Raw genomic sequence first — 140,800 nt, 5'->3', positions numbered from 1 at the left:
GCGGTGGAAAGCGCAACCTGTGCGGTCTGCGTTATTGTTTTTGTGGAGTCGGGTTTGTTGACGAGTGAGCCTGTGGTGCTGGTAACATTACCGGCTGCTGATGAGACAATTGTGGATGAGCTGCATCCGCTTTGTGGGGCGTTAATGGGAGTTTGCATAGGCGGCCTCACAAGCGTCACTGTGGGTACACTTTTCACAGAGGGCTGGGAGGAAATCACAGGCGAAGTCACGGTGTTTTGCGCACTTGACGCAGAAGTTTGAATAACAGTACTTGCGCTGGATGGTGCAGACGAAACTGCTGCGCTTCCTTTGCTCGCAGAAACAGGTCCGTTGTTGACAGGCGTGACGGCGGGTTGCGAGCTGTTGCCGCCGCTGTCAGCAGATGCTCCTCCGGAAACGTGACAGTTTATCACCACGGAACTTCCATTCAAAGTCTGAACAGCAGTCGTCCCAGGTTTCCCAACGCCAGATGTTGCATCTGACATTACCGTAACGTCTCCCGTAGCTGCCCCCGGATTGGACTCACTCTGAGCGATAGTCATGCTCGGTCCCGCCGCCGATGTGGTCCCGGCTGCTCCGTCCATGCTCGAACCCTGGGACCCAGTGCTGCCGATGACACCTCCCTGCACTCCTGTCCCTGCGGCAGCGGAAACACACGAAAAACCAAAGCTGTGTCGGTGAACTCTCCGATTCTCATTAGTTTGGCGAAACACACAAGTGAAGCCAAGTTGGCCACCATGAGCCGAAATTAACTAACGTTAGCTAAGCGGAGTGGGCAGCTGTCTTACCTGCTTTAGCGAGCTCTTGTTGTGAAAGTCCCATTTTGCCACCCTGAACACTGGAATTACTGCATACTACTGAGCTGCCGACGTGATTTGCTGCAGACTGGTTCCCGCTCGTTGTGTTGACGTGACCTGTCCCTGTTAACTCAGACTCCAGAGATCCGACCAGAGCACTAACTACTTTTTCGTCTACCTCTGTGTTGAAGAAAACATCATCCAGCAAATCGGAGCCCGCCGCCATCTTTGCCCAGCTACGCTCTCTCGTGAGACGCATGCGCCGATTGGATGCACCCTCCGTGACGCGGCCTCACCGAGCTCCGTGATTGGCTGCAGGAGGAAAATAAAGCTTGGAACAAATGGTTCCGAGCCACAGTGTGGAGTGCCAAGGCTGTGTGACAACTCCGCGGCCGACAACACTACCGCTCACAGAGCTGAGACTTTGGCTCGTGGACGCTTTTCTAGGGCGTGCAGCGTGTTTTCGCAGTTGTATGCGCAGTACCGAAGCATTTTGTGTCCGCTCGATTTTACCTTAGACAGCTCAAAATGGCTGCGTTGTTGCTATTTTCCCACAGCAGCTGCCCCGGCGCTCGCAGCCAGCCAGCTGTGATGCTTGTCAGGCTGGGTGTCAAACTCTCCAGAGCGCAGATCAACTATCGCCACTTTATATAGAAGTTATGCAGCATCAAGTTCAGGTTTCTTGACGCTGCGGATGCAGATTCATAGTCACTTCTCACATTTTTCAGAGAAAGATGATCAAAATAATTATATATTTCAGAATAAAATATAATACGTGTATATTATGCTCGGTACCAGGCGTTAGGAGTTAATGAAGTTTGAAGTTGAGCAGTTCCAGGAACAGACAGTGAATTTGTCGGTGTCTTATTCGCAGGTGCGTTTAAGGCAATCAGTGGGCGTGATTTCGAGTCACCTGTGGACGCCTATAAATTGTTTCAGGTCGCAGAATGGCGTCAATTCCAGCTGGCATACCGTGTTAGTTCTTGTAGACATTTATATGCAACTGGTCTGTAGAGTCTCCCGCCATGAGTTCTGCAAAGCCATACATCGGCTGCAAAATAGGATTACTTTCAAAAGCCCAAAATCGTTATGAGGGGATTTTGTATACAATTGATAAAGTGAACTCCACAGTAGTACTAGCAAAAGGTGAGTAGTGCAGGTCTATGCTTTATAGTCTGTCAGCTTGTTAAGATGCCTTTAGGTGTGTTCTTGCATATTTCTATAAATAGAGCTATTGAAACATGTCATGTTGATATTTAAAACAACTTTACTAAACTTTCTTTTTCTACCAGTCAAGTGTTTAGGGACAGAGGGACGACCCACAGACAGACCAACACCACCCAAAGATGACATCTATGAATACATCACTTTCCGGGGCAGTGATATAAAAGACATCACACTGTGTGAACCACCAAGATCTCACTATGGTCTACCCCCGGATCCTGCAATAATACAGGTATACAGTAAGTGCGTGATTCACAGCCCACAGTTACAGAATCTATTTCTTCAAGATTCAAAGCATTTGTCATATGTGCACTAAGGAAAGCATGTTTCCCTGTACATGCCAAGTAAAAGTACAAGGTATAAACTAGATAAATACTAAGTATTCAAGTACATGAAGACCTAAATAATGTGAGTCTTAACATTCTTTATTCAGTCCTCCAGTTTGGGCTCTTCAGGCATCTACCCAGGTCTTGGGCCAATGAGCCCCATAAGGATGCCTGCCTACAACCAGCTTGCTGCCAGCTCTCTGCTTAATCAACAGTATGCTTCAGCTCTTAGTCTTGGTGAGTCACTGCATTTATTTCTAGTAAACTAACAAACCAACAACCTTAGTCTAGATCTGGGGTCTCCAACTCCAGTCCTTGAGGTCCACGGGCCTGCTTCTTTTTCAGCTATCCCCCAACAGTTTCTGACTGACTGAACACATCTGATCCAGGTAATCAGCAGTGGGTCGGGCAGGGATAATTGGAAAACAAGCAGGACCTCGAGGACTGGAGTTGGAGACCCCTGATCTAAATAATTACTCTCAAGTATATTGTTCACATGTTTAGTTGTGTTCTTTATACAGGGCCTGTTTTTTCAAGCTTACCTGTTAGAATTCCAATGGTGGAAAAGGCTGTTCAGACCCTGCAGGTGGAAAGTTCTAGGCAGAGCAGGGGTTTGACTGCATCCCAGGACCAAGACCAACAATGGGAGAGAAGGAGACAGAGGACCAGAGGAGAGAGTTCCCAGACTAGAATGGGCATCACAACCAGCAGTAAGCATGGAGAATTTTTGTGATGACAGGCTAAATAAATACAATTTATTTTAAATGATATGTCCATTGATTGATCTAAAAATCAAAATGCTTGGATTGTTTAATAATCTGCAATCATTTTATAACTATGTGGAAGTTTTACATGTCTTATCTGTACAATTGCAAGAAGTGTACTCTTTTGACTGTAAAAGTTCTTGAATTATAGTGACGTCAGGCCCAGATGTGCCCAATGCTCGGCAGGAGAATGAAGATAACAAGCCACTACCCAGAAGAAAACAAGGTAATTAAGTTACATGTTTGTAAAAGATATTCTGAGCACAAATAACAGAATAGACCTCTAGTTACATTTAACTTTCATTACATTCCTCCTCAGGACCTCAAAGGCGTAGGAACCGTAGTAGAGGCCAGTTGATGGCAGCCAGTGCTCCTTCTGCCACCCTTAAGTTTGACACAGACTTTGATTTTGATTCTGCAAATGCACAGTTTAAGGATGAACTGGAGAGGGAAGGGCAGGACAGGATGACAATGAAAGGTAGGTTCCATTAATTTATTTATTAGTTCAAAAATCTTGAAGGAGCAATGATTTATGATTAGCATGTGTTCCCATTTCAGCACATTTGAATTTGTTTCCATTTTGTAACCTAAAAATAAACCAACTTGAATGTTGCTATTGTTCAGTACTGTATGTGCTGCTTCATGTAGGTTTTTGGTTTTGGGATGATGAATAGATAACATGTTAAATTAAAGAATCACAATAAGACACATTTACCTTGCCTGGTCTTGGCATATTATGTCAGGCTACTTAAAAAAAAAAAAAAAAAGTCTCTTCTTCTTCAGCTGGCAATCATAAGGACAAAGAGAAATTAAAACAGGACTCGGACTCAACTACAGAGGATCATTTTGGACCAAAATTCTACTATGACAAGGCAAAGTCTTTCTTCGACAATATTTCGTCTGACAATAAGTTAAGGTAATCTATTCACCATGTCCTCAATATTTCAACACTAGTTTGTCCGGTATGTAGAGCTTTGTGCTTATGCCTCTTTATCTGTTGACCATTGGTATCAGACTAACATGGTCAGATGAGCGGAAGCGCAATCTGGAGACTTTTGGGGTCCCTGGACGGTTTCTGAGAGCCCAGGGCTTCAGGGGTGGGAATGCTGGACAAAGAGGACGGGGTGCTGCTCAGACTGCACCTTCTTACAGGCCCAGCCGTGGACAGCTGTAAAGGTCAGAGTCACTACTGCTAAAGGCAATTCCACCCTTCATTGGTTATTTCCCATTATGTATAACGAATTAACGAATGGGGATGCACTACCCATTTAACTTATTGCTGGTGTCTTTTGTCATGAATCAGTAAAGGCACCTCTGACAGTGTATGAAAAAGGATCTGTTTTTTTTATTTATTTTTTCCCCAAATCATGAGGCTGTTGTCCTGCACCCATGCTGCCAGTATTTTGTTTTTGGTTTTTTTTTTTTTTGGTCCAAAAATAAATATTGAAGCATTTTGCACTAAATGATCTCCTGTATGTGACAATAGTGTGTTTTTCGCTTTTATCTTCAGGATATTTGCCTGAAGAATTTTCCTTTACTATTAAATTTGAAATGAATATTTAAGTTGTTTGTTTTTTTTTTTCTACTTGAAGAAATTATTCTTAAATGTATTGGTTTCATATTTAGAAAATTGTCTTTTGCAAGTACTCATTCGTTATTTTTGTAAACTTATGAAAAGATATGAGCGCCACTTAACTGCTAAATCTTGTGTATTGCTTTAATCTGTCGGAAGCAACAAATGAGAATGTAAATAAACTGGAAATTGCTGATGCATGACGATGGTCTCATACTTTGAGGCCACATCACATATTGTATTAATCTGCCGGTAAACTGAATAGATAATGGCACAGCAGCCCTGCCTAAATAGCGAACTTGTGTTTTGCAAGGGCCAGTTTTTGTTCCTACTACAGGCAAACAATGTCGAATTCTGGTAAAGATTCTCATATAAAAATGTCCATTCACAGTAACCAGCAATTGTCAGCTAGTAGCATTAGATGTTAGATGTCTAACAATACTACTGTGGTGTCATGTGTATTTTTTGTTTTTTCCTGAAGCTGTTTTAAAAAAAAAAAAAAAAAAAAGCAACTTTACAGCAACTCTTTACAATCGCTCCTTGGAGCGTTAGCGCACTGAGCAGTGTGTACAATGTGGACTGATTGGCTTTCATGAATCAAAGGATACCCCGTCTACAGCCAGTGTGAAGTGGTAGGCTACTCACTGTCCGGGCTATACCAACAACTGAGGGAGAGGGATTTTCCCCTATCGTCTAACAGTTTATCTTCTGTGTCATTATTGGCTTGGAGACTATAAATAACACACGCAGACAAAGCCAATATTTAATTATGTTAAGAAAAAGCCAGTGTTTTCTCTTGTGCTTTTATTGACGACAGAGGGCTGGCATTGTCAGTACCCCCGTTTCCTGGCAATGGAGAAACTATGTAACCAAATAGAGGGCAGCGCTCAAGATAATAAATATTAGAATAAAAGAAGCGCTTTTATTTCCCATATGACAAAATGTCGGTGGCATTTTCATCGGCGCGCCCCAGGAGTAAAGGGGAGGTGACACAGCAAACGATTCAAAAGGTAAAAATATTTGGTGCGTTGCTGCGTTTGTGATGAAATATTCTAGTCTGGATGGGAGTGTGCGGGTCCGCCGCTAGTGCAGAGAAAGTATAGCCTGTGGTGAATATAAGATAAATGGCAACTGGTATTGTAGCGTTACAAGCAGCTGGAGGTGCGAACCAAACAAAGCGGTGATGTAGGCGACCGCTTTTTAGGCTCCACAGCAGCTGGGTCCGTGTTTCCGTGTTGGGAAGTGTTCTCTGATTTTTGTTTTTTCCCCCAAACGAGTGATGAATTATTTTTGTATGTGAATCAGAACAGCTTTGGCTTTTGCGACTACTTCTTCTTTTAGGTGACACCATATTTGTCGGATTTTATTACTTAATACATGCAAGCTTCAGCTTACAGCGGCCATTATATTATATGTCTTCTATTTGTTGTGACACATATATATATATATGAAGGCGGGGTAATACATGGAAGGATAGTGAGCAACACAGGACTATGCTGGGCTCTTTTCTCAGATCGTTTTATCTATCACTGAACCTTTTATATGGATAGTTTCTGCTGAGATATATGACTTTCAAACAATGCCCTGAATAAAAGGCTCTAAGAAGCTGCTGCTTCATTTGGCTCTATTTCGGGAAAAAAAAGACAAAGTGACCCAGAAAAATGTTCCAGGCTGGTTTAAGTTCCAAGAATCCAGGACATCATTGTAAAGTCTTAACATACGTTTGTGCGTGATTTAGTATGCACTGTGACTTGAGATGCTCTGAATTGAATTTGTTTTGTTGCCTCCCTAAGATGTTGGATGAAAATCATCATTTAATACAGTGTATAATGGATTACCAAAGCAAAGGCAAGGCAGCAGAATGCACACAGTAAGTGTTCTCTTGTTTTCCTTCCTGACCATTGACTTGTAAATATTATATTAAAGCGAGCATAACTAAGTAAAGCTGTTTAATTTTCCCTTTTGTGACAGGTATCAGCAGATACTGCACAGAAATCTTGTTTACTTGGCTACAATAGCAGATTCAAATCAGAATATGCAGTCACTACTACCTGCGGTGAGTCCTTCATGAGGTTTTAGGAAAATATAACATAATAGATTTTCAATCATGCTGTTCCTGCCACACAACCCATCACCATCTCCTATTTTTTTAGTAAAGCCTTAACTTAAATTTAGTAGGTAAATTATGTGGTAATTGAACTGAGTGAACTGAGAATGAGTCAATATTTGGTACAGGGATGAGTACAGAAAGAAAAATGAGCAACATCAACATCAAAAATTGTGAAAGAATCTTAATGACCAACTGCCATCAGAGTGTGTTGATATTTGTCCTAACTTTTAGCCTCCCGCTACCAATATGTCAATGGGTCCTGGAGGGATGGGTCAGAGTGGGGGTCCAAGCAACCTCAATGATAACATGGCACCAGGATTGCCCCCCACATCAATGATGCAGAGCCAAATGAGCAATGGTGAGAGTTCATCTCAAATGTGCATTTAGCAGATAAAGTCGGGTCCATGTGAACATTACTTTGCCCACAAACCCACACTTTCTGTGCACACATATACAGTAGCTCCATCTTGTCTGTTCTCTGTCTTGAGTGCTTGCTTGGTTATGAGTTTGCTGCCTGTCTGCAGATACAATACCATGTTTTGTCAGTCACAGTGGCTCTCCTATATACTTTTTGCTTGCAAGTATCTTTGGTCTTGCATCCAGCTAGTACTCTGATATTCAGATTTTTTTTTTCTGTTTCTAATCCATTTTTACACTGTTACTCTCTTCTGCAACCACGCAAGTTTCCTGTAAAGATGAACTGAATGTGTTTTCATGATTTACATGACCTGGTTCCACATATGATTGTGTACTAGCTGCCTCTGACTGTGCGTGTGTGTCGTCAGGCCCCAGCCATGCCCCCATGCAGCAGCAGTCTGGTCAGTTGCAGTCGGCTATTTCCTCCACATCGCTCAGCCTGCCTGCCAGCAGCTACGGTAGCTCGGCCTCAGCGTCCAGCTACAGCCATGCTGCACCTTCCTCCCAGGGCGGTATGATCCAGGGCCCTGGGCCTGGCTATGGCTCTTCCTCTTCTTCTTCTTCCACATCCTCATCCTCCTCTTCCTCCTCCTCCCGCAGCAACCTCAACTTACAGTCCAACCAAGGTGAGCCAGGCAGAGGAGCCCAGTAATCCAAAAACAATTTTTGTGGAAAGAAATAATTCCAAGCTTAAGAAATGAACCCTCCAGAACATTTAATTTCTAGAAACGTACACTCTTAAAATGCAAGATGCCTAATTTCTTATTTGTTTTGTTTTGTGGGTCAAATGCAAGATTTTCAAATGTTCAGGGTAAGGTGAAAACAGTTTCAGATATCTGAAATATGAATGTGTTCATGCCAACACCCCTGTGATCATCTAAAACATTTGCTTATATGCATATCTGCACTCATCAATCTGTAAATTTCCTCCTAGTCAAGTGTAATCATCAAAATAACCAAACACATTCAGTTCATCAGTGAGGTGTCCCAACTTCTCCCCTCTTCTGCTTTAGGCTTTACATCTCCTAATCTCTGATCCCTGACCCTGAGATGCAGCCCTCCTCTCCCTGGATGTCCATGTGTATTTATTGTACCTCTGTTGATGCACTGACTTCACTTCCTTTTTTTTTGCATTTATACTTCAGAGCAGCATCTTGAAAGCATCACTCCAAAGAGAATTTTCTTTAAGAGACCTATGACTGCTATGGACCTCTTTTGGCTTTCCCTTGTGCCCTGGTTGCTATGGACCTCCTCCTGCATTTGTTTATTTGTCAGTTTAATTATGCACATTTCTGCCAATCTCAGTTCTGACAATGCTGTGTATGCAGTTGAATGTTAATCATGTTGACACTGATATGTTCATAGAGTGTGTCTGTGCATATTAATGTATGAGATCTCCCCTCCATAATCCCACCTCCTTCCCAGTCTCCATGATGCACCAACAATCTGCCACACCACACTACTCCCCAGCCCAGGCTGGGGGCCCACACTATCAGGGACAGCAGTCCATGGGGATGATGGGTCAGGGCAGTCAAGGAAATAGTATGATGTCACAGAGGCCCATGGGATCCTACCGCTCTTCACAGCAAGGTAAGTGGTAATACTTCGTCATGTTACTTTGGGTTGGAAATGGGCTCAGTGAGTCTGTTTGCGATGTCAGCGTAGACGGATGTGTGTGGCTATGGAGCTGTTTGGATTCACATGGTTAACAGGTTTATTAGCTTTCCAAATGTGGCTCTGCATGCCAGTTTCCAGATTATTAAAAATGTTATGCTTTTTTTGGAAGTGCCTGATACGTATTATGATGGCCTCATGCATAATCAAAGATCAGAAAATGAGAATAAGTTTGAGAGTAATATGAGAGTATCCCAGTTACCTTCCTGCAACCTTAAGAAACAGACTGGAGATGTATCACAAGGGTCACATTAAGTTCCAGTGGCTGTAAATCACTGATGCTGTGTCAGTATGTGCCTAATAATAGCTTCATCCTGTCCTGTTACATCTTTTGAAGGGTGTAAAAAAGACACTCAGTAACTAAGGTATACAAAAAGATGAGATACAGTTTCTGGGGCAGCAGTCAAGGCACTCAGCCTGGGACACTTATCCTTATTGACCTTGCATGACTGGCTGAAGTATTTTCAGATATGACTGTGTTTTGAAATTGTGTCCATAGTTAAGTTGGGTGACTTGCTAACCACCTATTCCCGTATTGGTTGCATGGTTGTTGCTAGGACTCCTCTCTCCACTGTTGGTCACATTGGTCATATTGGGAAGATATGTTGCCAGAAGCTTGTTTCACTAAGGTTGTTGAAGTTAAAATAAATATGTTTCTAATGCCACAGCTCATTTCTGCATTTGGAAACCTTTGGGTCCATTTAGGTTTGAAAAGCAGGTTAGATTGTGCATGGCTCTTTCGTGCATCTTCCAGTCAGTTTTTGTTCTGTTGGTTGTCTGAGTTTATTAAATAAAATTGAAAGGAAAAGGGAATGCGTGGAATCTGGAGTTTCTGCACACCACTACAAAGCAGAGAACTGATTTTTATCTGATAACTGGCTTTATAATTCTCATTTTCTCCTCAAAATGACATCTTACATGATTTTTGAGGGAATTATATAGTGCAAAACTCAACTTCAATTAGTGTTTCTAAAATGCAGGTTGGTCTGAAATAGTTTTATTTTATTTCACCGTTTTTAAAATCATCACCAGTGAAATTCTACATTATTCAAATACACGTTATAAACATATTAATTAACTCTATGAAATTATGACTTTCAAGAAACATTTTCAGTTATAATCTTTTTTTTTTCTTTCATTATTCCTAATACGCACATATACATGTTCAGACTGCAAAATTGGCACAGCCCATTTAGTCGCTAAGTCAGCGGCCAATTGGTCCAACCAACTGTTTAACCAATCGTGATGTCACCTGTCTTGCAGGATCTGCACAGCAGTACATGGGACAAGACGAGTTCTACGGAGAGCAGTATGGACACACTCAGAGCTCCAGCGAGCCCATAAACCAGCAGTATTACCCTGATGGTAATCATGCACATCCATAAACGTTATACACACAGCTCTCAAACACACAAGTCCCCATTACAGGTCATGCCATTTTCCTTTTAGAGCTATCCCACAAGATTCAGCATTTCCTCCCAGTCATTGTCTTTTTTCCTTAATATGGGAGATGAAAAGCATAGAAAAAAATTGCAAGACTGACAATGGTCTCAGTTCTGTTTCCTCTCAGTGTGTCTGTGTCCATACTGTCCCCTTTGGTGTGCCGAAATTTCAGATTTCAGAGAGTTCTGTGGCAGTATGTTGAGGAGAGAGTATAAATTTCCTCCAGGGTATTTCTTTGCGCTTTGTGCACAATGTTGAAGCCTTAAAAAAATGTTGTTTGTAATTTTCTTCTTGTATGTCAGTTATAAATGTTTCAGATTCAAACTGTAAAAGTTTGTCTTCTTTATCTAAGTGGGTTTTGCCTTTGCAGAGGTGCTTTTGCATGTGCTTGAATCGTGTTCTCTACAGGTCACGGGGAGTATTCATATCAACAATCTTCATATAATGATCAAGGCTATGAGAGGTCTTTTGATGAATCTTCACAGCATTACTATGAAGGAGGTAACAGTTATTCATTTTTTAAAGTAAAATCTTGTTTGTTTTTTTTTTTCTTTACAAATTCAGACCTTGGGTTGTCCAAATCCATCTAGCAAAACTATATTAAAGTACTAACTCACGGGCTTAATAGCTGACATATGTACCTGTGGTTATCTACATCCAGGTAACTCTCAGTACAGTCAGCAGCAGGCCCAGTATCAGCCAGGTTCTGGCCAGCAGCAGCCATTCAGTCAGCAACAGTACCCCTCTCAACAAGGCTACAGCGGCCAGCCACAGGGATACGGTTAGAACAATCCACGACCTACATTCACACAAACATAAACACCCACAAAGCAAACAAACATACTGACAACATCATCTCCACCACAGGACCTGGCCAGGGTGGATCCTCCCAGTATTCTCAGTATCAGCAGGGTCAAAGTCAACAATATGCCTCCTACCGGTCCTCCCAAGGAGGCCCTGGGGCACAGACACAGAGGCCCTATGCCTATGAACAGGTACATGACTAATACATATAACACTGTAAAACTATATGTATATTATTCATGTAACATGTCTTGTTTTAAATAGAAAACAATTTTAAATTCCAACAGAAAACAGTGTGAAATAATGGCATTTATCATCTACTTGCTGCAACAGGTGCTTAACACCATAATCTGATTTTCCAAGTTATCAAAAATATCATTTCCTTTTTCCATATACTTTTTAGCGTAAATATGAGGAAAGCTGATGAATGTAGGAATAATGGAATCACTTTAATTTTGGACTGTGCATCTGTCTTAGTGGCAACAGAAAAGAAAAAGTGAAAAACACAATATATAAAAATATAATCCAACCTCTGTGTAAATATTTTCACATTGCAGGGTCAGTATGGAAATTATCAGCAATAAGGTACAACAGTGTTTTTCTGGAATGGATCAGCGGTGATTTGCTGGGTTCAGCTGTGGATTAGAAGATTTGGCTGCATCAGATTGTTACCCTCTCATTAATTATTTTAGCTAAGACAAAAAAACTCATATATGATGTTTTCCCCATCTGTTTTACTTGCTGCAGACCTGTAGCTGGTAAATTAAGGCGTGACATACTCCTAGTCACCCCACAGAAGGTCAGGTGGTTGTAGAAGACAGTTAATGTGGAACTTTTATATGAATCAAATATAGTACTGAAAGGGAGTAGTGAAGTATGCAGATAAGCTCCAGCAATCTTCCAATACCAATTTCTGCCTTTTCTTTGCCTTTCACTTGTCATTATCCTACCCCTTGCTTTATTTTGCAAGCCTCTTACTATTCTTTTTTGGTACACAGAGCAGATCATTGGTTTATGAGACTGTGGCTATAAAAAGCAAATTGGGCTTGAAGGGAATGTTCCTTGATATTTATCTAATAGACTAGGTCAAGATCTTCCTTAAATTCTGAGTAAAGACACTGTTACATCTCACAATGAGGGAAATTAATTTTATGAAGGGGAAAATATTGGTTCTCCCTGACTTGATCAGGGAGGTTCATCTGTGTTAGTCAAACTGTGATGTGTTGCTGTGTGGTCTAACATTATGTGTTTTCACTCTCTACATATGTCTTGCTGAGGTGATAGACAATAGATATCTGACGATCAAGATTTAAAAATATGTGTCATTGTCCCTGATAATCATACATCGTGGTAGTATTTTTGACACTTAATTTTCGATGGCATTGTTATGCACGAGCATACAGTATAGTTATTGTGCTGTGCTGAGAGAAGCTACACTCCTCGGATGCCATTCATTAATGGTTTTACATAAAAACATATCGCCACTTTGTCTGCACTTTATTTTGCAGTGACAGTGTATGTATTGTCTAATATTTTGTATTGTAGTGCAATTCAGGCTGTTTTTAACAAATTATCCTCAAAAAGCCAAAGTGACACAGGAACAGAGCAGTAATGTGTCCTGCACCTTTAGTTCAACAAGTGCAATATGCTCAGTCAGTCATGTTGAGATTGGTTATTATGGTGAATTGACACATCATATAATTTTTTGTTGTTTTGTGACATACAGTGACATACAATGGCAAAGACTAGGGCTGGCTTGTCTTATGCTATTAATGTTATGTTGTGGGTTTCAACTGACATGTCATGTTTAAAAAATAATTTTCAGTATTTATGTCACTTATGAACTTATTATGTGATATCTTTCATCACCAACATGAATTACTTTTTTTCAGTAAAAACGTTATCACAAAGGAAATAATTTAGAAGATTAAGAACTTTTAGAAGGTTCATTGTCACCTAGTATACAAGTACATTTGTGTCATTTAACATATTTATGTTATTTCATATCTATCTATCTATCTATCTATCTATCTATCTATCTATCTATCTATCTATCTATCTATCTATCTATCTATCTATCTATCTATCTATCTATCTATCTATCACAAAATGGGCATATATGTATTTATTTATTTATTCAAAAGCAACACATCTGGTCATTTTGCTTATAGCAGTTTCTTTGATCAATAATAAGGATTATTAGTATGGCTGTAAGGGTGTAGCTTTGCAGTGTATCATGTAGTACTCAGCTTACCTCAGAAGGGTAAAAAACTCAATAATTGCAGTAATTTTGCAGGGTTAATCCAGAATGGGAGCTACCTGGCTGTCAAACAGCTCAATTACTATGTACCACTCAACAGTGACAATCACAGGCTTCTCTATACTACAATGAATCTGTGTTGATGTTTCATTTTAATGTGAATTGAACATTTATGGCAAGTCTTTTCCAGTTCTTTGTAGTGTGTCATCACTGATATGGGTGGTATGCCTTGTGTGTGTGTGTGTGCGTGTGTGTGTGTGTGTGTGTGTGTGTGTGTGTGTGTGTGTGAGAGAGAGAGAGAGAGAGAGAGAGAGAGAGAGAGGGAGAGAGCAAGCGAGAGAGGAAGTCAAGTTTGCTGTGCATAATCCAAATATGAATGTTATCTACTTATCTATTGTAAGACTGCATTGCCTGATCTTTTCTGCTGTGTTTTGTTACTGTTTGTTATATAAAATAAATGGACATTCACATTTTGTGCATCTGTATTTATTAAGTAAAGATCAGAAGTGTCGCATCATGTAGGCTACAGTGCTGTGATGGTTGTATCATCGTCTGTTTTCAGGTCGTTTTCAGGTCATTTTCAGGTCACCACATACTCCGGCACAGTAGGTGGCAGTAATGAATCAAAATGTAACAGCGGAACAGCTAACGCGGAATTAGCAACCGCGTTTACAAACTGTCCTTTCACGGATTCCGTAGTTGTCATGTCTGCTGTGTGTAAGCATGGACCTGTACGTTTTTACATGACGTGCGTATCCATCCTGAATTTACGAAACACATATCTTCTGAGGCGAATTATATTTTCTTCTCTGCTAGTGACGTAGTAACGTTACTGCCAATTGTCATAATGTTGGCGTCATTCTCGAGGGTGAAACCCTGTCGGTGGCTTCTTCCAGACATATTTATAGGGAGCATATTAGGACCAGATGTAAGCAGAAAAGACTTGACTTTGTTCAGTCATGAAGTCACCGGGGGAGTCCGACATGTCAGCAGCTCCTGTTCGCTGTGCGCCAAGGCCCGAGGAAAGAAAGAGATGTCCGAGAAAAAACTGGTATGTTTTTGTGCTTTGTCCACTTTTTGAGTCTCTTATCAGTAGTTTCCGTATCTTATGCAGGATAGAGTGCTAACAACAATATTAAAAGAAACAGCTGTCATACGGTTTTCATGTTTTTATACGCGCACCATTTCCTTAATTTGCATAATTTGTCGTATAATGAAAATATATGACATTTTTTTCTCCTTCATGTTTGCTTAAAAAACAAAAATTGTGAATGAAAGAATATATTAACTGATAGTATATTGAAGAATATTCAGTATCCAGTCTAAATTACTAGTACACATTGTTTACTACATTCCTGGTGTAAAATCATACTAGTACAATACTGGAATAAACTTCTGGTCCTACCGAGATAGACACAGCATGAAAACATACAAGCCTTTATTTGTGCTGTGATGCATTAAAAAATCTGAAAATGTCAAAGCAGGCAATGGTCAGGATAATGTATAGCTGATCCACCAGTTGGGTTTTTGTAATTCTGGCATCACTTTGTCAAGCTGCATGTTCTGTTCCTTGATGTGGCCCATAGACCCGTCACTTTGTAGACCATCGCCGTGTCAAGCTGGTTGCTGGGTCAGGTGGAAAAGGGGCCTGCAGCTTTCACAGTGAGCCCCGAAAAGAGTGGGGCGGACCAGATGGAGGGAATGGTGGCGATGGAGGAAGCATCATCATCAAAGGTAAGTTGTGTGCTTGTCTGGTTCAAGGAATGTGTACTATTACTAGACTCTTGTCATGTATGTTCTATAATTTCCCCAATATTCCTTTAGACACTTTAAGAAGTTACCATACTGGCACAGTCATCCATTCTGCATCATACCAAAACATGCTCCCATCTTACTTATTTGCATCCTTTCAGCTGACCAGTTTGTTAAATCGTTGGCTCAGATAGATCCAGGTTACAAGGGAGAAGATGGACAATCAGGAGGCAGCAAGAACTGCTATGGCCGGAATGGTAGCCCAATTTATATTCATGTGAGTCCTGCATTTGATCATCTTATTAAAAATGAAAGATAATCTATGAGTATGTTGGTGACATTGCTAACATAAACCTAATGCAATGTTTTTGCATTTGTAAAGGTACCATTAGGAACCATTGTAAAGGAAGAAGGAAGAATTATAGTGGACCTTGCTAAACATGGCCAGGAGTATCTGGCTGTATTTGGAGGGGTTGGAGGTAAAGGTAATCGATTCTTTCTGTCCAATGAGAACCGTGCCCCAGTGACAGCGACTCCAGGAATGATGGGCCAGGAGAGGGTGCTTCAGCTAGAGCTACGCACCATGGCGCATGCTGGCCTGGTGAGAAAAAGCTGCCAATGCTATGAAAATGTCAACACCACAAATGTATTGAAGTAATCTTTTAAATTTTTATTCCATCAGGTAGGGTTTCCTAATGCTGGGAAATCATCATTGTTGAGAGCCATATCAAATGCCAGGCCTGCAGTGGCTGCATATCCATTTACAACACTTAACCCACATGTAGGAATTGTCAAGTACAGGGATCACGAGCAAATTGCAGGTAGTTAATTTTAAACGAACCATCAATGCATTATGTGATTATTATTTGTTACTCCCCAACAGTAAAATAAATCTGCAATAGGATTTTGCTTTGAATAATTTAGAGTTTTCAGAATGTACAGCGTAACATATTTGCTCTGCTTTAACTCTTGCCCTGGATAGTTGCGGACATCCCAGGCATCATTCAAGGAGCTCATCTGAATCGAGGGCTGGGCATCTCCTTTTTGCGTCACATAGAGCGCTGTCGTTTCCTCCTATTTGTTCTGGACCTGTCAATACCTGAGCCCTGGACTCAACTCCAGCACTTGCATTATGAACTGGACCAGTATGAGCCTGGGCTCTCACAGCGGCCTCGGGCCATCGTAGCCAACAAAATTGACCTACCTGAGGCCCGAGAAAAGCTCGCAACTCTAAGAAGCCATGTCAGAGAGCGAGTCATCCCTGTGTCGGCTGTCACAGGACAGAACACAGAGGAGCTCATCCTCCACCTCAGAGAGCTATATGATGGCTACCTTCACGGTGAAGGCAGTGGGGAACGCAAACCCCTTAGGTGGTAGTAAAAGCAATCTCCTCTTTTTCTTGATATTTCTATAATGTATATTACTACTGCAGGAGGTCTCAATAAATATATATACAACAAAATTGCCTGTTGGTGTTTCATGAATGACTTGCAGCATATCGCTCCATACACTGAAACATTGTGTTTGTCAAGGGGAGCCTGTTGAAACAAACAAACCACAAAGCCTCAGTCTATAGAAGGATGTATGAGTGCATAAAGATATGAAGGATGATACTGAGAAAACTGCAGATTGGCACAACAGTCATGTTTCCAATTCCTAAAGAAACCAGCAGAGGGCATGTTTCACCTAAAGGTTTATTGTACATGTGTAATATTTTCAGTTGAGTTTTTTGTGGTAATTAAGTAAATTAGGCTTTATAGAGGCTAAATGATAGATAAACAAAGTAAAATTGTGCTTGTGTATTGTTTGTCCCAGTGGCCTCAGGCCATCAGAGAGGATGGTATATTTTGTTTTGTCTGGAAAAACATGAGTGAAGTGATGCACAGCTGCTCTCTGACCCCATGTTTCTGTATTGGTCTGCAGCAGATTTTGAATATGTACTAATATGCACAGTTGCTGACCTTAAGTTGATATAACACTACACAAACACAGTGACTCCAATATGAATTTATTGGTTGATTTGCCAGCAACCCTAAATTGATGTGTGTTTAGTGGTGAAAATTCTACTTAATTAAGAATTAAAGTTCTGCTTAAGTATTTATGTTGTTGTTTTAAAAAGGCCAACTAAGGCAAAGATACTTTTGACTCATTTTTTATGATAAATGTATTAACCATTTCAGTTATCAACAGAACACTATGACAAAAACACAACAGTTAAGTGTAATCCCAGCAAACACAGAGCCTTCCAGGAACCTTTCTTGATGGTTCTCATTTGCTTTTATTTTATGTCCACAAACACATAGTGTAAGTGCTGTAAATGAATGTTTTGTAATATAGTCACAATGGGGTGAACCAGTGTTACCAAAGCTTATGCTGATTTTTGTGTAGACACACATGACAATTGGGTGAAACAAAATGCATCACTCAGCTTTATTTCATATCTCTGTACCTCAGATAGATAGATAGATAGATAGATAGATAGATAGATAGATAGATAAACTTCATTGGTCCACAAGGGAAATTCCTTGGTCACAGTAGCATAGTTACATACAGACACTGAAAAAAAAAAAAACAAAAGGAAAAAAAATTAAAATAGAGTAGAAAAATACAAGCAAAAAATACAATATTTGAATAAGTACAATATACACACAGATAGAAGTAAATATACACTATATACAAACATAGTCAACACCACAGAAGAGACTGTGGTGGAGGATAGTGGAGCCATCTGCTGCAAAGGAGGGTGTTATTAAACAGAAGGATGGAGAATGGTATGAATGAAGTCTTTGAAGTCTACTGTTCACTGTGACAGCAGAGCTGGATGAGATGGATGGAGAGCAGTTTGTCCAGTGTTCTCCTGTCCCTCACTGTCTCGAAAGTCTCCATGTCCCTGCCATGTCCCTACTGACTTCACTTGCATTCATTTTTCTTTTCTTTTCTAATAAATAGGGCCAGCATTTTACACTAAAATGGGCAGTTTGGTTTTGCAAGTTATAAATGCTTGTCTACTGATATGTGCAGGTAACTGTGGAGCCCCTGGCTAATCAGCAGGAAATAATTTGTGAGTAAATGAATGTACTTGCCACTTTAACTCTAACTCTCTGACATCAAGCCACAGGTTATGTTGTTCAAGGTCTGTCTAAGTCCAAAAGAAGTTTGACAACAAGGTCCTATGATGTGTGCTAACTGTAATGTTCTAAATACTTTTATTTCTTATCAATGAAATACAGTAATAGTGTAATCTCCAACATCAAGATTTCCCTTAGTGTAAGGCTGTTGTATACAATTGGGACATACAGTGGGTACGGAAAGTATTCAGACCCCTTTAAATTTTTCACTCTTTGTGTCATTGCAGCCATTTGCCAAAATCAAAAAAGTTCATTTTATTTCTCATTAATGTACACTCAGCACCCCATCTTGACAGAAAAAACCAGAAATGTAGAAATTTTTGCAAATTTATTAAAAAAGAAAAACTGAAATATCACATGGTCATAAGTATTCAGACCCTTTGCAGTGACACTCACATTTAACTCACATGCTGTCCATTTCTTCTGATCCTCCTTGAGATGGTTCTGCTCCTTCATTGGAGTCCAGCTGTGTTTAATTAAACTGATTGGACTTGATTAGGAAAGGCACACACCTGTCTATATAAGACCTTACAGCTCACAGTGCATGTCAGAGCAAATGAGAATCATGAGGTCGAAGGAACTGCCCAAGGAGCTCAGAGACAGAATTGTGGCAAGGCACAGATCTGGCCAAGGTTACAAAAGAATTTCTGCAGCACTCAAGGTTCCTAAGAGCACAGTGGCCTCCATAATCCTCAAATGGAAAAAGTTTGGGACGACCAGAACTCTTCCTAGACCTGGCCGTCCAGCCAAACTGAGCAATCGAGGGAGAAGAGCCTTGGTGAGAGAGGTAAAGAAGAACCCAAAGATCACTGTGGCTGAGCTCCAGAGATGCAGTAGGGAGATGGGAGAAAGTTCCACAAAGTCAACTATAACTGCAGCCCTCCACCAGTCGGGGCTTTATGGCAGAGGGGCCCGATGGAAGCCTCTCCTCAGTGCAAGACACATGAAAGCCTGCATAGAGTTTGCCAAAAAACACATGAAGGACTCCCAGACTATGAGAAATAAGATTCTCTGGTCTGATGAGACCAAGATTGAACTTTTTGGCGTTAATTCTAAGCGGTATGTGTGGAGAAAACCAGGCACTGCTCATCACCTGCCCAATACAATCCCTACAGTGAAACATGGTGGTGGGAGCATCATGTTGTGGGGGTGTTTTTCAGCTGCAGGGACAGGACGACTGGTTGCAATTGAAGGAAAGATGAATGCGGCCAAGTACAGAGATATCCTGGAAGAAAACGTCTTCCAGAGTGCTCAGGACCTCAGACTGGGCCGAAGGTTCACCTTTCAACAGGACAATGATCCTAAGCACACAGCTAAAATAACAAAGGAGTGGCTTCGGAACAACTCTGTGACCGTTCTTGACTGGCCCAGCCAGAGCCCTGACCTAAACCCAATTGAGCATCTCTGGAGAGACCTGAAAATGGCTGTCCACCAACGTTCACCATCCAACCTGACAGAACTGGAGAGGATCTGCAAGGAAGAATGGCAGAGGATCCCCAAATCCAGGTGTGAAAAACTTGTTGCATCATTCCCAAGAAGACTCATGGCTGTACTAGCTCAAAAGGGTGCTTCTACTCAATACTGAGCACAGGGTCTGAATACTTATGACCATGTGATATTTCAGTTTTTCTTTTTTAATAAATTTGCAAAAATTTCTACATTTCTGTTTTTTTCTGTCAAGATGGGGTGCTGAGTGTACATTAATGAGAAATAAAATGAACTTTTTTGATTATGGCAAATGGCTGCAATGACACAAAGAGTGAAAAATTTAAAGGGGTCTGAATACTTTCCGTACCCACTGTACTTTCACAGACAATATCATGCAGAAGGTATATATTCTGTAGCTTTGGCAGGGGACCAGACTAGTAACAGAATAGTTTTGGAATAAACAATGACATTGACACTTGATTTGTTTGTGCTGAGCAACTAGCTTATTTCTTCCATATCTTTTTAATGATAACAATTTGAAAATTGTTTGCTCAGGTTTTATACATGTATAGCAGCAGAATTTAATTTTGGCCAGAAGGTTACACAGAGTGTCTCTGTGTCTTTGTGTTGTAACTGCACCATAGTAGTGCACCATAGGCATGTTTGAGCTTTTTTGGTGAAAACAACTGCTGTGGAACAATTTGTTTCTCATAAAAATAAATCTAAAAACAATGACGTATAGCTTGCTTAATTATTTGAATGAATGTTTAGGTTTTCATTCATCTGTATTCAATACCCTCCTTATATAATTGCAACTATTCAAATTGAGATAACCTATTTGTTGTTGGCATTAGCATGCTATGTATTATCAAATAAATGATAATTGGCCTGGGATAATCATGGCCAGCAGGTTGTGGAGAGGTCAGCTACTCTCTTGTTAAATAGGTGGGCTACTGGTGTTCTCCATCAGGAACCTGAGCAAATTCAACAGGAAAAGGAATAGAAACAATACAGATTGGAAACATTAACAATAAAACTTACTGAGAAGCATGTTATCATGATTAAATGAATTTCTCAAGTTGAATAAAGAGTTGAGCATATCATTCCTAGAACAGAGACATCTGTTGTTTTATGATATACACATATGCATCTATGTTCTCTTTTTTTATATCACTGATTAGCAGTACATGTTTCACACAGATGGACTAGACAACAGCCCAGTGTTTCTCTGGATGTGTGTTTACAGATGTGTGGTGGAACAGCTTGTTGGAGACTCTGGAAACTGTAGAGAATACATGCCTTTTCCACAGCGCATGAGAGGAACAGTATAGGTTGGGGTTCCCCAGCTATGTTTGTACATTACAGATGTACCATGTTTCAGATCAAAAGAAACAACAGGAAATGACCACCTGGTAAATACTTTACTTCTTTCCTTCTTGCAGTGATTGTCTGGTGGAGCTTCAACAGTAGATAACTTCTCAGCTGTATCTGTTCAGTTAACATTTGTTGTTTCTGTTATCTTCACCACAGCCTCCTAGATGATCCTGGTGAAGTAACCATCATGGATGATCCGTAGCCTGACCAGGTGGAGCTCACACATGTTATTCTGACCCATTTAGACATCACCCCTTGTTGGCACAATGTCAATAAAATGCATGGTACTATCACTATTAACTTCTATGTACAATTTCATGTATGTATTCTTATTTTGTTTTTTTTAATGCTCAGACATGAGGGAGCTGATTCAGTGCTATTATCGCAAAGGCTTCCAAGTGGAACTACAGCTCCCATCCACTGTCCTGTCTGCATTCCATTGGTTTCTAAAGCACCAGGTAAACAAAACACACCCTTTTTACTGGCATAGGAGGTGCAGTTATATATGAGATTAGTGTTTCTGTATTTTCTCCAGAGACTCCAGGCATTTTGTTTTTCTTTCCAAACTGCTGCTTGTGTAATGTGAATGCAAATTGGCAAATCGTTTTAAATTGTGACTGATATGTTGTTCATTCAGTTGCGCATTATATTTATTTCATATTGACGCCCACACAGTGAGAGAAACACTCGCACCTCTTCGTTATTACAGACACATACTGCCACGGGACAGACGGCTCTTTCCCAGAATAAATTTAGCTTTTATTCTAGCTGTGTGTCAGAATGTAACCTATATGTGTATGTGTGTGTGTGTGTATGTGTGTGTATTTGTTTTTACCACATTCAAACTTTTAAAGACAATAAATTATATGTTAAACAGCATTACGGCCCTGCAATGGACTGGGTATCTGGCCAGGGTGTAGCCCTGCCTTTCGGCTGAAGAGAGTTAGGATAGATTCCAGTAGATCCCCGTGACCTAAATAGGATTAAGTGGGTATTATTGATAGATCGATGGATGGCTGGATTAAAAAGCGTTATATAAAGTCTTGATGTATAGTACAATTGTCTTGCACATAAGTAGGGTAATTTTTTATATAACCACAAGGAGTCAGTGTTATGTAGGAAATAGATTGATAAATGTGATAATTAATTAGGCCTTATGTGTGGGTGTGTGTAAATATCTTAATGTGTATACTGCATATGGTTGTGTATGTGGAATTTTGGTTAATGTTTAAAATAATACTTTGTGAAGTTGACCTCAATGTTTTATATGTCATCCAGAAATTTGATGGTTAACAACACCCACTACAGAATATATTGCATTATTCCACATGTTTTTATTTTGTTTTTACCCACATGCTGACTGATGCATGCATACACAGATACAAACACGCAGGTGTGCCCACAATGTGAAAATACTTACTTAATACCGGTCTAAACTACAAACACAACTAGTTGGACAAGTTGTTCATGGTTGACTGGGATTGCTTTATGGTCATCAACTGCAATAAACATCACTCTTCTTTGGAAGTGCTTTATTTACACAATGACACAAATGCAGGTAGAACAAAGGTGTCACTCTTTCCTCCTTAGAATTTGTGAAAATTTTGAAAAGACCTATGGACTAAAAGTGAGTACATGAAAAACGTGTAAATTATACAGCCATAACAAACACTTAACCTAAAATTATCTTAGAATAACACCCATCGAAATTAAAACCAAAAACACAGTAGGCATACATCTTCAAGATAAGTGAGCTACCTTTGAATGACGTCTACTTCCATAAATGGATTTGTCAAAGAGTCAGGTTTAATGGTAGGAATGCATCACATAAAGCTTGAGTCAAACTAAGACCGGTTCTGCTGGAGTTTTTTTTCTTTCGTAACAGGGAGTTTTTCCTCTCCACTGTCGCCAAGTGCTTGCTCATAAAGGATTTGTTAGGTTTTTTGTTTTTTGTAAAGTGCCTACAGATAATTGTATTGTGATTTGGCGCTATACAAATAAAATTGAATTGAATAGAAGTTGCAAGATGTGTTTTCTTACCTTTCTAATTGTTATTTTTTACAGATAAACTTTGTGCATTTTTGATCAGTATTTATATTTCCTGTGAACTTTCTTAACTCTCTGTGAGGTCCAGACAGTACAGTACCTGACAAAGTCATCCTTAATCTCAGGTTTGTGTGTTGGCTTATGAATGCTACGGATATGCCTGGTATTCATTTTTACAGTATTTTTTCAGACACAGTTACTGATTTTTTTTTTTCCTATCATCATTGAAACATTCAGAATCTAGATGAAGATAAATGAATCCTTCAGGTGTAGTTAGTGTTAGCATAGCTTGCCATCACCAGGATCATTATTCTAAAAATAGAATCCATCTTATACTATATACAGGTAAGATTCAGAACTTATGAATGAAAACCTGATTAGTTAACCTGTAATTTACAAATGTAGTGGAATTTTATGGCCTTCCACTTTGGACGATTTTTCCATGGAACTGGAACTTTTTGTACTGTAGGCCATACTTTCACTAGGCAGGCAGATTGAAGCCAGAGTACTGAACTTGAAATGCACGTTCGAGTTCATCTTTGCATCAAAGGAAATGTCGGGGATGGAGATGGCATCGAGCTCTAAGTAACTTTTGCTGTCTCCCTCCTCGTCATACACACGTGGCGCATAATCACACAGCTCCTCTCCTGGTGCCTGGAGTTTGTACAGCATCTACAGTATGCAGAGATAATAGGAAAAGGAGAAAACACTTTTCAAAAGAAACAGAATTACCCGACATGTAGGATTTTTAAAAACTGTTATTACCTTATTTAGTACTTCAAGCAGCATTGTATGTTGGATTACAGTAGTCCCTTGGTCTATGTATTTACTGTGTCCTGCCCAACTCTGGGAAATAAGAGGCAGAGTTGTTTGTATTCAGTTGTTTTGTATAACATAAAAGTCAAGCATTAAGATTTAATAGTTAAAAAATATTATGTGGGAAATTTCACTGGGAGAAAGGATCATAGTGTAGATTACAGTACCCTGCGCCTCGAGCTTCTGTGCTCTTGTCTCATCCTTGAGGTTGATGGTGCACCCATGGACTGCAAAATCAAGCATTTCAGTGGTTAATACCAGCATTTTGGCAACTCTTGAAATATGCTGGAATTAAATTAACAGCAAAATATCAGTAAAAAAATTGACATCATAATACATTATTTCAGTACCCAACGTGTAGAGTTCCCGCGTGAAAACCTTTCTTCCATTAAGCTGGTTCTTTGGAACTGGAAATCTTCAGCTTTTGCTTGTGATGTTACATTTACTGAGTCAGTTATCAACTAAGGAATAAAATGAAAAATTATTTTAATTAGTGTCCATGTGTCATTATATGGATAACATGAGAGAAGTGTTAAAAGAACAAGAGTGTGCAAGAAAAATAAGTAAAAAATAATTAGTTGTTTTATAGCAAATTAAGACAGACATTGCCTGATAGGCTTATTAGGTTAATCAATTTTTTTACACCACTTACTGGTTTTGTTGCTTTAGATATTGTTGCAATGTGTTTCCTGGAGTCCAAAGACACCTGTTGAAAATTTTAATACAATTTTAAGCTTTTAGTGTAAGAAGTCACAATTCTACTTCAGTTATTTTAGTTTCTACAGAAGTTCTGCTAACAAAATAAAGACATACAAAAGTAACATGACTTTTTAGCAGTTTGTAATTTTATAGGTGTTACCACATTTGTGTTTAGAAAATACAGAAATGGAAAAACTGTGTGCTTGTTTTGTATTAGCTGAACAGTAATGACTTGGATGTCTCCATAAGATCTCACAGGATCAGTATTACAGCCTAATTGGTATCAGCTTTACTATCCCATCAGTCCTTTATTTCACATCAGCTGTCACATATTGTAAACGGAGAGTACAGCTAAAATGTCTGCATTGTGGAAATATTTTAAATAAGAAAAGGAAAACTGTCCAGTGGCCAGTTGTAATACAGAATACAATGAGTGCACTCAGGTTCAGTCAGTTTTGAATGCCTAATGTGATTGGCTCCACCACCTGTGTGATACTCCAAAGAATAACCTGGTGTAGCTACTGGATGGATAGAAGGAGGCAATTTTGTAACAAAAAAAAAAAAAAATTACTTTGCAGTCATTTCCTGGGTTCTCAGTGTTAGAGTTCATCAGGTGTTGTCCTGAACCGTCATCTGGTATTGCTAAGTTCTTTTTCTTACATGTCACCAGAAAAGCCAAAAGTAGGATACCTGGGATATAAGACCACACACATGAAACAAATCCTACTGTGTTAAAAATCTCTATTAGCTATTCATTTTTTAACTTGCTGTTGACCAAAATGTAAAAGTTTATTTAATATGTCATTTTGATTTAGAGAATGGTGTTTAGGAAATCATTTGTATGTTTTTTATTTAACCTTAATTGTAAAAACAAGGTAATCTTATTCACAACAATTAAAGTATTAAAGTAAAGACATGCATTATACCTGCAAACAGTAGCATGACCATCAAAATAATTCCGAGCACTCCTCCCTCTGCTGCAGACGAAGTGGATTTGCGGAGGAGACAGTTTGGCCTCGCTGTGTCTAAGCAGGTACACACAGTAACTGACAGAGTGTGGACGGCTGTCTTACCCTGGAGGTCAGATACTTCCAACAACAACTCATAGTGTCCAGGGTAAATGGTGTTTTCTTTTACCAGTTCAACTGAATATCCTGTATATGGGAAAATAATTTGCATAAAAATTGTGACATACAGTTTTGTATAAAGTAGAGTTAGAGGTTTCTGTGATAGCAGTGACATTATTTACGCACGTTATATGACCTTGGCTATGTTTAACCCTAAAAGTTATTATTCAAGCTCACCTTGCACAGGGTCAACCTTCCATTGGCCCTCAACATCTCCGCGGAGCTTGAAGTGGAAAGGTCCACCGTAGGGCTCCTTATCCAGGTCCATAGCTGTGATGTTGACCCGAGAAGGTCCGTGAGATTGGCACACATTGATTGTGTTTGCAGTGAAGAATGGAGCATTGTCATTCTCATCAGTAATATGAATATTGAGGGTTGCGGTGCCTGTCATTGGAGGTACACCTGGTGACCAAAATTATGTTACACAGTCTCAGTGATGTGATAAAGAAATTGTAATGAGTAACATACACTGTGTGGAAATAATCTTGCAGGTCATACCACTGTCAACAGCATATATTGTGACAACATAGATGTCATCTTTAACAAAGCTTGATTCTCGGTCTATGCTCTTGAATGTGGTTATTTTTCCAGTACTGCGGTCCACTGTAACCCAGGCAGCTGGATCCTCTCCTTTTATGTATCTGAAACATATATAGGTCTATGTGTAAAGTATTGCCATGCTAATGTTGAATGGTTCTGTCCTGTAAGGTGGACATTAACTGCTTACACAAATGTGTGGGCATCAGGGTCTCTAGCTGTAAATGTGGCCAGATGACGTCCTGGCTTCTCATTCTCAACAACTCTAACGTCTTTGTTTGGTTGGTCGAAGATTGGAGCCTCATTGACATCCTCCACAGTTACTGTTATTTGGTATGTAGATGGTCCTTGTGCCTGCTTTGTCCCGTCAGCAGTTGCATCATTGTAGGTAACTTTCCAAAGACCAGTGCTGATGGAATTTTCCATTTTGCATGAAAAATAGGGAATCCCATTCTCCACAATGATAGTCAGATTCTGCTGAGGACTGTTTTCATAGTCCAGATGCTGTAAGAGAAGTAGATGTTTATTTCACGAGAAATATTAAAATCTGTGCTAATGTAATTTAACATCGAACATCACAGAGCCAGGAAGTTTATTATTTATTATACCGTGATAGTCATGATTTCTGAAGTACAGTACTAAAATTTCTAAAAACAATATTAGAATTTGTTAGCATTGCTATGCGGTTCAATATATCACAGAATTCAAACCATTTGCTTTAAAAAGACTTGACATTTACTATAAAAGGCAAAAAAAAAAATTTAAGATTCACAAATTTAAGGTAAAGTCTTAAGGGAAAAAGAGTTTGAGATGCTCAGATAAGCATTTTTAAAAATGTTATGCTGTGTAAACTGTATGTTCACAGACAAAATACCTTTTTCAGATGCAGTAATCCCTCATTTGTCTCTGGATCAGTAGTGATTCTGAAGTTATTGTTTATATCTCCATGGATTTGATATATTGCTCTCCAGGCTGCTGTACCTTTAGTGTCTTCATCAGTAACTTGCAGGCGTGAAACAAGGACATTTTCCTCTCCCTCTTTCACTCTCCCTGAACCCTAGGGTAAAACAAAAACAAAGGAGAGAAAATTATGAGATTGTAACAGTTCTTTGCCTTAATTTAGTTAATTGAATTCAGTGGTTGCTCACTGTGTGTCCTGTGATCACAGGGAGGTGGTTATTTCCATCTTCTATGTTGATTATTACAGTCGATCTGCTGGAGAGCCTTTTTTCCTTGCTACATTTTCCACAGTCTTTGGCCTCCACAGTAATGGCGTATTGCTCTGCTTTCTAATTGGTTAAAAAAAATAATAGATTTTTCCATTTGATTCAAATTTAAGGATGTTTAAATTCCAGAATCAACAGATTTCATGTTTTTTTTAATTTTTTTTATTTTTCTGTCAAGCAATGAGTCCTCTCACCTCATGGTCCAGACACCCTTTAAATGAAATGGTTCCAACCTGACTACCAGGAACTTGAGTTAAGTAAAATTCCAGCTCATGTGGTTTAGGAGTGACTTCGACTATCTGTAAATTAAACGTATTATACTTCATGCTGATGTCGGCATCTGTTGCCTTTATGGTGATGAGTTCAGTACCTGCCAGTATCAGAAGAAAGGGCTCTTGATTTTATTTATCTTGGTCATTGACAGGTATTTTAATACATGTTAATGCGCCTTTCTAAATTGTTGCAGTAAAGATTAGGAAATTGACCTACCCTGCTTTGTTGACTCATCTTTGCTGATCTCGTACTTGTCCTGGTCAAACTTTGGAGAGTTGTCATTTGAGTCAATGATCACTATCTCAATTCCTAGCCTTGTGTCTACTACATGGCTCTCTCTATCAAGTGCCTGAAATGTCAGCTGTAATGCAAAGGCAAAAACTTTAAAATCAAGCACACTCATGTATACATATCTATATCTATATCATTAATGATTTTCAGGAATGATCATTGTAACAATTGCTTTAGTGAAGTCCTTCTAACCCGTAAAATATTGTATTTCTCATGGTCCACTGGGCCATGGACAGAAATTTCTCCTGTGTCTTCATTAATACTTAATATGCCTTTAGGTTCCTCATCGACACCATGACCATGTAGTTGAAAAAAGGTGAGGTTCTTCTCAACTTCAACCTGTAGGGACCAGAACACAGCAGAAACAAATTATGTAATGATCTTCCTTCTTCTTGCCATACTGTATTTGCTCTTCATATATGTGTTTCATATTCATTGGGACTCTTGGTAGATACTCACTGTGCCCAGTGTATATGGGAAAGCTCCCTTATAGCCTTCATCAATACTAAAGGAATCTATTATCCAGGTTCTTTTTTGTCGGAGCAACATTTTTGAACATGACCCGCCCACTCCCAAGCACTGCAAAATCATTTAAATACATAACTTACATTAGAATAAATACATGCAGAATGTTTTGTATGTTATGATAACTTCTTGCACATATTCTTATACTTGTATTTACTGTATTTATATCTGATACATATTTAATTTCTAACTTCCAAATTTCCTCAGCTTTGTAGCAGTTTTTACTCATGTAAAAGCAAGTATGAGTAAAAAGCCAGAGGTACGAAATGAGTAATGAGAAAAAAAAAACATCTTCCCACATACTATTATGTACTATGGCTACTGACAGAACATTAAAATAAAAATCATTAATCTGCACTTGGCATTTGGATGAAAACTGATATCAATCCTGGAAGACAGAAGTAAGCACTGTAAATTATTTAAATTACAACAGAAGCACACCTTACCAGCACTATGAAAAGACTGAAGAGTACTGTCCTCATATTTTATCCAATAATAGACAATTCTAAGCATTCAGCTGGACGAAAGCTGAGCTGCATACCAGTGCTGGTTTTGACTGTGTATGCCTGTGAGTGGGAGGGCCTGTATAAAAAATGATTTCACATGAACCTCATAGGTTCAGCCTGAAAGATCAGAAACTTCATAGCAGCTGGGTGTAACATGTTAAGAACAGAAATTTTTATTTTATGTTGTTTAGTATAGATAGTAATAATGGTTATCTTTAAATAGTTCCTTGCTTTAACATGGTTTAGAAAGTGTTACACAGTAGTGCAAACACAAACACGATGAATCATGTTAAAGCAAGCATAAGTAAAAAGTTAGATGTACATAAGCAAAATAGATTAAAAACACATGCCATCAAATATAAGAGACAGTCTGTACAAATAAGCCAATATAATGTTAACATGTAATAATAAATATATAATACTACTTCTACTAAAAAGCCGAAAATTGTTAAAAAATATTTCAGTGTTTCTTTTCATACTGGCGGGGTTTGTTAATGGTCATTTATATTTGATTATAGCATTTAATTCAGAATATCAAAAAAACCTTTCTTTTTTTAAATTCATTATCATAATGCTGGAACCTGTTTTCAAGTTTCATTTCAGTTTTTTTTTTTTTCTTTTTTTTTTATCATTACATTTCACAGTACTTTTAGTATGCAGATCTTATGCCGGATCAGTCTAGTTGAGACATGCACAGACTAAACCAGACTTTCCTTTTAGTTTTCATTTTACTGCCATGCATAAATCTAGCAGATATATAATAAGTAATATTGGACTATTATCAAAACAATTATTCATTTCTTTAATTCTTTTCAAACATCACATATGATTAATTTACGATTCTAAAAATAAGATGCATTAAAATATACAATATTGTTTGCATTTTAAAGTAGTTTGACACAGCTCTTCCTTTATAAAACAGATAACGTGTTTTTGTTTGAGAGGATTTAAAATCATACATTGTAGCTACCAACTTTTCCTGTTACTAGTTAATTAGTTAGCTTATGATTACCATTAATGATAAAACTTTTTATTCTTGCTTTGCAGATGTTAAACAGCTTCAACTCAGACTGTGCTTCTTTGATAATTAGTTGACTGAGCTACTTTGAATTACGTCTATGCTCACTATTTTAGTATTTACATTCTGTTTTAGCTATGTGCATAATATTCATTTAGCGTTTTCATATAATTCTGGATCAACCGGCATAATCTGATTCATTTTATATGTCTCACAAGAAAGATTGTGCATTTTGTCTGTGGTGCTGTGATACCACTAAAAATTTGCAGACTGACAACAAAGTGACTGATTGGTTATAAATAAACCCACACAATGACCTTCATTCTGTAAGTTTTGTATTTTATTTTAGATGTGTACTGTGGCCCTGACAGCTCAACACACTTAAGAAAAGTACTTCATCAACTTGACAACACATGCAGCATTTATAGAAAAAAAAAATGCAGCGAAAAGAGAAAACACAACCACATACACAAACACGAATCAAGCAATTGTCACCGTAGTTTGTGATCCACAAAGTTACCAAGGTCAGCTAACCATTGTGGTTTGAAAAATTAAGGTAACATAAGTTTTGTCCCGGTTGTATATGCATTGTTGTCTGTGCTTTTTGTATTGTATTTGTGCAAATGGTTGTGTTTGGGCTGATGGTTTTCTCTAAATAGTGCACCTCTGTTGTCAAATTGGTGAAGGTATTTTCTTAATTTGCTTTTGTTTTGTCTATTTGAAAGTGTTTTGTTAAGTCACAGTGGGTTGAGCTCTCAGGACCACCCTCTGTGTTGTTCTGGATGTTTGAGCTGTATAAAGATGACAGATTTGCTAGTTGGTTTTGCAGGCCACCTAACATCTATAAAATTAGCACAGCCTAGTCTAAGATTAAACATGTGGTCACAGATCTGTGGAGCCAAAATCTGGCTCACATTGCTTTATTGGGAGGATAAGAGGGATTTATATTTTCATAATGGAGAATGTTTCTTTTATGTACCTCAAAATGGCAAAGAAGGATCAGCATTACATGTCAGTCATTTAGCTATTGTGCTAAACAAAATATTCCCTAATACTTTACATGTACCTGCCAGCATGATGTGCAGTCAAGCAAAACCTTTTACCAGCAGCACTGATGATCTCACTTCTCAAGAAAAATGATAAGAAATGTGATTGGACAACACCCTTATATGGGCGACTTAAAGCCTATATGTGTTATGTTACATTACGTTATGTGAGAGAAGAACCTTTTAGCTGTCAAGTTGATTAAGGCAAAAATATTGAAGTTTAGTGCAGCAACTCTTTTATAAGACACAGAAGTTTTAACCTGAAGTTCCAGTACCAGTGTCTTCAATTGTTTTATTTTGTTTATGTTTTATGCTTTTGCAGCATGCCTTCTTCTGGCAGAACCGTAAAGATCTAATCTGACCTGAACTGAGCTCAGCCGAACTTGAAGGCAAACATTCGATGTACAGTATCTCACAGAAGTGAGTACACCCCTCACGTAATGGTGGTCACACAAAATATTGACACGTTGGGCCCAATTTGGACATTTTCACTTAGGGGTGTAGTCACTTTTGTTGCCAGCGGTTTAGACATTAATGGCTGTGTGTTGAGTTATTTTTAGGGGGCAGCAAATTTACACTGTTATACAAGCTGTACACTCACTACTTTACATTATAGACATTACATATTACATTATAAGTGTCATTTCTTCAGTGTTGTCACATGAAAAGATATGATAAACTATTTACAAAAATGTGAGGGTTGTACTCACTTCTGTGAGATACTGTATAGTCAGCTTGCTTCTCAGTTATATGTGTGGGTCAAGTAAGTTCAGCATTTCAGATTTGCACATCGTTTTGTGTGCCACACCTGCTGTCATCAGTTTTAAAAACACTTTTCAGAAACTGGCACAGCAGGCTCTGAAACACCAGATGGGATTATTGCAGGAATTATATGCAGGGTGAGAAAGCTGTCAACCCAACCCAACTTTCTACCCTTCTGATAAGAAAATGCCAGTGGCATTTCTACTGTTACCACTCCCTTGCTGACAGCCTTTCATGTATACTACCAAATTTAATTCAAATTAAAAGTAGAAATTACAGGCCATATATTATTAACACCATAACAGTAGCACAGCAGGTTGCTGGTTTGGTAGAATTTTATTAAAAGTACTTAAATTACTTCCCCCTCTCCAAGTAAAAAGAAAGTACCCCAGATATTACCAGAATATTTTACAGAATTGGCAAATACAAATTTCTTTTCAAGTACATTTCAAATTGTTTTCTGAAAAGTATGTATGTTTAAACAACATATGTAAAAATACACATAAGAAAACAAATTAGCTGTGTACTGACCTCTGCGTTGGTAATTTAACACCACTGACACCAGATCATTTACAGCAGGTTACACACATTTACAGTGCCTCACTTTAGTGGGAACAATACCTTTGTCCAACCATATTTCAAGAGTCTTTTAAACATATCAAGGATCTTTTACAAAAGGATACTCTTGGCTAAATGACTGGCAGAAGTAAAACATATTATGAAAAATCCAAGTTTCCACAGACAGGCTTCTGTTAGGTTACAGTTTAAACCATCAAAATAATACTGTCTTGAGAAACCTCTACAGCTAGAAATGATGACATGGCAGCAGTCACTCTTAACAGGGCAAGTAAAAAAAACAAAAAAAACAAATCACTGTCATAATGTAACATTAAAAATAAGCCAAGTATGACAGTTCGTGCATTGCATTTATGCCATCTTGAAACAAGCATCATACAACCCCAAATTTCCAAAAAAATGTAGTTAAAAACAGAATGCAATGATTTGCAAAGCTCATAAACCCATATTGTATTGACAATAGAACATAGAAAACATATCAAATGTATCATATCAAACTGAGAAAATGTACCATTTTAAGAAAAAAATAAGATAATTTTGAAGTTGCTGGTAGCAATACGTCTGAGATTTGCAAATCATTGCAATTTTATGTAGGTTTTACACAGCATCCCAACATTTTGGAATTGGGGTTGTACATCCTTTACTAGTGTGGATAGATGACAGCATACAATGTCAGGCTCCTATATGTGATATGACGTGATTTATTATCTTAAGTCCAAGTACAAAATCCAACCATTGCGATATGCCATTTCTCCAAAGACCTGCTCAGCTCAGTAAGCAATGGCACTTACATACCAGAAGCAAAGACTTACCTGCTTGACAAAAAATGTAAAAAAAATCACAATCCAGCAGTGCACCTTAAAGCTGTATGTTTTTTTCTTTTATTGACTGCTGACAGATGCCTCCCAAGGTCTTGAACGTGGGCCCCAAGTCATTCAGAAACTGCAGATCATTTTCGAGGTTATGGAATGACAGCTCATCCAGCGACAGGCATTTGGTTTCCTGTCCCTCAAATGCATATCCATGGGGTTGGTAAACTGAGTTGAGATCATGGTTTCCACCAATCACCTTCAGTTTCTGTAGCAGTGAGGAGTCAAAAATAGATATCTAGTTAAATTTGTCAAAAAGATGTCATAGCAGAATGCATTCATTTCTCAAACTTAGCAACCTTTTAATGATTTTGAGCATTAATGATGTTTAATTTAATCCAGTTCATAACGACCAGTCATTGATGGTACAGCTAATTTAGTTTATTGACGAAGGACGGTGCCTCATGTTCAGTTCTGAGTGATGAAGAAAAAACATCTTACTCCTGTGATGTGATCTCCAAGGTGGTGCTGGGACCACAGACTGTAAGATTTGTAGTACCCTGATGAGCTGCCCTGCTAACAGAGAGGACGACTGTGAGCTCTTAAAGTCAAATTGCAAAATTATAAATGCATTAGCTTCCCTCCGCTTAGTTAACATCATATGAATGCATAAGAGAGTATAGAGTACAGTCAAAGAAGTTTATATTTACCTACTAATTAAAAAGCTGTTACATCAATTAAAAACACTACATACCCAGATCCCACTTGGAGGCTTTGTAGAGTACTGGAATTAAGAAAAGAAACATACCTTACCTGCCTGTCATTGCATTTGTGGATTTTTTTGTAACTGGCAATATGCAATATTTTTTTTAATGCAAAAATACTGCATCAGGATTCACCACACTCATTTATAAATTAGGTTCATTTAAATATTATAAACACCTTAAAGACGAACATATGCAAAAGATCTCCTGCTCGTACTTGGTATGTATTATTAAAATAGTATGTGGCTCCCCCTAGTGGAGTTAGGTAGGTAGTGTGCAGACTCTTTTTAAAAATACACCTCGCCGTGTCATGTTTAGTCAAGGTTTAGTTTACTATTATATATGACAATGTAACATTCTCAGATCTTGATTAATTAATTGGTCATGATTAATATTTGTCTGTTGACTAAATGATTAATCAAGTAATCATTGCAGTCAACAAAAAAACCCATGTCAGCAGAAGCAAGTTACAGTCACAGGCATGATCACTCACCATGGGCGGCACTCCAAGGCCTATGGGATATTCATTTACACTCTGTGATACCTCTGGAATGAAGCTGGAATCAATCTGTTAGTCACAGACAATAACACTAAATCAGAAAGCCCTGCCTATTATATAAACAGATTTTTGTTGTTCATATCTGCATGCACCAGTAAGCACATTGTCATTGCATCAAGACCTGCTGGGAAACATGCTTTGAATCCCTGTAATTTTTTGTTTTTTAGAGACTCAAATACACAAAAGAAACTGCTTAAAGACATTTTACTTACCTGGGTGAACCCTGGGCTATTTTACAGAACAGATTTATTGTTCATGTTGTTCAGTAACGATGTAAAATACACTGACATTTACAACAAGACAAACCAGTGAGAACAGGGGAAGAAAAACAGTCTGCACTAGAATCTAAAACATCATCTAAATAGCTTCACACCAGCAGACCTAAAACTGTTGAAGCCCTGTAATTCTGAATGAAAATATTAGCCTCTAACTTAACACAGGAATTTATCACAGGAATTAAATGATTTTTCAGGGAGTAATCACAGTTTAAAAAATATAACCATGTGTAGGAGTCTCTAAATCTTTACTTACACCATTTGAGTGTGGGGGTATTTTCCCAGGTCCTTTTGATTGATTCTGATACTGGTCCTTCTAATTGAGCAGAGCAAATTAATAAAGCAGAGTCCAGTAAAAAAAAAAAAATGCATTTTGTCAAATGGGGATTGCAGCCACAAGATCAGTTTCTGGAGAATAAAACTTGTAGGTTAATATACAGTATAATGCACAGTAATTCTTAACTGTGAAGTCATCATTACATATTACATTTAGTGAACTCCTTAAACTTATATGTCTACTGGTGTAGGGAAACATTTCTCATATTTTAAGTCCACTATCATTAAATGCTTCAATAAAGATAAGTAGCAGGCACAGTTAAAATTCATCCTGTGCAATAGTTGTTACACAACTGTGTAAGCCTATAAACACTCTGAATTATAAATGTGTCTACAACACATATCTTAAAAACAGCATTGCTTCATATACAATACTGGTCTATCAAGTAACACCTATGGCCTGAAAAAGTCAACCATGGAAGGGAGAATGAGAGGCTGAGGGAGGAAAGGAGGAGTACCTGATTTGTGGTCGGTTTTAGGACATTTGTAGGTGCCTGGCAGAGAAGAGGGCAGAAAGAATAAATGATTGGGTGTACTTATCAAAAATGGGCAGTAGATTTGGTGAAGAAATAAAGTACAACATGGTGGCACTCTCTTACGCCCTCTATTTTGCACACACACACACACACACACAGCACAACCAACCTACCATGCATGCAGAGCCGCCTCCTTCTTGGTTGTACTGGATAAGGGACTGGTTGCCATCATTGTAGTCCATGTGGACCTTCTGCTTTCCACAGTGACATACAAAGAGGAGAAGCAGCACTGCAGACACACATCAAAATACATACTGAGTGTACATTCAGCAAACTTTCAGTTTAACTGTCATAGGAAACAATGGTCTAAATTAGAGAAAGTCCCCTAACCTGTAAAATTAGGGGAGGACAGAGAAAGTGCACCATTGACTCCCTCATCATAACCACTGTTGAAGTTCTCATGAGCAATGCTCTTACTCCTTAATTGCACCAGTGAAGCTGCCCATTGGCTACCAAATAAAACTGGTTTTAGCATGAGCTAAAATTATATTGATATGATGAAAATGATGATGATATTGAACAATTTAATTGCTACATCTAAATAACGGTACCTGTCCCGGAGAACAATAAACATTGTTTTATTAATGTTTCCACTTAATTCTGTACTCACACAAAAATAAGAGCAACGCTGCAAAAATCAGCCCAATGCCAGCTGCCGCAAGGCTGGATGCGTTCGCCTTTTGGTTACGGCAAAAGTTCTTTTCTCCACAGTTACACACCATCACTTGCACGGTGACGTGTCCAGCAATGCTTTGTTGGTCATGAATTATCAGGGGCACTGAGTAGTTACCATAAGGAAGTGTTTTCAGGCTAATAAGGCCTGCTTCCTCCCCTGTAAAAGAAAGGAGAGAAAAAATGTATAGTGGCTTTTTGATTGGAACAATTTTAGTATTTTTTAAGTAAGTTGGGTGCACAGATGTGTACTAACCATAGGCAGGATCTATTTTCCATTCCTCCTTCAGAGTTTTTGAATCACCCCCCAAGGAGAAGGTAAAGGGCCCACTGAAAGGATTGGCGTCTAAGTCTTTGGCTAGCACCATGACCTTGTTAACCTTGTTTCCACACATAACGTTGCTATTGTTGACCAGCCTAGGCTTGTTGTCATTGATATCCCCGAGGTGGACCCGGACAGTGCATGTACCTGTGGCTGGAGGCTCACCTTGGCAACCACAGAAAAGGAAAAAAAGCCTTTTTACTGATCTAGGCATTTACTGTAGTTTACCAATAGCCCTTATTATCCAGCCTGTGCTATAGTGCTCCTTCATACCATCATCTATGGCACCAATGATGATTCCGTAAATGTTGTTCTCATCAACAAAGGGTGACTCTCTGTCCATCCTCTTAGTTGATGTGATTTTTCCTGTTTTATTATTGATGGTCACCCAGTTGGCTTTATCTTCTAACAGCACATACCTGAACACAGTAGGGGAAATCAGTAAGTGGAGCAGAACATATAAAGAGAAAATGTTCCATTGCAGCCGTGGAAACCAAAGATGTAGTTTTGTTGAGTCATATAATCATATTACAGGCATTATTACTTACTTACTTTCTTCCTTTTTTTTGCCATTTTGTGTTAATTGTGCACATTGTAGATGTCATGTATCTAGCTCTGTTGTGAACACTGCTGAAGTCCTAAACTACCATGCCATCTTCTCCATGTTTATTTTTACCCATCTATGAGCAGCAGACACTGAATAATGGCAACAGGTGATTCACACATGCAGAGGACTGACATGTTGAAAAATGACATAAATTCCAGTGTAATTGTTCTGGTGGTGCCCTCACAGATTGGATATGAATCATATCTGCACTAGATATGGAACTGGCCCAGATATAATTTGAAAAAAAAAAAAAATCTATTTTGGATTTTGTGAAAAGATCAGATCTGTGTCATTTGTAGGGAAAACAATAAGAATATAACATGAACATTGCATTAAAATTAAAATTACTCCCACAGTGACTGTTTTAAACTTAAATGTTAAATGCACTGAAATGTTCATATGCACCTCGTAAGTTGGTATCTTCATCTTTTACTGTATGTCCAAGGTGTCTGTTAGTACACAAAGGGAGGTCCTACCTCAGGGACTACTGGACATAAATGAAAGTTGAAAGTTTTAGTGTTGAAAGTTTTAGTGCCAGGTTATCAGGTTTTTTCTCTAATATTATAGTCTCAATTAGGGACCAACCAAGGTACTGACAAAATTGATTTGTTCTTAAAAATTTAGAAACAGTGTCACCATGAAATAATTTGTCTGCCAAAGAACACTGACAGTTTTTTCACTAGAAAATGTCATGGTCTTTACAAAATTCTTTGATTACCAAATTTATCAAATGTCTGGTTACAGTGTGTATTTATGTTCCAAAACAAACGTAAGATGTTATATTGCTGTAGCATTTTCTCAACATTTAAATGTTGATATCAGTAACCACTTGAAAAATCCAGCAAAGGCTGGGCTGTGTTCACAGTGTGGCAGTTAGAACAGTGGGCATATCATATATAGACACCAACCTGATGTTGGCTACGTCAGAGTCGACATCTCTAACTTTTGGTGTGAACAGCACCTTTCCAGGCTCCTCCTCTTCCTTCTGATATATGTCCACATTTTCTTTCTCAAACTCAGGTTGGTCATTGATATCTATCACTTTGATCATGACCTGGACTGAGTGTGGAGGTGGAGGTGAGCCTGTGCAAACATATAGGGGTTCCTCATTCTCCACTCCAATCACTAGGGTGGTAAATGTTGTTTTCTCATAATCCTTTTCCTGAAAGAAACACACAGGTTTAGATCTGTACTGGTGCTGCTGCTTTGTATGATAAATCCTAAAAAAAATTTTTTTAAAATTAAGAGTGAGAAAAGCTGATGTACCTTGATGATACTCAGAATACCCTCATTTGTCTCAGAGTCAGTTTCAAGTTTATAGTACCCTTCCTCATTCCCTTTAATGAAGGAGTATTTGGCACGCCAGCCAGGAGTTTGAGGAGTGTCTGCGTCCTCTACAGCAATTCTCAAAACATCGTGCTTTATGGTGGCTTCATGCAACTCAAGATGGTACTGGACAAACAGAACACTTTCAGCTTTAATAGCATACACCAACAGGTTTAATAATAATACTAATATAATGAGGATCCTTACCTTCTCTTCTTTAAACTTTGGTGGATGAGTGTTTGCATCAAGAATATCAAGTGTAACAACGGCAGTGGAGGAAAGCGATGGCGTTCCATGATCGTTTGCTTTAACAATAATTTCATACTTCCTTGCTTTCTGAAACATATATAAAAGATATATGTTGAGAGATTATATCAAAAATCAAGTGTATGTGTGTGTGCACATACATGCAGCTGAAGGCTCATATAGGTACTGTACAGCAAGTCATTGAGCCTCACATTGTGGTCAAAGCATCCTTTAAAAGTGAGTTGGGACATTCTGTCATCGATCCGATACACTTGAATCTTAGGGTCTTGTGGGTACTGTGAAATCAAACTGATGTTGAATGTAGAATTAACTGTTTGCTCCTTATCTATGTCTATGGCTTGCAGCTGCACGGGCAAGTAACCTAAAAGAAATAGAAGAGTAAATGCATTACAAAACATGGGGAAAGGACACGGATGAAAAATAATACATAGTATGAAAATAAGACTCAGGATGAAAGATGAAGGTCTCATTTGTAATTATTGCACATTATTTTCATGTATATAACTGTATACTCACCTTCAGGCAAATTTTCCTTTACATTGGCTTGAATTTTAGGGTGCAAAAATATAGGTGGGTTGTCATTGATGTCTTTTATGTCTATATCAAATGCTAGTTCATTGTCTATTGGTTTGCCGGTGTATTTATCCAAGATATCAAACTTGATCTATGGGGAAAGGGGTTAATGTAAGATCATTTGGTATGGTTAAAAATGTATATAATGTCTTTATTAATAGAGGAATTGCTAATTCCGTATTAGCTTACATGGAAGTCTTTGTGTGTTTCCCTGTCTATAGGTTTATGAGCAAAGACGACTCCACTTTCTTCATCAATGGAGAAAACTCCCAGCGGAGGTTCAGTCACACCATTTCCACTTATACGGTACATGTGGTTTTCTTTATGAGCATTTATCTTGTCATTAAACATCTGGAATCAAAACACACACACCTTAGCTATAATTGTTGTTTGAGCCAGCCAGGATAAAACACTTGTCAGAGTGACTGGTAATTTCATTTCTGAAATGAACAAGTCACCTTGGAAATTCTTTTGGGGTATGGCCCAGGGTCCTCCTCTTCTATTGCAAGTGTAGACAAAACCCACCTTCTTTTGGAACGCACCAAAAGCTCCTGCAGATCATAGTTACAGGTGTTATAGGTGTTACAAGAACCAAAATATTTTGGCATGAGTTTGTGAAACAGTTACCCTCTTGGCATGGCGACTCCCTTTTCCAGCTTCTGCCAGGGCTGCTAATGCAACCTACAACAAGAAAACTGGATCATAATGCTTGTTCCTGTCATGACAAAAAACTTTTAAAGCGCTTTTAACAGATGCTTCTTATCAGTCACCCACATTTACATAAATTTTCTCCTTTATTTATCTCCTTTCCCTTCATGATCAAGCTCCTTCATACATTAAAGACCCCATAGTACCATATTATCCCAATAGACCGCTTCGCTCTCGGAGTGCTAGTCTTCTTGTGGTTCCCAGAGTTTCCAAAAGCAGAATGGGAGGCAGAGCCTTTAGCTATCAAGCTCCTCTCCTGTGAAACCAGCTCCCAGCCTAGGTTCAGGAGGCAGACACTCTCTGTACTTTTAAGGCTAGACTTAAAACCTTCCTCTTTGACAAAGCATATAGTTAGGGCTGGCTTCAGGTAACCCTGAACCATCCCTTAGTTATGCTGCTATAGGCCTAGACTGCCCGAGGACCATCAGTGCAGCTCCCTCCTCTCCTCCCCCCTCACATGTATATTCCACCACTGAATGTCACTAACTTTGTGCTCTCTCTCCCTCTCTCTCTGTTCTCTCTCTCTGTACCTTCTGCCGGTGTCCCTGGTCCTGAAGCTGTATATCGCTGATGTGCAGTTATTGACCCCACCAACCTGCAGTGTCTATTTGTTGTTTATTGTTGCTGTTCTTTTCTCTCTCCTCTATCCACTCACCCCAACCGGTCGAGGCAGATGGCCGCCCAAACTGAGCCCGATTCTGCTGGAGGTTTGTTCTTCTGTTAAAGGGAGTTTTTCCTCTCCACTGTCACCAAGTGCTGCTCATAAGGGATTTGTTGGGTTTTTGTGCCTTGAGATGATTTGTGTTGTGATTTGGCGCTATACAAATAAAACTGAATTGAATTGATTTGAACTATGCGACTCCTCTGATTCTTCATTTTCTACACCGGATTTTGCTCCATTCATTTTAATTTGAAGACCTACAGTACACTGTACATTACTCTCTGTATATCACTATTTCCTTCTTTTTTTGTGGAGCAAATCCCAGCATGCATTTGGTATGAGATGAGGTTCACACCCTGCACAGTCTCCCATCTGTCACAATGCAAACACATATAAAAATGTTTTCTCCCACTGCCTTTGCACACCTGTAAACCAACATGTGCATGGGAGAAAAAGCAATAGTACAAAACATAAAACTCAACTACCACACAGGGTAAATGCTTGTGCGGAAATGAAGAGCTGCATTTTAGTCAAACATTGTATTTAGGAAATCAAAGCAATGAGGTGTATTTTGAGGAGAGTATTTCATGTGTGATACAGAAATTAACAGTATTGAGGAATATAAAGCCAGTAACCAGTTTTGCTAAGCTCTGAATAAAATCATCCTTAGACAAAAACAAAAAAAAAACATTAAACTCTGTTATGGCAATTATTATTTAAAACATTTAACAAAGCATCGATTAATTAATAAGCAGTTAATTTTAAAGTGGCACTGACTACATTTCATATGAAACACAAATAGGTGCAAATACGTCCTTTGCATGTTGAGAAATAGGGCAGGTTGTTAGCTGGGGTTGAATGAATGTTTTTATTGAATGAAATGTATTGATATAGCACACATATAAAACCAAGGTGCTTTACAAAAGCTATAAATAAGATAAATCAATAGAAGATAAAAAATAGTGACTATATTATAAAATGTATTTGTTCCTGTAAAGTGCCGTGGTCCACTAAGCGTTGAAAGCAATGCAAAAAAAAAAAGTGTTCAAATTGCTGGTTTGAATTTCAATTAGGAGTTCCATTTTTGGGGGGCATCACCCCGAGCGCACAAATCTAGTTTCTGAAACCTCTATGGTATATTTTAGCGAGATAACCTGAGCGGCATTTCCGTTTGGCAAAGAGATCACAGATCAGAAATTTAAAATACTATTCAGAACTTTAAAAACAAGCGATAAACTTTTCAAATCTATCCTAAATTTAATGAGAGGCGAATTGATTATAACATGGGAGTGATGTGTTCTCTACGACCAGTTGTTTAGAAAGTGGGCTCTCTCATTTAAATTTATTTATAAAGTTGATCAGATTTTGCCTTCTTCTGGATGAAAGCAATAATATGAAGGACATACTGTATTGTAATATGTCAGACAGGTGTTTCAAATCATTGTATTCACATGTTGTCCCGTAACCTAAAAAAAGGAAGACCCAATCCAATGCAGTAACTGTAAACTTTTGTTCCTTATGAAGGAGGTATTCTAAGGCTCCCATATCCCTGTGTCCACAACCTGTGTTTCCATAGCATATTGCTCACAACTGGTTTTGCCTAACCCACCTGCATTTGCCTGCAGATATTTTGACTAGTGCAATAGCAGCAGCTTGATAGACATTGACATTCGGTGATCTTATTGCAAGTAAGGAATGACAAGCAACACAACTCTCTTAAAACTAATATTATAATTATCCTAAAATTACTGAAAACTAAAATTCTAATTCTGCAACTGTATACTATAACTATATACTACAACAACAAGCAACAAACATTCACTTTGTTTTTCCATGTTAATGTTTGTTTTGCTTTGTTATGCCTTATTGAGACAAGAGATAATTCAGAGTTTTGTACCTACCAACAGTAACAGGGAAACAGTCTTCATCTTGGTCCACTCCGCTTGATGTCCTCAGTGGGAGTGCTCCAGAAGAGTTGAACACAGCTTGAATAATCTATCCCACAAGAGGACAGCCCACAATTCCTGCAGGTAGCAGGTTGGCTGACTGTGCAGTTAACAAAGAGCCCTCTGTTCATGCACACAGTTATGTAAAATGTGATGTTACATTTGGTGTTTGTACATGTGATTTGTGTGTAGGATAAGATCAGTTGGACCCATAGTTTATATGTATATAATATAGCTACCCATGTATTTTTCACAAATATATTTTGTGAAAAAGAATGTGTGTGTGTCTGTGTGTTCTGCATGGGAAACATGCCTCGAACCAGGTGTATACCCCTCCAGCTATGTAGCTCAGGTTACCATGTCTTATTTACATCTGACTTATATCACATGCAAAAGTAGCTCAAATTCACAGATCCTATAAGTATTTCATGAAGTCACTTAAACAGCAGCTCAGACCCACTGATATACTGTATTTTTGACTTCACTTCACTGAAGTTACATCAATCAGGATCATGATATGTAATAACTTTAATTATGAGCATGGATGGTGCCAGAGATCGAAGCTGAAGGTGGAAAAGTTCCAATCAGTTAAGAGTACTTAAATGCTTATTAAAAATTATATACCAATATTTGAAAAGGCTGAACCTCAACTGGAAAATAAACAGGGTTAGTGAGGCTTGTTGTCATGATATAATAGATATAAGCAAAGTAAATCCAAATAGTTGCCTTGGCAATATTTTCTATTTTCCATAAATATGACCGATGTTTGCAATCAGACTTGTGTATGATCTGGAAGATTTTATAAGTTCGCTCAGTATCTTTTCACAATCTTTTAGAACAAATGACAAACTTTCGTTATTAAACAGGACATGTCATGAGCTTATTGGAAATGTTTCTTGTAGTTGTAATGTGTGTTATTGTTACAGAAACTATTTGACGTAAAAGGGTGGATTAAGGGAGAATTATCAACTAATTGTGAGCTTAAAGGTGCACTTGATATGCCCCTAGGACAACTAAAGAGAAAAACAGTTCTGAATCACGTTATGATGCACGTTTACTTTGCTGTATTTTCTTTCCTCTTCTTTTAGCTTGTTTTTTTGTCACTCTGATAAATATGTAAGTTACTATGTTTAGAAAAAATGTCTGGCACAGCCCATTCCATTAGAGATTTTGTTTTGACGATGAGGTAATTCGACTTTTTCTATTTTTTTATTCTTTCCCTCGTGTGCCAAAAAAAGGATTTTGCTTAGGGTGGTGTAGTGTCTGGATAAAGTGGCTGAGTGCCTAGTATGTTGCCATTTCCAAAACACATAAAATTATTTCTTTCAAACAGCCAAAGCAATAAAATAGTACAAGCAAATACATTATTTTTTAGTTTATTGTCCATGAAGCTACTTTATCTCATTCTTCCATCTTCTGTCTAGCAGGTGTTAAACATCTTGATATCTGATACAGCATGTATGACAGGTTGTTAAGTGCAGTTTCTCCAGATACTGAAGACAGTATATTTATATTTATATACTCAAGTATTTGTGTATATTTCTTGTCACCTAAGAGAGCAATGCTCTGCTATTCAGTGTCTTGACTGTATGTTGTTTTTCGAATATAATGACATTTAACTGAAACCTTAGCGGCAGTTGTGTATTTATAGAAAATAAATTCTTGGCAGAAGGACAAGAGCTCCTCCCATTTGTTTTAGCCTCAGGTCACCCTAGGTTTCTTTTGTTTTGTCACGCAATGAAATAGTACTACATTCTTGAATTGTTTAGGCTGCAGGCAAAAGCTTATTACAAAGCTTATTACTTTCTATTAAGGCATGAAGATGCTGCAGCACAAATATTGAGGGGTTTGAACTTAGTCCTATCGGATTCTGTAAAAGATAGTTATGGTTATTCTTCTTGCAGCCGTATTTTATCTCTATTCATTGTTGTGGTTCAAGGTTCAGGGTTGTTATGAAGGTTCAAAATGGACTGTGGATCCCGTGGCGGTTAGGATCCCAGAAATAATTCACTGAGCTGGTTACAGCGTCAGTTTTAACTTTGATGACATCAGTGAAAAAAGGGAGGGAGGCACAGAAGAGAAGCAGTTCCTAGGAACATAAAATTCGGGCTTGCAAAGAGGTAGAACTAGAAAAGGTTTTGTCACTGTTGTTGACTATGGTATTAGGAACTTTCAGTCATTGTTTTGTCTAAATGCTTTTGGCACTATCTGAATGCAATGTTAAATGCATGTCTCAGATTGGTGAACAGCACGCCCACAGTTTGAAAAATGATAGTGCTTTCAGGTTTGATGAGAAGGGCCACAGTGATTTGTCCTAGTTTTAAAAACATATTAGTTACTAGAGATTGAGCACTACCAAGGGCTCCACAAAACGCCACAGAAGAGCCTTTCATTCAGTAACTGTCAAACTGTAAAAATACTCTCCTTTCTGGGACTGAATCTGGATTAAAACTGGGCAATCTACTCATAATACTTGATTCAATATGAAAGTCAATGTGCAATACACTGCTAGCAAATTATTTTTGTCCTTTTCCTCTATATATTATCATAATTAGGTTTTTGTATCTTTGTATTCGTGTTGAGATTTAATGATGTGGTTGTCCCTTATCTTTTTCTTGTCGCACATAGTACAGTTGTAACAAGGCAAAGCAATTTCACCTTGGGATTAATAAAGTTTTTGTAATCTTGAATCTGAAATGATTGTGTAACATGCTCCCAGTCCTCTGTGTAGGGGAGATTTGATCAGTGAATTTACATGAAGTCGCAGTATCAGTATCTCTCAATCAGAGTGTAGGAAAATCGCGTTCCATGCTTGGACTCACTGGTCTGTGACTATGAGCCAATGCGTACACGCTTCTTGAGACATTCACGTCATTGAGTATAAAAGCTCATCAACAATTTCAGCAGAAGCAAACAGGCAAGACTGAACCTCGCCCTGGATAAACAAACCAGCCACAGTAGCATCTAGAAAAGCACAGTATAGTACAGCTGAACGTAAACTACAGGAAAACCTGTGAAACTAGTAGAACTAGAATGATAATGCACAACAGAGAGAGAGGAGAGGAGTATGTGTCAGTAATATATATTTAAATATAAACTGTGAGGGAAATTCCTTTCTCACTTACCATATCATTTATCATAACAGATAAATATGTATGTGAGATACAGAGTGAGCTTGACATGTGTCAGCTTTAATGGGAAGGGCCACGGTTTTTCAGTCAGGTCCCCATATGGACACTGAAACAGGACTAGCACAGTGGTTTATTCCTCCTGTTTGCCCTAGCCCTTTACAGAGTCCTTCCTAACACAATTTCATTGTCAGTGAGTGAATGACAGACAACACAGGCAAACATACAATAAATTCAGCAAATTTAAGATATTTACCCTCCTTTATTTATTTATTTTTAGTTCAGAGCAAAATGTTTAAATTAGTGAAGAGATACATATCATGATTAATACTGTAAATGCTGTTGTGTCAAAGCAGTCCTAGGCTCAACCAGAATATCTACAATTTTGTAATGTTGAGTATCGTCATGCACACACACCCTTATGCTCACACACCCTGATATTATCTGCTGTGAGTAAACAAACATTTGTCCACTTTATCACTTACGTACTCTGATCATGTATAGGATATCCACCTTTCAGTTTCATCTCACAAGAAGGAGAGGAATAAATTGGTAATTAACTTTGTTACTAAGCACAGAGATTCACCTGCATAGCTCAATAGTAATAAAGCAGTTACTGAAGTCACTAACCTGTACAAAATGACATGCATTTACCAACACATTTCCATGATACTGTATGTAGGTTGCACATGCATACGGCAATGGAGTCATGATGACATTAGAAAGATTTCACTGGGTTTTGCTCACTGTGCCTCATTTCTGCCTAATGTTGCTCTTATGAAAAAACAAGAGGCACTAAAAAGTGCATCTTTGCGAACTCAGTGCAGCCAGACTTCTCTTTAAACTGTGCCAACAAGACTGACATTTTTTTTTAATGCTAACCAGTAAGTCTTATTAATTCTACAGACAAACAAAACATAATTACGATCACTGAACAGTAAACAAAATACTGTAGGTTGCTATAACTTTATGTGATACCTGCCAATAGATGTTGTTCTCAGCAGGTCCTGTAATTCTTATAGAGATTTTAATTTCTTTAATATAAATGGCAAACGAAGAGGGAAATCTGAGGCACTCAGGGGTAGTAAAACATTAAAAGTTATTTTTTTAAATGTGTGAGGTTGGTGCCAGAGTAGTGCAGTGGTTGACAGTGTCACCTCACAACAGGAAGGTTCCAGGTATGACCCTGTTTTACCCAGGGCTCTTTCTCTGTGGTGTTTACATGCATCTGTGTGGGTTTTCTCTGGCTTCTTCTCAAAGTCCAAAGACATGCAGGTCCAGTTGACTGGTAATTCTTATCTGCCTCTATGTGTAAGACCTGTGGGAGAGTGGTGATCAGTCCAGGGTGCACTCTGTCTCTCTCACAATGTCAGCTGGGATTGGCTCCAGCCCCCATGTGACCCTCAAAGGACAAGTGGTACAGATAATGACTGGTTGGTAAATGCCTTAGATTTCCCTTTTCTGTGTACATGTCTGTACTGGTTTGGACTACCCTCCATTTTAATTCTTAGGAAAGGTCTGTCAGCAAAGACACACTGCAAATTCCTGTTTCACAGGACTGCACCTGTGTTTTCAAGACACAAAATAGCCAGGAGGGAGATTTCCTTAAGGCGGTAAGAGGAACAAAACCTGTTTAATCTCAGCCTGAACATGTTTATGAGTGGGAAGAGATGACTCATTTGATTTCATTAGAAATGTCAGATAAGAACATTTCCAAGAACTTCATAAAACAACTAAAAATTAACAGTTGCTAGGAAAAATATAGTTGATCGTAAGATTTTCAACATTCAAAAGACACAGCAAATCATAGCCAGGTCAATCATGCTAGGGTTTTCTCACCAAAGAAAGAAATGCAAATGCAGAGAGATAAGATCTCTGTGTATTTCAACTTGAAGTAAAATTCAGTCCTTAGGAGGATTTAATTGTATGGCATCTTCCCTCCTCATCTTCATCCTCTGTTTCTTCATCCCTGTTGTTAGGGGCAGAGGTAAGCAGCAGAGTGTCAGCATGGACTTCTTCATCGTCCGATTGAATCACGGGTGTATCCACTCCACCCCCACTGGTATCACTGGAACCAGATGATGTGGAGGACATGCGTGACTTTGAGCTGCCGCAAACTTCATTTTGTCGTTTCAAAGGTGCTCGCTCCCTGTAGACAACCTCAGCATCTTCATCCTCTTCATCTTCGTCGTCACCCTCTGTAAAAAGAAGCTGTTAATACCAGTGGAGGTTCACCTGCAATTGTCAGTTCTTCCCATACATGCATTGTATATATGTGTAGGCCATATATAGGCCATCTCAGTTGTAGATTTGCATGATTGATTTGGCACCTGACTAAATGACATACACTCAATGACATTTATGCCCTTCCTGACACCACCTCCTCATTTACTAGATGCTTGAGACTGACACTAAGAATGCACTGACTTGTGCAATCTCAGTGGCTCAGTCTAACAGCCCAGCCCTGCATCGCTTCCAAGATGTGATGGGATCGGGCATTCACAGGACGATGTGGCTGCCTCCATCAGATGGTTTAACTGCAGTAAATTGTAGAGGTCACCTTGAGGGTTAAACCTTTCAGTGATTCTCTAAATACGCGTTTCAGGATTGATTGGTTTCACCTAGTAACTTTTTAACATAAAATTATCCATAATTCGTTTTAAAGGTGCAATGTGTAAACCTGTAAGTGATTTAGCAGCATCTAGTGGAGAGAATGTAGAATGCAACCTAAAATTTATCTTATCTTATCTCATCTTATCTCATCTTACCTTTATTATCATTTATGGACTTTATGTAAATTTTTCTCTCCACAAAATGTCCCAACACCAGTGGCAGAAGGTTGTAGCCTAACTGTAAGCAGTGCACCTGCTGATGGGGATACCAACGCTCCCTCATCTGTTCCAGAGCCTGAGTTGAGAAATACATCAAGGGCCTCCTGGTCCGATATGTCCATCAGATCCATCTGCTCCAGGGCATCCACATTAACTTCCATAGATGATATACTGTCCATGGGGGCTGCATATAGAAGCAGAACATAATACATATATAACAAATGAATATAAAATAAATAATGCTACTATAATACTAAACATGTAAATCATTTGCTAAATCCTCTACTGTTCTTTTATTGCAAAGCAGGAAAAAACTGCCTATCGCCCTGTAACTATGAAAACGTTTCACACAAAGTTAAAATTTAATCACATAAGTATTTATGTCTGCATGACAAAAAGTCAGCTACTCACGTTTCCGGCAGTCAACCTGTAAGTGAGCAGAGGGTAAGTAGTTGTCCACGTCATGCTGGTAGGCCTCATCAAAAAAGCGTTGTCTGTCCCGAAGTTTCAGGTGCTGGGATAAATCATTGTCCAACACCCTCTGAGAGTTGTCTGTCTCTGCTGAGCAACAGAACAAGACACACACAATTAAAATTCAATGTTTATTGAAAATGCAAAATTGCAATTACTCTTGATAGCATATGTCTTATACTCACGATGTGTTGGGGTGGCCTAGCTATAACATCCCAACCACAAAATGCATAATGCCTGGTTTGTGTCTGGCCCAGTCTTTATTGCATGTCAGTCTCCATTACCCAGCCTCCTAATTTTCTATCTCTCAACTATCTACAATCAATGATACCATAAAATGCTTACAACAGAGCATTTAAAATATTTAAAGTGGCATTTAAAGACTTTTTGAGATGGTGGTGTTTGTGGTTGCCCGGTACTCTTTGCCAGTTGCCTAATGCCTAATGGAGGAAGCTTACCAAAAAGTTGGGTGTTTATATGTTTTTATAGGTTTCTAAACCACAAGTCTGTATATTGTCTGGAAGCCTTTGCTTTGTAAAATTTTTGACATGGGGAACAAGTCCAGTCATTTCCACATTTAGCTGCAGGCTTTTACTTTGTTGTTGCATGAGCCTAATAGGGCGTCCTACTACTCACTTAAAGACAGAGAAAACATACCAGCTGACATTTAAACTTAGGCTTTAATCAATAAATTTACAATAAGTTGTACTAGTAGATAATCTATAATGCATCCCAACAAGGAATTTAATAACTCTCATCGTTATATTAATAACCTGCTGTCCTATACTATTCATCACAGCTTTGTTGCTGTTTGTTTTCTTTACCTTTCAGCAGCTTTTCATTTTGTCCCAAATTTCCTTTCAGTACTTACTGTAACTTTTGCAAGGCAAATGATTTGTCGTCATGATATTAGTTGGACCTCTAGTGGTCAAAGGCAGACTCACATGCAGTGAAATAAATATGAAGATTTGTACTGAAGGCATCACATTAGCTATGCGATTACCCAAATATGTGTTTAAATACCTGTTTCTCAGCTTCCAAATAGCATGTATTTAAATCACAATTTTTAAAGTTTAAAAGTTTATTTCAGTCATTTGGTTTTTGCTTTTTGACATTACAGCAGAAAAAGTATTGTACATGGATTTTTTTTTAACTTTTAACTGGGACTCAGTTACTGCAAACCTTGCAAATCTACCTTGCAAGATCATACATATACTGTAGCAATATTTGGCAATACTGGGATTTTTTTTTCTAACTACAGCCCAAGTACAAACATGTTATGATAAACAGAACTGAATCTGTCACTCTTGTTGTATAACCACACTACGGCCTCCTGTGCCTTCTCCCACTTGGATCTATGACCTGATACTCTGACTCTTGTCACCAGTGTTTTTTATGATTGTGTGTCAATGTTCACATTAAATGTGTGCCCATGCAATCACGCTTTTATATATTTGTGTATCTACGTTGATGTACAGTAGTTTAGTTTATGCTCAGTTTGTCAGTGTGTCCAATGTGTAACAAGCTTCTGTGATTAGATGGCTCCAGCATGCACACTATGTTCACTTTACCATATCTACATTTCCACATGGACATTTTCATTGGCTTTCCTCCTGTTTTTCTTCTGGAAACAAATGTGTCAGCACTAACAAACGCTCCAGACAGCTTTATCTCTGGAGACTAGGCTAGTCAGTCTGTCTGTCAGTCACAGTCACAGAGGAGAAGCCCTTTATTCTGTAATTCAAGTTGTCTGTACAGAACAAAAGCTCCTCCGCAGTTCATAGTTTTGTTGGCTGATACTATATATATGTATACATACATAAAATTTCCCATCTCACCCCTATGGGTGGTGTGTCTTCCTCAATCTCGGGTCCTCTACCAGAGGCCTGGGAGTTTGAGGGTTCTTTGCAGTATCTTAGCTGTTCCTAGCACTGCGCTCTACTGAACTGAGAGCTCTGATGTTGTTCCTGGGATCTGTTGGAGCCACTCTCCCAGTTTGGGGGTCAAAGCCCCGAGTGTGCTGATTACCAAGGGGACCACTGTTGCCTTCACCTTCCACATCTTTTCTAGTTCTTCTTTCAGCCTCTGGTATTTCTCAAGCTTCTCATGTTCCTTCTTTCTGTTGTTGCTACACCTATATATTACTATCTATATTGCTACATATATATTCAGCAGTTGTCATTTTACTACCGCAGTGGGAAGCTTGAGACAAATAGACTAGTTACTTTAAGCTGTTGCAATGACAGTGTGGCTTCCAATGATGAAGATGAAACTTTACATCTTACGTAAACTTCAGTTTTGCCTGCTGGCCTTAAGGGTCTGTCTCCTTTTGTTTCTCTCTCTCGCTCTCTCTCTTTCTCTCTCTCTCTCTCCCTCTCTGTGTATGTCTCTCTTGCCTTCTACTTTTTTCATTTCTGTATCTAAAAATCATATTTCACTACATGAGTGGAGATAGCCAGTGGACATGTCGCTGTCTTCCACTGCGTGGGAGAAAAACATGCATGTAAAAGGCTGACACACAGAGATAACCTCTGAAATTTCTATCAGAGTCCAGAGAGCGTTCTTAGCCTCCATTGGGGAATCCTTTGGTTTTGAGAGGGGTTATTAACTGTCAATGATCATTATGCTGGATGTTAGGGTCATTAAGTATGTAAAGTATTTTTTCCACTTTCATTCTTGTGTTGTTTGCGCTTTACTCACTGTAGATTTAAGTCTCTTAGAGGACGTCCAATGGAAAAAAAATGAAGAGCATTTGTTGCATAATAAATTATACTAAGCATGAACAGTGACTGTCATTAAGTGACACTGAAATCAAAGTCAAGTTTGTACAATGGTCACTAACAGTTTGTTGAATTACTCTTGGTGTTAAACGAGGCAAGCTGATCTGTCCTTAGGCTGCTGCTTTACCCATTTCTAGGCCAGAAAATACAGGTCACATGTAGGGGATTTACTGTTGGTGGGTGAAGGAACAGAGAACAGCTGTGATGGCTCACTGTTGTTTCATTAGCAGAGTGTTGGCTTCAGGATATTTAGAGAGAGCTTATAAAAGAGGAAAAAGCACTGCACATACCACGTGCATTGTACTGTATGTCAGTGATTGCTGACACATCATGGCTTTGTTACAAACACTGATGGGCAATAAAAGCAATATTATTTGAAAAGAATGCCAGATATTAATAATTCAGTATGACTGCTGTGTGCAAAAACTGGTTTTGGCAATGTCTTACATCTCAAAGTAAATTTGCTGATGATTATCCTGGGACAGAGTAGCAGTGCTGTTACCCTTACCACTGCATAACAGGATCTAAGAATTAGAAAGTAAGTCTCATTCCAGAGACAATCCCCTTTAAAGGACGCATGCTGGCTGTGAAGACATTTGGGCTGAACGTACACCTTCTCCTTACATTCAGTTATCGTCTGATGTTTTACCATAGCAAAATGTATGGTTCTCACCCTTAAGGATTAGTAACATCAGCAATAAATTTCGAGAATATTCACTCTCAGAGCTGAAAGGCAGGGTGACAAATTTAAGGATGCGTTTTATGCTGCATTGCGAAATGTGGCCAGCTCCAGCAGAAAGATGGGTCACAGTTGATTTTTGTTCAGCTTTGATTACACAAAATTTGGCCAATAGACACATGATCCATTGTGAATAAGTATGGAGAGGACAGTACAGGGTGTGTGTTCCATTAGCATTAGATTGTTGTGGTCAGTACACTTATTTCTGGGATGAATGTAGGGTTCTAATTTAACCTGTACTCCTTAAGAATGTAGTTCATGACAAGCTCCTTATTATGGAAAACAAGGCATGATTACAAGGCGATCACTTCACTTGGAGGTTTACAGAGTGAAGTTCAGCACTATTTCTGCAGTATTTTAACAGTGGCCCTATGAAATTCCATACTGCTTGTGATCTATGACAGGACCTATGCCCCTGCCCAGAAATCCTCCATCTCAGCCCAGACTGACCCACACTCACTGGGGCTTACTATTACACAATGCTGGAACAATCCTTCAACTGCTTACCCTAAAACACAGGATTCCCACTGCATTGTAGTGTATGACTTAGCAGCTTACTGTCTTGATTGCAGTGTATGTGCATGCATGTAGGATTTTAACTCATTTGTAAACAAGACAGACTGAAAAAAAGGAGAATTAGGTGTTATGCAACCTGAGCCTGCTGCGCTTTATTCTCAGTATAAAGTAACTGTGTTGTCAGTGCTTTGAGGCAAAGCTTTACTGGGTCTGCTTGCTTCAGCTAAGCCTCACACTTTCAAATGTGAGGGTGCAGGGATGCTATACAATTTTTGTGCACTTTTTTCTGTAAAGGCAAACACACAAGGCTAGTAATATATTCCGTGGCTTTAATACTGCAAGAAAACCTTCTTTCCTTGAAGTTCATTCTCAATAATCCTGCTTCTTTCTGTTTTAGAAATGTTCACACTTGCAGTAGTGTTGACTGGATTATCAGCAGTTTTTTATGTCTAGTGGAGTGTGAGTTTCTGAGGGGGTAGGAGTGGGTGGTCCAAGGTCAAAGGTGACACTTGAGCTGAAGCACATGATTTTTCTATCCTTCAGATTTTTATTCCAGTGGATTAGCCATTTCAATTGCTCCGCTCCAGAAAATTCACAATGCTAGTCTGCATTCCTGTTCAAGGGTGATGTGGCATGTATAATGTGCATTTGATTCTTTCTGTTCACTCCTTTCTAGGGTGAAAACTCTGAGCACATGCGTCGTTACCTTCTCTGTGCCACTTTAATGTCATATATCAAAGCAACTGGGAAATGCAAGCAGGGCAAGGAACAAATATTCCTATTGAACCAAAGAGTCACATGGTGTAGCATTCAATCCTATGGTGGCAGCTGGAAAGAAATCCCATGCTCATCATTCTGTTTTCAGTGAACACAGAGACTGGGTGTTGATGTGTCTGCGAATGGGCTACAAAGACAGCTGTTTTGCATGGCCAGTCAAATCTGGCAGCTCATCTATCTCAAACTCCACCGCTCCTCTCTCCTAATTTCCCCTTGGTGGTGTCACCAAGCTCATAGCAGTAGGCACCCAGGTTTCTAGGTATTACTGCTATTATTTACTGAGCCAGTCCTTTACCTCTGCTGGCCTTGTAGCCACAGCAGTCCATCAAGCATAAATCATTTATGAGTGACATCACTGCACCACAACAGCCATCTCCCCCAGACTGCTTCACCCCCTCCCCTCACTGCCCACACACACATACAGTATCTGTACCCACACAGACATGTCGTAGAAAGTAAATCCAGACTGGTGATTTGTGAGATCATATCCCACTTTTTACTACAGCACCAACCACTGTCACATAATTTCATACTGCACAGAGCCCATCATGAAGCCTAGAGTAACAAATACATCATGTGAACATATTGTTTATCTTCACCCACCCCTCTTACTGTAATTATATCTTTAACCTTGTCTGACCATCCACTCTATGAGTGTCTGATCAGATTGTGTATTCCCAGAGGATTCCCAGTCCCATCCCCAAAGCCATTAAGGTAAATGCAACGATGACCTCCAGCCATGCCCACTGCTCCCTATTTAGGTCAATCAAAACAAGGCTTTCAGTATTCTCTGTGGAGCCCATATGTAGTGCTTTGCCTCTATCCTGTGTACTGTACATTAACAGTCATATGCATGCTAACACAGAAACCAATACAGTAAAGCAGCAAGTAGCATAGGAAAATACCAGATTCTCTATTTTCTTACATATTCTCTTGACACTTAAACACAACAAGCTGCTCCTGTGAGGTCATTTGTTCAATTAAAAAACAAAACAGTGTTTCTCTTGCAAGCAGGTAGCAGTTAGAATGTCTTCTCTGTTTCTATGTAAAGACCTTCCTCCTTTAGATTAGTCAGACTCCAAGAAGTAGTTGTTTTCCCTTCACTGTGATTAAACCTCATCTGCATCAAGTGGTTTGCACCACAATCATGCCTGTCAGGATAATGGAGTTAAAAAGAGATGGCTGTTGTTACTTTGGACAATTAGATTTTTACAAGCATTGGAAATGAGTTCAATGCTAGACCCGGAAGTAAAATAGATCAATTTTATGTAATTTTGAGTTTTTCATGGAATAAAAATTTTATTCTTATTTTGGATACAGTTTTCAGCAACATAGCTTACTGAAAATATCGACTAGACTTGTTGTATGTAACATAAAGTACAACCAATATTGAGCTGTGATCTTATCAGCCCATGCTAAATTAAACATGTCTCGGTATAATGGAATTAATACCCCTGCATAATTTTAGATTAAAACTTTCCTTGTCCCAGAAATGCTGAATTATTCCATTAAGATCCAAGGAATCTATGCTTTAAAACTTAATGTGGCAAATTACAGCTCACTGAAAGAAGAGCTAAAGTGCTGATTTACAGGACATAAAGTTAAATTATGCTATATAGTATTGCAAGTTTTATAATGGCTGCACTCACTTTGACTATGTGTCTCTTGGCTCATTCAGTACACTGCTGGTTACTTACATGCCAGACGCTTGTTGTGGTTGGTTGACCCAGAAGATGACATGATCCAGTGGATGTGGGACTGGCGTAGGACAGTGTTTTCCTTTGAGTGTGTGTGGATTTTTCTTGTCCACTCCTGTCAAGGCTCCAGGACAGGAAGCTGGTGTGTGTAGTGGCCAGTCATCTAGTCATTGCATCTCTTGACTTTGGCACCAAGACTATCAAAGACAGTATATTCCCATTATCCTTTATCTCCTTCCCCTCTTCTCCTCTTTTTCTTCTAGTCTGCTCTGCCTTTTTGCTGTGTTCATCTACTCCCTCCCCCCTTTTGGTTTGCCTTTGCTGTTTCTAGGTTTTCCCTCTCACTGCTTCACACTCTCATCTCGACTGCCTCTCTATGTCTCTCTCTCTCACACACACACACACGCATTGTCTTGCTCAGCCTGTCAGACAGATTCAGTAGGGTTGTAGAGAGCTGTGCAGCTTAGGTACTCGATAGAGTAATAGTGGGCTACAGCACTGTGGCCTGTACCAACTGGTGACAACAAGGGGGTCAAGAGTATAGCATATATGTAGGCTTTTTACATAATACTGGGGAATATACCAGGATTAAACCCCTCCAACTCAAGCATCAGTGCTTTGCTTTATATTATTTATTTTTTTAGTTTGATGTAGGATTAAAGCTTCAGAAGTAAACTGGAATAAGGAAAGGTCCTGTCTATTAAATACATTAACAGCCTATCTAAACATACCAAGTATACAATAAAACCATGACTGCACATGACTTATCTTATATGTAGTAAAATCAAATACTGGTGTCATGTTTTTGATTGTCTGTGTTTGCTTATGCATTTTTTCTTGCAAACAATTTTATTTTCTAGTAAGGTATACTTCATTAATACTAAATAAGGTTTAGCTCATGGCTGTATTAATAAGTATTGTGATGTAGCTGGGAATTCTAGTTTACAATAACACAGAGTCTGTGCCAGCAGCTCTGCACAACCAGGCTCTGTATGACTTCTAACATCATGTTAGCATCCTCGCAGTGACAGTGTTAACATGCCAAGGCACGTATAATGTTCAACGTGTTCACCGTCTTAGTTTAACATGTTATCATTTGCTAATTAGCATTCATAAAGTACAGTGGTGGCTTAAGGAAGAAACCGGAGAATTGGTCAGACTGAAATTTTGGCCTTAGTTGGGAGATCACTAAGGTAATTGGATTTTTCTTCTGAGGACATGAATATCAATAATAAATTTCAGTTAACCCATTAGTTTTCAAGATAGTGTTTTTAAAAATCAAAAATAACAATCTGATGTTAGGGTTGCTTCAAAGTTAGTAGGATGGGCATTTTCTATGAAATGTCATGTCAGTCCATCCTTGTCTAGGAAATGCCAACATATTTTACATTGTGTGCCCACAGTCTTTAAATACAGGCTTACTATTAAATATTTGTAATTTCAAAGCCTAAACTGAGATAATCCTAATCACATCATCAAAGGTTATTTTCTCAACAAAGCTCCTCTTTTCACAAGCAAGTATTTTCCATTGGGAGTAAAGTGATCAATGTGTAAAATCAATGGAGCTCCCCTTTAATTGTTTACACACTGTTTGTTAATTATTTAGGATATTTATATCTCTTAAGAGCCAAGGTTGTGGCAAATCCATTTGGCTGGAGAAAATTCTCCTCCAGCATTGCTTAATCTTTCTGTCTATTACTCTGTAATAGAGTTTGGCTACTTACCTTCTGAGAAAGAGAAGCTGAGCATCCCCACCTGAGTCAGTAACATTTGTATCTGCAGACTTGCCAGTTAATTAAAAGATGAGAAACCCACTGCCCTTTATTAATGCCCTTTAATGCCCATTAATTATGTATACAAGGCAAACTCAGTCCCTGATCATTTGTAGAGATTTGATGTTCAGTTTTTTTTTTGTTTTACAAATAAATCACAAAACTCAGTGAAGAAAATAACAGAAATTCTTTGTTTGCAAATCAATTCAGATTCTTTTTGCTGCCTTTGTTAGAGGTTTCTTAATGCAAGTGTGAGTGACAGCATACATATTACTAAACATGTAATTAAGCACACACACACACACATACAGTACAAGCACAACAACAAACATGGTTCCACAGATACACACACTGGTGCAAACACTCCCTGTATCTGCCACACACTGGGGGTTAATAAGCACTTACCATCATAGATTCTTGCAGGTTTAACTCCCCCTTTCCTAATAAGAGGCTTCTAACAGCCAGTTACATCACACTTCAGCTGGAAGAGGCCTCTTCAGTCTAACCACTAATGTCTTGAAAAAGTCATTACAGACTAGATAAGGAGATAGAGAAGGATAGTAAGGTATGATTCACGGCCCATTCTGGTTCATTCTGGTGCTGTGACCAGTTTGCATCAAATATCATACCTGTGTTCAGCACAGACGCACCACAAGCCACCTGTGTCCTTTTATAGTTTAACATTGAAGTTTGACAACATACAACTGTTGATATTTTTTAAAGGTGTGAAAGAATATTTTCTCTCAGTGCATATGACATATAACACCTACCAACAGATCTACTGTAGAGTACTGTACATTACAAAAACATCACAAAGGTTCATTACCTTTCCTTCATTGGTGAGTCAATATTGGCATCTGCTGGTGAGGTCTGAGTATTACATTTTACTGTAGCTCACACTTAGGAAGCACCTGCTGTGTGCAGTTAATCATACGAGTCATGATTGCTTCAAAAATGTCACCATTTTTTTTCATCACAAAAAGACTTTCTATGAGTGAAATGCCATAATCACAAGTACTTGGAATCCATTCAAAGAAACATATTTATCAGGTTTGTTGTTACCTTGGCCAATAGCAAATCAAGTTTGTCTGAAGTTCCAGTTGTTTTTGATGTTTGGGAAATTAATCACCTTTAAACATGGTCACATTTCAAATTTGATCTTTGGGTTTCACATACTCCCAGGTTTAATTCATTCAGGTGAACAAAAGGGGATTTCCAGTAACTGTTACAGAGTGTTTATGAGTGTGCATGGGTGTGTATGCATACGTGTGCTTGTGTGTGTGTGTGTGTGTGTGTGAGGGTGTGTGTGTGTGTGTGTGTGCGTGTGCGTGTGTTGTGCCCATTGCTCTTTAAGCTCTGTCAGTGCTGGCTTCCTCATTGAAACTGTGTTGTCTCAATTTTCTGCAGCATAGTCTCTGATGTGGCTTGTGAGTCATACTGTGGTAAATATACACACTTGCGCATGCACATATGCATGCACATACACATAAAGATAGTCACAGACACATGTATTAACATCTACAATCACACTGTTCATGGCCATTGTAGTTACTATTACCATTGCATTCATGTAAAAATTTGGTTAAGCAATACACAATAAAGCCTGGTGCATAAGATGCTGGATTTTTGCAGGTGAATATCACAGCTAAACCTCATTGACAGTCAAAATAAAAACTTTATATCTTCACTTCACATCTTCACAGTTGCATCAGACAGTAAAGTCAAAGCCCCTAAAACTTTATTAGAAATATCACATTGTGCTGTGGTGGGGATATTCTGGGGGTCACCATGGCAACAGACATCCAAGTGCCACATGCACGAACGTGCACACCTGCCTGCCAATGTTCCAGGCTATGCCTCTCAGCCTCCCTGTTAGACAGTAACTAGGTGCTGTTTGCTAAATGTGGCAGGACAGAGAGGCGACAGTAGCAAAGTCTTTGTTCTCAGAGAGAGGAGCACACAGCTCTGTCAAGGTGTTAATTAGCCATTGTGAGACTAGAAAGCTGTTAGGATTGTGCTTGCTTCAGCTGTGAGATGCACAGCGTTTTGTGTGAAACAGTGCTTTGTCTTGCCAGACTCTGTAAAGAATGCAATATAGTGAGTGACAGCTTCTTTGAAGCCAGCAATGCTTTTAAAATACAACTACTGTTTTCAGTACTCTGTGTTTGTCCTTGCCAGCAGGGGATCTGACACTTACAGTATACTGTATGTACCTGTTATATTATTAAAACTTTCTGACAACTAGAGGCTTGGTGTAATATGGAGTGTCTCAGTTGTGTTTTGTCTTGCTGCTGTTCTCGATATGTATGTTGTTATCTATAGTTTGCTCAGTAAGTTCTGAATTTTGAAATATTCACAGCTCTGTGATTGTGTTATGTGTGTCTACACACAAGCTGTGAAACTGTGCACATGGAAGGATCAGTTTTGGGTTAAGATGATGGTTTGTGATGTCAGTTTTGCAACCGTGTGCAGTGTTTTTCAGTGTCTAAATGAGATCTAGTGACTCATGTGGAGAAAACAGGCTGCTTGGACTGGGTGACTGACAGTATCGGTTTGAGTTGTCATGCTGAGCCTTGCCACTGATATACTGCAGAGAACTTAGTATTTTCTTGTGGATATTAGTCATTGTCAGATAAAGAAACAAACCCCAAAGTAAGATGTTTTTGGTGAGATGTAAATATAAAGCCAACTCTATTTTCTTTCTTGTCCATGGAAATGTCAGATCATGTTCATGTGATTTTATATATTTGTGAGTCAACGCAACAAAAAACACAGTGGTGTTCACTGTGGGACTGAAATAGATAGTGATCATATTTGTTAATGCTGAGTACTGCCATGAAGCAATGTCATTAAAATACAGTATTTTAACTTACTAATGAGAACTTGTCTGTTGGTGGTACGGTAGTTAAGGGATGAACAGGGAGTCAATATGTCACTCTTCTTAAATGGTTTCATTATTTATGTCTCACATTGTATGTGCAGTGGTTCATGTTTAGAAATAAAATAGCATTTGGATGTCATTGCAAAACACTTGTATATGTGCATCTGTGTATGTGTGTGTGCATGAATGTATGCATGAATATGTGAGTCACGCACCACTATCCATCCGCTGGGTTTCGAGTTCTGACGCCCATCTTTCAGCTCTTCTACTGCACACTGAACCCAGTGAACCTTCTGCTGTTTACACTCTCCCCTCCTCCTGCTCACTCTGTCTGTATTTATCTCTCTCACACACTTTCATGCTCATCTATTCTCCCTCTGTCACTCCCTTGCTTTCTCTCTCCATCTCCCTCCAGCTCCCTACAGTACATCTCATTCTCACGCACTCAAGCTGTCTTGTGTTCTTAGTCTTTTCTTTTTCAATCCTTCCTCCAGCTCTCTTTGTAACTATGCGGCTGTGTGTCTACATTTTCAGATCAAGACTCATTCAGACTCAGACAGTCTCTAAACTCTATTGGATTCAGACAGACACTCAGGGTCTCTCTGTGTTAGGGTTGTCTCTATCAGTGTGTACATGTGTCGCCAGAGAAACAAATAACAAGAAAGAGAGAGGGAGGGTTTAAAAAGGATGTTGGTGTTTTCAGATATTTAAGTATTATACTTGAAGCTGAACATGGAATCGCCATAGATATCATCATTATTCCCAGCCTCCAGTGTCTCTTTACTGCCATTCACTGCTGTCTTCCTTCTCCATGTCCTCATTGTCTCATTGCCATCATTGCCGTCATCCAAACACAAACACGCACTCATTCCATCAGGTTGCAGAAAGTCGAACAGCTGTTGTGTCATCAGGGCTCTGCAGCCCACACCAAGCCCCTTCTGTCAGATACAACTTTATCCAACAGCAGACTGGTAACAATGTGGATCCCTTATCTGTTTCTGTGCATGTCTGTGTCTGCAAATGTCCCTTTTTCGTGAATGAGGATATGCATGTTTGGGCATGCCTGGTATAGAAATAGATGAAAGTGCAGTGAAGAGGGGTGACAGGCCAGTCATATCAACTCTTCCCCAAAGTGTGAAATGCCGTTGCCAGCCTCAGCTTGATGTAACTTTAACCCCCAGAAAAGAGCAACGTCATTTCAGCCTGAGTTTAGAATTACTTTGCTTGCACTTTTCAACTGCATTGTGGAACTGAAAGATGCTATTAATAATCCTGGTTAAGCATGAGTTAAATGTGAGTCTACATGTTGGAGACTGCCCGAAAGTGTGTGAGCTGTGTAGAGGAGGTGCATAACATGACATAAACCTCAAAAGAGCACATCTCACTGAGGCAGAGAACAGCTGTCTGTGCATGTGCACAGCTGAATGTATGTAAATGCAATATGGGTGCACAGATCAACATCCTTACACAATGTGAGATTGATATAATTGGCATCTTTTGCCCACCATAAGTCACAGGGTTAATTTCCTTCCAGCAACCCAAGTCTCAGTCATGGATTGTAACAACATGCTTGCTACTTCAGCCCATACCATACATACATGATATTAATGATACTAACCAATGGGGTTGGTATATATTATTTTTCATGCTGTAATTCTTTTTCTCCCAGAGGCACAGCAGCCTAGCATTTCATCACTTGGTGGCACACATTGGGAGCCACAGGCCTGGTCACAGATAGCAGAGATACCCTCTAAATGGCTAATCAGGTATCAAACCAGCAGAGAGGAAAAAGCGCCTCCACTCTGTGTCTCATTCATTATTCACAGACAGCAAATGAAGTTGGTACAGTGGGAGCAATCAATTATAGATGAGAGAAGGTAGGAGGCAAAGAGAGAGAGATGGAGGGGATAGAGAAAGGCCTACCTTGCATGAAGCAGAGCTTTAGCATATCAGTGATCATCAGAGTGGCACTTGGCAACCTGCATGCACAGAGCTACTCAAGTAATGGACTCTGGATGCCCAGGATTTTGCCGTTAGTGGGGAAACCCTTAAGTATGAATGCATCTTTCACACCAGATCCTTTAGCATTTATTTGATAATGTCTCAGTATGCTTACTCCGTAGTCATTTGGTTCACATGTGTGTGCTTGTGTTTTTCTACGGCTCGCTGCATTGACACAGTCATAGTGAAACTGCATTTGGTCTTTTTCACAAATGTCGAGCCACAGTCATAGCGTTCTCTCAGTAGGTTACATCTTGCTTCGAAACCAGGATATAAAATTGGTCCAGATGCAGCATTTTAGAATTAACACATCTACAGTCTTCGATCTCCCTGTTTGACTCACATGGGCCTTTTGTCTGTCCTCTTCACTCCAATTAACTACAGTATATGTTACGCAAACCAGACCACAAACATATTTTGAGATAAATTCAGTAGTGATTCTAGGAATTTATGCATCAACATAAAATTTGTCTTGATTCTTTTTTCCTTCATTTTTCTGTTCATTGTACTATCCTTTGGTGTTATTTCTAAAGCTGTTCATTGTGCCATTTTCAGTACTCTCTGATTAATCCATTGTTCCCTTGAATATGGAGAATATACCAAACATTTTCATTATGCCATATTCTGCTGCATACTCTATCACTGTCCTGTTGAGAGTAAAGAAATTGTTTTGATCACATCTTCAATTTTTGGGACTTTTTGGACAATTAGGCAACTCTAGTTGATGTTTATCTTCTTTTGTGCCAGTGAGCCATAGATACAGTTTCACAACTCCAACCTGTGGCACATACACCTATTTGCATGTGTATGTATGGGGCTGTCCCATACATAAACACACACACACGCATTCATTTTAGATGACACACTCCACTGAGATTGACATTAGTAATGGAGAGACCACTACTTTCGGAGCTTTCTCTCCAGCTGTCCGCAGTTGTTTTCAGTGAGCCTCCTTTGTTGTGATTGAAAAATCTAATTGTGAAGTGTCTGTTGGAATTTTAGTCTTAATCTTTCTGTCACCTCACTATTCGTTAAATGTCAGATATTGGCTTCTGGAAACTGCTCTATTTGTGCCGTCTGTATTTGGTGTTTGTGTGCGTGTGTGTGTGTGTGTGTGTGTGTGTGGGAAGAGAGGCTGTTTGATGTGAGTCAGATCCAAACCCAGGCTGGTTTCTCTCACATGTGTGTGGGACGTATCCAGATGGCTAAGCAGGGCTGCACAAATGTCACTCTGATAATGAGACAACAAGGCCTGTTGAAATACAGGTAACACGGCTATGGTGCCTGCTTTTACATTGACATGCACACACACACACACACAGATAAATAGCGATGGAAGAAAAAAGAAAGAGGCAGATAGCACTGAATGCAAAAAAACACACACAGATATCACATGACAAACACAGTACAGCTAAGTTAATACTTTGTCTACACTTTTAAACACAGTGATGAATTGACATGATGAGTAATATACAGATTCATGTGTTGTGTGCTTGAAGATCATTTTAATTTGATGGAATCATTTGATTCATAGAGATACAGTGAGATCTTTATCATTAAGGCTGATTATCAACTTCACCACAGTGACCTGCATGAAACAGTGAACACAGTAACATTCAACATTCAGAGGCTACTGACCTGTGCTAAAAGACAGCTTCACCTCCGTCCCTCTCTAGTCTTCAAGGGTCACCGCAGGTCACCACTCAGTTTCCATGGGAACAGGCGTCAGGGAGGAAAATTCTCCTGAGTACTAAACAGCGACGCCTTACGCCGTCTCCATCAGACTCAGGCTGAGTTGCACATCAGGTGTGAAAGCAGGAGTGAGAAGTTGTTGTTTATTTAATTTTCTTACGAGTCACAAGAGTGTCCTGTCAACCCCACTCTTTTTCACACTCTCTGTTTTTCTTTCCCTCTCCTGCATCAAAACCCATTTTCACACGTACCGTTGTCGACATTTGTGCTCACACATATTTTCTTTGTCTGCATCACTCTGCTCTGTAGTTTTCTCGCACAATATATTCTTGTTATTTTGAACAGCAAAATCCAGGTGCAACCCTGTGTGTGTGTGTGTGTGTGTGTGTGCGTGTACGTGAGATCTGTTATTCCAGCTTTCCGACTGCTGTGACCTAATATGTAACTCATGCACCTACACTGTCAAACATCCAACAGCCCAGTCAACCTCATGAGGTTACTGCACCTGTTTGCCTAACACACACACACACACAAGCACACTTTAGGTGTCAGCCTAGAGTTGCAAATACTAAACCACTGACACCATTATGATCCAAGGTTGTGGTATGTGTGCACGTGGAGTGGGTGGTGTTACTGCTGTAACAAACGCTGTCCACTGCTGGCAGCAAATTTCCTCTGTGGCGATCTGTTATAGTGGTAGGACAGCAAGTATTTTTAGCCATGGAGAAAGGACAAATAATGAAGGAGGAAAGACAGAGGGAGACAACAAGGGGAAAGAGAAACAGAGAGGAAATGGGAGAGAGAGAGAGAAAATGGGAGGGGGGAAATCTGGGGGAAAAACAAAACCACCTGGATGTTGCTGACTTGCTGCTCCTCTGCGTTAAGCACAGTCTATATACATCACATTATACACCACAAACAGATATACACACATCTTATGTTTTGAGACTCACTAAGCTTGTAAGCTTCCAAGGATAATTAAAATATAAATTTGGTTTATTACAACCTGGGTGTTATTTGATAGATGTAAAATGAAAAGTGAGTGTAACCAAAACATCTGCGTGGTCAGGGCCGGTTATCTTTCAATACACAGGAAAAGTGTGTATTGTTGACACTTGAACCAGCAACTGATGCTTTGATTCATTATTTTAGTCATTTTTCAAGCAGAAGTCTAATAGTTTTAGATTTTCTAATGTGAGAAGTGATTATTGAATTAATCCCAAAAAGAAGTTCAAGTAGATTAATAGTATCCCTACTTACAACAAACAATTTGGGTGGTAATTTCACATTCTTCTTTTTCTTTTCCAAATAGTTTTGGCTGATTTGGAGTTGGTCAGATCATCTGAAAGCTCGTGTTTCCTGCATGATCTGATGTATTTTTAGTGACAAACAAAGCATTTACACAGAAGAAGAAATGAGGAGTGACATAGTACAACTAAAAGGACAAAGACTGTGACAAACTTCTTCTTTTAACTTCTCCTTTTTCGTAATGTAAATCTTACAAGTGCAGGGCTTTGGTTTTTGGTTCCATTGTCACAGCAGCAGGCAGTCTTGGCTTTAACCTCAAAGTGGTAGCTAAAATGATATAAAGTACTCAGAGTGGTGGTTGGGACATTCTGCTTTGCACACACAAGTTATGAGGCTTCTGTTTAGCACAATGTCCCCACTCTCGCTCTCTCTCGCTCTCTCTCTCTCTGTTTCTCCCACTCACACACATATGCACACACACTCTCTTACTGGTTTGTTCCCTGAGTCAGCACTCTGCTTCAGCTCCAGTTTCTCTACCCCAGCCCGCCTCTGCCTGCAGGACACTATTAGGACATCACTGTGTGTATGTGTGTGTGTGTGTGTGTGTGAGTGTCCATGTCAACCCATGATTGTGTATGTGTCAGTGAGTGCGTGTACCCACCTTTGTGGGAGAGAGCTACTGTTGCATTTATGTGGTCAGGTCCTTTCACCACCTTATGCAATATGATATTTTTCACTTTGTGAGTAACCCTGGATATTTCTGTCTGCTCCAATCAGCTATTGTACCAGTGCACCATAAAATATGCACGTCTCCAAAACACTCCCAATGGCTTTTACATGTTGTAGTGTGTGTGTGTCTGTGTGTCTGTGTGTGTGAGCTCTACTGGATACTATTAGTTCTGCTAACATGGCCCAGAAATAGCAATCTAGAGAGGTGTGAAGTAAAAAAGGAAAGGACAATTTAGTAGAGGAGTAACTGACACGGGGTGAGTCACTTTCACACACACACACACACACACACACACACACACACACACACACACACACACACATGGTTTGCTCATACTCATACAAGTACTCACATGCATAGGCAGTATACAAAAGCAGATAAAATACACAGAGTTGTGAGATTGTCGCACATTGGCTTTGTCACTGCTGAGTGTGTGTCTGTTGGCAGGAAGCACAGGTTTGTGTCTTGCTGCCATGTGATTGGCTGTTTTCCTCAGTTTGTGTGATTCCATTTGTCCAAACCAATTACTGTCAAAGACTCCCCATGTTTGGCTTTTCACACTCTGCTTTTATAAGCTCACTTACTTTTTTCTCAATGGATAATGAGCCTGTGCTCTCTTTAGTTCTGCTTTGCTGGCCTCTTTGGCAGAAATTGTAATGCTGTAGAGATGAGGTGCTAAATTTTTGTCTGAAAACCTGATTTAAGGGTCAACCTTAGAGACACTGACACTCCCTGCTGTGTATTATAAGCTCTTTGAGATGTGTCTGACTGTGTAACTAACAACTCCTGATTAGTTCACTGGCATTTGTCCTCTGCCTGTCTATGCTGTTTAAAGTCCCTGACTGGGACACACATCACTCTGTATTACAACATTTCTGATTCTTACACATCTCACACATGAATTGGTTTTATAAATATACTTAAAAAGTGAAAATTAGAAATTCTGCTGACTTTGTGATTTTATCGTCTGAGTTTCACTTTGTTTTACTCTAAGTTTCTGTGTTGGTACAGGGATTTGCCATTTACAGCCTTAGAGGTCAGACGTGTCATCAATCAGCTAAAGAAACACAAAGGTTTGTCAAGTTTAATGTTAAGTTCAAGTGAAAATATGCTCATTTTTTCATAATTCTCTTTTTTGAATGTTTACTCAGCAAACTGAGTATGTTTTTTTTTTCCCAGTTCTATTTACATCTGTCTTTATAGGATGTTGTAGGGTGAATGCAGAAGTGAGAATGGGAGAGAAAGAAGGAGAGAGGAAATGATACTAAGATGTTGGCCTACACAGTACCTAATGATCACAAGAGCAAAAGACACATGCACACAAATGAGCGCACACACACGCACACCATGTGATCTCTTGATTAATGCTGTAGTTACACCCTCCCACTCTCTCTGGTTGTTTGATTACAATCTCCTTCCTACTCCTGGGCTACAGTCAAACAGAAACTTCCAACTGATAATGCTTGACACCAAATCATGATGACCTTTTTTAAACTGACTTATTTCATTTTTTTTCTCTTTTGTTGAGTGAAAATGTCAGAAGAGAAATTATTTTCTTTAAACAAAAAGCAGTAAAGAGAGGTAAAGCTTGTTTGACATGACTGAAATGTTTATCTAACATTTACAATAGCTCAGACTATGAATATGAGCTATTTTGTTTTCCTTGCTTTATTTGTTTTATTTGATCTGCGTTTGATCTGAGTTTACATTGTCAAAGCTGTGAGTGCTATAAACCTCTCACAAGGTATCAGTTTTGGAAAGCCTTCAATATCCACACGACATGCACTTGCCCTCCTACTTTATATCTGTGACAATAAATGAATAGCATATAATGAAACCAAATAAAACTGAATTTATTCAGAAATACATTGCGAAAATATGAAAACTCTTTATGTAGGCATATGTTTCTGGATAGCTACTTCATGATCCTCTAGAAGCATCAATTATTGCTTCATTCAGCATTTTCTGTGCGCAGGACCTGTGGGTTACATTTAACATGGCTAAAAACAGTCTAAAACAAAGGGGAGAAATGTGCCAATTTTAATAGTGTGAAATAAATAATTGCCCAATCCAGCAGGAAGACTGTGGCCACCACTAATGCAGAGTTTCAGATAAACTCTCACTTCACTTTTAGCTGAACAGGTGCAGGTTGTAGATTCCAGCTCCCATTGTACTGTGGGCAGATCCCAGACATGTAAGCTGCTCATGTGACCTGGCATGGCCTGACAACTCCAGCACTGGGCCTCAGTCAAATGTTCTGCCCATGATGACAAAGGCAAAATAGAGTTAGTACCCACCCAGGTGTAGCTGAAAGCATAAAAAGTTCTCTTTCAGTGAGAAAGTAATAAAATAATATCACAGCTAATTTCAGACGAATTTAAATGTCATTTCACTCAGACCAACACTTAAGTAATACAATAATCCATCACATCATATAATTGGCCAAAAAGTCATAAAAATAATTTTCCTGCAATTTTCATTTCTCAAAAACTCTTAGTACAGCTATGTCAGTAAGATAAAGGAAGCCTTCCTGGAGAGTTTATGCCAGGTCATGTGTGATGGGAACTGGGCCATACAGTACAGTAAAGAGAGCATATGACTTGTTGCTACATTATACAGGACATTCCCATGTCTCTTAGTGGTTTCACAATAGTATGTGTGAGTGGTCCTTTGTGGTTTTAATGCTTGTAACTAAAGCACATGATGCCACTTCATGCAGATCACAAACAAGCGATTGAACTAAAAAGAGAACTGACTTGTTATGACTGTGATGAAATCCTCAACATGTCAAATTTGACTACTTGGCACTATGGTTCACCTGCCGTAACATGCCATTACCCAGTGATTACATTTACATCTCTCACCTACAGCACTGTGTGCCCAGCAAGCACACCTTTCCCATCGTCCCTGTGGGCTGTGATTGGCTGAGGGGCTAAGAGGCTGAGGTGTTTCAGCAAATAGCAGGAGACATGGGCTGGTCCATTCTGCGGCTCAAGGGAGGTTAATGAGTGAAGCCGCTGGGCTATCAGCCAAACATAAGCAGCAATGCTAAGGCTCCCACAATGAGCCTGACTATATTACCACTGAGCTCTGTCTAATTATACACTTCTGAAGAGGAGGAGAGAGAGACAGGGAGCATATTAGGTAGGGAGAAAAAGTTATCAAGTGTCACTGTATGTCAGAGACTTACTAAGGGGGATGACTCTAGAAGATGACTGTAGACTGTTAAAGTTGTATGGGTGAGATAGAAGGTGTGTCACAAAGGGAGAGAAAGAGAGAGGGAGGGAAGGGGTAGGAGAGATCAAGCAAGCAGGGGAGAGAGAAAGAGAGTGCACTCACAGGGACAGACAGAGAGCGAGAGAGAGAGAGAGAGAGAGAGAGCAAAGAGGCGTTTAGAGAGTGAGAAGGAGAAGAGGCAGGAATAGGATGAAGGGAGGGAAGCTTCAGAAGTAGAGAGGAGGAAGAGACTCGCAGTCTCAAAACTGGATATTCCTACGTGCCTGCTGCTGCCTGATCCAATGAGTAAACTCTCTGGTACCTGCTACACAAAGGCACCCGGCAAGGTATGTGACCACACCGCTTCCTCCTCTGAGTGTGTGTGTGTGTGTGTGTGACTGTGAGAGAGACAGAGCACAGGTGTGTTAGCAACTTTGAATGACTGGATAAACAGACTGCTTACTGATTTGAATGCTTTAAGGAAACCTGTTTAGAAGGTACATGTGAGGTAGACTGATTTTAAGAAGAAAATATGTTTGAAATGTGTGAGGTGTGTGTTCGTGTGTGTGTTCATGCGTGCGTGGGTGTGTGTGTGTGTGAATGAGCTTGTAGTATACACTCATGTAAGTCGGCACCTGTCTGTGGGGGTGTTTGTGCGCGTGGAAGAGAATAACAGAGTGTGAACAAGAGTGTGACTTATCCAGAGATGAGTGTGTGAGAAAGAGACAGACAGAAAGAGAGAGAGAGAGAGAGAGAGAGAGAGAGAGGTGGAGGCTCAATACTCAGCCTGACGGCAGATCAGGACTTTCAGAATTAGAGCAGTGGGCTTAAATAGCCCTGGTCCAGAGATAGCCAGAGGCCCTGGAGGAGCCCGTTTAACCTGGGAGGGACAGATATGAGATTGGTGAGGGTGGGGTTAGTTCAGTCTGAGAAAATTTGGAAAGAGACAGAGTGGTAGGAGGAAGAGGAGAGAGAAAATAGGAGGTGCACATTAGGTGCAAGTTCTGGGAAAGATTTCATGTAATCTCATGTAATGTAAAGGGAGGATACCCAGGTGTGAAGGTCCATCAGATCGTCATACTTCTTATTTAACCAGTTTACAGAATAATTAAAAGGACATTCACTTGAAGAACTGACGATGTCACCTTTAATTTTCTCATTACAGCAATGCAACTTGACAACTTTATGACTTTAAATTTTTTTGGTGTCCCTGTGTTGGGGACATTGAGATGCATTTTTGGTTGTGACCCCGCTCAGTCCGTTCACATTTCCCACCATGTCTTGATCGAGAAATACTATGCCAGCGTGGACCACAATGATTTCTGCACTGTGTGTCTATTTCTGCTACAGCAGGCGCTGTCCTTCTGCTGCAGTGATATCCCATATGCTGCATATAGGAACATTTCACAGGTTCAAACAGTTCTCAGCTATAGATGTCTTTTGAGTGAGATGTACAATTCACTTATTATTATTCTCTTATTACTATATCAATTATGAGTACTATCTGCTGGGGCGTACAGGAAGTCTTCCAACTTGAAGAGATTGTTTCTAGAAATGCTTATTTTGCTTGTTTTGAATAAATTGTTTTTTATTTGCTAGCAGCATTTTTTTTGTTTGTTTTTAGTACTGGATTTGTTCCATGCATGTTAGAGCAAGGACTCTTTGGTGTATCAGTGACAGCCCCAGTGGTGTAGTCCGGTGACTTCAAAACCTGTGTTCATTTTGTATTTTATAGTAACTTATCAAGTTAAATCATGGAGACTTATTTTATACTCCTGCTCTGTACAAGATAAGTGCCCTCAGCTCTGATGCCAAGATGACAAAGAGAAACTGAATGTGTTTATGTATCTATATCTTTGGGGGGAAAGAAATACAGTTTGTTTCTTTGGGCTAAATAAAAAGTACACCATGTTCTCCCATTTCACATTTCTTAGAGTACTGTCACCCTGAAGAGCAGAACCGAGCTCTTGTGGGAGAAGGTTGAGTGGCTGCTAGCCCTTTAAGAGGTCTATTTTTACAGGGGCACACTCATGCATGGAGCGAGGCGCATAGAGGAGGCAGTGGCACACAGAGACTCTATCTGCTCTGCCTCACTTCTGTGACTCCACACATCACAACACATCCTATAGGACCATAACCTTGTGACTGAGTGGCTGAGAGCGAGTCATAAAACTTGATCAGTCCACAGAGGAACATGTGTTCTCTCAACGCAAGCTCAAACATGAAAATCATCAAAACCAGAAGTTACGAGGTTTTCGCTCGACAAGGAGAATCGGCCCTTTTCAAGTGGATCTCTCTGAAGTCTAAAAGTGATAATGAGTGGGAGCTAGCATAAAGACACCCTTATGCACACTGTACACAAATGTGCCAACATTCCCACATACTTGTTTTGATATGCAGATAGCTATGAAAGAAATCTGAAAACATTCATGCCCCCTTTCTTACAAACACATAATACACTTTACTCACACCTACACACTTTTCGAAAGAAACCACAAAAAATGAGAACATTTCAGGACATTTTTACACAAACACATCCATGCACTTAGAGGTGCGCATAGTGCTGTGCACCCACGTAAAAAATTACTTATACATCCTCAATATCTGGACCTAAAATAATCTTCTCCTTATGCAATCTGCATGTTATATAATGCATGGCCTGTCATTATCACAGCGCTCCTTCACGCCCTGCTGTGCCTCTCCACCTACAGCACCACACAGACATGCAGACACACATACACACACACACACCCTGCACCTTGTGTTGACAGTCATATACTCTACTCTAGCACTCTCACCCACGTTGAGTGTGTGCTCTCAAACAGCCATATGAGTGAGAGGGAAAGACAGAGAGGAAGACGGAGAGTGGGTGGGGTGGGGAGGACTGAAAGTGAAAGAGGCAGAGAGGGAAAACTTAGTGAAGTGTACATTCATGCAGAAAGTATGCATTTCCATGATTATATGAATTTGTGTGTTTTTACTGTGGATGTATGTGTGATTTTCATATCTGTATATTAGAAAAATCCCTTCTTTAACCCATTGAAACCCTTTGTGGGTGAAGCAGATACTTGCAAACCCACATAATATTATTCCTGTAATGACATTCTTACCACCCCGCTCATCTTCAGAGACTCAGAGAACAGGGAAATGCTCGCGAGTTCATTGCAGGATGTGTGAGGGATAATCACTCACTCTCGCTCACAGTCACACCTATGGACAAACACAGATTTGCACGTCTTTGCGTGTCCTGCATGTAGTCCTCTCACACAACAGAAAAGGAATCAAGCCCCTGACCTTCCAGATATTTGGAACCATTTCAGAAAAAAACATGTTTTTCTAGTACATACATTTATTTAAGCCTGTATTTAAAAACAAAAATGCTCACATATGTTTAAGATTATGTGCACACTTAACTACATGTTAAAACAGGCATATAGAGCTTGACATCCACAAGTAACTTGTGTTACTGAAAGTCATAAAACAGAAGCTAAATAAATGGTTATTTTTAAAGATAAATTATATAAACAAATTTATTCTGTGTTGATGGCATTTTTTGAATCAGTCAATACTACCTGCACGGCCAAGTGTTCTCAGCTCAGCACTCTCACAGTTTGAAGGGTATGAGAATTGGCTTGGGAGCTCAGCAGAAGAGCCAGGAGTGTGATGAATAATCCCAAACATAGGCAGGTGTCTCAAAACAGTTGACACCGTGCCAGACTACTTTAAGGTGACAAAAACACCTGTTGGCCAGGGTGTCCCATGAGGAGAGGGTGCAGAAAGTGACATTTCATAGGATGCATTTACATTTGCATCTACTTACGTGTGAAGTGATGGTACTGTATGTGTGTGCTCTTATGGAAACGTGTGTGATATCTGTCAGTCACATGTATTTATCTGAGACTTTTCTTCGCATTTCGTGTTTGTACTGCTCTTTTTCTTTGGCCTTGACTTGCTTACACGTGTGTGATCAAGCAGTATGCTCTCCTCCCCCACGTTTGATTTACAAAAGGGGTCAACAACCTTTCGACCCTGCCACCCACCACTTACACCCACAGGTTTTCATCCTACCCTGCCCAGAGCCCATGCAAGTGAATCTGTTGCCTTTTACAGACAGACCAAACGTGCACAAACACAATATATATTGCACAGTATCGGTTTTGGTATCACCGCACATAAAGTGTAACATCTGAGACATCCTGTAGCCTATTGCGTCAATAGTGTCCTGAAAGCTTGTCCTTAAGTTAGATGTGTATTACCTTCAATACCCTTGCAATGATTTCTTTTTTCTCACTCAGTAAAACTTCTTTCTTTAATGTAGCCTAACCTCTTTTTTGTAATTGTAAACTCTATCACTCAAATAATAGAGTGATAAGGTTTTTTTTTTTCTCAAGTGGAACTGGGACTCTCCCTATTTTCATTTTGAAAGCAAGCATTAAGCCCACTCAATCCCATTTCAATATAATTTGCAGCACTTTCTATAACAAACAGCATAACCGACATGTTGAGTAAATGGTTGTTACTGTGTGTGGCTGGGCAGCAGACTTGGTGTGGGAGGGGTTGTGGAGCAATAGCAACAATGGCAGTGTATAGCAACGTTGCCTTGAATACCAGCAGTGATAAAGGTTCTCCAGACAGTATCTGTGAAGCTCGTCTAGACAGTCTCTTTGAAAATGAATGGCACTTGAGCTACCGACAGGAGACCTGGCCATGCTCTCTCCATAGAGATGTCATCGCCGTGTTTGCTTACATATTGCTGACATTTTGCTACTAAACCAGAAAACCATCATAAACCCAGTTTGACTGGCAGTAGTCAGGGGACAGTGCCAAAGACAACAAATCTTTGGAATGAAAAGTAATCCCCCTCCTCTCCCATACCCTGCAGCCTGCCTTTAAGCTTCTGATCTCATAGCGTGAGAGTACTACTTGCATCAAGGGCTCTGAGTTCAGCTAATCATGTCACAAACTAGTGATTGGGACTCCTACCTGTGAGTAAAGTAAAGCTGTAAAAAGTTGGAAAACTGCTTTAGAAAAGCATGACTGTGCATCAGCAGTCTGTGACATAACTACAGTTGCATAAGAATTGCTGTCGCCTATGCAATAGTGGCACATTTGATGTTTTTTTGAGATGCATGTGATGTCTACATATTGAAACCAAAGTCAGCTTTTTGTGGTTGAAAATATAGCTAGTGCAGATGCCACATATTATAAGAGACAATGGAAACATGCAAAAACGCTACTCCCTTTAGTCATGTAAATGTCAATGAATGATAACAACATAACACCCTCTTCTTCAGTTTGCGGAATACCTGTTAAGTGTTCTCCATTGTTCTTTGCTGACCTCTGCATAGACACACAAGTGTGCAGTACATGTCTGTGTGTATTTTCAGAAACAGAGAGAGAGACCAGTAGAATCCTCCAGCAGTCTGCCTTGCTTAGAGGAAGAAGAGAACAAGGAGAAGGAAGTTTTTTGCTTTTGCTGACTGGGTGACCTGCATGTAATTAGTCAAGTCATATTTTTAACTGATATTGCGTAAACCCCAGCTTAAGGAGCCATAGCTGCCCTATTTATACCCTAGGGGCTAATGGCCTGTACCACCACATAGGGGGATTTCCTCCAGGAACTATACTAAGCCTGCCTTAGGCTGTACCAGTTAGGATTCACAGGGATTAACCCAGCAATACATTACAGGTGTCACCTTCTTTTCTTGCATTATTTAGCATACTGTTTTTAGCTCTATTAGTGCTTCTGAGATGTTGGCATGTTCTGTTGATTTTGTCCCACCTACGACACACACTGTTGATTTTATTTCTAATCAGCACATATTTTATTCATTTGTGCCATAGGATGGTGTGTGTGACTGTCACGACTTTACTCAATCTGAGACTCAACCTTAGAATCACTCTTTACATGAACAGTTATGTTCCTGTGTATTGTACATGGAGCATACTAGGTGTGCGCATGTGTGCATATATGTTTGTTTGTGTGTGTGTGTGTGTGTGTGTGTGTGTGTGTCTGTGTGTGTTAATAGTAACTCCTGAGCCATAAGCCCATCTTCATTGTTGCTGAGCCTGCTGTGGGCAGGGTTGCTGGCTCATCCTGGGAAGAATGGGTCAGTGCCCTGAGGGCTGACCTGGCCTTTTGCCCATTAAGCAATAGCCTGTATCACCCTGTCCTTTTATCAGCTTAGCCTACCTCCTTGTGGAGTGAGCCACCACACAAAACTAGTAGTATTAACCTCCTCCTATCACCTTCCTCCATGTACTCAACTCTCACTTCACTTTGATGATCTATCGATCTATCTATCTATCTATCTATCTATCTATCTATCTATCTATCTATCTATCTATCTATCTATCTATCTATCTATCTATCTATCTATCTATCTATCTATCTATCTATCTGCCCCGTCCTCTATCTCTTACCTCCCCTCCACACTCCTCCATTCTTCCCTCAGTTCAGATCTGTTACATTCAGCAACAAATTTCTGCCGCATCAGACGCCCATCATAGATTGTCCACTTAGCCTGAAACATGATCAGACACCTGATACAAGGCTACACGTGAGGAAAAGGAAAAAACAATACAAAGTGACATTTTGATTTTGTAAAACAAAAAAAGTAAATCATGCATTCAGTAGAATCTTTGCAGGATAGAAATTGAATCTACTCTCTAAAGTCTTACATGTGGAAGTCTTTGACCCCTGTGGCTACTTTACTTTTCCACCACTATGATTTTTCGTGTGTAGCCTGACTCATCTGACCTTTCTTGTCAAGGCCTGACCCTGCATGTGTGTGTGTGTGTGTGTGTGTGTGTGTGTGTGTGTGTGTGGGTGTGTGTGTGAGTGTGTGTGTGTGTGTGTGTGTGTGTGTGTGCGCAAAGCCAGTATGAGAGTCAGAGAGAGAAAGCTAGAAGAGATGGAGAAAGACTGTACGGCAAATGCCTCTTGGTGCTATGAATGACAGACAGCAAAGTATGACTCCGCTTTGTTTGCTTGTGTTGATGTTTGTCTCTGTGTGTGGGTTCAATGTGCTAAATATCAAAGTCTACATGCAGATGCAGAGCACAACAGTCATTTCTGTATTTCTACATTGTAGTAAATACCTTTTGATGAACCTGGTCCTGCTCTATTTTTTTCTCTTTGTCTATAACTGGTTACATAAACTCATATCAAACACTAGCTCTACAATTCATGCTCCATTATATTTAGGAGTGATTGTACAATCATATTATACATTACTTCTAATTTCCGATAACAAGGCAAATGTTAATCATATTTAGAGGAAAGAAATTATTTGTTTTGCTCACTATATTGCATTTATTTCCCTCTTATGTTTTGCTGATATTTGAATATACAAAGCATGATGTCCATAACTATGACCATAGGTTTTATTATTAGTTAAAATGTTATTTATACGGGAGGTTACTTTGTATAATCATGTTTTGGACAGTTTAAATTAACTAGATAACAGTGACCTTTATTTTCTTTGTCTAAACTAACCATAAAAACATGCCTATTCAACTACATGCTGCTAACTGTACACTCACAGTACGTATTATGATTTTTAAATCTTAATATAACTCTTTACTGTAAAATGCACCAATATCTTCCTTCTTTAAAAAATAAATGATAAAACATTTGATTTGCAGCTTTTTTGTTTAATATAATTAATGCAGATATGAGCAGATGGACTTTCTGCGTTTTATACCATGTTTTTGATTTTCTAATTTATTTATAAACTAACAATTGGATGTTGCTGTTGCTTTTTTGCCAAGTCTAAATATTGATTGAATTTTCTATGACATTTGAATGTTAGTGTACTATCAAACAAAACGAAATCAAAAATTTACCAAAATGTAAAAATATGTATCTTCACTCTTTGTTAATTGTGATATTTATAATGAACCCACTGCCAGAGCAGACAGCGCTCCTGCCCACACAACCTCAGCGCACATCATCTTCAAACAGCATTCACTTTGAAAAATTAAAGCAATCTTCTTCTAAATGTCAGAGGAGACTTTCTTGGCAATTGTCGCTTCACTATGAGCATGTTTCAGTGCGGCCTTCAGTATGTCTGCACACACATCCAAGTCTGATTAGCTTTTCATTCCACTGAGGTTAGGAAGTTAGACAAGGTTAGCTCTAATTTAATGTTGGTTGATATGAGACTGCATTTTACTCAGTTTGAAAGGTTGGATGAATTGCTCTTAGAAATATGAAAGAAACTGAAGATTGCTTTTTTTTAATTTAACCACCAATAATGATTTGATTGCTTCATTAAATCCTATTTCTCCCTGTGCACCAATTCATATTTTTGCTCCTGTATTGCATTTCCGAGCTGATAATTAAAACAAACCTGTTTGAACTTAGGTTTGGTCCTGATTCTTTGAAAAGGCTCAGACATGGTTATTTGCATTGCATTGTATTTTCAGCCTTGGGTCCATTTATTATTTTGCAAACAGCTTCTATACTGACAGATTTCTTGTTGTAAATAAATGACACAGCTTTCACCTATTCAGTCCTAATAAGCCGTATTAGCCATACAAACACACTTCACTTACACTGAGTGAATCACTGAAGCAAATCATTGAGAGCTCTGCTGCAGTGCTCCTGCTAGAGTATCAGCCTGTGTGTGTGTGTGTTAGTGTGCGCGCGCGTGTGCGCGTGTGAAGTCAAATCAAATTTATTCATAAAAGCTCTTTTAACAAGCAGGTTTGTCACAAAGTGCTTTGATGAGAACAAAGGACACAAATTCAGATGAAAACTGCAGATAAACAAAAAGTACAAATATCGTGTGTGCATGTGTGTGTGCGTGCGTGTGTGTGTGTGTGTTTGTGTGCATTTGATGGATGTGAGGTTTAGTTTTGAGTCAGAGCAGCAGCAGAAGCCTAAGTCTGAGAGTGTGTGTAGGATGAGCCTCCTACCACGTCCTTCCCTGTCTTTCATCAACTGTCTCTCTGCCTCCCCTCAATCCTTCCCTCTCTTTTATGTGCCAACGTCTTTTTAAAACTGTTCAGCAGACACAAACATAGATCCATAATTTGAAAAAATGATTGATTAATAACGTCCCTTGTCAATAAACTGGTGCATTTTACTGGTGCGGCTTACATGTGAAGCATGACATCAGACAGAGGCAGCATATAGGTACGTATATAATTTGTGTGTGCTGCGTCCTTGACTCTGTGTGTTTGTGTGTGCATACCACGTGTGTGTATGCATGTTTGTATCCCTCTCAGTGATTAAAGCAAGTGGGCGGCAGCAGCAACTGGTCTGCCTGTGTGGCTCTGCATAGCAGACATGTTTCTCACTGCTAGATATTACTCATTTCCTCAGCCCTTTGCACACACAAGCACACACACTCTTGAAAAACACACACACTCACATACACAACAGACACTGAGACGGATAGCAGGCACTCATTTCTTTCCTTCAGTTTGGTGGGCTTGCTGGTGTTATTTCATGCGTACAGAGATCAGAGGCAGTGTGTAGCTGGAGGCTGCTGATATCTGCGGGTGTTGTAACTGGCAGTGGTGCTGTGGAGGAGAGCAGTGTAACACAGTGAGGAGCTGAGGAGTGGGTTGACCCTCTGGGAGAATTGGAATATGAATGACTGCCAACACAGGGATGTCTGCTCAACCCTCACTAAGGTCAGTCTAATGTAACATTACAACAACTACCAACTCCATCGACCTGTCTGTCTGTTCCCACCTTCAGTAAGTGCTCTTTTAGAACAAGTGTCCCAAAACAAGCTTCTGTTGACTGCTTTTCTGTTTCACTTTGTAACAATGGGCTATCAGTTTAGGTGTTTTAATAGTTAAATATGCAAATCGGGCCATTAATATTTTTCAGATCTGTTTTTCTGACGTTTGCAGTCATGAGTGTAGAAGTATGTTTCACAGTATTCCTGAGAAATATGTAATATGAAAAAAGGCAGGATGAGATAAGGCTTTTAAATACATACTATATGTCAGATGTAACATTTACATTTTAATACTAAAACAACACAAACTTTTTAGGAAAAAAATAACTTCAAAAATAAATTGTACGTCTGATTAAATAGCAAATCAAAATCCTTATAGTATTTATTTGGAAGAAATGTGTAATATCAGAATACCTGTGATCTGTATATTTAAATGCTATGTCCACTATAGCTCCAGATAAACTCCAGCTCTGTGTGCTTGCCTGCACAGTGTAGGAGTTTTCTGTTAGAAGATGCTTCTCTGCAAACTCCTCCACATGCACAAATGTGTTCTTTGTTTTCTTCTACTTTTCTGGCAAGTTTATATCAGGTCTATTTTGACAACCTTTTTATAAGGGCCGTCAAAATGACGAAGTGTAAGAGTCATTTCAGGACGACAACTGAAACCAGATTTTTTTTGTAACAGCGAACAAAATTCTTGTGCAGTTAAAGTGGAGTTCGTTAGCAAAAATATATGTGAGAGGTAAGACAAGTACAACATTTTGAATACTGCCTGTAATTTGGTTTTACGCATTCTTAGTGTGTACTTTGTTTTTTTAATTGGCAGAATTGTAGTATTTGTGCAAATAAAAAAATGTATGGATTATGTATGGAATAACTTCCCGTCATAGTCTCCAGAATGTTATCTTTCAGCTGGATTGAAAATGTATCACTAACACTGGACAGCAACAGGTTAAGAGTGGTCATTATAAACATCCTGTCAGTGTCTGGGAAGATGAATCCCCCTCCTCTCACTGCTCAGTTTTCAGTTTTCCATTCAGATGCACAAACAGCTTGCTCCACTCCAACAGTTATTCTGTTTTTGGACCAATTCACTTGATGAGCAACAATTTAACTGCCTCTCCATAGAGTATCCCTATCTAACCTCTCTAACCAACTGGATGTGTGTATGTGTGTTTGTGTGTGTGTGTGTGTGTGTGTGTGTGTGTGTGTGTGTGTGTGTGTGTGTGTGTGTGTGTGTGTGTGTGTGTGTGTGTGGACACAGTTGCCATGGTGACAGTGTGGCGGATGGTGAGACGGCAGGGAGTTGGTAGGCTGTTGAGACAGACTTGCGGGTGAGTGCGGGGCTGAGTGGCAGCGTGGTGCTGTGGTGTTGTGGCGGCGGTAGGAGCAGTGATGGTGGTGGCGGCGGCGGTGGTGGAGGGAACAGCTGGGCTGGCGCCGCGGCAGTCTTCGCTTCAAAACAGCTCATTTAAAACATTTGCAGAAGAATTAGTGGAGCTCCCCCACACTTCTCGCTGAATGAAACAAGGCTGCGAAATCTCTGACACATTCGAGGACTCGAACACAAACACACAAGCACACAAAAACCTAAACAAATAAACACTTTCACACATTCTTCCAGAAAAGAAATTACACATGCACATAGACAAACACAGCATTCATGCATGCACGCACTCAAAGTCACACACACTTCCCCACACCCCTGCTGTGACACATAATTAATATGCAAAGACACATATCCCGTATCCACAACAACTGGTGGTAATACCAACAGTGTTTCTGTCAGCTTTTAGGTGGGTGGTGACCAGCTTTGCCTATCACTGGGGGAGTAAGTACAGCCGCCTGAGGGAGTATTTGTATGTCTGTTGCTGTCCATGTGTGTGTCTGAAAGAGAAGGGGTAGGGGGTGTGTGTAGTAATCTCATAGAGAATACAGAGAACACCCGGAGGTGTCGTGGGGGTGGTTCATAAAACATCTCTACATATTCCAATCATCTCCTGAGAGTCAGAGATGAAAACTCTCCTGCTGTGAGTGCTCTATGCGCCTGTTGTATACACACACATGCTGCATTGCCTCTGAACTTCATTGGCTGTAAAATGTATTTTTAGCCCACATGTGGGAGTAATGTGTTTGAATGAAACGAGTAAGTTGGGTAGTTTCATTCCCACCGCAGTGCACATAGGTAATGACTAATTAGTGACCGATACCAGGAAGCTAAGAGTTTGTAAGCTCTTTAAAGCAGTTTGCAAGAGGGAGTCACTTGCTGATTTCTCTCTGTCTGATCCAGCTGGATGTCTGGATGTCTGGATGTCTGTCCACGCTGATGGTTAAGTCTTAACTACAACTGATGTCAGGATCTGACAGACTGTCCTCTTTCAGTGTTAACACTTAATGTCTTGTATCTTTTTCTGTCCCCACCCTTCTTTTATCTCTGCTTCTGTCATCTTTCATCCTCTCTCTAGGTGAGTGGTGCTTCAGTACAAAAGAATCAACAGTGATCTGACAGTGATGCTGTGTAGCAGCTTTCCCCTCTGTCTGCGCCCCTCATTCTCCCGTGAGGCCCATGTGACCTAGCCTACACCCACACAAAGGGGGCCCCCACTGCCACTGGACCCCACCCATGAATCCCAGCCCCGACCGTGGCAAAGAGTGTCTCCCTCCCAAGAAGAGGGAGATCAAGGATCAGCAAGGATCAGCAGAGCACCACGCCACTTTGGATGAGTTTAAAACCCCTGTGCTTCTCCAAAGTCGGACCAGCACAGGGAGAGGGGTGGGAGGCAGGGAGTCCAGTGACAGGGACCGAGCTCTGAAAACCCCAAACCCCCATCTCCTGCCCACTTCTCCATCCCTTCCTGCTCCAGCACCAGGCCTTCCTGTGCCTCTACCATGGCCCCTGAGCTACTCTTCTTCTGTGTCTCTTCCCCTATTCCCGGGGCAGGTCAGCGAACGACGGGGCTCTGGCTCTCCTGCCTGGAAAGATGATCCTCTGTCCTCACCCCTATCCCATACCAGGTGGTTTAGAGGAGAGGTTGCTCTTTCCTCGCCACTTTCCTCTTCTTCCTCTTCTGCTTCCTCCTTTAAGGCTCCCTTCCCAGCCGATTCTAGAGAGATGTGGTCCTATATGAACAGCGGCCGACGAGAGTATAGTTCCTCTCTCTTCTCCCCGTCATACTTATTAAGCCCTCTCTACCCCCAAGACTTAGTTGATGCCAGACCCAGGTACCTGGGGAAGAGGTCCAATGGCCTGGATGGGCCAGGCAGCAGGACTGCCTCAACCTCCAGGCCTTTGCTCACAGGAGACTATGGGAACGATACCAGCAGAACCAGGCTGGATGTCAATCCGCACAGCTCCCATACAAATGGAGGACGGAGACAGCAGGAGGATCTAACATCCCGTGTCCATTCTGGAGGGCCATTTTTGTCAGACTCTCAAGCTCAGGAGGGCCCTGAGCCACATTCCTCACTGCAGGACAGACATCCACATGGGATAGTTAAGACCAGCTCTAATTTACTCTCCTCTAGTCCCCACACTCTCAGACCAGATCCCAGGGCAGGTAGAGGAGGACTACTGGACCCCCTAGGGGCCACACCAGCTGAAGCCCAGATCTACTACTCCTTGGGATCGGTGTGCCATCCCAGCCCTCTGGCCCAAGCCTACCCACTTTACAGTCCTTCAGGAACACCTCTGTACAACCTGCACAGGGAGCTAGGCCCCAGGCAGCACAATTTAAGGAACTCATCTCACTCACCCCTGGGTTTGCCTAACAGCCATGACAGGTCACAAAGAGACTGGGACAGAGACCAAGAAAGGGACAAAGTTCTACAAAGGGACAGGGAGAAAGGTAAAGACAAAGAGAAATACCTACAACAGGACAAAGACCAAGAAAGAGACAGTGAGCGTGAGAGACGACGGGACAGAGACAGAGACAGAGGGAGAGAGTTATCTCCTTCTCATCACACCTCACCCCCAGCCCTTCATCCATATCCTCCTCCACTCCTACCTCACTTCACCAAGGGTTCTCTGATTGAGTTGGCCAATGGGCAGTTGAAACGTGTGGAGGAGCTACGGACCGAGGACTTCCTGAGGAGTGCAGATACCTCCCCAGAGTTCCACCTGAGCACCTGCACTGTGCTGCAGATTTCTCCCAACAATGCACAGGGCTTCAGTCATCTGCAGGTCCACCTCACGGACCGCAATTCTCAGGTCAGCTTCCTCTACAGATATATGCTTCAGCTGGCACTTGACTAACAGATATCTACATTACAGCATAATCCAAAATTATTTAATGACAATTACTGCATGGCAAGATGGGTGTGAATGCAGCTTAGTCACATATTAGGCTGTATGCCTTTCTTACACATTATTAATATTACACATCAAAGTCAGAGTGTAATGATGATAAGTGACAGACATGAGAGACATCTTGGTTGAGTGTATAACAATGCTGTGGTTTTGTGTAGGAGCTACTGAAGGTCTTGGTGGAGTATCCGTTCTTTGTACAGGACAAAGGCTGGTCTTCTTGCTGCCCCCAGAGAACCACACACCTGTATGGACTGCTCTGCCGCCAGCTCATGGAAGGGGATGTCTGCCTGGCTCTCACCCCCACACCTACCCAAACCCACCGGACACATGCACGCACCAGCTCCAGATCCCATCGCATACAACTCTCATCTAGGGTTGTAGGAGAGTCTAGCAGCTCACACAGGGAGGAGATGCCACCTCCACCTCCTCCTCCCCCTCTTCCTCACCAACCACCTGCTGCCACACCAGTCCCTCCATGCACTCTGGCTGCAGAATCTACAGCTCAGGAGCAGCCACGTCCACGCAAGCGGCGTTGGTCTGCTCCTGACACCCTTCCCTCAACTGGAACTGATGAACGCCTCCTGGATTTACCTCATGGCTCCAAGCTAATGAAGTGGCAGTAGAAACTTGCACATGCATATGTATACATGCATACTTACACACACATAGGTACATACACACCCTCCTGGTCTCTGTTGCAACCACCAAGACAAACAATGGAGAGACCTCAAGGCAGGGTTGCAGGGAAGGATTAAACATAGAAAATGCAACTTACGGGTGTCCACACTGCTGCCCAAAGGATAAACCTAGCCCCCAGTAGTTAAGTCCACATGTGTCAAACTCCAGTCCTTGAGGGGAACTGTCCTGCTTTTTTTCCAGTTTATGAACTGGATCAGGTGTGTTCATCGAATCAAAAACTGGAAGGTGCAGGGATAGTTGGAAAAAAAGCATGGCAGTGGCCATCAAGTACTGGAGTCTGACAACCCTGCTCTAGTCCTTGGTCCTCCTTTCCTTTCCTTTCCTTTCCTTTCCTTTCCTTTCCTTTCCTTTCCTTTCCTTTCCTTTCCTTTCCCTTTCCCTTTCTTTTCCTTTCCTTTCCTCAACCTTAAAAAGCACAGCCCTGAAAGGAGCAGTAGATGAAGGATCTCTGGATGGCTCCTTACAGACACACTGAAGACATTTAGTGAGACAATCAAGCACTTGTCTATGTTCACTCTGTTTTTGTAACGATTGTCCCACACACCTACTGACAGTGTTTTCTGCAGGGTATTGACTTTCAATCAGTGTTATGAAAGTAAACGCTATTGAAGAAGTGCAGACATGTATGAACAAAAATTGACTATATATATTACATTACAGATGTTAAATACAGTAAATATGCTAAACAGATTTAATGCAATCTCTGTCAATTTCGCAATGCAGTTTTTGTTATTTTTATTTTCTTGCTGCTGAGCCGATGTCTGTGTGTCGGCCTGGGCAAGAAGGTGAATGTATGAGCAGCTCTTTGCCTTTTTTTATTCTTAACACTGGGAGTCATTTCAAACAGTTGTTCGTCAAGGCATTACCCTCCAATATGTTCTTAACATTGTCTCTGAGAAAGGGAGAACACTAATGAAAACTGCGTAACAGACAATCCCACCCACACAGACAGGTCTGTGCCACATCGCCTCGACACTCATGGTGTTTTTCCATTAAAAACTGAATGATGGAAAGAGTAAAAAAGTGCTGTATGGCTGAAGAGTAATGGTGCTAATAACACGTTGGAACATGATGCTTTGTGAATATTCTTGACCCCTGTGTACTGTACGCTTTTGTTCCCATCTCATTTTTTTATGTACTGTATATGTTTGAAGGCAAAGAAAATGATGAAAGTATTTTAAACTCAGATACGGGTATCTCCTTTGATTCAGCACACTCTCTCACTTTAGTTTTTGTGTTTGTTTTTTATTTTGAAAAAGAAAATCTTACCTGTTGATTTTTCTTTCTAAATGTTATAGCTACACAAATGTATATTTTTAAAAATTGTGACTCTGTTATATGATGTTCGCTAGAAATAAAGAAAAAAAGCTTTATAGATTTAATTTACAGTGTCAATTTATTCACTGAATATGATGTGAAGTAGGTATACAGTTAATTTATCTTATAATACATATAATGAATATGGGATTAAGATTAAAAGAAATTCACAAATAGCTTTTATATGCATGTTATAAGCATGTTTAATTGGTATAAACAAGATATTTGCTAAACAGCTAATAACTCTTGCCAGTCTTGATATGTAAATTTCCACTGATCGTACTTTCTGCTCTGCTCTGAGGACATCTTTTTTGGTGGAGGAAGCTTCACTGTATATTGTTCATAGCTTCCCTGGTACAGGGTAGCTTTTTCCCACCATTCCTACATCTTCTCTCCCTCTGGGTTGGAGCTGAGAGTGAGCCACTTCTCCTCAGTCTCAGTCAAGTTAAACTTCTGCAGTAGTTCCACTGCAAACAAGGGCACCACCTGGCCAACAAGACACAGTGTAGTCAGTTAGCTTATGAGGACCTCTACTGGCAATTCAAAATACTACCACTGAACCTATAAATGTCTACTGAGATTGTTGACATAGTTTTCAATAGCTTTGTGAGGCCATGTTGATTAACACACTGCTTAGATTTTAATCTGAATGTAACTCTGAACCATTGTGCAAAATACACACACATTTTTTGGTTATGAAATGTTGTACATGTATATAAGACCTCAGGAGGCAAAAATCTTACATCTAATATCTACAATAAATGTGTCTTCTCCAAAATCATGACTTACATGTGCCATGATCAGCTTCCTACTTTTCAGTACGTTCGGGTCTGGATACTCCTCTCCAAAGCAGAGCTCAATCTCACAAGAAGGTGGAGGTCCTTTCCCCTTTAAACAGCTCTGAAGCTCTGTAAGATAATAATTGGAATATTCAGATAGGTCATATCAACACACTGCCGCTTTGCTTAAAGCCATAATATAACAGTCATTTGTTTTTATGCCAAAAGATCCCAATCAATCTGTCTTCCTTTGAATAAAGTTTTTTCTGTTCCTGCTCAATATGACTAATTGGCAGCTGATTAATTCAGACTGCTTTTTTAAATGTTTTTATTATTCTGTTTACATTTGCATGTGCTGCCTCACCAGTGAGAAATGTGGGTATATCTAGCAGTTTGAAGGTTTTTTCTCGTTCCAGTTTGTTGGGTCGGTCAGTATGTTGGGCCATGGGACCACTCCAGTACACCCTGCCTTGGCAGAACCGCTTGATGAACACCCCATCTGGGGCCACCCATAAAAGCACACCTTTCTCCAGGTGACAAAGAAGGCGATTCATTGCTTCAGCCATGCATGATGGCAAGGAAATAGAACCTGGAGAAGGGAACGAGAGCTGCTGGGCAGTGCAGGTTCCGTAGATCCGTTCATTTCCTAAGGGAACGCGGCCCTGTAGGATGAAGCATCCATCTGGGCTGCTGGTGGTCACTGTCATTACCCTCTGGCCCTGGTACAACAATGTCACCTGCATACGAAAATCTGTACACACAAAATGCTATTTTTTACCCATGCCATGCGGTAAAATGTTCAGTTGGTTCAGCATTTTTTATAAGCTCTCCTACCTGTTATGGTAAGTGTAGGACTGAAGAAGGTGATAGCAGCAGAGAGCTGCGTTTTAGGTTTTTTATCTGTTAACTCACAGTACGTGTGCTCCCTCATCAGCTCCTCTAAAACAGAACAGAGATATGGTTCAGTCAGTACATTCTCAATACTTGAAGGATACTGGGACCTCATATGCTGCTAAAAAATGGACTGAGGTGATTGTGCTAACTGAGAAGTAAGGCCATGATTAATGCCATTACAATGAATCCTGAAGGGCACATAACAGATATACAGTAGCAGATTCCGAGGCAATTAGTTGTTGAGACTTTTCACTAGAGAACAGAAATGCAAATCTTATGCTGATGCCCTAGCACGATAACCTTTTCACTCTAGTTAATGGTAATCTGTGAGCTAATGTGAACACACTCTTTGTGATCAACAATATCCAACTTTGACCTCACTTTTGCCCACACACCAAACTGGATCCCGGCATTTGAACAATCATTTGCCCACATGAGTATCACTTGTTGTAGCCATTAGTCTAATATGCAGCACATACGGGCAACTACTCATGAAGCCCATATGACCCATATGCTGTTAGGCCCTTTTGAATTGCCTAAATACCAACAAAATGCTGGACAGCAACAATATTATGCCTATTGGCATAAAACCTGATTAGATGGTTTGGGCATTTTGATTTACTATCCTATGATGGTGGCAAAGATCACTGACTGTTGGGATTGCCTTCCTAACATCTGATTCTCTATTGCTCTTCTATGGTGCAGTTTCTGTGTGTGGTCCTTACCAGTCAGTGGTTTTTCTTCTTTCTTTGGTTGAAATAAATCCTTTTGAAAGTGAAGCTACAAAAACATAAAGCAAAACGTGGTAAACATAGGGTTTAAGGACTATTTTGTTAGTTTTAAGATTCAAAGAAGATAAAATCAGTTGAAGTGATTTCCCCATTCCCTTTAAATTGCATTTCTTGCCTCTGTTTCCTACAGCAAAAAGTCATCTTCAAATGAAGATATCTTGCTTTCATTTTTTTTCTATAAACAAAATCAGATTTTTAAATAAACAGGCTTTAAAAAAAAAAAAAAACTAATTCCCAAATAATAAGTCTCATTTATAACAAACTGATTGCTTTCACACAGTATTCTAACATAAAGTGGCAGTATACAATCAGTGCTTTGTTAGGTTACCTGTTTGTCCTTTAAACCAGGGCACTCTGGAGACCCCTTAGTCTCAATAAATATTTGATTCTTTATTATAGGAGATTCTGAGGAGAGAAATGAGGATAAAAATAAAAGGAATACTAACATGTTAGAAAGAAACTGATTAATAAAACAAATTGACAAAATAGGGCAAAACCTTCACCTAGGTCTACAACATTTAATTTCTTGTGTTGTTAATATTAACCTTGTCTTTCTTATTGTGCTGCAGTATAAAATGCAGTTCATAACAATTAATTAAAGGCATGCTTGCTTTTACCTGCTGGCCTGGCTAATCCATTATCTTGCTGGATGCGATAGACCTTGTAGGGTTCAGTGATGTCCAACTGGTTGCGTTCAGGGACCTCGTGGAAATCTATGCTCTTGTTGAGTGCACAGCGGAGGCGTGTTTTCCACATGGTGGGGTCAGCTTTATCTCTGCCCTCCCTATACTTACCTTTGTACACAGCCCAGGCCTGAGTGTAAATGATCAACACATTATATGATTATACAAGAATAAATGTTTTTTAGAAACATCATTGAATTAAAGAAAACTGGGGAAGTCATAAACTAGTGGTTAAACATTTCTATTCTAACAAATACATAATATTTTATTGCTGCTCATTAGTTAGCAGTGTTCTTTTCTTTATAAGGAGTTCACCTCTGAGATGTCTCTTGTTCTGAAAGACTTTCAGTGAACTTGAGACAATGAGTTCAGTCAACTGTAGCAAGTGATTTTTTGAGAAGCTGAAACATACTAAAACTGACCATTTTATTATTTATATTATTTCTATTTATTTAATGATAAAATCTGACATATATTCATTATACTGTCATTATACTGCCTTTGCAGTGCATGAAACCAGCAGAGCAGGTCCAGAAATACAAAACATTTCTCTAGTGACCTTTTCCCTTATGCATTCACTCACGCATTCAGACTTGCCTCCTAGTGAGTGTGTTAGGAAGCACTACTATCAGCACTGACAAACTTCTTTCCGTGCTCGACACAGAGATGTGACAACAATCTTATTATTATTATTAAATGAGGAGAATTGCTCATCATAGTTTCTTATTTGACTCCAACGTTTGCATAACACTCGCTTGAAACTGAGCATTGTAACTGAGATCTATGAACATTATTTCCATATGCAAAAGACAAAAATACTGAGGCATATTTTTGTGCAGCGTTTCTGCAAATAGTTGATAAAGCCTGTCATGTAATTCTAAGAATTTTCCTCAAGTTCTGAGTTCAGCATAAAAAGCTCCAGCGCAAGGTTGTTGTTCTTTCATCACATAAAATGAAATGCTTGTTAACTTTACGACAGACCGGCTCAGTTTGTTTGTTCTCCTAGTAAATTCAAAAGATGATTATTTGACTGTGTCCTAAAACTGCTTTGACAAATCACAGATGATTTTATTTGATAGAAAATAAAAGGTTGACCTTAAAGAGAGCTGCATCCTCCGTCTGTTTGTAGTCCTTCTTGGCTGCGTGCTTCCATGGGATCCTGAACATAGTTTTGTCCTCATCCTCCCAGCACAGTCCTTCATATTTCCCACTGTCTACCTGGGTAATGAGCCACTCTTTCAGGTGCAGCTTAGCTCCCTCTTCCATCTTCAACACATACTGTGTCTTACGGGAACAAAACCCTCTTTGAATGTCAGACGTGCAAAGGCTCCACCACAGTTTAATCAAGTTCCACCTTGCAAACAAACCAAAAACTATATTTTATTCTGAACTTACTCAGGTTTGAAATATTACTTTAATCACAACACTAGCCCCAAAATATCATGAAGTTAACCGAAAATCTAGACAATCAGACCTCACCCCAAACTTAAATGCAGAAGTCGTAACTAAAATTAATGCGCCCTGGAAGCGAAAGCGAAAGGTTTGAACTTTTTCGATACTTTCGGTTTCCCCTTGTTCGCTGAGTTGAAGCAAAACGGTTATCATTTCCAAGTAAGGTGTGTGAGGGAGGGCGACACAGGAGCCAGCTCTCTGGGTTACAAACACCATGAAAAACTGAAATACTGATGAAACTCCTGTTCTAAAACTATTTCTTTACACTGGAGTCAGTTTCCCATCGCAGAGACAAGACGCGGCTTGATTTCACCACCTTTAGGTTTATTATGTGACACTCACAGGCTTTATTGCCACAGAAGCTGTTTCTAAGGTCTGAGAAGACAAAATCCAATAATAATTAACTAACGTTTCCAGGCCAGACTAAGGCAAACACTGTTAAAGCTGTATTTCCTTTCAGCTCTGTGGGGAAGAGGACAGCACCACGGAGCATTAATCACACGACCCACGCACATCCACACATGCACCAATCATACCGAAACATTCATGTGAAAACGAAAGTGTGTTGGGGATTTTCCTTCTCTCCCACCAGACTGAGCCCACCGTCATGTTGTGCGCATCATCTCTGCTGCTTAAAGAAGTTGCAGCCAGTTCTTTGGCTCAGACAGTGACAAAAGTTCAGACTGGAAACATTACACGGTTCCACCACGTCAAATCAGATGGAAAAGCGCTTTGTACCGTTTTGCCCAGCAGGGGGCAGTGTCTTCACCACAGTGCACCCACCCGAGGCGTCATTACTGTGATTACTAAATAAAATAAAATCACTGATTTAATATTTGCTCTTAGTCATTAGTCTGGTGAAGTAAATGCGTCTGCAATGCAGTGAGAATTACACACACGCTTCACGCGCTTTGCCCGCCCATTTACCCATATTCACAGTCAATCACACGCTGACGCACAGTCACCGGGACCAACTTTGGTTACGTATTGTAACCCTCGATCTGTGACGCTCATTGTGGGGAAGATGCTCCAAAGTGCGTGTAGAACAGTCTCCAAGTTTATCAGCAGTGTTTTCCTTTAGAAGTTAACGGACTATGAGCTTAGGGTTGGATGTTGTTTGGTTCATTGACTCCTAGTGTCTCCGCCTCCCTGCCAGTCCAGCCTCCATCTATGCCTGCACTGCAGACCATGCCAGTCCAGGCTCCATCAGTCTGTATATTTCAGACATCATCTGGTAATCCTCCTTTATCTCACTAGGCAACATCAGTCATCACAGCTCCTTAGTCTGGTTTTCCACCACCACCTATTGATACCTATTGATTTCCAAGGCTTACAGAAATCCAGACCCACATTACCTCAGGTCGAAAGGCGGGTGACAGCACTGCCTTTGATGCCTTTGCTCTAGCTGTACAGTCCTTAGTTGGAATGCTAAAGACACTGGGAGGACCAAATGGTTATGAGATAATGTGTGGATTACATGAAGACCGTCTGCTGAGCAAGATGCCAACAAACCTACTTGACAGCTTCGATGAATACTGTCTGAGCCGTGGTATCCTGCAGACAGGTACAGCTAGAACATACACTCTACCCGACCTGGGTTCATGTTTGCAAATTAAGTCACAAGCAAAACATAATTTCCAATAGTGCAGACTCACTGTTCTACACTGAACCCTAAAAGGCCACGAAGACCACCAGAGGTGGACAGTTCAAGGACAAGTCTACACCGGTTCAGCTGACACTCAATGACAAGCCACCAGCATTGTCTTCCACTCCGTCTAAGGCCAACTCCAAGCCCAAGCTTTACTGCCATTGGTGTGAGAACAGAAACCATTACCTCAACTCCTGCAATGAGTTCAAGAAACTTAACACGAACCAGATCATAACATGGATAAAAGATGGCAAGAGATGTTGGCCATGTGGACGCAGTCATGCAGCAGACCCCTGCGATTTAAAGTGTCCATGTAAACCCTATAGGGAGTTACACCTCTATGTCCTTTACAACACTGTTCAGGCCACTTCTGGTGCTGTTCTCATAGTCAATGTGTCTTTGATGCAAATCTACTTATATCGCCCTACCAGATCCCAAAGGGTCATGTTAAAAGTTGTCCTAGTGTCCTAGTGCACAGTGGTGACCAGACAATGGAAGTGTATGCTGTTCTTGATGATGGATCAGCGAGAATAGTCATCCTGCCCCAGGTGGTAGAGCAGTTGAACATCAAAGGTGACCTAGAAACCTTGGCTCCGCGAACCATGCACCAAAGCTGGAAATGCTTCGCATGCAGGCCCCTCTGTTTCATTCAACATATCACCCTTGATGCACTTCATCTCCTAATGCCTATACAGCCTACACGCAAAGGGCCAGAGGGTGGACCAATTGCAGTCTGCACGGTGCTTGGATAAACACTACAGGGCCCATTGAGCCTGTGCACTAACTTTGTTGGGGCTGATTGGGGCCCCCAGTTACAGGAGCAGTTGGCCAAACAAACGATTCAGCTTTGCTTCAACCCCCCTAGAGCTCCTCATTTCAGAGGAACCTGAGAGCGAGAGGTGAAAACTGCCCTAAAGGTAATTCTAAAAGAGCAGTCTGTTCGAGAACCCGTCCTGTACACTCTTCTTGTGGAAATTGAAGGTATACTTAATGCTATGCAACTTGGCTATGTCTTATCTCATATTGCTGACCCTGACCCCATAACACCGATCATCCTTTTCATGGGATGTCAGGACTCTTCACTATCTCAGGTGTTCTACGTTTCGCACAATCTACTGGGAAGGAGGAGATGGAGATGTCGTCAGATTTTGGTGGATAACTTTTGGGTGGAGTTCATTTGACATTATCTCCTAGGTCTCCAGGAATGTAAAAAATGGAGGACTGACTCTAAAGAACTCGATGCAGGTGAAGTTGTTCTTATGGACCCACAGCTTCAATGGGCCCTCTGGTCTGTGTGCACTGTAGTGGAGACCTTTAGAGGACCAGATGGACATATTTGGACTGCAGCCATAAAGGTTAATGACAAAAACTATGTTTGTCCTGGTACTCGGCTAATACTGCTCCCCAGGATTGCTGAAGAGGACACTTTTGCTAGCCTTTAATACAAATGTCAGGGCTGGCATTTGGGGGCGGCTGTGTTAGGAAGATGAGCAGGTCACCCAATAGTGAGACTCAATGTTACATTGGCGCCACACCCCTCTGACCTGTACAGCTATATAGTGTGTGTTGAAAAATAAAGCCTGATTCTCTGACTGGAATCATTCCATACTGCTACCGCCTCAATCAGCTTAAAATTATCCATAGTGGGCTATATAGATATATTGGCTCCACTTCAACCACTATATTTAATTGTATATTAAGTCTAAAATTACCCTGGTTTGTTTTACAGTAATGTTCCCGTTGTATGACATACAGCAACTACTGGATAATTGGTGCCACTAAGTTACTGTTAATTTGACAAGAAGGTGTTTATAGTGTAGGCTACAGAATGGGCTGCTGAATGAGTTTGCGCTGTTTCATTCAGTTTCACCATTAGGTGGCGCCACAGTACAAAAAGTATATTAATGACTACAAATCAATACAGAAACATGTTTTCATATATAGGGCATGAGAGCAGCTTGGTTATATCTGGTACTATTACTTAGATATTAATATTTCAGTGACTAGTTATGTCTATTCTATAATTTCTCACATAATACACATGCTCAACAAATCTTTCTTGGTACAGAGATAATTCGTGGGGAAGTGCTCAGTGTGTTGTAACATGTTATTAGTGTGGACACAACGTGGCCAGTTACAAACCTCTATATCCTTTAGTTTTCCACAAACTTTTATTCCCATATACTTACAGCTAGAAATCTGCTTTCACTTCTATATTGTACAGCTCATTAATTAACCCTGCAGTGCCGACATTCACAATACATTTTCTTCAGGAAATCTACATTTTAATTTAATCTGTGCAACTAAAATCACATTGTGTTGCTGGTCTTGGCAAGAGTTTCTTTACAAGGATTTGTTCTTGTGCTGGATATAGTGGTGCAACACAAAAGTCTTGGCCCCTGTGTATATAGACTGAATCAATCAACCTTCCTATCTTATTGTATTTGTTAAACAGCCTTCATAGAATACAAAAAACACTTTAAATTCAAGCCTTTCTGAGAGCACCCTTCATGTTGGAGCCCCACATACTACTTTGCGCCTGATATGAAAGTGTGTCAAAGGCCTGCCTCATAGCAATTTGCAGGTACCAACCCTTGAGGGTTTGGCCTTTGATAATAACTATACCAAGTGACCAGAAATACATACCTCACCTCTGACAAATAGAAAGTCCTAATAAAGCAAAACACAGAAGTGTTTGTGAATCCTTTAACTACACTGTCAAAAATAACTGGCTTTATAGTGGACAAGAAATACAAACTACCCACACAAGTTTCTAATATTTTCCTTCAATCTATGTGCAGTATGTAGTTCTTCCTGTATGTAATTGTCCAATTTTATGCAAGGTATTTTATTTATATAGCACATTTCACTACACATAAAGTAACTGCTTTACAATAAAATGTATACTGTCACCTAGCCATAGACAGAAACCACACACTCAGACATGCAAAGACACATATATACAGTACTAAGAATAAAATAGAAGAGTTCACTGTGTTTTTGAATGTGGAAACACTTGTGAGAGATCTAAGGTCAGGAGGTAAAGGATGTACCTAAAATCCCATGAGCAAATATTTGTGTGGAAATGTGTAAGAAAGTACAACACCAGTGTGCGTTCTCCTTCAACGTGAAAAGTCAATTCTGATTTTAATCCACGTTCAACAACACACCTCAGGGAGGCTTTGTTGATTGTCTCCCAGTTTATTATTGTATCTGTTCAGCAGTAAAACATTGCTGAGACATTGAAGCACACCACAGAACAGCTTAGCCAGCTCTCAATAAATAGACCTTTTTAAATATGACAGATTGTATTACAGCAGACCAATATACCTGATAATGTCTTGCACACAGAACAAAATGCTTTGTACAAAGCCACTCCCTTCTCTCTTTGACAGTTCACTTGATTGTTATTATAAAAATGTGTGTCAGTTTCATGTAACATCTTTGATCGATGATGTATGTAGACATTTCCACAGATCCAACTTGTCATAAATTGCCCTCCACCATCAGTGTGTAGTGCAGATGAACACGAGGCAGAGAGAAGTGCATAGAGTTTGAACTCAAGGCTCATGTCAAAGTAGTTTTCTGTCAACGTTGTTTTCATCTCAGAGTTTGTGTGTACTATCCTGTGTAAGAGAACAGGCAGCATTACATACAGGAGAAAACACAAACCCAAGTGACATTCCAGGAAATAAATACACTTCTTTCTTTGCTTGAGAAATTATTTACACAGTTTTGTACATAGAAGAAATTCTGAAATTCCATCTGGGTCTCTCAGTCATAAAAATATATATAATAATATCTACGGTAAAAGAATGAGCTACAATAATAATTATTGAGATAAAAGATTGTTGAGTATGAATTCATGTACAGTACAATAACTGCTTTAAATGTTTTGTATACACAGTAGAAAGCACAATGTGTATGTGTTCGTGTTTGTTGCATGTGTGTGTGTACGTGTGGCGAGGAATCTAAAACTGATTGGAATTCCTTTTCACCCACACAACAACATATTTACATCAGGACAACCTTGAAAATCAGACAGGAGCTTTTTCCACACGGGAATCTGTTTTGAACCCTCAGAATGGTCATAAAATCCATGTGCACACACTTTATTTTCTTATATTTCTCATCATTTCAAATGACAGCACAGAGAAGCCCTCTCTAATCATGAATATGTGCATGTCTGTGTGAAGATGCTGCCTGTTTAGTGGCAGCCACAGGCTCTGACCACCATGTTGCGGTATTTCTTAAGGATGACATTGGAGCTATCATCAAAGTAGAGCACTGAGATGGCATGGAGCTGCGTGGGGGCACAGCAAGGCTTAGGAACTGTCTCTGGATTAATGAAATGAACCTGGAAAGAGGACGGGATATCATCATCATTATCATAAGCTAGTAATGAAATGAAATGAATGCATATGAAAATAATACCCTTGCAGAATTTTTCACAGAAATCATTAAAGATGCTAAAATACAATCTTTTGGATAATTAAATACAGTAGTTTTAACAGCAGCTACATTGTCTTGATAAATGAGATGATTAGACTCTTTAACATGACCACTGGGTTTTTTTGTTCCCTGCTTTCATAGTTACTCACAAGAGTTTGCACAATGGCATGGTTTGTGGCATTCATATAGGAGTTCAGTGGGAAGGCGCACTCTCCCTCACAATAGTATGCTGCATATCCTTCTGGAGCGATGATCCAGTCCTGACAGTGAGGAGCAAGACAAGAGAGGAATTTATGGCATAGTGTGCTGAAAAGAGAAATTAAGGTAGAGTTGGAGTTGATAGACCTGGGGGAAGAGAGCCCAAGTAGCCACTACAAATGGATTCTGTGGTGCTAAGGGTCAGTACATTCACAGTGAGTCTTTGCCAAATTTATAGGCTTGGGCCAACTTAAGCTGCACATCAGCACCTGATGTGGGCAATATTGTTTTTTTGAAGGGGCAGGGACACAAGAAGGTCAGGGGTTCTTCTATATCAACTCTATTCATGCATTTATCTGCTAAATGGGAGCCTGACAAAACAATTAGCAATTGTATGTCTTTTTAATGCACTTTCTAATAATGCACTAATCATACTTAGTTAATAAGGACCTGATAATAATGATATATATTGTTGTATTTGCACCTTTTCATCTTTTTATTGTTTTATCTTTGATTCTTTTTGGAGAACATCATTATTGTATTTTGTCAGCTGTTAATCCAAGTCTACATTTCTAAATGTAAATCTACAATTAAAGAATATTTTTATTAAACATTCATTATTTGTCCATTATTATAATTATTTCAGAGAACTCAAAATAAAATATAACATTTGCCTGTCCAAAACCTCAAAGATATTCAATTTACTGCCCAGAAAATTTGCAGATTTAATGCACTGTACATCTAACAATAGTGACATTTGAGAAGCTGGAAACAGGCTCTCAAATGTAGAAGCAGATTATCAGAGGTAGTGGTACTGTAACCGTATTTATGAGATGTTCAATTACTTATATATTTATAAATTCAAAGTTTTCCTGATCTGAACAGTCAGCTGGACAGGAAGAGGTTACAGTTTAGAGACTGTAGCTAATAAATGCTGAAACTGTCAAAGCATAATGGACCTGTCCCCCAGTGAAGATTAAGTGTTTATAGGCTCATTCTGATGTGTCTTCTGCCAGGATTATGGGATAACAAAAGCAACTGAGTGTCTGATTCACGCTTCTTTTGAGCCAAAAAATTTTGGCTACCTGGGAGAGGAATGCTTTCCGTACCTGCCACCCCAAGTCTCTGAAACTGACGTAAAGCTCGTGCTTTTTACATGCCTGCTTCTGTTCAGTACTGCTGTTTTCTGAGTAAGAGAATAGAAAGAGAAAAAGAGAAATTACACATCAGTACATGTGTTATTATCCCATTCAGCTACAAGTCTAAGTATTTACTGCAGTCAGACCCCAATTAGGCAGCAATGATAAAAAACAGACCTAAAACAGCCAGCATACTCATACAAAATATGAACATTTAGACAATGGTTGCAGGAAATCACCTCCAGATACAGCAGCAGTTTGGTAATTGTTTCAAGTGAATGGGCCACCCTTGCTTAGAGGTCATTCTGCCGGGCATTACGTTTCCACTGGATAAAACACATGTGTACAAAGAGTTGGCCTACCACATTTTTCATAACAAGTCTTTCATTTATCCTCTCTCCTCTCTACTTACTCATTTCAACATTTCTTTTTCTTTTTACCCCATCCATGTGTTAAAAAAGATCAGTCTGTTTTCTATCTGATAGCATCTCTACCTCTCTTCTTGGGGTGACCTCTGGGGCTCTGTGATACATTAGTTCCTGAGAGCAGCTCACATTGGAAATGATCAAGAGCGACTGGTTCTCATCATCCAGTTAAAGACCACTCGTATCCAAAGTTTCAAACAGGCCCATTTGGACCATATGTTGTGGCCCTGTTTGCCCCACAGCACCCTGCAGATGTGTTCTGCTATAAAAGTCTGCACTGCCTTACCTCCATGCAGGGAACTTGGCCCTAACTACTCTGTAATGCTTGTGTAAATAAACAAAGACAGCAGAAGGATACTTGAAGCTCAGGAATTACAGTCTAATGTTTCAGCACCTCACAAAAAACCATGTCTCACACCTCCAAAACAAAGGTTGAGAGTATGCATTGCATGTTTGTTGTGCAGGAATCTCCTTATTTTCAGTGGTATACATTTGTTAGTTCTGGATGTCATGTATTTGGGCATGTGTGTGTGCTTTCCTCTCAGCAAATATATATATTGTATGTGTTGGCACATGTATTTTGGCCATGTAAAGAATTTTCTCAAATGGATCCACAAGTACCAGTCATGTGTCCATTCCATGAATTCTTCACACAGCCAACAAAAGCCAGATTAAAAGAGGGATCAGCCCAATACAACAACATATAAATCAGCACTAACTGTAGAAATAACATGTACCATTTTCAGTGTTTACCTGCAACATTGGCCACTCTGAGTGATTCTTGGCTCTTTGCCCCTTTGGAGCGATTGGGATTACGCTGTTTGGCCCCCCCTGATGCTGAGCGAATGCTTCGCAGGTGGACCTCGGTGGCTTTGAAGAAGGCCACCATGAAGGGCTGTTTGTTCTGAGGCCCAGTGCGACCAATCAGCCCCGCCATACGAGGATTGACACTCTCCCCTGTAGAGGGCGACAGAGAGAACAGTACAACAGGCATTATCAAGTGAAACAAACCTGGAGCTGAAGCTACAGTATGTACATGTTTAAAAATATTTTTGGTCGGAATATACTCTGCAACATATCTTAACGTGGAGAGGTGCTGTCAAAGACCGAGATTCATTTAACAGCCTGGCATCAGTCTAGACATATTCCCAATACCTCGCTCTTCTAACTAGAGAAGGTGAAAGTCAGGCAAGGGGGCACACTGTTAATCAACATGTGAATATTGTTCTGACTCATCTCATACTGATGCTTCAAACTAGTATTAGCTGCTAGAAGACATTGCTCTGGGTATCCAGCTTGCAGTTCCTGCATTAGCTGAAAAGCAAACATAATGGTGATCCAGTTAAAAGACTGGGTGGTATTATGACCAGGATGGTATAATAGAGCAAGGAACGGGAAATCTCTTTAATCATAGTGCTATATTCTGTTTTACAAAATAGATTAAATGCCAAGAACAAACATACACTGAATATCAGTCTCTCTACTTGTGTTTGTGTGGGTGTGTTTCTCCATGTGCGCTCCAGCAGCGCCTATCTTGGTCTCACACAGAAGAATGTCTGTCTGATCACTGTTTGGTGGTAAATCAAGGCTTTTGGTTGCCGCTGGCGACGGGACATCCTGTGCACCTGTCTGCACATGCTCAGCTGTAGCCCTTCATACTGTACCCGACCCAACACACAAACACACACTTATGGTGCAGCCTCCCTAGCACAACCTGCCTGCAACATGAAAGCAATACACTGCCTGTTTTCCTGACCTAACATGTAACATCCTGCCATCCTGTGAGAGATAATATTCTCAAACACGCTCTTGTATTCCACATGATTTGATAAAGTTCCCCACTGACTAACAGCCAAGCGTGATCCAAGTGATGACAAACTCCATCTGAGATGTTATCCTCATGATAATGCAGTGGATTTTCTGCATGCCTGCTAATGATGCTGAGGGTATGACAGATGAAGCCAGTGATGAATGACTGATGATGAATGATGAGGAGCAGGGTTTGATTTATCTTTGAGGTGTACATGCAAAGAATAAATCATCTGATTCTTTGCTCTTTAAGATAAATGCCAGGATGTTGGCTTATGCTCATCACAAAGTTATCAGGTAATTTAGTGTTACTTTCTACATTTTATTTTGCAACTTTTGTAACTTGAACTATATAGTCTTTACAGTCCCCTAATTACTAAGAATTTACTTGGTAGATAATGCGAAACTTACAGTATGTGATGTGTAACTACTATAATCTGTTTCTGGGAAACAGATGAGACTTTCTTTTACAGTCCAGTTTCAGCTCACTTACCTAGTAAATAGTTGTGCTTTACTTAGAATAAATATATCTGAGTTATTACCAACACAATCCAGTTACAACTGAAAGGCACTTGATGGGTATCAACTGAGGTTTTTCTTAGTATTTCATCTCTAGTTACACTGTATTTACCTACTTGTTACACACAATACTTACATACTGTAAGTTTCCCTTTGTTTTCCAAGTAAATTCTTAGTAATTAGGGGACTGTAAAAGGAAGCGTTACCAGTCTTTTTTACTCAGAGCACATTTAAACCTTCAACTAGTGGTAACCAATTTACCTAAATTAGCTACTTGATTCATACTTAATGGTTAGTCACCATTTATCACTAGGTACATCTGTGCCAGATAAAACACAGTTTTGCAACAACACTGCATTAAATTATGTTTGTGAAGCTTAAAACCTCTTGACATTACCACAAAACAAATCACACGAGCAAAAATGGCCACCTGTGTCATCTCCACATACCTGAAAATACAGTGATCTGAGTAACACTTACCCTTTGTGTTCTCAAGGGCCAGTTGGAGGCCCAGGTTCCTGCCAGGGTTGAGGACCCAGTGGTTACTAGTGGCTGTCACGTCAAACACCAACCAGCCCTCCTCTGCTGCCCAGATCACCCGTGAGTCTAGCAGAAACAGATCTGACTCCCTGAAGAAGATAAGATCGCAGTAATGAGATGAACTTAGGTCAAAAAGGATTGAATGCACAATTAGAAAAGATAAGTTGAAACCACGTGACAAGGTGTAAAGCTAAATGAATGAAGCACAAAATAATGGAGTGGAGAGAGTGAGCCAGATGAGTGTGACGGAGTGAAACAGAGTAAGAGATGGAGCAAGAGAGTGAGGGAGGGAGGTGAGGAGAGAGGGCTCCAGATGGTGAGGCCCAGGGGAACACTTCATTTTCTTAATTGACAATAATGGCTTTATAAACGGCCAGTCCTTTCATACACTACACACAGTCCATCACTGGCTGGAATTCTGTTGCAAAGCCAGAAAGCCAAAGGGAGAGAGAGAGAGAGAAAGAAAAAAATGCAGCTGTGGAAGAAGAAAAAAAAACTGTGACAACTAGCAAGTGAAAAAGTGGATATCCAAGTCAGTCGTATTGTCCAATACTGAATTTGTCTCTTGTCTTTACTTCTCTTTCACTGTTGAAGACTAAAATCCCTTGTTCCTTATGTGGCCATTCATGTACCCTGACCTATTTTGTGACTGGGCAGATAGTGTGTCAGAGCTCTGGTTCATTCATGTAGCCAGGCCTGTCTCTGGCAAAGGAATAAATGGCTGTGTTGTTCCCTGTGGACAACAGAAACCACTAGGAGGGGTCATGAGCTAAAGTGTCGGCCAAATTAAAAAAGCTGACCTGATGATGGTATTAAATGTAAGGTATAGGGCAGGGGTAGCCAATCCTGGTCCTTGAGAGCCACTGCCCTGCCTGTTTTCCAACTATCCCTGCACTTCCAGCTTCAGACTGACTGAACACGCCTGATCCAGGCAGTCAGCAGTGGGTATCGCAGGGATAGTTGAAAAACAAGCAGGACAGTAGCTCTCAAGGGACAGGGTTAGCTACCCCCCGGTTTAAGGATTTACTACAGTTATTCAAATTTATCCTAAGTGAGACATGAACGTTTGTACCATATTCCACAGCAATCCATCACATAACACAAAAAACCAAAATTTTAACCTCATGTCAATCAGTCTGCACTGCCATTAGTTTGGACCAAAGCAGTGGACTGACCAAATGAGATTCCACTAACAGAGCTAAAAATGGTTAATTACAGTATATGTTGACTGTCTAATCAATCAATCAGCTAATTAGACATTCATGACAGTCATGACTTTGCAACATACAGGCTTTCTACTAACACATACCATAAATCCATGCTCACCTATCAGAGTGCTCCTCCAACACTTGGTAGATACTGATGCGGAAAGTCTCATTATCGAACCGTTCGTGGATGAAGTCTTTATATATACGAAATTCAGCAGCAGTGACCGCCTCACCCTCAGGGATCCGCGATAGGTCAAATCTGAACTCTCGATGATGTCGTCGCACTGTTAGGAATTCCTTATCGTGCTCAACTGCAAAAAATAAAGCATTAAAATGAAAATGGTTTGTATCATCAGATATATTGTGTCTGCAGTATGCAGAGCAAGTTGCTTCTATTCACATGAGCTACTTTGACAAAGCTCATCAGATTCTGGGTCAGTCCCAGACGAAACATCTATTTGCAGTACACAGGGTGGTTTATGATTGAAACATTCATTGGGACTAGCACTTGGACAAATGCATCTGGTACACACTGAACCATGATAGAGAGATGCAGGCACACTCTGACAGCTTTATGAACCCATTTTTTCTCCATCTCTTCCCCTCATAGCCCGAGAGAGTCATCCAGTCTGCCCTTCATCTGGTTTTCATGAGCTGGGGCTCCATGTTTTGTGTACCCCATCCCCATTACTTCCTCTCTCATCCCCACATCCAAGCTTTCCAACCCTACCACAGGACATCCCAGGGGTCAGGCCTTTATCTCTCATCATCTCTTGGCTCTCCCTCCACCTACCTTTTTATGGACTGTAAGAGAGGCGCCACACACATACACAAATCTATGCATATCCAAACAGATACATAAAGACACACACAAAATTCATTGACAGTTTCAATTCAAATTCAAAACAGTTTCAAGTTATTAAGTTAAACAAAAATCTAAATCTCCTGTAGTTTTCAAATCACTATAACATTTCAAATTAATTATATGTGTTTTGGTCTATTGATCAGACAAAACAGCCAAATTAAAGATGTCATCCTGGGCTTTGGGAAGTTGTGGTGGGTTTTTAATCACTTTTTTCTAATGATTTGTTTTCCACTATGTATACATTCAATGGGTTAATTGAAAGGAAAATTTCAAGTGCCAGGATCTCTGCCACTGTCCCTATCCCTATCCCTATCACTGTACACACATATGTCTATGCACAGAAATGGACAAGTACATTTGCACACACATGCAAATATTATACTTCATAGGAATTTCTGATGACACCATACCAATGATGTAAATGCATGTTTCACCGCACAACTAGTGTGGCATTATTTCTTTCACCACACACCTGACTCTTTGTCTTCCTTAGCCCTTTTTTGTTGGCCTCTCTCCCTACATCCCCTTTCGTTTATATTTCTATTAAACCCAGTTGCTTAAGAACATTATACAAAGGGAGCAGTGTGAGATGATTGGCCAGAGCAGCAGTAAAAGAAAGGATCTAATTACTCTTCAATAAGGGACAGCTCTGCTGTCTGTTGGTCATTAGCAGGTCTAGCTTTAGGCTTACTTTTCCATCTACTAAGGGCTCATGTTGTAATGGTTTGAAGAGCTGTTGACTGTTCCTGAGAAAACAATGGACTTAAAGGTTATGTGGACTCACTGTGGTCACTGTAGACCTTCTTCCAAAATATTCTATCCTCCAATCAACACCACTTATTTCCAGTCTCTTCACCAATCTGAAAGCTTTTTTCTCTCAGATTACTTAATTCACAGACACCTAAAGAAGTGAAAGAACAAGAAAAACAAACCAGAAAAATAAATATTTTTATCTTGTGATCCTGTATCATTTGGATACAATGCAACACAGGAGTGGAGCACTTAAATAACCAATTAGATTATCTATACAATTTTTTGAATGTTTGTCATACACTCATGTTTTTGGCACCCTCTCGCACATTTTTATTTCTCCTTCACACCTCCCTGCTCCACGTCCTGCTCATTCATCCACACCAGGGACCCTTTGCAGGTGCAATCCCTCTGGGGAGAAAGCCAGACCTGTTCTTTAACCTCCAGAGCAGCCACCCACCCCTTCACTGTAAAAGCGCTTTATCTTTGCTTGTGAGAACAGCTGGATGCTTCTGTGAAACTCCCACATTAACTATTTCTCTCAAATCACTTTCCATTTCCACTCCTCAATGCATGAACTTTATGTGTACAGCTAGAAGGAAAATGAGATAGTGTAGCCTCTGTTGTTGTCTCTCTTTTTCTTTCCTTTCTCTCTTTTACAGGCTATTATAACAGTAAGCCAGTCATTTGATGAGGGGAAGAGGGACATTTAAAGCCAAGCGGGTGCATTTATGACTTCCTCTGGGAGGAAGTGAGTAGCCATTGCCCCACCTGTGTCACAAATACACACACCACAAACATGGCGAACACACCCTCTCAGGCCATATAAGAGCCTTTCATTCTGAATACCCAGCATCCAGATCGGTTGTTGCTCCTGACACAGACAGACACACACACACCCCAGTGCGCACACAACTATCACAGCGTATTGCCTGTGAAGTGAACAGTCTTCTGCGTCACGGCACAGTAACACAATCATTATGGGTTTCTGTAATCCATAATTAGAGATGCAAAAACACACACATGCGACGAGACAACACACGGGTACACAAACACATGCACAGTGAGCTGCTTTTATCATTTGGTGTGATCTCTGATTTCCTTTTCATACAGACTACAAAACTGACAGTTATCCCACATCTTTTGACTGGTGTATGCCACACACATGCATAGCAGCACACATCAGAGATGTCGGGATGATAATGACTTCTCCAGCCTCCAAATCTACTGTACACCTGGCAACCAGAAGCCTACCAGATGAACCCTGTGTTAGCAACTTTCAAGGTTGGGTAGTGCTTGCTCATAAGACATACTCTCCACTAGAGAGTCATGGCTGCTAAAAGTTTTCAGAAAATAATTAAGAGTTTTTGAGGCTCAATAACACATCAAATGACAAAAGGTTATTGTCTGTGTAGCCACAGCCTGATCTAGCTTATTCCTCTGTGCTATAGGGTCACGAAAATCAAAAAAGCCATACTGTTCCATTGGGTGACATGGTCCTTCACTACATTGAACATGGGCATTGTAGTTAATTTGGAGTCAGTGCCACATTTACATTCCTGAAGGAATAAATTCTGACAAGCACACCATATCTATAGTTATGGTCACCTGTTTACTACACTGAGCACCAACCCTGGGCCTAAAATATGAATCATCATCTATTTCTGATCTGATCTTCAGCAAATGGCTTTGAGACTGACAGTGACAGATAAGCTGGGGAAATAAGAAAGTACTTAGACTTTGTCATTTTGTTTGGAAATTTGTCAAACGCAACTCAAATATACAATATTAACAGCATTTTCCTTTAACTTGTTTTTTCTCTACTTGCATATTTAGCTATTCTTTTCCTTTTCCCACTATCTACTCCTCCTCTCGCCTTCTCCTGTCAAGCTAAGACACTTCTCTAACACCTCAGAGTCCGGAGCAGCAGTGGACGGATCTGACGACTCACATTAGCCCAAGTGTCTGTTTGGCACCCTCACACCCCTCAGTCCTGCCTCGCACACTTCCGCTGCTCTGCAGGGATTGGGGGAATCTCACCCCCGGCACCACTCTGACTTCTCTAAACTAATGGCTTAAGCTTAGCCCCCCTCCTTCAGTTCCCTTGAGTTAACTGTGCCGCTGTTATCCCCACCTCACTCTGCATCCCTGTAGGGCCCATTAATTCTAACAACACACCTGATACCACAAACCAGAAACCAGCAAAGCAGCATATCATTGTCTGAACATTTCATAAGGGGATCTGGAGGTCCATGAAGGACAGTATAACACTAAATAGAGCTTCACAGAATTGACTGATGCTCCATAATGATCTGTCTCTTTCTTTCTCTATGTTGCTCTTATTCCAGTGTTTTAAGTACAGGACTGGGAACAAGTCAGTCATAGTTTCCGTTAGCTAAAAGGAAAGGGGATGAAAAACTGAGTGCAAGGAAGGGGCAGATTGCTCAAGATGTTTATCCTATGAAGAGTAAAGTGGGTTTGATCTCTTGAGTACTGGGTGACTACCCACAGTAGGGCGATTACCACGTTAGGAAACATCCTGCCTACTGGCAACTACTGATGACATCATTCCTGTGTGATGTATTTATATTACTGTAGGGCCTGACAGCACTGGCTTCCTGGGAAAGGGTCAGAGGAGTTTCAGGCTATAACTTACTCACACTTAACGACCATTAACTCACCACAGCGTGTGTGTGTGCACGATCATGTACACGTCCCATTGAGCCAGTTTGCAAATAGGAGCAGTAACCACAGGAAGACAAGTCTTCACATTTAAGACTTGTGGTCAAACCAAACTTTTTCTCTAGCCTGAAGAGGACTTATACTGACAGCAGCATTGCTGACTTCTCTCTGTCTTATTGCAGCAATCAGCCTCTGTACCCATAAACCACAGTGCTGGGTTCCACCTCACGCTTTACTGGGCATCATGAGCCAAAGATTTATACTGGGTATGTTCGCAGTCTGGAACTCATAGGAATGACTGTAAAACCTCTCTTCGGCGCATCACTACATTTAACAGAGCAGCTGTGCTGTAGGGTCTGTTCATACAGCTAACAAAAATACACATTTTCTCACTCTCTTTTGTTATTAACAAAAACATAACTACAAGCATAGCTACTGAATTCAGGCAAAATTAACTGACAAAGAAAGACAAAAATCAAATCTGTGCAATCTTTAGCTTCCACCTGTTGCTGACTGGCTATTTCATAAAATTCATCTTGGGAGTTGTAGTTATGTTATCTCCTAAAATGTATATGTGCACAAGCCTGTGCAATACTTCTTTTTAAATCAAAGAACTATAATATTTCTAACGCGTTACATATTAAGTATTGATGATTAAACTGAGACAGTGCCAAGCAACAGAAGAGCTCCAAATATGAGTGGTTCTCTATAAAAATGAAAGGAATTTTTATCTCCAGGACAAGAGGCCCCTTTTGAATCAGGGCAAATTTTATTTACTGTGCTCCCAACATTATGGAGAGACATCTTTTTCTGTACTCTGAGATCATATGAACTCTTTTGTTTAATTTCTTTGTTAACATTAGCGTTAAATAAGAAAGCACAGAATTTTAAATTTGTAAATCTTTATATTTTTTGTCATTTGGTGAACCACTGCAAACCAACTTGTGAATCTAAAGAGCTCTCACTACAGTCACTGACAGTCCTGCATAACAAACTGAGTCATCTTGGAAATTTCATGATGTTGCCTCAGAGAGACTGAAAATTAGTGAAAGGTAATGGTGACAACAAAGAAACCACATATTTAATCTTCAGCGACCATTGTTCTGTGGTATAATGTGTTGAAAGACAGGATGAAGGGGTGTGGAGAGATCTGTGCTAGTGCCACTGGAATCACATGCACTTCTTCTAAGCTGCAGCACTGAACTACTCATAGACATGGAACCACAGCCATTCAGTTTCCCCCAATTACTCTTCCCCTTGTCCCCTGGTTTTTATGTTCTTTAATTTTGCAGCCACATGGGCCACACCCTTCTCAACCAGCCAAGCTGCCTCTTATTATAGACCACAGGCAAAATTCACACAATGCCACACTGGCACAAGGAGACACACAGATATCCTGGGGTATACATACAACTTTTTATATGGACCTCCTGAAACCCTGAGTGTCATCTCGTGCACACATGATGGGCACATTGGCACCCTGATTTTAAAAGCTTTGTTTAATTACAGCCCATTCCTTTTCAAAATAAACAAAATAGCTGTGGAGGAAACACAGCTGCATGCTTGCCTAAACAAACAGAAACCTGCCAGATGCAGTTTGTACTCCATGCACCACAGACGCAATATTTCATTACTTATCATAAAAACACTTGTGTATGGTTGTTGTTTAGCTTTTACAAATTAGAAAACTTGGCTGCTGGAGCCTGCTGTGGAATCTGGTCAGTGTTATGGTCTTCCACTAGGACAACAACACACATCACACAGTGCAGATGGTGACTGGGTATGTTTGGTGGCTCACACATAACACACATAACGGCTTTAACAGGAAGGATCTAAAGCACATGATGTTCCCACAAGGACAAATAGAGAAACACAGTTTAAAGAAATGCATGACATCCCTTTGCATTCTCTTTTCCAGTCCTGTCATCTCATTCTTCCTCTTTTGTTCACGCTTTCAGTGCCCCAGTATCAAGCAAAGAGTACTGTATTTGTTTTTGCAGCAGCAGAGCTGTAGATTTTAGGATCTCTGGCTGTGCTCTGGCCCACATTTGTTCTCTCAGCTTCACTACTTGGTACCCACTGTCATGGAAGTGCAGGGGAGTCTTACGTGCTGTTGGTCACTGATAAGGCAAGACTGTATACAAGCAACCCAGAAAAAAGAGAAGAGCCTAGATAGGTGGAAATAACATTCATTCTGTCATCCACTGCACTTTATATAATCTCACAGTTCACTTTAATGTATTGGTTAACCCTCCACCTATATGCATCTACAACTGCATTTTCTGCAAGATTAAAAGAAAAAGTCAGAGCCGGAGAGGGAACTGATTAGTGAAACTAAAATGAGCCCAACATTCCTGGCAATGAACAGGCTCCGTCCATCACTGAAACAGAGCTAGAACGCCTGCTGCTTAGTACATCTGGGCCTTTTGACCACTCGCCACATTGTCAAGTCCCACCCGCAGAGTGTTTCATCATCTCTCCCAGCAAGTGCCGTAGCCTGGCCAAGAGCACAGAGGCTCTGCTATGCACATCCAGATGTCATTCTGGACTCCTAGGTTCAACAGGTGAATCTGAGACACTAATGGAAAAAAACATGATTTTCTGGGATCTTGCTTGGTGTGCTGCCCAAAGCTTCTAAGATTTTTTCAATTGTGGTATTTATTTACACACAAGACTTACGTAATCAAAGTAATCTATCAAATCACAGAGAGCATTAAGAGATATTACCTGACAGGAAGGCAGGGCTATCTGTACCAACTGTTACATTCCTGTGCTTCTGCATACTCGCTGTCAAGCAGAAGGCAATAAAACATGCACTGCATAGCACTAATTAGCTCCAGAAGCATTCCTTTTGGGCAAAAATGTTTATGTGTGTTTCTCTCCACACATGCAAACATGCATGCACATGCATATGCTTTTAGTCCACTGCCAGTGTATACAGAAGTGATTACATAAATCTACGTGAGGGAGAAAGGCATACTTAACTGTGTCAAGGACAGGCTGCATTCACAGAGGAAAGACTGGCCTTCAGCACATACTTGTGTTTTTGTTTTCTGGTCCTCATGTAAAAATCTTCCTCAAATACATTTGGCAAACCAGCTTTTGGTGTGAGATGGAGAAACTAATACAGACAAATCCATCAAACTACATGAGCTCAGTGGTGACACAAATAGTGTACGTGTGTGTTTATGAAAGAGATGAGGACTGAGAAATTAGGTAGAGACAGACAACACTGTGTTTGGGATCACAGAAAGTGTGTATGTGCGTGCGTGTGTGTGTGTGTGTATGTGTGTGTGTATGCGAGAGAGGTGGGGAGTGGAAAAACACACAAAAGAACTTGAGAAAGTGTTGAAATGTTTTATGTCTGGGAACATGGGAGATTTAAACCTCTGGAGATGAGGGCCAATGCAGGATGTTGGAGACTAAACACCCCACAACACTACTGGGACCATATCACAACTAACTAATCAAAACCAGGAGGCCAGCATTGATAATCAATACTGTTGGTTCAGGAGGGAAGGAAGGGAAATTTGGTATCAGATGGTCCTGCGTGTGGGATGGATTGGAGACATGGCCAGACATCATGGTAGAGGACGATATGCGGGAACTTGTTGGACTCTGAAAAGATAAAGTTTCCCTGCACAGCTGCATTGGCCTGCAGACAGAGGGAAACATCTGTATTAACCTCAGCACCACAGGCGGTCCACTGTGGAGAGGAATGCAAGGAGCAACAGAGAGAAGGGTGGGGAGAGAATGAACAGAGACAAGTATGATAATTATGTTTTTTTTAAAAGAGCATTATTGGAGCCATTCACTTAAAATTACATGTGTAGACCACATTCAGCTATAAAACCAGAGCTGTGTGCCTGCAGCATGACTGCAGTGTGACACAACTGCTTCCGAGCATGCAGCCATGAGTGTATGAGCCGGTGACACAATGCTGTCTGCAAGCCAAAGCCTCTAGTAAATCCAAACTAATTCACCAGTTAGACATTTCTTCTCCTCTCTGCTCTCCATTACTTTCCTATTAACAAGTTCTATAAAACAGAGAAAGCTGGCAGGCAAACGTGTGGCAGCCCCTGTGGGACCAGACAAAGAGCCACGAATGCTGAAGGGCCAGGTGGTGCCCTGTCAGGTCACTAAGGTAACACAGGGGATAATTACCTGCTAGTGCAGTGACTCACTCAGCACGCCAACTCTGTATGATACGTCTCCTTTCACTGATCACAGCCTCAACTACCTGGTTAAATATAGGCAGCACTTTAACATGACACACAAGATAATGCAAACTATTCCCCATGTGAACATCACAACTTGGTTTGGGTGAGAGAACAACTACCCAAATGTTGCATATTACAAAGTGAGTGAAACAAAGTCATGGTGCTTTGTTTATTTACTGCTTTTCAACTCTGGTTAGTGAAATGTATCACATGTGGTGCTCATTAACAGGAGCAGAACATTGAGCAATTACATACACTCTGGTAGCGCATGTTTTCAACGGTTTGATAGTAGTTCAGTGGATGCTTTACAACAGCACCCCTCTGAGTGTGCAGACATAGAGGCTGACTTACAGCATCACCGTGACAAATGCAAAGACATCACTTAGAGTGTATTTACCGAAAAAAAACTTACAGAATGAACAAGCACCATTTTCAGCTATAGCTACAAAGGACATCAACATCTACACACAAATATAAAACCCATTTCATAACATACTAAGAGATTTTTTTTACATGATACATGACCTTTTAATTTTAACACATTATCAAGCTAAAAACAGTCCCTGAAAAATGCCATTTTTACTCAAGTACATTTGCTAATAACAATGATGTCCAGATGCTTTAGGAAAATTCCCAAGAACTTGTATTTAAAGAAGGAACCAACTGGCTTATAAAGAACATCTGTCTCATTTAACTTAGAACAATAAAATGCTAAAACCATATCATGATTTTTTTTTTTATTACTTAGTCCTAAAGTACACACAGACACGCACATACATTCATACTTGGAATATAGGCTTGTCTCTTTTCTGACATTCACAAAAAGTTACGTTAGTCCACACAGGGAATGAAACAATAAAATTAAAGAAGCCGTGACTAACATATTTAATGATAACATTTTACAGTAACAGACTATGACACGCCCCTCCCCCACATACACAAACACAGGTGATGATGTTGCCACTGTTTCAGTCATCCAGGAAACAAATAGCAGACATTTAAGTCACAGACATTTCCTGTGATCAGGGAGGCATTAATGGGCATATAAGGTTGGGCATTATGAGTGTTTGTGTGGGAGCTGGGGGTGGCTGCTTAGGATCGGTGTGTCTCAAGTTAAACATGAACTGAACTGAACTATAGCATGCTAGAGTAGATGATAATAGTCCTGTGGTTTGTTAAGTAGGAAATGCCTTAAGTCATGGTGGCTGAGTGGCATGAAATAATGATTACAAACATGATGTATGTATGTATGTATGTATGTATGTATGTATGTATGTATGTATGTATGTATGTATGTATGTATGTAGACAGACAGACAGACAGACAGACAGACAGACAGACAGACAGACAGACAGACAGACAGACAGACAGACAGACAGACAGACAGACAGACAGACAGACAGACAGACAATTATTTTCTGTTGCCACCTTGAGAGACAGGGAATGTGTGTTGTGTTCAGTTACTGGCATGTTATCATAGCATGTCAGGCACACACCCAGTGCCTGGATGACCTGTGCTGCGTGTAGCAGTGTACATTCTGTATGTATGCTGTAAGCCATTTATGCAGCTGGGCTTTTAAACTGAAGTGACTCAGTAAGAGGATGTCCCTGGCCCGGGGTCTGTCCCAAAGTCCACACCCACCCTGGCTGGCTACGTTAGAATCTGCAGCTCTCACACAAGCTGACAAAAAAGTGTGTAAAGTCCCCTGAGAAGAAATCTAAAAAGAAGGTGACAAGCTAGACAAGCTTTTTTATATTAAGACACAGGTTAAAGCAAATTTTTCATCACTGTGTGATGTGCCCATAGTAAAATCAGATACATTCTCATTATAGTTTTTGGCCTTAAATAAAAATACAAACCAGTGCATGAAAACAGATGTCTCACGAAGCAGTCACCAGTGTACAAGTCTGACTAATGTACCTTGGCACAGTATTTATGGAGACAGAGTTTTGGGGAACAGTTTTTACATAAAAGCCACACTCATTTTACTCTCAGACAAACTAAATAAGAAAACAAACCCACAATGAGCAAATGTGGAAAGGAAGGAATTCAGAAAGGAAATCCATTTGATTGCCATCACTTACTTCTTTGTGTCCTCTCCCTCTCATGTGAAGGGTAATGAAACAGCATATTATCTGCTGTTTTAAATCAAGTGGCTTGGACACATATTTGATGGTATCACATGAGGCTCAGGGAGAAACCTAACACTGAACCCAAACATGAATGCAACACGTGGCAGATAGCGCACACAATACAATGACAAAGATCAATGTTCTATCCAAATGAATGACATATAGGATACATGTATAGAACATATCTGAACATGTGCCATGACGAAGACACGGACAAACACTGTTAGTAATTACATTAGGCCACAAGACTTCAACAAGGCAGCGTGAGTTTCTTTTCATGGTTCTCTAATATATTAAATAAAAATGTTCTCTGCAGCTGATGTGACCCATCTTTGTTTAGAATTTCTATCTGATTTGAGTATCATCCCTGCAAAAAAAAAGTATCAAGACCCAACTCATGTCTCTAAAAATCTCCCTCTTTTCTAGTGAGCTTATTGCAGCCTTGTTCCTTGAATTTGCAAGGCCCTTGACTTTGCGAGTCTCTGTGGTGAAATCCATCTGTGTCACAGCCTGTCAAAAATAGTCACAATGCAGCAGCTCCCACAGTAATTACACAGTGCAGTGGAGGAACCAGTGTCACCTCCCTCTCTCTTGCCAAGACGCTCCAACAATGATCTTTCCAGGATCGAATGTAAACCTCCAATTCTTTGCAGAACTTCACTTAAATTCTCTTGGCTTGCAAACATTTAACTGTATGCCTGCTAAGAATTTCATTATTCATTCATTCATCATTTATATTGCCTGACTAATGCCAAATTGTGGTAAAGATAAAATAAAACACAGCTACTTGCCCAGAACATTAGTGTCTAAATAATTTGCGGTTGAATAATTTGTTAAGCAAATTGAACTTGTGTGTTTATCTACCAATAAATCTGACATCACCTGCTAATGTTTTGATTATTTACACTTAACCACCGACCGTTGCTGACATCAATAAAATTATCCAGGACTGTTTGTTTTCAATATGCATACTATTCAGATAAGCACAATGGGCCAAAAACAAAACAACATTTGACAAATAAAAACTGAAACCATACTAAAACCATACTATCACAGTTACGTGCATCCTATGGCATAATGATTGAAACTGACTAAACTAAGTTCAGATCTTTGACTGCCATTCTTTGTAGTCTGGGTGTCTATACTGATGTCTCCAGATTAGAGTGAAGGGAGGACCCAGTGCACTTTGAACCCATTCTGTTGTTGACTTACTCATTCTCTAGATAACACATGGGTGACATATTAGCTGCCGACTGGTCCATCATCCACAGCTCAAGCACCTGAAAATTAGCTGGTTGCACTGCTGTTTAACAGAGAGACACTGGAATGTGACACTCCTGGTATCAGGTGGATAACTGCAGCTGGTTGTGTTAAAAACATTTTTCTATTGTGCTGCTCTTCTGCATGTGCATGTAGATGTAACATCAGAAATACATGTGCTACTACTTTAGATGAAACAAGACAAAATATCATTAAAATGATTCTAATTTCAGTAGTGAGTGAAAATGCTCAAGATGGCCCCCAAAGTCCAAAAGTAAATTCCCTGTTATTGAAATCCTTGCTCTCAATTGTAACATATAGGTGATCACTTGAAGATAGCTACAGAAACTTCAAACCACAAATGTGTGAAATATGTGCCCACAAAAAATTATGTTCTTCAGTTTTGTTCTAGAGGGACTTCATGTGTGTTTGAGGCTAAAAAAAATGTGACTTGTACCCAATACTGATCTTTCTAAAATAAAAGAACTGAGATGAAGAACTGGACTCATATCTAGTACAAAATAATTTCAGTGGCCCTATGTTGGTTCCATCATTGTAACACATCTGTTATCCTCCAGGGGGGTTTCACCCTTTATTAAAGTTTTGTATGATTTTAAGTATGTAAATATTTTTCAACAGGTTTTGGTTTCACTAATGGGCAAATAGTAAGGAGCCTACCTAGATTGACAAAGCTCATGACCATGTCTGCATCGTTCAAGAAGTTGTTGTCTTGCAGGCTGGCTATTGGAGGTCCCTGGGTAGTGAATACTGGCTTGTAAGGGTAGGAGTATCTGTCCTCGTCCCCCTCTGTGGACATGGCGTTGTACAAGTCCAACATAAACATCGGGGCAGCGTTGTGCTTTCCATGGAGGTGGGGTCGCGGCCGGTGTGGAAGCCCCAAGATCGACAGTATTTCGCGCTGCATTTCTCTGCGCTCCTGGCTCTTCAGCCGACGGTGAATGAAACTAGAGTGAAACTCGTTATCCAAAGTAAAGTTTGTGAACGCAGTATCCGCCAGGATGCAGTAGCTCCAAACCAACACAAAAGCGGGAGTACGTTTATCCAAAATCGGTGCCATGGTACCCGCCGTGCGTAATTGCGCCCAGTGCTCTTTGCCGAGACTCTGGAATATGGATATTGAACTTTTAGCAACAGGCAGCCTGGGTTCAATATCCCAAATCAGTTATGGACCCTCATGTTGAGGGAAGTGCTCCCAACTGAAACATCAACTCAACTTAAAGCCCTTTTATTGATTAGTTTACTGCGCAAGCCAATTGTGTTTGCGTGGCTCTGTCCTCATCCACAATCTGTGGCCTACAGCTACCAACTGTAATGCAGTCTGCAACTGCAGAGTAGAGGTTGCGAGCAGACGCGTTTCACCCGTTTCTGCTGGGAGGAGCAGAAAGTAGGGAGAGAGAGAGAGAGAGAGAGAGAGTGTTGTGGTTGTCTAATGGAGAGAGAGCTAGCTTGGTCTTTGTTATCAGGGCTGAAGCTACATGTGCAAATACAAAACGGATTAGAATGGGATTTGTATCATGATGCTTCAGTTTATGATAAAGCACATTTTGTCATTCCTTTCCCACAATTTGTAGTGCTTGTGTGAATTCAGTAATGACAGATGTGCACAGTGACAATAGGCCTTTCAGTGTTGGTGTGTGCTTAGGGAAAATAACAGACTTCCTATCAGAGGGGAATTATTTGCCTGTGTGTGTGAATACTTCAGTACTGTGGGAGAGGTTGCAACATGCAGTTGCAAAGTTGCCACTGTAAGGGTTATTTATCTGCAGGTGCACTGTGAATACCTTGGGTCACGTGGCTGTGAGACTTAAAAGTCAGTTGTTTTTTCTATCACAGGCCATCACACAGCTGAAGATATTCTGAAGATATTTGAGTTTTCCAGCCTCATTGCTGAAGCAGGAAGTTTGTGACAAAGGCAGTGGTGCACAGACAGCACAGGCGGTGATAAAGAAGGGTGCAGATGTTTGGCAGCTGCTTCATCCCTCCATCTGCCCCCCTGGCCCCGGCACCTCTTAAACACCACACTTTAATGGAACGCCTCTGACCCTCTGCGTTCTGCTCGCACTGACGCAGACAGAGGGATTTCAGATGGCCCTTGCACCAGGAATGATTGCTTTATCTACAGTAGAGACAGACCTCCTAAAACCTTTCCTCTGCCCAGAGAGTGGAGATTTAAAGGCTCTGTAGTTAAGATGTTTGGGGGCTGCAGCTTGCCAGGTTAATTTTATGACAATAATGTTAGACTTCAATGGCACAGCAAGAGAGGCTGCCAGACAGCTTAAACTATGATTGCAAACAGAAGAAGGGAGGAAAGGAGGCAGAGCATGTCTTGGGCTCTTCTAGTCTTAGCTTACCTTCCTGCCCATTTAATGTGGTTGTTCTTGTCTTCAAAGGCGTTCCATTCCTCTTTTTCCAATGACAATTTCACGTTTTAAGACCTGAAAGCTTGTATCGTCTGCCACTACTAATTCTGTATATCAAATCCTCTATTTGCTTTTAAATGTCCTCTCAGTAGTAGCCTGTTACATATAAACATTTCTATCCGGTGCCTCAGATAGAATCAACTAATGGCTGCAGGTGTTTACATTATAGCAGTTTCCGACAGGGGACTTGAAAGCATCTTGGTTTTAGTTAAAACTATACATCTTCCTCTCTTTCTTTCACTTACGTTCTTTTTCCTCTCTCTCATTGTCTTAAAGTCATGCTATTGCTCGCTTACTCTTGCTGTGAGGTTGGTGAGGTCAAACTCCTGGGTGTTCCTACAACAACCCCCAGCCTGTGGCTCAGTTTGTGCCCAGAGAGGGGCTGACAATCCTGGGCACGACAATAGAAACAGACCCCCCTTTGTTTGGGCCACTATGAGCCTGGTGACAGTCACAGTAAACAGTGGGCACAGGCTGAGGCCAGGCTGGGTGAGCTGCACTGAGAGGCCTTTGACAAGGAGAACTAAAGCAGAAAAGCAGAACAAACAGTGTTTGAACCTTCTCTGGATGATGCCCACTTAGAAAACAACTGTGAAAAGAATAGCTACAATTTCTAACAAGTATGTCAGACTGAACTCAATATTAAGATACACATAACTACTAGCTCATTTAGACAACCTGTGATAACCACTGCCAAAACCTGTACAATTACATTTATGACTGAAGTAAAAGGCCAAAATAAAACATGTGACACAGCCCACCTGGTCACTGAAGTATGAGAAAATACTTGTGCATGTATGTCAAGAGATGGACAGTTGACTACGACACAAAGCTTATACTAGTAATGTTTTCAAAGCTCTCACAGCAGTTTTACACAATATTTTATTATCAACGGCTTATGTTTAGACAGGATTTCATTTAGCTCAAATTCAAGCTTTGGCATACAGTATTTTAAATGTACACACATACAATCTTCCCACTATAATCTATGAGTATCTGCACAAGCACACAATTACCTTTGACACTCCAACCGCTTGGAGCATGATATTTACCTCAGAAGAAGGCCACACAGAAAGCAGTGTTTCTCTGGAAACTCTTAACACCCCCACAACACCAGAAAACACTTTTCATCCCCTCATAATATTGTTCTCTCTTCTCTTTTTATCTGTGGTATGAGTTGGTGTGTTTTCCATCTGCCGGGTTATCTCTATTTAGGAGCTCAAAGGATGTGGTCAGAGGTCAGATTAATATTTATTTCATGTGTTGCCTCAGAGATCAGCAGGCGGCAGTCTTTTGAAGACCTGTGGATGCGTGGAGACGGATGAAGTTCAGTGGAGGGGGTCTGACCAGGCGGACCCACAGACAATACAGTAAAACTTTTTTCAGGGTAAACTGACCCTCAAATGAAGCAGTGTGGGGTCGGGTGCAAGGACAGGAGTGGGTGGAGGCACATTTTTTCCTCTCCCCCCTCCTTCTCTGTCTGCTGGTTCTGTCCGCCCTTGTCAGTGATTTTGGTGTGTGTCCTGCACGAACCAGCGGCCTGTTAAAACAGCTTTACCAGGTGGAGCTGAACTATTGCAAATGTTCCCCTTCTGGTGTCTCACACTTCCAGGGGCCTCATGAACATATGAGACACAGCTGTGAGACACGCAGAAAAAAAGAGGTTGATATATGAAACAGAAACAGCTTCAAAATAGTTTGCTTTTTATGTCTCATTTAGGTTTTCGTTTGATGGCTTTTTAATAAATTTGGACCCAGTATGGAATTATGGTTTGCATTTTTTACAGTTCGATTATTTTTTAAGAATGTTTAAGCGGCTGATGCTCAAATTACTATTTGTTCATTGCTCAATGCTGTTTAAAAAGAAAGATAAAATATTCAATAAGACGTCTGAGCTTTAACAAATATTTTACCAAATTGGAACCAAATACAAGCTGGAACTCACAACTGCAACCCAATCCTATTCCATTCTTGAGTTTTACATTATCAGTTTGGCATTACTATACCAAATTAACTTCATGACAGCAAGACATGCACATATTTCTGGGTAAAGGACACAATTTTGTCTTATTTGAAATGCTGCTATCAGTCAGTACCTACCATAACCTGTGGCTAGTATGTCTTGTCACTTGTATGTCTCTCTGCAGCCAGATATGGCACTCAGGAACACCAGTGGAGCTTGGATCTGATTCATAGCTCTCAGCACTCCAGCCAGACCAATCACTTAGAGCGGGTGTCACTGACAGTCAGTGATACCGTTTTAGTTAAGCTTCCCATAATGCCTGACTTAGTAGGGCTTATCCATTGGCGGATGTTATCACTCAGGCACTCTGTCACTTGTGTCATCGGCACGGAGTCCAGGCTTGACACTGAGCTGATCACATACTTATCATCTTAGCCACATACTTATCATCATCATCCATTACTGAAGTGTGAGGGCCTGATAAAGGTCTATGCAGCTCTAGGCAAAGGTCCCATTTAGATTCTTGTCTGTGCAATGAGAGGCCTTGGGTCTTTGACTCTTGCTCTCATCACTCTATAATACTGTGTTGGCCTGTCAATCAGAGAGGACCCTGGCTGATCAGTCAGCTCCTCTTTAGGGGATGTTGGTCTGAGGAGCCATTAGAAAAGGGGCAGCCTGGCCAGACCGGCCCAGGCCAAATGCTGATGAGAAACAGAGGACGTGGACAGCCTGAGGTAGAAAGTCAGGGGGGTGGAGGAGCAGGAGGTGGATGTGCTGAACTATGTGGCTTGTGAAGCAAGGGCAGCTCTGTTTTCTATTTGTGAGGATTAGGTTGACAGATCTGTATTTAGTTTCTTTGGGCCTCTAGCTGCAGCTAATCCCCCTCACCTGCAGCGGGTGCCCCCCCCCATCTTTCTTCTGACCTTGCAGCCCCCTACTTCCCCCATGTTCCCCCCTCCTGCCCAGCAAAAACACTCATCCCGAGAAAAGCACATGACTCGTTGCACTCTGTCTCCTCAGGTTAGGGCCTCACACTCGACACAAATCTCTCCTGGGCCAAAGGAACAGCAGGGGTCTCAGGCTTTGTAGAGAAGAAGAAAAGGACCCCTTACAACCTGTGGTCTTCCACAAATTAAATTTTTTTCAGTTTGGGTGACAGATTGTCGCTCATCACTTAGAGATGGCAATTACTCAGAAATTAAGAGACATTACTACGGAAGCAGCTTGTCAAAGCCACTGAGGGTAAAAGGGGACCTTTGGTAAAGCAGCACATTAGAAAATATTCAGGGTCGGGTCAGGGGCATGGACCTCCTCTCTTAAGACTGCGGCAGCCACACACTCTGAACAGGCCTTCATGCTGTGAAAGAAAGACCGCAACCTCTCCACAAACACACAGCATGCCTGCCAACAATTCTAAAAGGTGGGGAGTCTGACTGAACTAACAGTTGCAGCATCTAAGCAACGTTTGAACAATAAAGTAACACAACTGCAAGCAAGCTGATACAACAAAGACACAGAAAATGGTTTTGAAGGGTTGTTGTTGAAGAAATATGTGGGATCTCACCAGGGCATTGTATTTATTTAATGCCACCTTAATGTTTGAAGCTTAAAGTCAATTACTCTGATACAATAAACCGAATTACTAAAGAAAGCACAAGCAACATTTGTAGCATCTCACTGAGGCCTAAAACACATGTTGGCCAGCATATTGGTACACACAACCATCATCAAAATTATATTTAAAGATCACTTCCACATGGCTGACAAATGCAGTATATATTTGTTTCTCTGTGGCTCTAACCACAGCAAATTAGCTCCCACCCACCCTACTGAAACCACCACACACAAACAGAAACACAGGCTTACAGTAGACACACCTCTGGACAAGTAGCAGCAAGCTCACATAAAGGGTCTCATTACTGAGTGCCACAGAGGGTGCAAATAAAGATTTTTCCAAACCCAGCCACCATAGGCCTACTATCTTACACCAATGAGGTGCTAACTAGGCCACACACATTCCTGGCTCTTATTGATGGATGCAGCAATACTAACCTTTAGCTGGAAGAGGAAGACTAGGAGCTTCTTGTAGTCATTTCCAGGCTGCTATGTGCATGTCAGGACATCATTATTTACTGTAGATTATTCAGTCTGGTATTTCTACATTCTCCACCATGGCAACTGACTGCACAAACACAAACAGGAGGGGGGAGCAAATAAAGTCAGAAAACTAATCAAAAGAGACTGAACGAAGAGTCTGCAAATTGCATTTTCTAAGAAAAAGCAACAATACCAGCAATACCAATACCAATACCAATACATATTACCAAGTAATATGTACTTAAATCATCACAACTAACACTACCTGTTATACTATTAAGGTCTAATGATCTGTTAGCCAGATGTTATCCTGCAGGTGCACGTAGTATCAATAACGACACATGGTGATGAACTCCTACGGAGCAGACCTGTTTTCTGGAGTTGACCGGCTCCGAGCTCAACTAGTGAACAATGCGGAGCTCATGGCAGACTGTCAGCATGCGGAGGTCGAAGTCAGTCCGTAAGTTCACAGTCGCCCGGTCCGGTTGCCTGCTAATGTAGCTAGGCTAATGTTTACGGCTAGGTTAGCTAAGCTAGCGTTAGCCTCTCATCCTGGCTCTCGGTTTAATGGCAGCTGGTTTTCATTTGCTTAATTAAAATATAGCTAAGTAACTATTATAAAGCTGATAAGATAAGTTTAAGGCACACACACATATATATATATATATATATATATATATATATATATAGTTGATATATTTACTCTACACTGCGAATATGTTAGTTATACCCAGTTAGCTATCGTTAGCGACATATGCCGCACTAAGACATGCTAACATTAGTTAGCTAACATTACGTGCCAAAAACAAAGTCAGACTACGCTGAAGTAGTCTAACCTACCCACAGCATGTAGAGCTGCTTAAACCATAAGAGTATGAGTATATTTCCCGAAATAAACTTTACTGGGACAAACATGAATACAGTATGTTAGGGCATGTAGACTTGTGCACACAGACACACCTGCGGATGTAGGATGAGAAAGAAGAAAAAAAAACTTTTTTTTTTCTCTTTATTTAAAAATAGGGTTGACTTTAAGTTTGACTTTAAGTTTGGCTTTAAGTGCCTGAGTTTTGTTTTATGAAGATAAATTTAGCCACGAGCAGGAACCTCCCTTGTATTGAGTGAAAAAACAAAATACATCCCCAAAGTAAAGAAAATGAAATGATGATGATGCTTAACAGTGTTTTGTATACAGGGATGACCAAAGCTAATATACCACTATACAACCTGCTACAGTAGCCTCCTCTTTCATATCTCTGGATGGATTTGACCATTGTTACAAGTCAGTTAAGAGGACTGCTTCATGGCAATATTGAAAATATCTTGATGTCATCTGGACGACAACATGCATTATACTGTACCTAAGGCATCATGGACAAAAACAGCTCCTGTGCTAGGCCAAAATAGCTCACATTCAAAGCAGTTTTGGGACAGAAATTAGTGTGTTTTTTTTTAGGTAACTGGGCTGACTTGCATTATTTTATGTTTTTGATATGCTGTCATTCATAGTGTTTTTTTCACTTTCAGCAAGGAAATTTTGAACCACATTGAAAATGTTATACTAGGAATAGTGACCAGTCTGTCCAACAATGAGGCCCCTGTCCTGTCTCTGCCCAACAGATCCAGCTGGGCCAATATCAGGTAATGTGTAGCATGATGATTTGTTTTTGTTTGTTTATTTGTTGTTGTTGTTTTTGCACCCTGAACACTATAATTGTTTGGCATATCAAATCTTTGGGATCACCTAAGCTGACTACTCTTTAAAGGATCTTTAAAACACAAGCAGTCCTTTTGTATGAAGAAAAAATGCCAATATTGTTTTTTGGAAGGTCAGATCACACAAGATGATCTGATTGCTGTTTAATTTCCTTAAAAAGAAAATTGTCTTAATTTATACAGTGTGTCAACAACCATGTGGCAGGAAAAAGATATAATTTTTAACTTGGAGAGAGACTGAAGTTAAAATAATGTCCTGAGCTCAAAAGATGACAGTGATAAGGAGCTGAAAAGTACTACACCACACACACGAAGAAACACAAATTTGCAAAGTGCTTTAAAGTAACAAGTCTGCATAGACCTTATGCTCAGAACAAAGCAGACTGTCTGGTCTTGTTTAGATCAAACATTAGCACAGATTAAAGCTCATTCAGTCTCAATCCTTTCAAATGTGAGAATCCAACAGACTAAGCACTAAAGGTTTCATCAAGGAATCAGGACGGTGAGGTATGGGGGAGGCCTCCTGCCGTCTCACAGGTAGCCCTCAGGGTGTGGGGAATTTTAGATGGATTACAGGTGGTAGCTGATTTTCAAAGCTGTAAAAGTAAATGTAGCACACACATGTGTAGCTTACTTTAATGGCCTCTTTTCATAGCTTTTTCCCACTTGAATTTCAGTATGTTTTTCTTTCATTACTTCCCACTGAAGTTTTGACAGTGCCATCGGGCTTCAAATGAGTTCAGGAAGTTCCATCACCACCATTAGAAGTGACTGTCCTTCATCTGCCACTAAATTTGGTGAGAAGACACAAGCGCTCTTATGTTTTCTTTTTGTTCTTCTTTTCTGTTCTTGACAACTGGCTTTCTCTTAGTCATAGAACCTTTACGCTTTACTTCACTGTTCTTCACGTGGCTTCCATTTGTATTCATTGTGAACATATGCATAAACTGCACAAATGGCAGTAAAAGTCAGGCTTAGTTTTAGGTGACAAATTGGCTGAGACAGAACATGTTGAAAGAGGCTTTTAAGGATCAGTTTTTACCACATGGATATCCTAATTAAGAGCAGAATGTTTTATTCACCCCAGTCCTTTTAGATGTGATATAATACCAATTACAATGTTGAATGTGTAAGATAAAATTAATTTTCTTTTATTTGTTCCTGTTTCAAGCGCAAATTCTCAAGGTTCTTTCAGTTGTCTACAGACTTGTCCAGAGCAACTCATATGCAACAAAAAGGTTCTTTCTTATCATTTGACCATCAATTCACATTTAGATAAATTCTGTACATGGCCATTTGTTTAGTGAAGCAGTTTTGTTTTTCTTGGTTTTTGCTAAATCTCTCGAGGTTTACATGTTTCCACAGAGACATTTACTATAACGATACACAGCTGTTTGGTTCACAGACAACTGTTGATAGAATAGTGGATGATATCTCCTGCATGCTAAAGATTCCTCGCAGATCACTTCATGTGGTGAGTGTGTATGTCAGTGCTAATCTAAAGGCCATTTATACATGTAATCTGATTGTGTGGCAGAAAACACACAATAAAAGCAAATTTTCTTTGAAATGTGTGTTATTAGTTCAGGTCCCATAGATTCATTCTGTGAAAAGTGTAGTGCAGTGTTTTAAGCATTTTGTTCTGCTTTATATCACGCTAGTGAAAAAAATATGGTTTTTCTGATCAAAGAGAAGTGGAATTAACACTGAAATCAAAGAGGTTGGACTTTAAGTGTGCATGTGTGTTAATATGAGCATGTGTAAACTTTTACCTCACTAGTTGGCCACATCCAAGGGATTAATCTCAGGAGATCTGTGTTACCTGGAGGAGGACGGCACACGAATCGACTGTCATTCCAGCTCTAACGTATGTCCTATGAACAGACAACAACTGTTCTATTGACTGAAACAGATGTTACTACACTGAGAAACATGGAATCAAGTATAACTTAAGGATATCCTGGGGAGTCTACATTGCAATATTTTGGTTTATTTATATTTTTAATTATGAGGACAAATTTCCTGCCTTTTTCAAAACTGCTTTTTCAAATGTCTGCTGCACTGCCGGAGTTTCTGGCACATTACTGGCACCATCTTACCACCCTCTGCTGTCGACAGAAATGTTTGTCCCTGCTGGTAGAACATGTGATGCAAACAATATGCAAACATTGCTCTGTAGCCCCATGAGGCATCAACAACTCCGCAGGATGCCTTACAGTCAACAAAGTAGTAGTTTTACTAAGGTTTATAGTACAAAGGAATACATTTATTGTTGGACATCTTTTACTGGTTAAATCCATTTTTATGCCTGTGTTTTGTTTTAGGCTGTTGCAGTTTCATCAAACATTGGTGGAATTAGAAGTATCCTTTGTCTGCTTAAGAAAAATGTGTATTTCTTTCAACTGTTATTTGTTTATATATGCTTATTTTTTGTAACTCTTACATGCTTATAGGAATGTCTCATTTCATCTATATTTATACAGTATGATTACAGGGTGTATGTTTGTCTTGACCATGTTCAGATATTGTATCATCTGCAAAATTTGTGATGATAGTTGAGAAGGATGCAACCTTCCAGAGACTCCTGGATGACAATTTCTGCACAAAACTCTCTCCTTGCATCATAATTACAGTGTGGTTTTGAATGTTGTCTCTTTTTAAATACGAGCTGTATCAGTGTTCTCTATACATAACAGGGGTGTTTGTGTGAATCAGGGTAAAGGCATGCCAGATGTGAACAGCAGGTTGATGGTGAGGAAGCTTTGGGACACGCTCCACATCCCCATCTTTGCTCTGGTGGATGCTGACCCTCATGGTACACATCATCTGCCTGAGTGCAATTAGTTTACACATAATTCACATAGTTCCAAAAATTTTCAACAGTTGATTATCTTTCTTTCACCATACACAGACACATATACACACACACACACACACAATAGGGTTATCCCACTAAGCTGTTAGCACCTGTCTGGTGCGTCATGGTACCTAGTCTAGCTATTATTTCCGCTGGGATGACTGTTTCCGTCAGTCTCCATACCGCTAACCCTATTCCCATTGCATGGCGAGACACATATGTAATGCCTTACTTTGTTCTGAGCTCAGTTACAGATCTCAGAGGATAATTGCTCTGGTATGTTGGTGATTGCAGCATGTCTCTGTCTCCTCCTCACCGTCTGATTTTTTCAGGCATTGAGATCATGTGTATCTACAAGTACGGATCAGTGGTGAGTCCCACCATGCCAGTTATTCCTGTACTGTATATTATCTTATGTGGTCTGTTCAGTGTGTCCCTGTTAGCTGCATGTAATTATGCCTTTCTTAAGTAAAAATGGATCAATCAACCATCTCAGAATATTTGAACTGACACGGTATGGACCGAAAACGAGTGATTATTTTGACATGTCTGTTGATCCCTGCAATGTTTTTGTTATCATCCTTGTGTTCATTATCTTTGTTGTGAGCATGGTTTGGACATAACCGCATTATGTAGGTATGGTGCTGATTATCTGTTTATTTGAGATGCATGTTGCATATAGGCATGTTGTGTCTCTGTGTGTGTGTGACTGGGCGTGTTTGTGTGTGCACGGATTTTTCCACAGGCCATGTCGTTTGAGGCCCACAGTCTGACCGTCCCCAGCGTTATGTGGCTAGGCCTCCTCCCCTCTGACCTCCAGAGGTTTGGACTCAGCATTCGCTACTTCCTATTTCCTCCTCCTGTCTCTAATTGGGATTATATTCTGGGGACATTTAGATTGTTTGTTTTGGTTTCTGTTGCTGTTGCCCTCACTTATTTTTTCTCTGAGGAACTGCATCTAAGAGCATATTGAATTTTAAGTATATATCCCCTTTAGCTCAAATGGCTTTTTGACATACATTTAATTGTAGTCTGTCCAGTTTTTTGCCCCTAAACATGCACATAATAACTCTGTGAGGAGTCTATTAAAAATCGGAGTAAACACATCGTAGGAATCGCATCCATCTAAAGGACAGTCTGCTAGCTACTGTCATTTCCAAGAAATGAATAGGTTAAGAGCAGTAAAACCAACATTTTATTTGTCAAGGTTGCGGGTTCCTGATGACGCCCTGACACCCCTCAGCAAGAGAGATGAAAGCAAACTCAACAGCCTCCTCAAAAGGCCCTACTTAACCAGTCAGCCAGGCTGGCAGAAAGAGGTGAGAGAAGAATGGAAAATTCCATAAAGAAGGAGTGAATGAATGGAATATTGTGTATTTGTGTTCTTCTATGGATAGATCTTTTCTAGTTGTAAATTTTGCCAGTGTGAGATTTCAAAGATGTTTTTGTCCTATTAAAGTATTAAAAACGCATGAACCAGTTGGATGAATGTCAGTTTGAAGAGTCAGTATGACATCAGTAAAAAGGATAATGGGAGATAATAACCTCCCACGCTCACCTTTTGTGGGTCTGTTTGACATAATGTTAGTCTTACTTAAAGCTCCCTGCCCCTCTTTCAAAAAAGTTCTTTCTCAGAGGTTTGAATATTTTGCGTATGTGACACATGGTGGAGGAATGTCAGGGAGACGACCCTCAGCCTGCTGGTACTGAGGATAACAAAATAGTCCTTCTTTTGTGGAGAGATAAATACCTGATGATTTATGCTTGTTTGCTTGGTTTCCTGTTACATGCTTATTAAAAAGGCATGTCTGATCTTGTTGTAGATGGAACTGATGCAGCAGACAAAGGTCAAGGCTGAAATACAGTCCCTGGCAGCCATCTCTCCTGATTTCCTCACCAGCACATACCTGCCCAACAAGCTGCGTTATGGAGGCTGGGTATAAGCACAATGCTACCACCTAGTGGAAGGAGAATTAAACTCCCCTGACCCCAGGAAATAATAAAATGTTTATTTGAGTTTCTTTGCTTTGTAATGTTTGCATATTTATCAGTGAATGTGTTTTCATTTTCTAACTGTTTCAGAAATTTCTCATAATATTAAAACTACTGTAATCCCAAATCATGTTTTTTGGTGTCCTTGTTTATGTTGCTATGATGTTTGGACCTGCTGTTGCATAGTTAACCATCACCAAACACCACAATGCATTATGGAGCAAAGATTGCAAGTAGACAGATTAGGAAGATGATTTAGTGGTTTTAAATCTGAGACTGTTCACTTATTAATGTAAATTAAACCAGCTTCCTGCTGTTGTTCTCCAGCAGGTGGAAACAGCGGGCTCATCAGGGTTAGAAGAGGTAAAGAGCCCACTATCGGCTCGCTTTTTGATGCAAAACACCTCATAGGTAAAAAGCTGTAAATGTGTTTATAGTCTTGGGATGAGCAGCTTTCAACCATTCCAGGTCTCATATGTGACACTGAGGCAATTTATTGCTGCAAAACCACACTAAAGAGATGAGGCTACCTGAAAAGTAACTGCATACAGATATTTTTTGGCATTGCATCATAAATTATGTGGAATGTGTTATGCCATTTGTTTAAATATGTGATGTAAATGAAAGTTTAGTGTACAGTTCATTTTGGCTTAATAAAATAGTCAGTTACTTCAAAACCATCCATTTTCAGAAACACAATATTTACAAATTGTTAATTGACAATATAAAGAAGATATCAAAATATGTGGCGTCAAATTTGTGGACAGGTTCTGTAACAGTAACCCAGCCCCTTTCAGTTTTGTAATATAAGGGATGCTGGGAGCTCAGTTTGTTATAATTCAAGCATCTGTTTTAAAAAATAGAAGCCAGATGGCTCCTTTACTGTCTACACACATGTAGCAACACAGATCCTTGAGGATCCTTCTCTTTTCCACATGTCATGGGCAGCTGACTACAGAACAGAATGAATGAAAGCAGTCTCTTGGGTTTTTAACATAGCATCTATTCTGGTCTCACCAGTCATAGATCAGTGTGCAGCCAGTCATGTTTTGCAAGGCATTTTTCATCTGTTACATCAAGATGTACTGGGATGTATTCAGGTAAAAAAAAAAATAACTGCATGACATTTAGTAGACAACTGAGAGGAAGGATGATAAAGCAGCATGTTTGTGGCTTAGGTAGAAAACATTCTTAAATGTAAAATGTTGTTTTTGCACATGGTTGATGAAGCTTACATAATTCAACTAATCTGACCTTTATGAAATATATGTCAGGGATGTCTGTTCTGCTTCTCTTGTCAAAGTGTTTTGACAGATTTTTAACTGTCCCATTTTTTATTTCTTTCCTGTTTAGGTCAAAAATATTCCATATAGACACCGTGATCCACCAGTGTCCTTTCCTGACTGTTGTTCCTAGTGATTTCACGCAGCAGGCTAGGAAATCATCAGTGGTGAGCTATGCCCAAACTTGCCCTGTCATGATGAACCTGGCCTACGAACCTGCAGCCAAAGCTCTGTCTTCATCAGCCTCTGATTTCAAAGGCACTTTATCAAATGACGGTCAGTTTTAAGGTGACCATTACTTTTATTAGTGCATCCTATTATACTGTCACATTAATGATAATTTAAATTCAAATGAATGATATATATTCCTATTTAGTGGATTGAATATAATTTAGAAATTTAGCCCTGTGTTCTGTATATCCAAATCATAACGTCCAGTTGCTTCCAGGGAACACAACTCCACCAGCTGGCCAGGCTGTAGGCTCTAAATGCCCTTTCATGGCTGCAGAGATGGAACAGGAAAACAACAGGTTAATTAGAGAAGCCAGCGTGGAGCTGCAGGAGGACGTCCAAGAGATGCACTCTTTCTGCACAGGTAAGCTGTAATTAGATACCCATACAATTGGAAATTGCAAATCTTGAAATGTCCTTGTTTTGAGCATGCACACTCTGGTGTAAAGTGCATAGCACATGAACGTCATGTATTGTTTTCGAGATCATTAACAGTGTGCTTCTTTCTTGAACAGGGACAACATATGTGGATTTATCAGTTGTGGATCTAATCAAGTCAGACAAGGCCAATGCAGTGCTACCCAAAAACCTTTTTAAGTCAATGTCTTCCAAAGTATCTCACCTGATAAAGGACAATTTGCCTAAAGGTAAAAAATCCAAATTATTCTTAATGCAGAATAGTTCACAAAGAATATAGAAGATTTTTTTAATTTATAAAACCCTCCTCCCATTTTCCTCTGTTAGTTGCCACCTTCCAGTATGACAACTTTTTTGAAAAGAAGATTGAAAGCAAGAAGAGAGATCACACATACAGGGTTTTTAAGACAGTGAACAGACGGGCCTCCTCGTTCCCCATGGCAGAACACTACTCCAAATCTTTCCATTCAAAGAGGGATGTGTCTGTGTGGTGCAGCAATGACTACCTCGGCATGAGCTGTCACCCCAAAGTCACCCAGGCTATCATGTAAGTAGGCACACAGATCAGCTATTAGTGATAGGTGTCAAGTATGAAACAAAGGTACTTTCAACAAAATAAACTCTCCATTTTTTATCTCCAAGCGAGGCTGTACGAAGTCATGGTGCTGGTGCAGGAGGCACACGAAACATTTCAGGGACGAGTAAATTCCACGTGGAACTTGAATCTGAGCTCGCTGACCTGCACAGAAAGGATGCTGCCCTGCTGTTCACCTCCTGCTTTGTAGCAAATGATTCCACATTGTTTACTCTGGCGAAAATGCTCCCAGGTAAAGAAAAATTAAATAAAGCTTGGAAATGTTGAAACATGTGCTACAAAATTGTAATGTACTTGATCACATCATTTTGGAACTACATTGAAATCTATGGCAGAGATTTTAAGAAAGAGCTTTTTTTTGTTTGTTTGTTTACTCTAGGTTGTGAAATCTTCTCTGATGCTGGCAACCATGCCTCAATGATTCAGGGTATAAGAAACAGTGGGGCCAGGAAGTTTATTTTCCGTCACAATGATGTCAGCCACTTACAGGAGCTGCTTGAGAAGTCAGACTCCTCAGTTCCAAAGATTGTGGCCTTTGAGACAGTGCATTCAATGGACGGTAAGTACACGGCCCTGGCACTAAGTCTCAGTGCAATGTCTTTTCTATTTTATATCATAAGTAATCTTAAGCAATGTAGTGCTCACTGTGATCCCGACAGGATCTATGTGCTCACTAGAAGAGATGTGTGACATTGCCCACAAGTTTGGTGCTATTACCTTTGTGGATGAAGTACATGCTGTGGGGTTATATGGGCCCAGAGGAGGCGGGATTGGGGACAGAGACGGAGTCATGCACAAGATGGACATCATTTCTGGCACTCTTGGTAAGTCAAAGCTTCACTAAAGGGAAACATTTCTTGTCTGTTGCATCTGTGCCTCTCTGACCTTTTATGGGTTTCGTTTCTAGGCAAAGCATTCGGCTGCATGGGTGGCTACATTGCCAGCACCAGAGCTGTGGTGGACACAGTCCGCTCCTGTGCTGCAGGTTTCATCTTCACCACCTCCCTGCCCCCAATGCTGCTTGCAGGGGCTAAGGAATCCATCAAGATCCTGAAAAGTGACGAAGGTCGGATGCTAAGAAGAAAACATCAGAGGAGCATCAGGCTGCTCCGGCAGATGCTGGTGAGCTCGGGCCTTCCCGTGGTCCAGTGCCCTAGCCACATTATTCCTGTCCAGGTACGAAAACGTCTAATTTATCCCAGTCACCTAGGTCATGGAAAAATGATATACACTTGCCATTTTATTAGGTACACTTAGCTAAAACTAATACAATCTAGGACAACAGTCCTGCATTAAATCCTATCATCATGAAGATGTACCTAATAAACAACTGCAACTGAGTATGTATTTAGATTTGAAGCAATTCTAATTGCCTTTAACTTCACACGTTGAATAAATGCAGCATTTGTTGAACCGGTGCTTATGCAGGGATTGACCACTAACAGGACATGTTCTCTAATCACAAGGCAACACAACACTACTATACCATAGGTGTATATTTGAAGTTTTCTGTATGATTAGATATTAGGCCAGTTTTATTGCCAGCACTAAATGTGAGTCTGTGTGTGTTTGGCAGGTTGCAGACGCAGAGAAGAACACTAAGATCTGTGACATGATGATGTCTCATTACAACATCTATGTTCAGGCAATAAACTACCCCACTGTGGCTAAAGGAGAGGAGCTGCTGCGCATTATACCCACACCACACCACACTCCTCAGATGATGTACTACTTTGTTGGTACTGTGTGTCCACTGCTACTGAAGAGCATGAAATATTCAAGGATGGACCTTTTTAGAACCTTTGTTAATGATTTGTGAATATTAAACATTTGAGAAATTAAGCAGTGAAGCATTTCTTGTTGCACTGAACAATCTGGTTTATAAAATGTGAGCAGGATGTAAAATCTTTATGGAAAATTAAAGACTAAATGTAGTTAATATTCTCAGTACTTAACCTCATTATTATTGTAGCAGAGGTGCTGAAATGTCTCAGTATGTTACAGTCTCTGTGTGCCAAGATTATTTAAAAGCCCAATAATATATATTTATATTATCACATAGTAATTATTTTCACTCTGTTTATGCTTTGGGGTACTTTTAACATACATAATTTATGGCAGTGATTTATGATTTGTTTTCCTGCTTCGTATCCACAGACTGTCTGGTGAAGACATGGAAGGAGGTGGGTTTGGAGCTGTGCCTGCAATCCTCAGCAGAGTGTAACTTCTGCCAGCAGCCTCTTCACTTTGAGCTGATGAGTGAGCGAGAGAAGACTTATTTCTCAGAGCTCAGTCACATGATATCAGCAGTAGCTTGATAACTGTCAAATGCTAAATCCTGCTAACATACAAACTACGCATAAAATAATCTGTCACCAATAAAGTGTTCTTTTTCTTTTGTGTATTCCATTTTATATGTATTGATTATGCCCTGTACATTCACTGATTTCATTTATATGTGAAAATGTGATACTTTTCCCATGGCTATAAATAAATGAGGCCCTGAACCAACACATCATGATACACTGTGGGCAAATATTACACATAATTTGCTTCCAGAAAGGGTCTGTATGGAGCTACATGGAGCTACATGGAGCTACATGGCTATCTAAGACATGTGGCTTTTTTAATGAATCAGCCAATACATCTGTAAGCAGTTAGTCAAATCATTTTCAAAAAGCTAAACATTTATACATACTTGTAATTTCCCATCTATAATTTAGGTCTATGGTGGTGTAAGATACAGGTCCTTTAGGTTTACATATAATAAATTTATACAAAAGAATAAAATTATTCATTCAATAAACACATATTTAACATAAATAACCTATTATAACATATTGTACAGTTTAGATTTTTTAAAATTGAATATCTTACTAATTTAACAAAAAGGTATGCATTATGTATAATCAACTTAAGGGCTGGTTTATGGTCATCTGGTCATTCATTAATGAAACGTATTTCATAGTGGTCTCAGTTTCACCACATGGAGGCACTCTGGGTCTCCTGTTTGCAGCTGTGAGGCTGTGACGTCAGACACCTCCTCCCTTTGCAGATGAGTCATACTGTAGCTGTGCAGCAGCTTTCACGATGAACCACTAGATGGTATCAATAGAGGACATGATATTATGTTTCCACCTAAATAATGTGTGATATTGCTTTGGTGGTAATAAAATGGATCAGATACACTTCCATGTGTTTGTCACTGCATGTTTCAAAATAAGATATGTGGAGCGTGAATGGAATTGTCAGATTTATCTGTCATTAGTGTAGCAGCCTTATTTTACACAGCATTTTCATTTCAATTTTATGACATTAGATAATAGTTAGATGGAATTGCTAGTAAATTACTTACATATACTATTAAATTACTTGAATTAAAGTCTTTAACTCCCACATGCAAATAAACATCAAAGGAGAGGAAGCCCACCCCCCCCATCTGTCTGATCTTTGCATGCTTCCCCCTGTACATCTGCACATGACAGGAGTGTGTCTGTGTGCCTGCTGGGTATGCGTGAAAACCCTCACTTGACTTGACATGAAAAACCTGAAAGATCTTTCCTCTGAGAGAAATAGCTACTATGAGCTCACGTTTGTAGCACATTATGTAACCAAACTGTTGATGGAAGTGGAGCAGTCAGGTGACCAACGCTGTCATGCAAGTCCATCCAGCTAAGAATATCAATCAGTTGATTTTTATGAATTTTAATTTAAATCTCCTGCTCCATGTTGGATTGGTTTGAAATAATGAGCCACATTTATTATACAGAGGACCATACAGCTCCATGTTGTTCTTGGATTTGATTACTGTAAACCTTTAAATTTGTCCTTTCCCATAAACCAAATCTTACTTCATATATAGTAAATCCAGTAATTCAGGAAAGACTCCTTGGGTCATGGTTTTAATTTATTCCCTTCATTCCTCCCTGACTCTCTTAAGTTGATGCAGGCTGCTCAGTTCCTTACTGTGAAAGGTCTGAGGACAGGTCTGACACCTCCACACTTCTTGGAGGAGAGTTCAACAGCAATCATGTGGATATCAGGGGCTACAAGGGAATATGTGTGTGTGTTGGTTTTCAAACACCTGATATGGAGTGGAGGTGGGCTATTGTAGGCAGGTGCTGAAATGGTGGTGTGATGTAGTGTGGGGATGATAGGATGCCTGTTGTTGTGTGTCTGATTAGTCTATGGTTGAGAGCATTTGTGTGTGTGTGTGTGTGTGTGTGCAGGTTTCGCTCTGTTCTGTGTTAATCCCAATGCTCTGCACATCTGTGTCTCCCCCACTCACGTGTGCAGACAGATGAGCTGCACGGCTGGATTCCCACCGCACGCATTTCTCTCTCGCTCCCTCTCCCTCTCTTATTCCTCCTCACCATGCTCTTGCATTACTATTCACATCAGCAGTGAACCATGGGAATGCTGTGGATGCATCACACCAGAAGACACTAATGTACAGCAGCAACATACTTGCTCACCATGTAATATAGCTTGGTAAGAGCCTGGAAAGAAAGAAAGGGTTTTCGTTACACACTTCACCTCAGTAATAAAATGACACTTGAGGAAGAGGGCAGTTTCAGGGGTGGGTCCAATATGATAACAAAAATTATCATGACAGAAGATAACAGCATACTTCCGTAATGAAATCTTCTGTAACAAACACATCACTAATTCAAGATACAGACTAAATAAAGGGCAGTGAAGGAAGAAAACTTGTAATCCTGTGTAATGTACTAATGATAATAATAATAAATAATATTTTTATAGCTATGATTGTTCTATGAACTTATATAATCTGTATGTACCTAGTTATCTAAAGCAGCTAGAATACATAATATTATATTATTTCTGTTTGAAAGGGTATCATCAGCACTAACATTAGACTACACATAGGCATTTAGCTTCAGTGAGAGATAGTTAGGCACTGACAGGTGGAAACAAGGAGACACCCACAATATCAGCTATGTATCATACAGGTTGCAAATCTGCAAATATCATGCAATATATTTATTTGTTTATATTTGATTTTATTTACTAACAGACACACATTGAACCGCCATTAATAACAGCAATAAAAGTTTAAAAAAAATGTCAATACAAAGACATTTGGCAGCCTACTGCAGAACTAATGAATGCCTTGGAGAGTGTATGAATCATGTTCAGCTTGTATAAATTTGATGACAGTGTTTTAGTGATTGACAAAACGATTCCATTGGGACCTACTCATATTAAACTTATTGATATTTCTGCTATGGCTTTAAATCACAAAGAATAAACTCCTCCCTCTTGAGCTGCTCTACTGTCAACTAAAAAAACCTCCCATGCGTCGGAATGGTACAACAATGTGCATGGACCCTGGTACGATGTGGAGTGGCTGAAGTTGATAAAGGCTATAAAACATTCATTTTAAACTTTTATCGGGTGAATTAAAGTGTAAATAGGTGCCGGGGGGAAGTCAGCCTGGCTGGTTGATGGAAAGAGAGAAGAGGAAAAGGGAGAAATCTCTTCGCTGAAGCTGAAGCGCCATGCACTGGCCGGGCAACATTTAACGCTTCTTCTTTTCTCTCCGGGCGAAATGTAGTTAGTTTGTCGTCCTGTGCTGGGCCATGTAGTACGCGTTTGCGCTTGCATGTAGTTAGTATGATATTGAGTCCGCTATGTCTAATGTGAGGCCGAGTAAAAGCGTGGAGTGGCTGCAGCTGGAGTTGGAGTCCGGAGGCACTTCTCTGCTCCTGCTGGACTGCCGCTCACATGAGCTCTATGAATCATCCCACATAGAGACCGCCATAAACCTGGCCATACCGGGGCTCATGCTCCGCAGGTTCAAAAAGGGCAACATACCCATCCGGACTATCATCCCGAGCCACGAGGATAAGGAGAAGTTCATCAGACGGTGCCAAACGGACACGGTCGTCCTGTACGACGAGAGCACGGTGGACTGGCAGGAAAGTGGCGCTCCAGCATCGGTTCTGGGTCTGCTTCTTCAAAAACTATGGGACGACGGCTGTAAAGCCTTTTACTTGGAAGGTAATAATTTTAAATCATCCTAAACAACTATGTAATTGCACTTTAATGTATGTATATATATATATATAGTTATATACATCAGTGGCTATATATATATATATATAAATATATATATATATATATAAGCTTCGTATTTTAATGGCGTGGCTGTGAGACGTTTTATTCGATCACTAAGTTAAAATGTTGCGAGTCTCGGGCAAGTTTCTGTCTTTGCATTAAATGAACCCCCACGATTATACTTTGAAGAGACGTTAGCAGGAGTTTTTACGTGAAGGGGTTTTAAACTTTCCACATGCCGAGTTTTGCACCGTAACACTCGTGGAGACCCTGGCGCTTGTTGTGGTTCTTTCTGTTGACGTTGCGTCAGCGCCGAGGTTCACGCAAAGTTGCGGGTCTGCGGTTTGTGCTGTTCACTTTGTGTGTTGTGTCACTGAGATTCTCAATTAAAATACCAAAATGGCTGCGCCATGTTTCGCTCTAGCAGGAACAGACATGCATTTCATGAATGGTGTTTTTGGGGGGAACTTGAGCTCCCTCTTCACAGCTCTGCTTCAGGACCCAGGCCTTTTCTACAGGACTGAAATCAACTAGTTATATGAGCTGTCCTTTTCTTTAAAGCACTTCACATGCTTACATGTGACTTGGTTGTTGTGTTGTGGCTCTTGTCCAGGTGGATTTGTAAAGTTTCACACAGAGTACCCAGAACACTGTGAGACTCTGCTCGACAGCTCCTGTCCCAGCTCCTCTCCTCCCCTCTCAGCTCTGGGCTTTGGAAATCTCCGGATCAGCTCAGATTGTTCCGACGGGGAGTCCGATCGAGATCCGAGCAGTGCCACAGAGCCTGAAGAGAGCCCCATCCCCAGCAATCAGCCTGCCTTCCCTGTGGAGATCCTCCCCTACCTTTACCTGGGCTGCGCCAAAGACTCCACTAACCTAGACGTGCTGGGCCAGTACAACATCAAATACATCCTGAATGTCACACCCAATCTCCCCAACATGTTTGAGCATGATGGCCACTTCAGGTACAAACAGATTCCCATTTCAGACCACTGGAGTCAGAACCTGTCCCAGTTCTTCCCAGAGGCCATATCATTTATAGGTAAGTCAATAACTGGAAATATGTTCGTGTGTGTGTGAGGCAGCGAATCAAGTCATTCATTGTTTTCCGATGTTGTTTAATGATAAAGTAATAATCAACACTTCTAAATATTTTTAATGACAATGATTATTTAGCAAACTTCTGTGTGACCAGTGGGTGATTGAGTCTCTTTTTACAAGTCATTTGCAGTTTCTACAGTGAGCCATGATAAAGGTTCCCTCTCTAACCACTTGTGTAGGTCGCTATCAGCTGTTGTGGCAGTGAATTGCTTTTATACAGAGCAACCCATTAATCCTGAAACTGAACACATCTTTTCGTTTGTTTTTTAGTAGCACGACAACATTTTGTTTCACTTTCACTTTTGATTCGTAGTCTGTCACCACAACTGCACCTGAAACCACAGCTCTTGACTTGTTTGTTTGGTGGCAGCAGGGCTTTGTGAGATGAACTAGTTTCCAAAAAGGTTTAGAGGTAGAACGAGGAAGGAAATGCTGTTTCCACTCTCTGGGGTTTTGTTTGATTGCAGGGTCACACGCTAGGCGTAGTGTTTTTAAGTTGACGTTTGTCTGCCGCTGTCTGTAACTAACAGGATATTAGTTACACAGTCTTCTAGGTCAAATGAACTGTTAAAACACGACTTGAGCCTCTCAGTCAACAGCAGAGGTTTACAATGCCATTATTGTGCCACTGACAGTGTGAGTTATGTCACCAGAGAGGCAGAACATTGACAACTACTAAAAATTTCTTGAACAGTGTAGTAAAGGAAAATATTAATCAGTGAAAGTATTGTTTAGAGTCTGAGAACTAAAAGAATATGCTTGCTGTTCTGTAATAGCTGTCAGTGGATAACTCTCTGTTGACTCCAGTTTTCCCTTCCTGTCACAGATGAGGCTCGGTCGAAGCAGTGCGGCATCCTGGTCCACTGCTTGGCCGGCATCAGTCGCTCAGTCACAGTCACTGTGGCCTACCTGATGCAGAGACTCAACCTTTCCCTCAACGATGCTTATGACTTTGTAAAGAGGAAGAAGTCCAACATTTCCCCTAACTTCAACTTCATGGGTCAGCTCCTGGACTTTGAGAGGACGCTGGGGCTGCACAGTCCATGTGATAACCGCTCTACCAACAAGGAGCAGCTCTTCTTCACCACACCGACCAATCACAATGTCTTCCAGCTGGACACACTGGAGTCGACATGAGATCGATCGGACTATCAGACAGCTTTTTTGTTGTTTCCTATAGTGTCTTTGAGGTTTTCTGAGTCTGTCAGATGCTTAAATATCTGACACAAACAGCAAGTCATTCACAGTATTTCTGCTTCTAAAGGAACAACACTGACTTGTTAAATGACCAGTGCAGAGAACATGCCTTAACATCTAATACAAGGATGAATTTTACTATCCACGATACATGGCACTGATGAATGGCCATGGACAGCCATAATAGCAGGACAATTAATAACTTTTCTATTAAATCTATTGTTTGACTGTTACTTATTATTCACCAGCTGTAAAGTTGATGTTGTATTTCTTTGTATCACTTGATTATTGCCTTGATGGTCTAAAAGGAGTCTTTAGCCAATCAGAATGTTTTCTGGGGACCAATCTGAGATGTTTTGATGGTACTGTAGATGAGAGACATAAGCTACTACAGTGATCCGGCCTTGAATTGTTGTGTTTTTCTTCTCATGACTGTTTGCAGTAATCTTGCAACAGAATGGAGTAACCATAGAGTAGCAGTTGTTCTTGTGCTTCTTTTAGTCAGAACACCTTAACTAATATCTGGTAAAAATTATGATATTAGCTAAGTGGCCACTTGTTGTGAAATAGCAAAGTTAAAGCAGTTTACACTTCAGAAACCCTCCTATTCATTCTGTTGCTTGTAACTGCATTATTTGCATATAATTCTGTTCTACAACGGACCTTGTTTTGTAACCTTTGCATCATATTGCCTGTCATTGTTGAGGCCTTGACCATACCTAAAACTGAAATTGAACTCTATGTCATTTAATGAGTTGAGCTATATTGTAGGGCTGGATTTAAAATCAAAAACATTTTTTGATAAATCCCTGTTTTTATGATCCCATATCAAATCTTGCAATCCCATAATCAATCTTTGCATTTGCGCCTTTTCTCAGTAATCCTGTATATCTGTACTACATGGTTTGTGTATGCACTAGTTCCTTATTGTAGGTGATTCAGCAAAATACCTACTTTTTGGAAATTGGGTTTCTTAGAACCTGCACAAAAAGTTATTTTAAGTTAGATGATAACTGGCTACGTTAGCTAGCTTGAGTCACGACACACCTGTAAACGGTCAGTTCCAGACTATACAGACCCACCACAGTTTACAGGACATTGCTCAGGATGATTCGCTCACTCTAGCAAATTTATAGATCGTATCTACAAAAGGGATAGACTGAAAAAGACTCTCCATACTGATCTGAGCTCTCAGTTTGTGCTTGTTGAAGAGTCCCTGGCTATGTGATGTGAGGCAGTGGAAGTCAAGTGAACAGTGTGTTGATTGTACTTCATTCAGTCTGATATCTTGTCAGCACAAACAGTGCAGAGGGATTAGTGGGAAGACTCTCAGTGTCTGCCCAGTCTGTGCTCTAAGTGATCATTAAAGTGGAGGTCTGTATTTAGTTAGTCCACATGTAGCTGTATGGGGTAGCATTTATTTCCAAAATATGTATAATGATGGCACCCTTGTAAGTGGTGCAGGTTTTTTAATATTATGTGTGTTTTGCACACATATGCCTAACATAATATACATTTGTATAAATTTTAGTCTTTTTGCATTTTTCAAGAGAGATAAATCAGTGGTCCATAGTTTTATAATAGAGAAATATGTTTACAATTTAGCTAATAAGCACTTTACACAATTTTATATTCAACTAAACAACAGTGTTGCTCACTTGTTGAATGTAGAATATTCATCAGGAATCAAATCAAACCAAAAAAAAAAAATGATTTGGGATCTTGTGAATTGAAACCTAAACAAATTCGAGATCTGTCTTGACATCCAGCCCTGGTATAGTGTATAGGTATAGTTTTTGCCACAACTGAACAAAGATGTAAGTAATCAGTGTATAAAGGAATGAATGTCCACCCTATTTTTTTACTCTGACAGTCTTCAGGCTGCAGCTATTCCTTCTGTGGCACATTAATGTTAAGGGAAGCATGATGTGTAATTAGCTGTTCTGTATTGCCAGTCTTGTGTCAGAACAAATGAATGAGTTTGATGATTGAGAGGGAATGAAAGGAAATGAGTTTGAATAATGTGTTCTTACCTCACAGAGAGACATTTTCAGGGATTTTTATACAAGGCATCTGTATCTTGTCATGGCCTCTTAAAGTGCATCCAAGGGCTGTTTTGTTTGGTATGTTATTAAAATGTGGTTGTTAAGGGGTCTGGGACCATTTTCTCAAATTCATGAAGGATGCGAAAGTGACCCCATTTTGACCCGTATGTATAGTCTGTAAAACCAAATGTCCAAGACATTCTGTACACATTTCTACAACAAATATATTGTATATTTTTTCTTGAATAGCTTTGGTTTGTCTTTGTTTGACTTTGAAATCTCTTACTGAAATTGACAGCACACTTTCAGAAAGCAAAAGTTGTGTGGTTGGGTCTATGCCAATGAATCCTGTGACAAGTTAAAGTTGTGAGCTGTGGCGTTCCACAGTCGAGCCTCGGGGCTGTAGGTGTGGTCCAATGTCTGTTTTCTGTCCACTCTGATTCTTGGCTTCCTGTCTCCCACAGGCTTTCTGACACAAAGACAAGTGACAGGGCTAGATCTGTCAGTACCACAGTGCAGCCACACCCACTGCCAGTCACTCAAACAGCGCTTAAAGGAAGAGGAAGATGACGCAGCATGTGCTGTACCACAAGATTTCTGACAGCTCTCTGCAACTTCAGGAGAGATAAAATTTACTAACCACATTTCACAATAACAGTTTGAAGTGTATTATCCTCAGCTAAACATGTTTTGCTATTTTTAAATGCAAAATATCCTTTAAAGCTATACATGCTTGTTTTTTTAAAAAGAAGGAAGCATTTTCAGCAAAGTAATCTTTTATTTACTGATATATTCAGTTTGTATGTCCCCACAAACCAGACAGTGAGTTTTATAAAGAAATGTAGAATATGTTGGCTAATGTCAGACCAAATATGATTTCAGTGACCGCAAGATTAAGGTAGGTATATATGTTATTGCTTTACTTTCTCACCCAATGAATAAACTAGACAATCAT

The 140,800-nt window shown here is 40.1% G+C and overlaps 13 protein-coding genes across 17 annotated transcripts in view; 7 read left to right on the top strand and 6 right to left on the bottom strand.

Annotated features, from left to right (window-relative positions):
* Positions 1–1,056, bottom strand: part of LOC113146151 (transcription initiation factor TFIID subunit 4) — a 13,759-nt gene extending 12,703 nt beyond the window's left edge. Inside the window, exons 1-2 of the mRNA XM_026333460.1 lie at positions 789–1,056; positions 1–637 (exon numbers count right to left, since the gene is read on the bottom strand). The exon at positions 1–637 is cut by the window's left edge and continues 188 nt beyond it. Of these exons, the coding sequence (XP_026189245.1) occupies positions 1–637; positions 789–1,056 (905 nt within the window). The remainder of the gene's footprint in view (positions 638–788) is intronic.
* Positions 1,057–1,071: 15 nt separating this feature from the next.
* lsm14b (LSM family member 14B) lies at positions 1,072–4,624 on the top strand. The gene is made up of 8 exons (XM_026333471.1): positions 1,072–1,943; positions 2,090–2,253; positions 2,455–2,584; positions 2,869–3,057; positions 3,263–3,337; positions 3,431–3,589; positions 3,895–4,027; positions 4,126–4,624. The coding sequence occupies exons 1-8, from the start codon at positions 1,823–1,825 to the stop codon at positions 4,283–4,285; spliced, it is 1,131 nt and encodes a 376-aa protein (XP_026189256.1). The 5' UTR covers positions 1,072–1,822; the 3' UTR covers positions 4,286–4,624.
* A 1,001-nt stretch (positions 4,625–5,625) lies between these two features.
* LOC113146160 (calcium-responsive transactivator-like) lies at positions 5,626–12,286 on the top strand. The gene is made up of 11 exons (XM_026333470.1): positions 5,626–5,694; positions 6,478–6,554; positions 6,656–6,740; positions 7,026–7,152; positions 7,580–7,837; positions 8,637–8,801; positions 10,149–10,250; positions 10,737–10,829; positions 10,990–11,109; positions 11,196–11,323; positions 11,690–12,286. Exons 1-11 carry the CDS (start codon positions 5,626–5,628, stop codon positions 11,714–11,716), a joined length of 1,251 nt encoding a protein of 416 aa, XP_026189255.1. The 3' UTR covers positions 11,717–12,286.
* Positions 12,287–14,085: 1,799 nt separating this feature from the next.
* Positions 14,086–16,606, top strand: mtg2 (mitochondrial ribosome-associated GTPase 2). The gene is made up of 6 exons (XM_026333469.1): positions 14,086–14,443; positions 14,979–15,126; positions 15,306–15,421; positions 15,527–15,745; positions 15,827–15,965; positions 16,127–16,606. Exons 1-6 carry the CDS (start codon positions 14,240–14,242, stop codon positions 16,519–16,521), a joined length of 1,221 nt encoding a protein of 406 aa, XP_026189254.1. The 5' UTR covers positions 14,086–14,239; the 3' UTR covers positions 16,522–16,606.
* Positions 16,607–22,480: 5,874 nt separating this feature from the next.
* Positions 22,481–29,190, bottom strand: cdh26.2 (cadherin 26, tandem duplicate 2). The gene is made up of 17 exons (XM_033325310.1): positions 29,061–29,190; positions 28,549–28,668; positions 28,282–28,428; positions 28,015–28,159; positions 27,720–27,895; positions 27,448–27,588; positions 27,174–27,356; positions 26,490–26,803; positions 26,261–26,403; positions 25,940–26,164; positions 25,562–25,789; positions 25,207–25,325; positions 24,589–24,642; positions 24,287–24,397; positions 24,104–24,163; positions 23,886–23,966; positions 22,481–23,792 (listed from the first exon to the last, which is right to left on the bottom strand). Exons 1-17 carry the CDS (start codon positions 29,094–29,096, stop codon positions 23,514–23,516), a joined length of 2,562 nt encoding a protein of 853 aa, XP_033181201.1. The 5' UTR covers positions 29,097–29,190; the 3' UTR covers positions 22,481–23,513.
* Positions 29,191–32,263: 3,073 nt separating this feature from the next.
* cdh26.1 (cadherin 26, tandem duplicate 1) lies at positions 32,264–42,931 on the bottom strand. Of its 3 annotated transcripts, XM_033325313.1 has the most exons (19): positions 42,839–42,931; positions 40,196–40,249; positions 40,027–40,119; positions 39,758–39,919; positions 39,512–39,659; positions 39,187–39,356; positions 38,936–39,064; positions 38,669–38,854; positions 38,311–38,564; positions 37,069–37,214; positions 36,730–36,960; positions 36,412–36,633; positions 35,915–36,030; positions 35,724–35,759; positions 35,186–35,245; positions 34,589–34,663; positions 34,086–34,115; positions 33,833–33,907; positions 32,264–33,599 (listed from the first exon to the last, which is right to left on the bottom strand). In XM_033325313.1, exons 1-19 carry the CDS (start codon positions 42,863–42,865, stop codon positions 33,381–33,383), a joined length of 2,433 nt encoding a protein of 810 aa, XP_033181204.1. In that variant the 5' UTR covers positions 42,866–42,931; the 3' UTR covers positions 32,264–33,380. The 3 variants fall into 3 exon arrangements, with proteins under 3 accessions (XP_033181204.1, XP_033181202.1, XP_033181203.1); XM_033325311.1 differs by having other exon boundaries at positions 38,669–39,064; XM_033325312.1 differs by having other exon boundaries at positions 33,833–33,904; positions 38,669–39,064.
* Positions 42,932–47,680: 4,749 nt separating this feature from the next.
* LOC113146162 (dysbindin-like) lies at positions 47,681–62,552 on the bottom strand. Of its 2 annotated transcripts, none has more exons than XM_026333473.1 (4): positions 62,399–62,552; positions 49,254–49,403; positions 48,877–49,026; positions 47,681–48,209 (listed from the first exon to the last, which is right to left on the bottom strand). In XM_026333473.1, the coding sequence occupies exons 1-4, from the start codon at positions 62,433–62,435 to the stop codon at positions 47,920–47,922; spliced, it is 627 nt and encodes a 208-aa protein (XP_026189258.1). In that variant the 5' UTR covers positions 62,436–62,552; the 3' UTR covers positions 47,681–47,919. The 2 variants fall into 2 exon arrangements, with proteins under 2 accessions (XP_026189258.1, XP_026189257.1); XM_026333472.1 differs by lacking the exon at positions 62,399–62,552 and adding an exon at positions 55,823–56,051.
* Positions 62,553–69,494: 6,942 nt separating this feature from the next.
* Positions 69,495–85,444, top strand: LOC113146153 (uncharacterized). 2 transcript variants are annotated; one of them, XM_026333462.2, is made up of 3 exons: positions 69,495–69,709; positions 81,526–83,267; positions 83,525–85,444. In XM_026333462.2, exons 2-3 carry the CDS (start codon positions 81,684–81,686, stop codon positions 83,987–83,989), a joined length of 2,049 nt encoding a protein of 682 aa, XP_026189247.1. In that variant the 5' UTR covers positions 69,495–69,709; positions 81,526–81,683; the 3' UTR covers positions 83,990–85,444. The 2 variants fall into 2 exon arrangements, with proteins under 2 accessions (XP_026189247.1, XP_026189248.1); XM_026333463.1 differs by lacking the exon at positions 69,495–69,709 and adding an exon at positions 78,248–79,007.
* A 310-nt stretch (positions 85,445–85,754) lies between these two features.
* Positions 85,755–90,540, bottom strand: irf10 (interferon regulatory factor 10). Its single transcript, XM_026333467.1, has 9 exons — positions 90,518–90,540; positions 89,625–89,883; positions 88,464–88,659; positions 88,175–88,251; positions 87,781–87,835; positions 86,996–87,100; positions 86,526–86,912; positions 86,172–86,290; positions 85,755–85,868 (listed from the first exon to the last, which is right to left on the bottom strand). The coding sequence occupies exons 1-9, from the start codon at positions 90,523–90,525 to the stop codon at positions 85,764–85,766; spliced, it is 1,311 nt and encodes a 436-aa protein (XP_026189252.1). The 5' UTR covers positions 90,526–90,540; the 3' UTR covers positions 85,755–85,763.
* Positions 90,541–93,999: 3,459 nt separating this feature from the next.
* On the bottom strand, positions 94,000–115,163 carry bmp7b (bone morphogenetic protein 7b). The gene is made up of 7 exons (XM_026333490.1): positions 114,508–115,163; positions 102,038–102,230; positions 100,652–100,800; positions 98,597–98,800; positions 97,389–97,465; positions 96,231–96,341; positions 94,000–95,986 (listed from the first exon to the last, which is right to left on the bottom strand). Exons 1-7 carry the CDS (start codon positions 114,905–114,907, stop codon positions 95,837–95,839), a joined length of 1,284 nt encoding a protein of 427 aa, XP_026189275.1. The 5' UTR covers positions 114,908–115,163; the 3' UTR covers positions 94,000–95,836.
* A 5,514-nt stretch (positions 115,164–120,677) lies between these two features.
* spo11 (SPO11 initiator of meiotic double stranded breaks) lies at positions 120,678–126,846 on the top strand. The gene is made up of 13 exons (XM_026333110.1): positions 120,678–120,790; positions 121,858–121,971; positions 122,755–122,843; positions 123,218–123,284; positions 123,412–123,520; positions 123,827–123,913; positions 124,371–124,407; positions 124,569–124,678; positions 124,762–124,861; positions 125,236–125,273; positions 125,649–125,725; positions 126,111–126,222; positions 126,727–126,846. The coding sequence occupies exons 1-13, from the start codon at positions 120,678–120,680 to the stop codon at positions 126,844–126,846; spliced, it is 1,173 nt and encodes a 390-aa protein (XP_026188895.1).
* A 1,093-nt stretch (positions 126,847–127,939) lies between these two features.
* On the top strand, positions 127,940–131,739 carry LOC113145132 (5-aminolevulinate synthase, nonspecific, mitochondrial-like). Its single transcript, XM_026331529.1, has 11 exons — positions 127,940–127,995; positions 128,249–128,454; positions 128,582–128,773; positions 128,925–129,056; positions 129,154–129,373; positions 129,469–129,653; positions 129,801–129,980; positions 130,081–130,245; positions 130,329–130,597; positions 130,998–131,160; positions 131,579–131,739. Exons 1-11 carry the CDS (start codon positions 127,940–127,942, stop codon positions 131,737–131,739), a joined length of 1,929 nt encoding a protein of 642 aa, XP_026187314.1.
* A 2,989-nt stretch (positions 131,740–134,728) lies between these two features.
* On the top strand, positions 134,729–140,095 carry LOC113145821 (dual specificity protein phosphatase 7-like). Its single transcript, XM_026332919.2, has 3 exons — positions 134,729–135,445; positions 136,116–136,544; positions 137,430–140,095. Exons 1-3 carry the CDS (start codon positions 135,076–135,078, stop codon positions 137,738–137,740), a joined length of 1,110 nt encoding a protein of 369 aa, XP_026188704.1. The 5' UTR covers positions 134,729–135,075; the 3' UTR covers positions 137,741–140,095.
* Positions 140,096–140,800: the final 705 nt, after the last annotated feature.

Source organism: Mastacembelus armatus, chromosome 7 (assembly GCF_900324485.2).
Source record: "Mastacembelus armatus chromosome 7, fMasArm1.2, whole genome shotgun sequence".
In the NCBI taxonomy this organism is placed as follows: domain Eukaryota; kingdom Metazoa; phylum Chordata; class Actinopteri; order Synbranchiformes; family Mastacembelidae; genus Mastacembelus; species Mastacembelus armatus.
The sequence above is the reverse complement of the archived record's forward strand: the minus strand, read 5'-3'. Positions and strand labels throughout refer to the sequence as shown.

What these genes read in the sequence shown, in the direction of transcription:
- LOC113146153 (XM_026333462.2), top strand. Translation starts at nt 81,684, where the DNA reads ATGAATCCCAGCCCCGACCGTGGCAAAGAGTGTCTCCCTCCCAAGAAG. An exon ending in TCACGGACCGCAATTCTCAG is followed by an intron (nt 83,268 to 83,524) that starts GTCAGCTTCCTC and finishes GGTTTTGTGTAG; the next exon opens with GAGCTACTGAAGGTCTTGGT.
- cdh26.1 (XM_033325311.1), bottom strand. Translation starts at nt 42,865, where the DNA reads ATGAAGACTGTTTCCCTGTTACTGTTG. An exon ending in GGAGTCGCCATGCCAAGAGG is followed by an intron (nt 40,120 to 40,195) that starts GTAACTGTTTCA and finishes TATGATCTGCAG; the next exon opens with GAGCTTTTGGTGCGTTCCAA. An exon ending in TACCCCCACACTCAAATGGT is followed by an intron (nt 34,664 to 35,185) that starts GTAAGTAAAGAT and finishes TGTGACTAACAG; the next exon opens with ATTGATTCCAGCTTCATTCC.
- lsm14b (XM_026333471.1), top strand. Translation starts at nt 1,823, where the DNA reads ATGAGTTCTGCAAAGCCATACATCGGCTGCAAAATAGGATTACTTTCA. An exon ending in GGACAGGATGACAATGAAAG is followed by an intron (nt 3,590 to 3,894) that starts GTAGGTTCCATT and finishes CTTCTTCTTCAG; the next exon opens with CTGGCAATCATAAGGACAAA. An exon ending in TCGTCTGACAATAAGTTAAG is followed by an intron (nt 4,028 to 4,125) that starts GTAATCTATTCA and finishes CATTGGTATCAG; the next exon opens with ACTAACATGGTCAGATGAGC.
- LOC113146160 (XM_026333470.1), top strand. Translation starts at nt 5,626, where the DNA reads ATGTCGGTGGCATTTTCATCGGCGCGCCCCAGGAGTAAAGGGGAGGTG. An exon ending in CTACCGCTCTTCACAGCAAG is followed by an intron (nt 8,802 to 10,148) that starts GTAAGTGGTAAT and finishes CCTGTCTTGCAG; the next exon opens with GATCTGCACAGCAGTACATG. An exon ending in GGCCCTATGCCTATGAACAG is followed by an intron (nt 11,324 to 11,689) that starts GTACATGACTAA and finishes TTCACATTGCAG; the next exon opens with GGTCAGTATGGAAATTATCA.
- bmp7b (XM_026333490.1), bottom strand. Translation starts at nt 114,907, where the DNA reads ATGGCACCGATTTTGGATAAACGTACTCCCGCTTTTGTGTTGGTTTGG. An exon ending in CAGAGTGGCCAATGTTGCAG is followed by an intron (nt 97,466 to 98,596) that starts GTAAACACTGAA and finishes TCTCTTACTCAG; the next exon opens with AAAACAGCAGTACTGAACAG. An exon ending in ATGCCATTGTGCAAACTCTT is followed by an intron (nt 95,987 to 96,230) that starts GTGAGTAACTAT and finishes TCCTCTTTCCAG; the next exon opens with GTTCATTTCATTAATCCAGA.
- LOC113145132 (XM_026331529.1), top strand. Translation starts at nt 127,940, where the DNA reads ATGTTTTGCAAGGCATTTTTCATCTGTTACATCAAGATGTACTGGGAT. An exon ending in AAAGTCACCCAGGCTATCAT is followed by an intron (nt 129,374 to 129,468) that starts GTAAGTAGGCAC and finishes TTTATCTCCAAG; the next exon opens with CGAGGCTGTACGAAGTCATG. An exon ending in GCCACATTATTCCTGTCCAG is followed by an intron (nt 130,598 to 130,997) that starts GTACGAAAACGT and finishes TGTGTTTGGCAG; the next exon opens with GTTGCAGACGCAGAGAAGAA.
- irf10 (XM_026333467.1), bottom strand. An exon ending in AGGATGCAGCTCTCTTTAAG is followed by an intron (nt 88,660 to 89,624) that starts GTCAACCTTTTA and finishes ATTTACACTCAG; the next exon opens with GCCTGGGCTGTGTACAAAGG. An exon ending in CTGGTTTAAAGGACAAACAG is followed by an intron (nt 87,836 to 88,174) that starts GTAACCTAACAA and finishes ATGTTTTTGTAG; the next exon opens with CTTCACTTTCAAAAGGATTT.
- cdh26.2 (XM_033325310.1), bottom strand. Translation starts at nt 29,096, where the DNA reads ATGAGGACAGTACTCTTCAGTCTTTTCATAGTGCTG. An exon ending in AGAAATACAATATTTTACGG is followed by an intron (nt 28,160 to 28,281) that starts GTTAGAAGGACT and finishes TTTGCATTACAG; the next exon opens with CTGACATTTCAGGCACTTGA. An exon ending in AAGGGTGTCTGGACCATGAG is followed by an intron (nt 27,589 to 27,719) that starts GTGAGAGGACTC and finishes TTAACCAATTAG; the next exon opens with AAAGCAGAGCAATACGCCAT.
- LOC113146162 (XM_026333472.1), bottom strand. Translation starts at nt 55,865, where the DNA reads ATGTCATCTTCTGGGTCAACCAACCACAACAAGCGTCTGGCAT. An exon ending in ACAGGTTGACTGCCGGAAAC is followed by an intron (nt 49,027 to 49,253) that starts GTGAGTAGCTGA and finishes TTCTATATGCAG; the next exon opens with CCCCCATGGACAGTATATCA. An exon ending in GTTGGTATCCCCATCAGCAG is followed by an intron (nt 48,210 to 48,876) that starts GTGCACTGCTTA and finishes TTCTTTTTACAG; the next exon opens with AGGGTGACGACGAAGATGAA.
- LOC113145821 (XM_026332919.2), top strand. Translation starts at nt 135,076, where the DNA reads ATGTCTAATGTGAGGCCGAGTAAAAGCGTGGAGTGGCTGCAGCTGGAG. An exon ending in TAAAGCCTTTTACTTGGAAG is followed by an intron (nt 135,446 to 136,115) that starts GTAATAATTTTA and finishes GCTCTTGTCCAG; the next exon opens with GTGGATTTGTAAAGTTTCAC. An exon ending in AGAGGCCATATCATTTATAG is followed by an intron (nt 136,545 to 137,429) that starts GTAAGTCAATAA and finishes TTCCTGTCACAG; the next exon opens with ATGAGGCTCGGTCGAAGCAG.
- spo11 (XM_026333110.1), top strand. Translation starts at nt 120,678, where the DNA reads ATGAACTCCTACGGAGCAGACCTGTTTTCTGGAGTTGACCGGCTCCGA. An exon ending in CTCGCAGATCACTTCATGTG is followed by an intron (nt 123,521 to 123,826) that starts GTGAGTGTGTAT and finishes TTACCTCACTAG; the next exon opens with TTGGCCACATCCAAGGGATT. An exon ending in CTCCCCTCTGACCTCCAGAG is followed by an intron (nt 125,726 to 126,110) that starts GTTTGGACTCAG and finishes TTATTTGTCAAG; the next exon opens with GTTGCGGGTTCCTGATGACG.
- mtg2 (XM_026333469.1), top strand. Translation starts at nt 14,240, where the DNA reads ATGTTGGCGTCATTCTCGAGGGTGAAACCCTGTCGGTGGCTTCTTCCA. An exon ending in GTAGCCCAATTTATATTCAT is followed by an intron (nt 15,422 to 15,526) that starts GTGAGTCCTGCA and finishes GCATTTGTAAAG; the next exon opens with GTACCATTAGGAACCATTGT. An exon ending in CCATGGCGCATGCTGGCCTG is followed by an intron (nt 15,746 to 15,826) that starts GTGAGAAAAAGC and finishes TTATTCCATCAG; the next exon opens with GTAGGGTTTCCTAATGCTGG.